Source organism: Myiozetetes cayanensis, unplaced genomic scaffold (assembly GCF_022539395.1).
Source record: "Myiozetetes cayanensis isolate MyiCay16 unplaced genomic scaffold, myiCay2020 scf16, whole genome shotgun sequence".
In the NCBI taxonomy this organism is placed as follows: Eukaryota; Metazoa; Chordata; class Aves; order Passeriformes; family Tyrannidae; genus Myiozetetes; species Myiozetetes cayanensis.
In genome coordinates, this window is record NW_026087270.1 from 11,620,239 (window position 1) to 11,727,927 (window position 107,689).

Genomic DNA, 107,689 nt, shown 5'->3' on the forward strand with positions numbered 1-107,689 from the left:
ACTGTGCTGTCAGCATGTCCTCCCGCCTAATCTGTGGCATTAATTCCTTCCTTGCTACTGGCTTCAGAAAGCATTAACAAGGGAAAAATAAATCAAGTGTTAGAGCACAAAGAAGACTTGTGGGAAAAAGCTTTTGAGCCTTTTCTGAGGCTTTCATGCCTGTTATTCTTTACTTTGCTGATACAGCTGGATTTACCATCCTGTTGAACGAGCATATTCCAGACTATAAAAAAATAACAAAGTCAAACCACGTGCTCTTTGTATAGGTCAGAGCTGGAGAGGGGCTGCCAGATACAACAGCCCAGGACAACTTCAGAGCAGCAGAATGAAATGTGCAGACACAGGCAAAGTCCACGCTCCTCCAAACAAAGTGGGAACAAAACCTGGGACAGAACAGAAATGAGAGTGGGGACAACTGTGCGTGGGAACGTGTGTGTGGGCCCGAACTCGGAGCCGCATCTGTCTGCCAGCTGTGTGCAGATGTTTGAGTGAGTGTGGGACTCCAAACGTGCACAGTATGTGGGAATGTGGAGCGGTCTTTTCCTGTGAAAAGCCTGTGGAAAGAGCTCGTCCAAGTCAGTTTGGGAGTCTTAAATTCACGTTTTAGGGCATATTGGTGCTCTCATGTCTTCAGTGTCATCCGTACACTCATGGTGTCCACCAGATTCCATCGAGGAAGACTCATCTCTTAAGGAACTATCACGGATACAGAGATTTCTCACCATATATTTATATAATTATCCCTGAGAAGTTCATGTCCTGTTTCATGCTTATATCATGCCTTGCATTTTCAAAGTGCAGTGCAAAGCTTTTGTTGCCCTTCCATCCTCTTTGTTCACATCGACCGTGAGAAACCAGGCCACAGAGTTCAAGAGATCAGAGAACTCACACCAAGAATGTTCTGCCCCACGCAGTTCCCCATGTGGTGACCCCAAACATCGGAAACTACACCCAGAAATATGGAAAATAAAGGTTGGAGAATGCAATTTGAGCTCAGAGGATCTCTGAACACCCACTTATGGAAAAAGCCATGAATGATGAAGCACCAAAAAGGGGCAACTGGAGCACGGTGTGCAAGAGGACTTCCTGCTCCCTCAGTGAAAGCCTGGTGAAGGCTTTGAGGGTTAATTTCATAAAGATGCAACCTTTTTAATTTCAAAGTCCCCCTAAAATGAGATGGAAGATCTGACCCAGAAGAATCAGTGACCTGTAGACGTGAGAATGAGATGTGTTTTCACACACTGGTCTCTTTTTGAGGTTGAAGACCAAGACACAGCAGGGAGACTTCCCTGTGTGTCCTTCCAGGGAACTCAGCAGAGCTCCCACATCTTATGTTGGCTGAGAAATTGCCCCGTTCACTTGACCCGGTCTCTCCGTAGTTTCTGTTCCCTTCCTGCACGTAAATATTGACACGCTGCAGTTTCAGTTGTAACCCTGATGTTTCCTGAACAAACAGAAAAACAAAGCACTGGTCGGGACGTTTGTTGCCTGCAATAACTTTCCCGGCTCTTCCCTTTGTGCTTCAGGGCTGTGTTTCCAAGGCCTGAGGTTCAAGTGTGGGTGGATGTTCAAAGCAAGGGATCCATCCTGCAATTCCATGGTACGTACTGGATGTTTGGGATAATTTGGTGGGTGTTGAGCTGCACCTTCATGGATATCCTCACTGGTTTGGGGCTAGGCAGTAGGTTGGAGTGATGACAACCACCCTGCTTCCCACACCCTGCACCCCACCCTGTGGGGTTTTGTGGGAATTCAGGGAAAAATATAGTGATTTTAGTCCTTCTGCTCCACGAGAAACAATCACAGAGGCAATTTTGATGCGCAGTGGGATGAAACTCACAGCTAAGACATGTCTTTCAACTCCTATTTACAGCGCACATGCTGGTTAGGTGCTCAAAGGAGACATTTTCCCAGGAATTTTTCCCTGGGCTCAGCATCTGTATGAAACTCCATTTAAAAAACACAAATCATCATTATTCCTTCCCCGCCATCAAGGGAAAAAGCAGCTGCCTGGCATCACCTTGCAGTGCTTGCCACTTCCTTTGGCTCTCCACACTGGAGACTGGCCTGGATAAACCCCATTCCCAAAAGTTTGCAGCTGGAAATGAAAACGCTTGCTCAACAACCCAGTCCCCAAAGAATTCTGCTGTGGTTTATTTTATTTTATTCTGTTTTATTTCTGCACAGAGCCTCCAGGAGGTGACACAATCATTTAGGATGGAAAAGAGCTCTGGAATCGAGTCCAACCTGTGACTGATCCCCGCCTTGTCACCCAGCCCAGAGCACTGAGTGCCACATCCAGTCGTTCCTTGGACACCTCCAGGGATGGGGACTCCACCACCTCCCTGGGCAGCCCCTTCCAATGTTTAATCACCCTTTCTGTGAAGAAATTCCTCCTAATTACGGAATCACAGAATATTTAGGGTTGGAAGGGATATCTGGAGAGCTTCCAGTTCAATATCCCCTGCCAAGGCAGGGTCACCTGGAGCAGGTGACACAGGAATGCGTCTAGGTGGGTTTGGAACGTCTGGAGAAAGGGAGGCTCCACACCCTCCTCGGGCAGCTGTTCCACGCCCCATGGAAAGTTGTTATTTCTCATATTGAGGTGGAACTTCTTGTGTTTTATTTATGGCCACTGCTCCTCACCCTGTCACTGGGCACCGCTGAAACGAGTCTGGGACCATCCCCTTGTCCAACCCGACCTGCCCCGGGCGCCGCTCGAGGCCGTGACCCCATCATGTCCCCCCCTCCCCTCCCCTGAGGGGGGGCCATTTTGTGTGAGGGGAGGGGGCCATTTTGTGGGCTCCACTTTCTCCTCGGGGCAGGAGGAAATGGATCGTGTCCAGGCGTGTCCGGGCCGTGCGGCAGGTGACAAGCGATGTGTGGGGCCGCATTAAACCCTCTCCCGGACCCTGCGGGGCTCATAACACCGGGTCGGGGCAGCCGCAGCGCTCCCTCAGCGCTCCCTCAGCGCGGCCGGCCGGTGGCCGCCATGAGTCCTCCGGGCCGGCAGAGGGCGCTGCCTCCCTACCCCGGATCGTCCGGTGCGGGGTTGTGAGCAGCCATCCCGGGTTATCCCGGGTTATCCCGGGCCCATCCCGGGGCTATCCCGGCTCCGCCGCCATGGGGAAGAAGGGGAAGCGCGACAAGAAAGGAAAAGGCGCCGAGAAGACGGCGGCGAAGATGGAGAAGAAGGTGTCCCGCCGGGCCAAGAAGGAGGAGGTGAGGGCGGGACCCCCGTGCCCCCCGGCGCTGGGGCCGCTCTGGGGGACGGGGAGGTCGCGGGAGCGGGTTGGAAGTAAAGGAGCGAATCCAAAGGGACCCTGAACTGTCCAGGGAAACTGTGGTTCGTAGAATATATGAGCTGGAAGGGACCCTTTGGGATCATCCAGTCCCGACTCCCGGCCCTGCACAGGACGCGCCAGGGATCCCACCACGTGCCGAGAGCCTTGTCCAAACGCTCCTTGAGCTTGAACTTCCAGGGATGCCCCGTCTCTGGGAGTGTCCAAGGCCAGGTTGGACAGGGTTGGAGCCACCTGCTCCAGTGGAAGGTGTCCCTGCCCATGGCGGGGGGTGGAACTGTGTGGTCCAACCCAACCCATTCTGTGATTCTCTAAGTGGCTGTAAATTAAATCCCTTGTATGTGACAGCAGGAGGAGGAGAAAATGCGCTTTAGGGGTCCTTCTTCCTTTCCATCCACCCCACCCTTTTCTCCTGGTATTAAAATCAAATCAAAATTTTTGTTTCTCTCACTCGTAGAGTCGGGGCTTATATTTAAGCCTCAAAACACCCACCTTGCTGTGGATCAAAGCTGGGTCTTACCAGCATAATGCAAAGTTTAAAGACATGGAAAGTGCCACTGTAGGTGTGTGCTGGCTGCAGGGAGAGCTGATGCCATGCTGCAGAGGCAAAATTCCCAGATTTCAGAAATGTCTGATTGGACCACACCTTCCAAATGATGAACTGAAGGGAGATGACGAGCAGTGGGGCTGTAGGAGACACCATGGATCAGAACCTCTCCCCTGCTGCAGTCCAGCTTCTGCCCTTGGGCTCGGTGTATCTACAGTTTGGGAGGCAGATTTTAAAAAGGGGAAATCATGAGTGTGAGTGATGGCTTCCTGTGGGGTGCAGGTGTCTCTGTGCACCTCAAGTAACTCATGTCTCTTTTTATTTCTAGGAGGATCTTGAAGCTCTGATAGCAGAATTCCAGAGTTTAGATGCTAAAAAGACCCAAGTAATTGAGTCATCCTGCCCACCCCCCTCACCCAGGTAAGAGGTTGTGAGGCTCTGGCTGTCACTTACAGAGCAGTTGATGGTGCTTGTAATGAAATTTATTTATGTAAAGTTATTTCTCAAGAATGAAAGGTGTCGCTGATATCTGGAGTTGTAAAATGTCTGATATCTGGAGTTATAAAACACCTGGTTTATTGAATCCCTGGTTAAATGAGGGACTAAAAGCTTTTTTTTTTTTTTTTTTTTGCCTTAAATTCACTTTTTAACCATCAGCACAAAGGAGGCAAAGCAGGGTTATATTACAGGGCTTTGAGGAAAAATAAAACTGAAGGGGAAGTTTTGGAAGGCACTTCAGGGGCAAAAAGATGAGATAAAAGACACTTTATCAGTGGGGATTCACAGACTTGGGGTGTGTAGGAGAGCAGTGACAGTGGCAACTGCTGAATAATGACGCAGAAAACTTGAGAGAACACAGCCCAGTTCTGCCCCCACTTCTGTGCCCTCATAAAACTCATTTTTGCTCCTGACACACCCGCATTAAAATTCAGGAGCTCACGTCAGAAGGCGAGTTAAATGACAGTGTAACGTGTGCTCCTAAAATAGGAGAAGGTTTCAGACAGTGGCCAATTCATCTTGCTGCAAGTTTTGAAGAAGTTAATTTCTTTGGAGAAGTTTTTAGCCCTGGGGTGAACATCACGGCCGAGTCATTTGGCAGATGATGGAGAGACCTTTGTGGCTGCGGGGCAGAGGTGCTGGTGGCAGCAGAGTTGAAGGCTCCAAGGTTCAGAGTTTTACAGGACTTACACATCTGTTTTGTCCATCCCTCTTTTCTTTGCAGGCTGAACGGTTCCCTCTCTGCTCACCCTGAGAGAGACGAGTTGATCCTTTTTGGAGGTGAATATTTCAATGGCCAAAAAGTAACGTATACTTCCATTTTTTCCTTCTTTATTCTACCCCCTCCCCGCCTTTTACTGTAATTTGCACGAGTCTCATTTGAAGGGAAATTTGAGGCAGGAGTCATAAAATATGGATTTGTCCCTGAACGAGAGCAAAATAGCCTTTTAATTCTGCCGTGGCTCTGTCTCATGCCTGGGCTGTTGGCAGGAAGGAGACACACTGGAACCCATTAAGGAGTCAGAGTGATTGTCTCAGCATCAATATTTCAGGGCTTCATAATTTCTCCAGACTTAATTGTAGCCATATCTGCCCCTCATTTGTGATAACTGGTGAAGAATCTCTTCTCTTTCACTTCTCAAAACAAGATACTTCTGCACCTTTGCTGCTGGCAAGGCAGTGCCTGCCTTGGAGGTGGGAGCAGTTGCAAATATTTGCACGTGGCCACTCTTGTTCCTGAATTTCTGCAAGTTGCAAGTGTTTATTGTGCTCCTGGAGACAAACTGGTGTGGAAAACTGCAGCCTGCCAGTGACATTTGGCTGCTTCAGGATCACCCAGTGTGATGTGCTAAACTAATTCTGCTTCCTCCACTACCTGAAGCTGTTCCTGGCCCTGGAGTTAAACAACTTTAACCTGAATATATCTCTGTTAAGCTCCAGCTTAAGTCCTCATATCTCAAGATGTCACCAAGGGTTTGGGAAAGAACATTCCAGTCTGGTGTGTTAGTCTGGAACATCTGGTGGAGGAGGTGGTTGTCCTCCTTTCCTGCCCAGTGTGCTTTGCAGTTTTCACCCCAGGCTCACAGATAACCCTGTGCAGGGCTGAGCTGAGGTGGTGTTTTCTCTCCCTGTCCCGCAGACGTACCTGTACAACGACCTGTACATTTACAACATCAGGAAGAACAGCTGGTCCAAACTGGAGATCCCCAACCCCCCACCACGGCGATGTGCTCACCAGGTAAAGCTCAGGTGCCAGAGCAGCAGTTGGAATTGTTCTAAAGCTGTGCTGAAGGTGGCTGGGAATAGGTTTTTGATTTTTTTTTTCTTCCTGAGAGTTTTCTTCATTCTCGTTCTAATGGGCTGCCAGTGGTGTCACTTCATCTGCTCTGCTGAGGGGCCCTGTACAAGCTTTCCAAGGTGCTTGTGCTCTCTGATCACATTCAGTGTGGAGTGAAGCTTTGGGGGACCAGCTCAGCCTCCATAATCCCAGGGAGGCACTGAATTAATAAGACAGAATTTGACCAAAAAACCATGAATGAATGGCAGAGTTGCTGTGAATAATTATTTCTTTAAAGCCCACAGACCAACTTCCATGAGCATTACAGACACTGCCACTCCTGCTGGCAGGTAGAATTTGGGCTCTTTTCCACCTCTGGATATTCAGGTCACTGAACTGTGATGGTTGTGATGATGAAAATTTTAGGTTTGTTTACTTTATGTGAACACCTGGACATTAGAAACTGGACCAAAGACTTGTATTTTTTGCAGGTCTTTGGCCCTCCCCAGCTGATAGATTATCTTAGATTATCCAGCAAGTGCCTGGGTGACTGGTGCCTTCCAAAAGCTGCTGTACAGGATGTGAATGTCATTTTCCTCCCCATGGCCAAAGCTCTTTAGAGCTCCCTGGTAAGATCCAACACCCCAATCAGGGTTCATATACCCTTGTTATGCTGCTCCTAAGTGCCAGTTTGCTCTTGAGCTGTGTATCCTTTCTTCAGTTGAAAGATTCTGACTTGATTTTTGGGTTACGTTGTGTTAAGATAGAACATGATTTCAGATGCAGAATTCCAGTAGCCAGCAGGTGGCTGTCGAGCAGCTGAATCCAAACTGAGCAGATCAGGAGCTGCAGCTGGATTACAACAACAATAAAAGGAGAAACCATCCGAGCAGTCCTGCTTCAGCAGCGTTTTCTGTCTGATAATTAATTATAGTGACACAGGAGACAGTTCAGCCTCATTAGCTGACTGGTTTGTTGTCTTCCTCGTGGCTTTATTTTTAATGCACATTCTGCATTAGCTCAGAGGTGGACAGAAGTGTGGCTGTGGGGGTCTTGTACATGTTTTGTTTGTCATCTCTGGTCTCTGACACACAGTGCTCTAGGTTACATTGGCTTCATCACAGCTGTTCAACAGGAAGAAATTTAGGAAAAAATTCTTCCCTGGGAGAGGGTGGTGAGGCCCTGGCACAGGTTGCCCAGAGAAACTGTGGCTGCCCCATCCATGGAAGTGTCCAAGGAGAGGTTGGACGGGGCTTGGAGCAACCTGGGATAGTGGAAGGTGTCCCTGCCCATGACAGGGAGGTTAGAAGAAGATGATCTTTAAGTTCCCTCCCACCCCCAATCAGCTAAGGATTTTATGAACAGAGCTGAGGTGAGAATAGCTATGGATGGATGTTGTCTCTTGTTCAAGGAAAAGGTTTGGTTGTGGGATGAATTCCAAGCCAGCTCTTGAAAAGGTCACCCACAAGTATGAACAGGCTGTTGGATGTACCTTCCTCTTAAGCTTTAAGCACCCGATACCCATGAAAACCAGGCATTTGTCCCCTTTGTTTGGGTAACTTCATGTTCCCACAAATCCTGCCTGAAAGCACACACCGGATTTTCTCCTGTGTTTTATCCTTGCATGTATAGGCTGGTTTATGTCAGGGCATGGCCATGTGTGATGCTAAAAATCTTGTTTGCTGGGAGAGAGAGGGAATGAAGGCCTAGTGAGTAAAGAGATTGTCCCAGTGTTGATCTGTGATGGGTGCCCTGGAAAAAACACCCATAGGAGATGTTTATAGTGTAAATAAACACAGAGTTCCCACTCAAGGAAGAAATCTGACAGCCATCTAATTTCTTTTTTGGGATTCCTTCCTTCTTCCTTAGTCCTTAACAGATAATTTTAATGAAGCAGAGTCTTGCTCTCCTTCCTGCTTTTAACTGGCAGTTTGCATCCCAGAGGTGTTTTGGTGCAAAAGAACTACAAAACCCCTCTGATGCTCTCCTCTCTGTACTGCCCCAATCAAAGCAGTAACAGTCTAGTCCAAATGCTGCACATTTCCTCCTGTGCTTTGAGGTTTTTGGTTGGTTGTTTTTTTGTTTGTTTTTGAACAAAGATTTGAACAATTGTTGTTAAACTAATCCCAGGATGCTTCCTTGGAAACGTTGAACTTGCAGAAGTGATGCCAGGAGGTGGGAAGAGCCCAGCTCCTTGGCCAGCTTTCCTTTCCTATAGGGAAGGTTTGCTAAACAATGAGGAACTTGGATTTTAAATTCTCCTTCCTCCAGTCCTAGTGAGCTGCTGTTGTCCAACAAGGCAGCTGATAAAAAATGGTAAAGTTCTCCTGTGTCTGGTTCCTGAAGCCTTGTCTGATCCAGCTTTTCCTTCCCCTGGCAGGCGGCCGTGGTGCCCACGGCTGGGGGGCAGCTGTGGATTTTTGGAGGGGAGTTTGCATCTCCCAACGGGGAGCAGTTCTATCACTACAAGGATCTCTGGGTCCTGCACTTGGCTACCAAGACCTGGGAGCAGATCAAGTAAGTACTGGGGCCTCTTGTCTAGACTTTTGCCAGGAAAGGTTGGACCAGATGATCCTTGAGGTCCCTTCCAGCCTGATGTTCAGTGACTCTTCAATATTGTCCACCCAACCTTGGTAGGTGTAATGTCCAACTTCAAAACAGTTCTTGTTGCTTCATCTTCCTGGGCTGTACAAAACCAGTGCAAGGATCTCCAAGTTTTAACATGCCTTGAGAAAACAGTTTGTCTCTCCACAGAGCCAACTTTCCTCCTGATAACTGGCCTTTGCTGCCTCGAGATTCCTTGGGATAAACAAGCCATTAATTCAGACCTGTCAAAAGTGAAGAGGTGCCAGAAGTAGTTTTTGACAGGAGTGAAGGTGTAAATACCTTCTGTGGAACTGGCCTGAAGTCCCCTGCTAATGTTTCTTCAACCTTTGGCTTCTCCCTTTTGCTGCTCATGTTTATATTTACATGAAAGGAGTTCTGGTGTGCCATCCAGAGAACTGAGGCAGGACATATGGCTTTGGTTCTGACTTGGGCATTGATTTTCTCCTGGACTTGGGGATTGTCTTGACTGTGGCATCAGTGAGAGCAGAGTTTTATCTGTGCAGCTGATATTTGAGATGCACTGGGGAAAGCAGCAGGTTTTGATCACTTGCTCATCTGCTGTTTGACCTGTTGAGCTCCTACTTAAAAGCTCCATGTCCTTCCTTCAGGTGAGAAACCCTAAATCTGCCCAGGTTGTCACTTTTCCCCCCATTTACAGAGTGTGCTGCTGTCTGTGTCTCCTCTTGCACAGTAATTGAGGGTGGTTTGGGATGAGCTGTGCAGAGATGGATACCCTGGCTCTGCCTTGGCACTGCCCGAGGCCACACACTGAGTCACTGTGCCTGTCTTACCTTTTTCCCTCTCCCTGCGAAATGGGAGCATTGATCCTGCCTGACAAGGGGCACTGTGTTACATCCCTGCCAGTCTCATGTGAGAGGAAGTGATGCTCCCCATCCATACTGGGAGAAAGGTTTGATTTTTCAACCTAACCCTTGATTGGAAAATCCTCACTGGAGGGCAGTGGTGACATCCAGCTGCAAGGAGAGCGAGGGCTGGAGATGGACTGCGTTTTGTGAGCCATTGGAGAGTCCAGATGAGGCTTCGTTGACTCCACCACTGATGGTAGAAGTTTTGTGTAGAGCTGATTTAGGGTTTTCCACTCCCAAAGCAAAGGCTGCAGGATCTGACCTGCCTGGGAGGAGGAAATGAGGTGGTTATGAGGTTCTGCTCATCCCACACCTTATCCCACCTGGAAGAGCAACCTCAGATGTAACTCACCCTGCCGGAGCACAGCTCTGGAGCTCAGGATGGAGTCCCCATGTCCTGGGAGCTGCAGGATGCCCTCAGCATTCCCAGGCCCCAGGTGGACTAAAACCAAGAGATTTTGTTGTGTTGGGCTGTTCCAGCTGGTGAGGACAGAGCCAGGTGGGCAGAGTGAGCTCCCAGTCCTGCCTTGGAGCAAGTTGGAGGCACCACACCCTTTGAGCCTCCCAGAGCTGCCCTTCATCCCAGGTACTGTCACATGTCCCCTTGGCTGCCACACCACAGTGGGAGGAGGCATTTGCAGACATTGATGCCTCGATGTTTCCTAGTAGACAAAAGATGGACATTTTCTAAGTGAGCATCATAAATTACATGGGTGGAAGTGCCCTGGGGAGATGATCTTCTCTCTCTCCCTGCCTCGTGCAGGATCTGCTCCGTGTGAGCTTCCTGACGTGTTTGGGTGGGCGTCTCTTTCTCAGCCCTGCTGGAATTTTGGGAACGCCCGTGCCTTGGTCCCAGGGTTGGAATCAAGCAAGGCACATCTCCCCATCCTTGGGCAGAGCTCCAGGAGCTGCATTAATGAGGCAGCTGGTGGAGGAGCCTGGGAGGGGATGGCTTTGTTTTAATCCTAACCTGGCTGAGCGTGAAAATCAACTCTCTGCTACCTCTTTGCTTTTCCATATGGCAACTTGATTACAGTCTGCTTGGGAAGGAGAAGGGGAAAGGGCAGACATGGCTTTGAGTTGTTAAAGGGATTTTTTTTCCCCTATTTCCTTTAAAACTATGATCATAACATGTACTGCATTTCACTTCCTTCAGCATTTTGCTTTTCTTGCTGCTGTTGTTTTTCCAGAGAGGTTTCTGTGTGTGTCTGAAGTCAAGCACTTACTTGTTTTGGATTGCCATTAACCTGGGATAAGTGGTGACAGTGAGGGTCAGCTTTGGGGATAGTGGTGGTGGGAGAGTGAACACATTTGGGAACATAAATGGAAGGGGCAGCTTGTGTAGGTTTTGTGGATCATGGTGGGGAACCATCCCTGGCACAACAAGCCTTCACACAGCAGACCACAATTCCATGTATCCAATGTCATGGCAGTGTTACCTGAATAAATGCCAGGTGATAGACATTTGGGGTACAGGCTTGCATTGAGTAAACTCAGTTGGTTTGGAAGATGTCATTTTAGTGCAAATAATGGAGTAACAATTAATTATTCATTAAGAAATGTCTGGACAAGAGAGATAACGTTTCTGTTCCTCTTCTCCTGGGAAGGGTCACGTGTGTCCTGGTTCAGGTGGGTTTGATGTGTTGGTTTGTTGGACTGAATAGCCAAGATGACCCCTGTGGGATCTAAACTTGCAATTCTAGGAAATCTAGTTATTCTAGCCCCACAGTTTAGATTTCAGGCAGTTATGTTCTCCTTCCTGGCCTACAGTTCATGCCACGGACCATCTTGGTGCCAGGAGAGAGGCTTGGCTGTAAAACCTTTATGAAGAGAAAACCTTGAATAACTGAATAACATCCCTGTGCTGTGTCTGCTGGGGAAGTGGAGCTCCCATTTTCTCCTAGCACAGAGCACAGTGGTGTCAGGCTGTTTGACAGAGTTAAAAGTTACTATATTTAGCAAGATGGAGCTGTATTTCCTTGCATTTTGCATGCACAGAGATGATCCAAACACAACAAATCCCAGCCCGTTAGAAGCCGTGCCAGCAACTGACTTTGACTTAGTGGAGCCACCTTATCTTGTGTGTGATGCTGGAGGTTCCCTCAGTCCATGAACTGTTTGTTACTCTGCCTTAGAGCAGCAATATTTTAACCTAATTGCCTCATTCCTTCCTAGAGAGAACATCCTCACTCAGCCTGGCCCAGAGAGGAGGAGACAGGGAGCATCACAGGGCTTGGGAACTGGCAGATCCCTCCTCTGGAATTCTCTGCCTTGATTCTGAGCCCTTGCAGCTCCCTTCCCTTTAATTCTGGAATGTTAATGATCCTTCCTGTGGCAGTTTGGTGAGATGTGGTGCTATAAATATCCCGGGGTAGCGTTTCACTGGCGTGTGTTTAATGGTGTTTGCAGAGAGAACTGGAGCAGTCACTGCAGAGCAGGAGCTCTTTCAGCAACGGGTTTGTGGCTGATTGATGCCTCTTCTTGCTCTCCTGCTCTCACCAGAAAGCTCAGGCCCTGCCACATCAGGTAGAAAAGGGTATTTTGATGTAAATCAAGTAGATTGTCAACCCAGAAGCCTTGTGAGCTTGTTCTTTGGTAGATCAGGGTGTGCAACTGTTGTTTGACTTCCCAAGGGATTTGAATTGAGGATTTTGTGCCTTGTGACACTTGTGTGTTCCCTTCTGTCCTTCCTACCTGAGTGTGCAAACACAGTGTACACACTGACCCCAACCCTTGTGCATTCACAAGTGTCAACACTAAACACAAATCCTGAGCTGCAGCTTCCTTGAGCACTGGAGGATAGAAGTGCTTTGTCCTGGAGTTCCCCTTTGATGGGATGTTCTCTGCAACATTCCTTTTATTAGTATTGAACATTTTTAAGATTCACCTGAGCATCCTTTGGGTGAAGGAATGAATGGAAAGGTAACTTCTGCAGTTCTGTAGCCACTGGGACATGGAATTCTGGAATCTGGAGGCTTAATTCAGTTTTTGGTAGGTTACTATAAATCCCAGAGTAACTCCACAAGCAAAAGCAAATTCCTTATGGAGCAGTTCTGATCAGACTCATGCTCTACATGTGTAGAGCCAGTCCTTATCCAGACTTTTAATCTATTTTTAAAAAAATCTGGAGAATTTACAGCTCCCTCCCACACATCTGCTTTCCAGTGTCAACCCCATGAAGTAAAGCATTAATCATAAAGTCTGGGAAACCATTTCCAAAATGCTTGTTTTGGGCCATGAGGGATGATACAGGTAAAAGGGGACAGTTTGCAATTGGACAACAAGTCTTGGAGCTTGCAGGAAGGTCCTGGAGTAGCAGTGAGGTCCTGCCTGACTGTTTGTCTGTGACTTTGAGTTAATTGTACTTCTGTGGCAGCTTGTTTATTAAAACACACACATCAATGAACAAACCTCTTGTTGTTCAGAATTGATTTTTAACTTGGAGGAAACCTGCCTGAGAAATATGGCACAAGATACTCTTCTGAGAACAGGATTTTATTGTTCATGTTGATTTTGAATTCCTTCTCTCCTTAAAAAAAAACATAGATTGTTTAAAAGGTGTCATCCTTTGGAATAATAATGTGGGAGCTTTGTTACAGAAAGAGAAAATAATGATTTCAGATCTTGATGAAATTAATTCTAGAGGTGCTGTTCTGCAGGGGATACTTAAAAATTCAGTAAATGCCTGGAAAACCCAACTCTCTGTTAGAATAAAGACTCCAAGCAATCAATATTAATTCAGTCTTCCCCAAATGCTGCTGTTCTGCTTGGAGTTTCTCATTATGACTGGTGTGAGGTTGTCATTTTCGATGGGGAATAAGGGCCTTTATTTTCTCTCTCCTCAGAAATCACCACAATTCCCAGCTCCCTGCTGCCACTTCAAGTGTGGCAGGAGGGCTGTGGCTTTAGGTTTTGCAGCTTTTTTCATCTTCTTTATTTAGGCCCTGATTCTGCAATCACTTAACACACGTTAATGCTGCCTGTTTGGGGAGTCTTGCTGGGTTCAGTGGTGCCAACTCTGTGCACTTTGGAGACTTCTCAGGGAGTGAAAATGGGATGGATTAATCCATGGGGGCAGAAAACAGACACAGCAAACCCCTGTTTTCCCTGCAGATTGGCCCAAAGTTGCCTTTGGTTTGCAAGTTCCTGAAGTAGCTTTTGCTCTCTCTCAGAAGGTGCTCAAGGCTGTGGGTGTGAACATGAAGGAAGGTTACCCTCAGGAATGGCATGTCCAGCTTCCCGGGAGCCTTTGGATGTGACAGATGGGGGGTGTTGCTTGTTTCTGGAAATGGAAGCAGCACATTTAACTGAAAGGTCAGGAAGGCTTGGAAGAGCAGAAGAGTGATGTGTGGCTGCTTTTTAGTGTGTGGGATTATAAAATGAATCATAAAATCATGGAATGGTTTGGGTTGGAAGGGACCTTAAAGCTCATCCAGTTCCACTCCCTGCCATGGGCAGGGACACCTTCCACTATCCCAGGTTGTTCCAAGCCCTGTCAAACCTGGCTTTGGACACTTCAGGGATGGGGCAGCCACAGCTTCTCTGGGCAGCCTGTGCCAGGGCCTCCCCACCCTCACAGGGAATGATTCCTTCCCAATGTCCAATCTAACCCTGCTCTCCCTCAGTAGGATAAGATAATAATGATGACTTCTTTTGCTGCAGTGCCTTTGTTCTTGAGGAAATCTGAGTGATTTATAAAATCTTTTCACTAGTTTGGTGTTACATCGCAAGTGCAGGTGGATGAGTGAAGATGTTATGGGTACGTGATTGCCTGAGATATTGAAGGAAGGTGGATGTCGGATCCAGTCTCTGGCTTTTGGTGCTTGGAGAAAACATCTCTTGTTTGGAGTGTCTTTCTTGAAGTTGTGTAAGTTGACTGCTATTCATTAAGCTCTCTTGAAAAATTAGCTCCTGACTCATAGCAGAAGAGACTTCTAGACTTCAGGTACTGTTAGGGACTTAGCTAGGAATAAAATTGTGTTGCAAATTGTGTTGCAAATCCCAAGAGTTCCTGGAAGAGCACACACACTGTTCTGGGGAAAACCAGACATGTACTAAGGCAGTGAAGTTCCTCATGGTTTCCCATTCCAGGAGAAGCTGAACTCAACCACCTCAGCTGCCAGTTACTTCAATAAAAATGGGCTGGTTCACTAACAGGAATTTTGCTGACAAGTGGAATTTCTTTGTGTTTCAGGGCATCAGGAGGCCCCTCTGGGCGAAGTGGACATCGAATGGTTGCATGCAAAAGGCAGCTGATCATCTTTGGGGGCTTCCATGAGAGTGCCAGGTGGGTCACTGGGATGGCTGAAGCTCAGTAAGAGCCCTTTTGGCCTGTGAATCTTGTCAGAGCCTTGTCTTCTAGAAACATCTTCTCCAGTAGGCTCACACACCCTGTGAGATCACAGCTACACTCTCACAGGGACTGTGAAGAGACTGAAGTGCTACTTTCTCCTGTCCTAAGTGGTGACCATTACAGAAAGTTGTGCTGTGCCCTTTGCTCTCCCCAGGGATTACATCTATTACAATGATGTGTATGCCTTCAACCTGGACTCCTTCACCTGGAGCAAGCTGGCTCCAGCAGGGATTGGGCCTGCTCCAAGATCCGGGTGTCAAATGACTGCCAGTCCTGAGGGCAACGTAATCATCTATGGAGGCTACTCCAAACAGGTAGGGGAGACTTTGGGGTAAGTCAGAGTGTTCATCCACAGCCTGAGAACCAGAAGAGGCTCCTTGTCTTCTCATTGTGCCTTCACGCAGCTCTGTGCTGATTGAGGGGCTAATCTTGGTCCAAGTTAATTTTTACTTTCCCTGCTGTTCTAATCCAACGTGAGGAGCTGACATAACAGAGGTGAGAATGAGCAACGGTGGTGGTTGCTGCCAGCTTAAAACATTCTCAGGTAGTACTCATTTGCCTTCCAGCACTGGCAGGTTAAAAGCAGCAGTTGCCAGGAGACTTGTGCTTTCTTCCATCAGTGAGAGGTGAGCGAGCAGCACGAGTTTGCAAACTCGGTAAGCCAGAGAAGACTTTTGATGAGCACCAACCTCCCTCTGCTCCGCTCCTCGCCCTGTTAATCACGGTAATTTACACCGGATAGCCCTTCAGCCACATAACCAAGGATCCCTGTCTCCGTGCTGGGCAGCAGGAAGTAAATATTTCATTGAGCAAAAGGCTCCTGCAAAAGCTTTTCATGTTGCAAGTGCAGACAGAAGCCCCGAATCCTGCTGCTCCCGTCTCCGTGGAACGGCAGCGCTTCCAGCAGCGCGTTGCTGGGGGAGGAGGACGCCTTGTTCTTCTGGTGGGAATAAATGAACAAAGGAGGAAAGCAGGGAAAGGGGAGAGAAGGGAGTCAGTCTGTCTGTATATTTAGAAGCGCTTGTGCCTCCTCGGGGCCTGTGCTTTGGACTCTGTCTCATCAGATGTGCATTTGATTAAATGGCAGTAACACAGAGGCATTTTCTACCTGAAAGGGCTCTGTCCTGTTCCATTCTCTGTCCTATTCCCTCCCTCTTGAGGGTGGGAAGGAAGCGTGAGCCTGCATGTTCTGCTGGATGTGGATCTCCTGGCTACTGAAAGCTGGATTTCAAGTGCTCACTGAGCCCCAGGGAAGTATAAAAATTGAGGTGTGTCTGCAGTTGTTCTGCTCCACTTCACAAGGGTGGGCTCTGTCCCACTCCTCTGGGTTGGTTTGGGCTCATACAAATGAAGTAGAAGGGATGGGGGGATGCAAAGCTGCCCTCAGCCTTTTGCAGGACACTGGGCAAGGATAAGAGCTGGGGGAAGTTCCTCTGCAGCTTGGAGAACAGCTTTTAGATTAAAACAACTACTCCTGTTAGGAATCTGCTTCCTTTTTTATAATATAGAGAGGTCAGTGATGCGTCTCTCTGATGGGCCATTCCTGACAGACTCTGCTTTTGTAGCACAAACTGGCCAAAGCACTGGACAGAATTTTCTCTACAACTTTCTGGAGCTGCAAAGGCAACAAACCTTTAGCATGCTCTTGAAAATTAAATTCAGCAGGATATAGCCCCCCTAGGAGAGACACGATTTCATTAATGTGTGGCTGTTTAATTCTTGTTGTATCTTTGCTTATATTGTGGAGCTGAGTGTCTGGGTTTGCTTTAAAGTGGAAAAAGTGTGTTTGGCTTCTGTGTCTGCCTGGGGAACTCTTGGGAGAAATCAATATTTAATTGGAGTTGGGCAGGTACAGGAGAAGACCTGTTCCTTGTCTCCAGCTGTAGAGGCAGATACTCCATTCAGGAGGGCTGTGAAGACATTTTGAGGCATATGAAGACGTTTTTGCCTGTGCAGCCAGGCAGGTGTCCAAGCAAAGCACCGTTCACCACGTCATGCATGAATTCTAATAAGAGGCAGGACTAAGTTGCTCATGTGCTGTAAACCAGGGGCAGAATTATGTGGAGGCCTCCTGAGGCCAGAGCTATTCCAGGCTTATATGTGGTGGGAATTGGTTTGGAGGGAAGAGGAGGGATAATCCTGATAGCTCTTGTGTTTTAATATGGACATAATGTGGGTGTCCCATTGCTGGAGGAGGGTTGTGATGTGACAGGGCTGTGTCCTGTGACAGGCAGGGAACTGGGAAGGCACAAACAGAGATTTGGGTTCTGCTTTGATTTTTTGGACGTAGAGAACTGATTGTGGAGAGTCTGTTTTTAGTAATGTCTGTCAGTCCAGGCCATGTTGCTGAATTCCCTTTATGTGAGCTGAATAAGAAAGTCTTTTTCATGGCTGGGGAAATAGAGGCAGAAGAGATGAAGTGACTGGTCTGAGGCACTCCAGGACCAGAACCTCAGTCCCAGCCATGCCTTTGCTGTGCCTGCCACTGGATTTTGCTGACCAGGTGGTGACAAACAGGGTGTTTGTCACACAGCTTCACAACCCTGAGTGTGAATAACTTGAGATGTTGCTGCCTGATATTTTAAAATGCAGGATTCTTAGCACACTGGTTCATCTGTTTCATCTTCAGCCTAGAGATGATAAAGGCAATTTCTATGATCTCCTACAGAAGGGGCTGCTGTGGGTGTTGTTGGCTCTGCTAAAAGAGACCTAAGGATCCCACCAGGAGCTCAGCCTTGCTCTCCTGCTGATCTGAAAGATGTCCTCTCCCATTTCTCGTGCTGGGGCTGGGGTTTGCTGCAGCAAGCTGCATTTTTGGCTGTGTGAAGCACCGAGCCCTCTCCATTGCTAGGCAACGTGAGCACAGCGAGCCTGACTGGCACCGAAGGGCTGGAGCTGATGCTACTCCACCTTGCAGGTGCAGCCTCCAAGCCATGGGTGTGCAAGGCTTTGGGATGCCAATGATGACCAGCATGTGGGAATTTTTTTGTTGTTGTTTTGGGGTGGTTTGTTTTTTTTTTTAGGGCCAGGCATTGCAAAGCTGAAGCGGGTTCTGCTGGTAGATTGCTTGTGGCAGGGCTGAAGTGTTTGCCTGAATTGCAAGGTCTGGTGGGACTGCTTCCCTCTGTAGCTCTGCCTGCTTAAGTTTTCTCTAATTGGGTGCATTTTACCACTGTTGAGCTCCTATGTTTAGCGTGTTATACATGGAGGATCCTTATTCCGCTTCTCGAGCTCTCTGTGTCTCGGTTTCCTTGCTGTCTTTTTAGCTGAATGTTTTTTAGTTGATGCCTGTAAAGCTCTTGTAACTTCCAACTGCACCTGTTTGTCCAAACAGTGGGCTGTGCATATCCAAGCCAGTTTTATACTGGAAAACAAACATCTGGAACTTCAAGGTAGGAAGGACAGTGGGGGAACAGGAGTCTCTTGTGACTGACAGGATTTGCTCAGGGCAGGGGGTGTTGTGAGGAGGTTGGTCTCTCCAGCAGCTGGTGAAGTGTCTGCTTAGAGCCAGTGTGAGCTGAGGAAAACAGGCATCTCTTTGACAACAAATAACTAACTCCCACTCCACCTCATTGGGGTTTTCTGAGCCCAGGGAGCTTTGTCATGTTGCATACGCAGCGTGTTTACTACAGAGAGCTCTGTGGTGTTCAGGAGAAAAAGAATGCACTTATTCCACACAGCTTGTGTGATAGTGAAGCAGCTCTCCCAGTGTTTATTCCCCTTCCTTTCATGCAGGCAGTGCCCATCCCACTGTGCTCCTCACCCTTGACCTGTGTGTGCCCTGCATGTGGGAATGTGGGCTCTGTCCAGCACTTCAGGACAAACTGCAGCCGGCCTGGGACTGGGGAGGACAGAACCCCCATTGCTGTTACCCTTGGCAGACAAGCACTCTGCAAGGTGTGAAACCTCTGCCCACCCATCCCTGACAGCTCTTAGCTCAGGTGAGCCTTGCAAGGTGTTTAAAGTGAGGGACTGACTAAAAAGCTGCTGGATCTGAGCTGTCCACAGCCTGCAGTGACTTCTGCTGCTCCTGGCCCGTGTGACAGACACAGGAGTGTGACTTGGCCGGAGTGTGGCGCTTGCTCAGCACAGTGAGTCACAGCCCTCTGAACTCGAAGGGCCACAATACCTGCTCTGCCAGGCTGTGAAGGGTATATTCCACACTTCAGCACCTTTCCTGGAGGGTGTTTCTGTCCTTTCCTACCCTGGCAGATCTCTCAAGGGTCTGTTCACGCTCCCAGCCCCTCCAACCGTGTCTCCAGCACCAGAGCCCTTCCAACCGTGCCTCAGAACCACTCACCTGTGCGAAAAGCGCTTTGTTTTCCACAGGCTGTGGCTGTGGGCGTTTTCCATCACTGTTTAACCTTTTATTCAGAAAATGGGCCTGTCCCTGGTGCTTGTTCCTGCAGGTTTCCTGTCCCTGTATGCCTGATGTCCTGTTGCTCAAGGACAGCAGGTGGAACAGCGGAGTTGTTGACTTCGTGGAAGTGGTTGCACAGAACTGGATCTCTCCAGGGGGGATATTCTGTCCTGAAGAGTGTGTGTGTCTGTCACTTCACTCATTAGATGTGTGTGGAGAGCAACAGGACATGTAGCCCAGCCCCAAACTAAGAGATTTCCCAAGTCAGCCCTTCAGGCAGCCCCTGCTCCTTAAATGAACTGTGGCTCCTTTCTTGCTGCTCTGTGAGCAGATTTCTGCTGTTCCTCCATCACTTCACCATCAGCCTTCCCTGAGGCTCCTCAGCATCATCCACATCACAGCGTTGTCGTGCAGTCCTCAAACACACTCTTCTCCCTAAGAATTTAGCGCCATTCCCAAAGAATTGGGTACCAGGCTGTGCAGCAACACCACAACAGGCCCTGCAGTAACAAAATCCTGTCAGGTGCAAGGCACAGGTGTGGGGCAAGAACAGCCAGTGCTGTGCTCTTGTGTTCTCAGGTGCACCCTGCTGCTCATCTTCCTGAGGACTGGACCCTGGGATCCACTGCTGGATCCTGGAAGCAGCTACGCAGCAATGCTGTCACTCCAGGGGGAAGGGAATTCCAAGGAAGTAGGAGCTGTGCATGAAGGATGGGTAGATAATTTCATTACTGAAAGAGCTCTTGCAGTGGTGTGGCAGTGCTGCCTTCAGTGCTGTGTGTGGCTCTGAGCACTGGGACACGGGGTTGCAGAGGGGAGGGAGGAAAATCCCATTTAAAGGGATGCACTGAATTTCCTCAGCTGAGGTTTGATCCTGCCCTTGCTGTTGCCTTTAGTAGGCTGGGAGTGGGGTTTCTGTTTCTGCTTAGGAGAAGAAAACCTGTTGCTCAGGGCTCTGTGGGACCCCAAATGCCAAAGGTGTGAGCTGCAGGTGGGCTGTGGGGCAGGGCTGTCATCTCTGCCCGTCCTGAGGGGGTGGAGGTGGGGGGGTGACAGGAACCGACAGTCTGGGTGTTGGTCACAGCTCTGGACTAAATTTAGGCCTTGTAGATGAGACAGCACAGATGCTCCAAGCTTCTGCTCAACATCCAGGGGCAGAATTCCAGAGGGTCTTGCAAGCCCCTTGTAGAGTTGTTGTGTGCCACTTTGAGAAGTAGAATTCTGCTCCCTTTACAGGCTCTCCTCCCTGGAGAAGGCACAGGGTGCTTGGATGTCCTTCAGTGTCCTGTTTCCTTGGTGCTGCTCATCCTTCCTTCCTTCCTTTGTAAGACAGTTGGGTTTAATCCCCTGTGGCAATTTATTTCTCCTATCTGGGTGCCAAAATTCCTGCCCCTAAACTGCATCCCATAGTCTTCGTACAGACCCAAGTCCCAGGTCTGTGCTGCAGCCTGGAGAGCCCTTCCTGGCTGTCACATCAGAAGTTGTGGCTCATCACAGGAAGTTCCTGGTTTGAACCCCATGGGTGTGATGCTCCAGGGCCACACCGTGGCCTCCTGGGTGGCTTCTCTTTGCCCAGTCCCAGTGTTTGCATTTTCAGTTGGACCTCCCATGATTTTTTCCCTGAGCATCCCTGTGTTTGCCTTCCCTGCAGAGAATTAAGAAGGATGTTGACAAGGGCACCCTGCACACGGATATGTTCCTGCTGAAGGCTGAAGGAGTGGGCAAGGAGGAAGGTAAGCACTGTAGGCTGTGCTGGAAGTGGTGCTGCAGGACTGGCAATGCAGATCCTCTCCCTTCCTTTGAATAACACACCAAAAAACCCCAGGCCCTGAACAAAATTTCCCTCTCAGTGGAAAGCTCTGCCCCAGCGTTTGCTCTGGGGGTAAACACAGCAGATGAGTTGATTTAAATGTTTTTTCTTCCCAGGAGTAGCTCAGTGCATTTGTGTTCTGACTGTAGCTTAAAATGAAGGGAAGGGTGAAGGGAACAGCACCTTCAGGAGCACGCAGGAGGAATTATGTTCTCCTTGTGTGCTGGAGAAGGAAGATGGACCATCACACATGCAGAATCCTGAAGGGAAATGGGAATTGGTGCCTGTTGCTGCAGAAGTGGTTCTGTCCCCTTGCCACAGTCTGTTCTACAGCCTGGTAGGATGAGGCTGTGTCTGCTTTGCTGAGCGAAGCTTCCAGGGGAGCCAGAGGCTGGAAGGAGTCGTGGTTCTCAGCTCCAGGTGACTTGGTTCCAGAGCTGTGTAGTGTTTTACTCCAGCACAGTGAAACACTGGGAACTGGAGCAGGGGGAGAACCTGGCAGAGCTCTGGAGGAAGGCTGGGATATTCTTTTTGTCAGACAATCACTTCTAGCTCACAGCATCCTCTCTGTTGGCACCTCCTGGAATACTCTAAGATGGAGTGGAGGGTCTCCTACCTCCTTGCATAAGTGAGAAGCACTGGCCTGCACCGGCAGCCTCAGGAAAAACTACAAGAAAAGATATTTTAGGGATTTTTTTTTTGGTTTGTATGTGGGAGGGAATTAAAACAACATTTCAAAATTCCTGCTTCTGGGACATTTTGATCACTCCTTTTCTGTTTTACAACAATGGAAAATCTTTGGGATTTTAGAATTTTCCTGGGGTGGGTTGTCCCTGGCTGGACTCCAGGTACCTTCCAAAGCTGCTCTATCCCTCCCCTCCTCAACTGGACAAGGGGGAGAGAACCAACAAAAGGCTCGTGGGTTGGGATGAGGGCAGGGAGAGATCACTCACACTCTTCCCATGGGTCCCTTCTGTGGGGTTACAATCCTTCAGGAACAGACTGCTTCAGAGCGGGTCAGTGGTTGCTTTCTCTTGGAATGTCCCCAGAAATAGGAATTCCATCGTTTTCCTTAGTATAGAAAGTATTTTGTCCTTGACTGAGGGAATGGGATAATTTTCTTCGAGCTAAATGTCTAAAATGTTAAAATTGTGATTGATTTCTTCAATTTTGAGTGTCTGGAAGTGGGATTTGGGGAGGAGGGTTGGTCACAAACACTGTCTGGATTCCAGGCCCTGTTTGCATCATGTCCTATTCATGGTTGTATCTTGTTGAAATTGAGGTTCCTTTGGCAGCACAAGGCCTGGGCAGTGCATGTGCTTCTCCCAGCCTGCATTTTAGGGGATTTTCTCTGAAGTCAGAGTAGAAAGGATTGGAGTAAAAGCAGAGGGATAGAGCACAAGCCTTCTCCTGCTGCTGAGGCCTTTATTTTAGAGCATGGCTGGGGCTCCTTAGGGTGAACTGTGCTTATTTTTGGGGTTCAGGCAGTGGTGCAGGTCGGGTAGATAAGGTGGACAGAACTGATGGAAGGTGGGTGGGCTCCATGGGATAACCCAGGGGATTTTCCTGGGTGCTTGAAGGCTGCATATTATCAGGCCTTGTCTGAACTCCAAAGCCAAGAGGCTCCTTGCCCCAGAAAGCTCTGGAGGTAGTTCTGAGAACGTCCAAAACGGGGCATTGATTTATTTTCTGGAAGACTGAAGGGTCTTGGAATACACAAATCACTCAGGATCCTCCTTTGCTGATGCTCATATTTGCTTTTTTCCATTACCAGAGAAGTGGACGTGGAGTCGGCTCAGCCCCTCTGGAGTGAAACCCCCTCCCAGGTCTGGATTCTCCGTGGCTCTTGGTCCCGGTAACCGCTCCCTCCTTTTTGGGGGGGTGCAGGATGAGGAGGAGGAGGAGAGCCTTGAGGGGGACTTCTTCAATGACATCTATTTCTATGACATGGGGAAAAACCGCTGGTTCCCTGCACAGCTCAAGGTCTGTATATTCAGATCTGTTCAGTTCATTGTCTTTGATCAGCTGAAATGTCCTTTGGGCCTCTTGGAGCTTTCATGGAAACATATTGTGTTACAGACTGCTTTGGGCTGGAAGGGACCCTAAAGCCCTTCCACCCCCTGCTGTGGGGAGGGACACCTTCCACTTTCCCAGGTTGCTCCAAACCCCGTCCAGCCTGGCCTTGGACACATCCAGGGTTGGAGCAATGAGCTCTCTCCCTTTAGAGGAAGCCTTTCTAGTAACTCCAGTTGTAAAAGAGTGGCTCAGGAGGCAATTCCCTTCCTCCAGGGTTCAGGCTGTCTCTGCCCTGTTGTTGTGTAATGCGAAATGAAACCAAGCAGCTTGAAAACATATTTCTGGTGCTTTACTGGAGGATGTTTCCAGGTCAGATGTGCGAGTCTGAGATAGTCCAGTAAAAAGCTACTGTGTAAAGATCTTGTTGGGATCAAAAACCCTCTTTTCCCTAGTGCTGAGCTACCAGAAGAGATGAAATATTAACCTTGGCTCATAAGGGCTTCAGAACTGAGGCCCTCAGCCCAGCTGGGCTCTTTGATTGTGTTTGAACCACTCACAAGGGGCAAGTGAGGTGCAAACGACCTGCTTGAACTTCTTCTTCCCCCGCCTGTTTCTGGCTTTGTTCTCAAAATGGAGAAGTCAATCATGTAATAACAGGCAAACATCCACTCAGACTTTGCTCCTGCCTTCCAAAACTGCCTGTTTTCCAGCCCTTTCATACAAGTACTCCAAAGACCTGGAGTGCTGCCTGGTAATGCACTGTAATTTAGCACCCAGCAATTGGTGTGATTTCAGGAAATCGTGGGTTACTCTCTCTTGCTCCTCTCACAGAGCAGTGGCCTCTGTGTGTGTTTGTGGCACCTGAGAGCAGAAGAGCTGTTAGGAAGCAATTCCATGCCATGGATTCTCCAGGATTTCCACTGCTCCTCGTTTTAGGCTGTTATAAATTCATGCTGAAGTTGCACCTATCACTTGAGACTCGGAATTGTAATGAAAAATGACGATTCTCCCCCTCCCTCCCAGCAGCATCTGTACTACTTGTATTAAAGTGCTCTTAGGTGCACACAGTTCACAACCAATCTCCTTTGGTTCCTGTGAACAGGGACCAAAATCAGAGAAGAGGAAGCGGAGACGAGGCAAACAAGCCGAGTCAGAGGCTGCTGGAGATGAGGAGGGGGAGCAGAGACCTCCCCAGGGCCCCCTGGAGATCGTCAAAGAGGTGGTGGCAGAAGATGGGACTGTCATGACCATCAAGCAGGTGATCTCTGGACCTGCAGAAGAGAAGGAAAGGTCTGAATCTGAGGAGGAGGAGGAGGAGGAGGAAGGTGGAGCCCTGGGACAGCAGGTGGAGCCGTGCCCACGTTCCAATGCCATGGTGGCAGTGAAACACGGGGTCCTCTACGTGTACGGGGGGATGTTCGAGGTGGGCGACCGCCAATTCACCCTCAGTGACCTGCACAGCATCGACCTGCACAAGATGGGGGAGTGGAAGGTGCTGGTGGAGATGGATCCAAGTAAGCTCATAGTGGTATCTGTCCCTTTACCTTGAGTGTAGCAACACCACACCAGGGAACAAACCAACTATGGAGCTTCCTCAAGTTTTGAGTAGTGGTTTTTCCTAGACAGGAAAAATCTGGGAGCGTGTGATAATGCAGTGCCTTACCAGAAACCTGTCTGGTCCAGAGCTTTGCTGTCACTGGTCTGTCTGCTTTGAAACTGAGACCTGTAAACACTGAGACCTGTAAACAGTATCTTTGTTCACTGGTGGCATGTGCTGTTCTGGGAAGTCCTGGTGTGCCAGGCTTGTCCACTTGGCAGAGGACAGGGATGCTGTTGCCTGTCCTCACCTTCCAGGGCAGTGAGAGTCTTGGGTCCTTTTAAGCACATGGGCATTACCTGGGGCTATCTCTTCATACATTAATTATCTCTAGGGTTATTTCTTTGCATTCATTATCTCCAGGGTTATCTCTTTGTACCTTAATCTATCTCTTTGTACCTCTCTTCTGTTTCCCTTCTCATCAAAGAAGCCCAAGAGTGGCTGGAGGAGTCGGAGTCAGATGAAGAGGATGATGATGTGGAAGGTGCAGAGGGAGGAGAAGAGGAAGAGGAGAGCTCTGAAGAGGAGAGTGGAGATGATGAAGGTAATGATCAAATGAATGCCTTCTCCATACTCATCTAAATAATCTGCAATAATTAACTAATTTACAATGCCTGGTTCTGCTGCCAGCCTGGAAAGTCTCACTGGCATCCAGGTGAGTTTTCCAGCAAAAGCAAAGCTTCCATAGTGCACTGCTCTTGGGGTAGAAGAGAAATTTTATTGGTTACTGCTAGATTTTGAGGGTGTTATATTTGGACACACAAGTGTTCTTGGCCAGGCTGTGACCTCTCCATGTGTCTCCCTCCCATTGCAGCAGGAGAGGAGCAGCATCCAGCAGTGGAGCCTGGTGAGAATCCTGAGGAATACCTGTCCAGGACGGAGCAGTACTGGATCAAAGTGGCCCGCAGCCACATGGGCCCCGAGGCCAAGGAGAAGAAGGTGGTCAAGGTGGCTCATGCCATGGCAAAGACATTCCATGAGGATTCGGTCTAGATGGTGGTGAGGCTGTTCCAGGAGTGAACAAACGTGCTGGGAGCCGTGGTCAGCCCTGCTAAACCCAGCCTGATGTCCAGAAGGCATCCTGGCACTTCAGCCTTTCCCTCCCCTGAGGGCCTCTGGGCTGAGCAGCCTCCTTGCTTAATGCTCTGGATATGTTGTTATTCCTGGGAAGGTTGTGGGAGGGTCTTGAGGAACAGGATTACTGTCCAAGCACCTGTTCTGCTGAGGCTGGGCTATACAATACTGACTTCTTTGTGTTCAAAAAAGTTGGTTTGAGTCTGTCAAGACAAACTGCACGTCACAGTGTTCACTGGTCCCAAATTTCCCACCCTGACTGGGGCCAGAACGTGTCTCCAAGGGTTTCTACAATAAACTTACTTGGCTACATCATCTTGGTTTTCTCAATTCATCCAGTCCCAACTTTTCTACTTGTTTTTCTCCCAGTGTGGGAGAGATACACGGGTGCTGGTTGTAAGGTGCACCAGTAGCCCTGAGGTGTGTCTGCCTTGCCTGGAGAAACCTGGGAATCCTTTCCTACCTCCTCTGTATGAGAACCACTGTAACCCCTGATGCATGAACAGAATCCTCTTCCTTTTTCCTGTCCTCTGCCCCAGGTTTCGCCTTTGCTTGGGGAATCTCCCAGTTCAGTTTCTCACATGTTGGTCTAGTTGTCCGACAAGTGAGCTCTTTATGACCAGTGAAACATCCTACCTGGAGACCTGGTGGAGTGTTGAGGACAGGAGGGAATGGGCTGACACTCCAGGGAATTGCTTTTCCCCACTCAGCCCCTCTCTCTCCTCAAGGCATCACTCCCTTCCCAGCTGAGCAGTGCTGGGTCCATAGGGACAACAGATGGGATCCAAGTGTGTGCTGCATCAAACAAGGGATGACTTGAGGTGCCACCAGGACTGGCTGTCCTTGTGCAGGGAAACCCAGGTGCCCTGGGTATTGCACTGGCAGGGACATCACCGGGGAGCCAAATCCCAGGAGAGCAGGGCTGGGATCTGCCAGGATAATTAGAACAGAACGAGGATTAGACAGAGCAGGCTGCCAGGGGGATGGAATTGTCAAGGGAAAAACATGTTTGATAGGGAGGGATCTTCCCCACAAACTAACAGGTGAGAGGTGAAAACAAACTATTTATTGATAACCTGGGAAAGGTGAAAACAAAGCAAACCCTTTGCTGATGACTGGGAGAGAATCTGTCGTGCTCAGTCAGTCCCCCTGGGGTCCCTTGGTGGGTTTACCTTGGTCTCATGGGCATTTGATCCTTCCTGTGTGATGACTCCATATCTTCGTGTGCAGAGTTTTGGGGAATCTGCCACCGAGTTGCACGTGCAGATTTTGTTTGAATTGTTATTTTTACTTAATTTTACTAATTTCTTTTTGTTTGAAAATTAGTAGCTTTAAAATCACCCCAGTCCAGAGGTCAAGCCAGACAGGGGAGAACACACTTCTTACTGGATGTACTTCACCATTCCTTCCCTTTGCAAATTCAGCTATAGGCACTGACAGGATTTTTTCCCTGGAGTTGAAGCTGGATTGCAGCAGTGCCAAGGATGAAGGATAGGTTTGTACAGGGAAAGATTCTCCCTCACCCTTCTCTGGTAGAGGGGAACTAGAGGCATCTGCAGGCAAATTCCTTGTTTGCCTTGATCTCATCCTTCCTCCTGCAGTCTGGGTTCATTCGTGGTCTGCTTTGTATTGGCAAAACTTCTACTCTCTTGCTCCAGCAAAACCACTGGGTGGGTGAATCCAACCAATACTAAACATCCCAGAGCAGCTGTGGCTGCCCCATCCCTGGAAGTGTCCGAGGCCAGGCTGGACAGGGCTTGGAGCAACCTGGGGTAGTGGAAGGTGTCCCTGCCCATGGCAGGGGGCGGGACTGGATGAGCTTTAAGGTCCTTCCAACCCAAACCATCCTGTGGTTCTATGATCCTACAACTGATGCAGCTCATGTAGGGGCTGTGCAAGGAGTTGATGTGTTTCCCTAAATCAGGAAACCCTGCCAAAATGTCCAGGTTCTGTGGGGCCCCAGTTCTGTGCAAACACCTCACCCACATGCCCCAGAGCTGCAGCACCGGCAGGAGATCCCATCCAGCTGAGCCTCTGCTCAGTTCCACCTTGGCACAAACCCTTGGAGCCAACCTCACCCTCTGACAGCTTCCAAAAATTCCTTTTCCCACCCTCCCTTAACTTGGCAAAGCCTGTTAGGATGTGTAATTAGTCCTTAGGTTTCAATTAAGGCCTTCGCCATCAATCCGACATCGTTTCTCCTCTTGCCCCTCCCCTTGTGTTGCAGTCTGGATGGTTTTTTCCCAGCAGCACTTCCAACTCCCCACGAGGTAAATAGATGCTGCCACAGCTCAGTTTCTCTGGAAGATCAGGCCCTGGAGAGGCCCAGAATCTGGGTCTCGGGTACAGCAAACCAGACGCCAGATGGGCTGGTGAGAAGCTGACGTGGCAGGAGCAGGCAGAGGGGTTTTGTCTTCATTCCCTTCCTTCCTTCCTTGTCTTCCCCAGGGCTGCACTGACAGACCAGCCCATCCCTCACACAGGTGGGGTCTGGCTGAGCTCCCGAGTCTCCCTGGGGAGGGACAGGTGCCCTTTTCCCAGTGGATCTGCTGTGACAGCAGGTGGGATGGTTCCCTGAGCCCCAGCCCCTCCTCGTGCTTCAGGTTCTGCTGTAGGAACATAAAAATTCCATTGCTGCCTAAAAAAATGATCTAAACCTCAAGTGTCCACGTGCATCTGCCAGCCTGGACATAAAACAGCAGGTCTGGACAATTTCCATGGATTTATGTGCCCTGTTGATAGACATTTTAATGTGCCTCAGGTAGATCTGCAGGAACCAGGGCTCATAAGACAGGGCAATACACTGAATTACCTCTCTCTCTGGGCTACTTCTCAAGAATATTTCTGGCCTTGGGCAAATGTGAAAAGCCGAGGACTAAGACAAATTGCTCAGCTCCACAGGATTAAGAAAGGAATCATTATTTTTTAACCACGTGGTTTGGGAGCCAATTAATATTAGCCTTTGACTGTCTTTCCTAACTGAGCTCAACTGGAACAGAGAGATTAAAAATCCACATTGGATTTGTGCTGGTCCAGGGGCAAGAGCAGCAGTAACCAGTGGGAAAAACTAGTCAGGGAATCACTAGTACTTTTATTGGATTGATAATGAGGTGGTTTTGTGCTGGTTTATATGTCTCTAAATATCCTACTGCCTTTGCAGGGATCTGTTTAACCAGCTCCTGACGGGACCTTTGTGTCATGTGCACTCAAATGCCCAAAAAAAAACCCTCCTCAAGAGTCTTTGCGAGGAGTAAAACCAGAATTACAAACCCCAGGGTGAGTTCCCAGCGCTGCAATCACGACGTGTCGTTATTTGGCTCATTTTGGGTGTGCAGGGACCATTCAAGAGGGAAAAAATGATGACTAAAGGACCCAAAAGGGAAAACCAAAACAGCAACAAAAAAGGAAGACGTGGGAAGATGACGGACAGTTACTGTGGAAATTTAAATTTCAAAGTTCTCCTTTCCCCTGTCCACCCATAGCCCTCTGCCAGGAAAGGGAAAGGAAGGAAAAGAGGAGGAAAAGCTGCGACAGGAGGGAATCAGACCATGTAAGGAAAAGAACTGAATTTAACTGGCACATGCTCTAATCCTTAGTTTATTTCTGGTTAAAAATATAGCAATCCAGTGCAGTGTAATAAGAAATCTGCTGAAAAGGTAGCAGAGAAACAGCTAAAACAGAAGCAAAGCAAAGCTGAGTCCACAAATCCGGGCTGTATCCAACAACTCTGGATGTGAATGTCCAGGAGGGATTTCCCCCTCCTTTCCCACCCCCCCAAAATATCCACGTGAGGGTTTCCTCCCACCCTCGGGTGCTGCCACACTCGCACAGAGCTGCAGTGGGGAGAACTGAGGGTGGAATTTGGTCCCTGGACGTACCAAATCCCAGAGGAGCCACTGGAATTGTGCCAGGTGGTGGTGGAGCACCGGCAAAGCCGATCTCCACCCGTGGGGAGGGAACAGTCCCTTGGGAAAGCGAGGGGCCATCGGCCACTTCCGAGGAATGGAGCTGAGACCACGCTGTGACTGGGACCATGACAGCTCAGAACAGGGATACGGCATCTTTAATGAGTATGCAGATTATCCGTGGGGAAGGGGAGGGGACAAAATCAAGGCAGGCATAGTACAAAGATGGTAGAAACAAATTAAGTGACATAGAAAAAAAAAAAAAAGAAAGAAAAGAATACATCCTTAGAGGCTGCCATTGCCAATGATGGTTGGTTGGATTTTCTTTTTTTTTTTTCTTTTTTTTTCCTTTTTTTTTTTTTTTTTTTTTTTTTTTTTTTTTTTTTTTTTTACAGGGACATGTTGGAAGCTGGAATATACATCCTGCATTACAAAGTGCAAAATACTACATGCTCAGAGCCCAAGCATGATGTCTGAAACAGTCCACAGCAAGATGTAAGAGACAAACCCACCACCCTCTCCCTCCTCTCTGGGACATGCTCCAGGTGCTCCTCCCCAGATGCCTTGGAAAAACAGGTTTATTTTTGCTTGGTTTTGTTTTATTGTTATCCCAAGTGGGTCGGAATTGAGCCCTCTCTCCCCTGGCCCTCCCCACCAATCTGCTCCCCGGCATCTCCGTGCACACGCTTCGGGATGGGATGGGATGGGGTGGGATGGGATGCTCCTCACCAGCACGGCACAATGACCAGCAATTCGTGTTGCTGATGGTGCCTCCAAGTTTTTTTGGTGTTTTTTTGGGGAATCCAGGGACACATTTTTACCCAGGAGAAATTGGCTGTGAATTAAAAGTAGCACTGGGTAGTTTTCCAGCCTTGCCATGTCGGGGAGCAGCCTGGGGAGGAGGAGTGAAGGCAGGAGGGTGGTGGGGCTGCTGCTCACACCTTGTGTTCCCTATTCCCCCCCCTGCCCCAAGGAATTTTGGGAAAGGCCAATTGCTGCTTTGTTTTAAAACAAATACCAAAATGGGGCCCCTTCTCCCATCTTTTCCATCCAAACAGGGTTCATGCCTTCCCTGTGCTCCTTCTCTCCTCCTTCTTACAGCAACATTCCTCCATTTCCAAGGGAAGAAAAGCCTGATTTTGCTTTTCTCTCCCATTTGTCATTAAAGCTGTTGTGGATTTCCCTGGGAAACTCAGCCTGGAGCATCCCAGCACCCATACATACACCAAACAAACTCTCCCCATGGTCCCCCCATCTCATTTCCAGTTTGGGGTTCATTACTGTTGTTATGACCATATTTTTTTTTCTTTTGTGGGGGGGAGAGGGGGGATGGTGAGGGGAAGGGAAACGAGGTTTTCTTTTGTTGGGATTCCTTCTCATCCTTCCCAGTGTTGGGGGGGCAGAGTGTTGATAGCATTTTGCCATGCCACACAGCATAGTGTTATACAAGCAAAGAATTTTGGCTAAAATCCAAAAAACATTACCCAGGAAAAAAGGCAAACTGTGAGTGAGACTCGATCGTTTGTTGTTCTTCTGTGAAAAGACTTGGAAATTGTCGGAGGACAGTTCGAGTTACGATTTTTCCCTTTGTTTTGTTGTTGTTTGTAGTTTGGTTCTGGTTTGTTTTTGTGGGGTTTTTTTTCTTTGTTTTTTTTTTTTTTTTGTTGTTGTTTTGTTTTGTTTTCCCATTCATACATGTAACTGTTATTTTTGCAAACAAGACAGTCTTGAATCAGATGAAAAAGTTAATAAACAAAATGGCGACTCCAATATTTAGTAAGATCACCATGACTACCAGGATGGGAGCTGAACCCTGGAAGAGAAAGAGAAGGAGAGGAGTTAGAATGGTTGGAATTCTGCCCAAGGCTGCCTTGTAGCAGGGTCAGGAGCCTTAAGGGGTCCAGGCAGGTCTGTGGATGGGCAAACCCTGATTTACACCCCAGCAAGGGATCCCAAAGTGCCCAGAAACCCTTGGTGAATTTTTTTAGGCTTCTAAGCAAACACCTGGATGCACCCATTGACCAAGCCATGGACTTCCCCATGTCATTCTCACAGGAAATCTGGCCTTAAAAAAATTAAAATTGGTTGTTTACCAGGTGGTCAATGAAAAGGAAGAAAAAAACCCCATTTATTGGATCATAGAGGTGTTTGGGGATGGTTTGGTGGAGTCTCCACAGGACATTTCCCAATAAACACAATTGTTTCTCCAGGCATTCTGGTAATGGCAAACATCAGGCCAGGACAGAGTGATCTGTGTTCAGGCAACACTTTGGGAAAGCTCTAATAACATTTCCTGAGGTTTATAAGAACTGAATAAAGTATCTGGGAACTACCTAGAAGTGTTCAAGGCCAGGTTGGACGGGACTTGGAGCAACCTGGGATAGTGGAAGGTGATCCTGCCCGTGGAAGGGGGCGGGACTGGATGAGCTTTAAAGTCCCTCCCAACCCAACCCATTCCAGGATTGTGTGATTCTGCCTGGAAACCATTGCAGGAACTCTGGCCCATGGAGCACCCACCACAGCCTGGGCTGAACATCCCCCCAGGAGCATCCATTGCTTTCCACTGACAGCCCGGACAACTGCGTGGGACCTGATGAGGATGTGGTCTTGGAATCCCAGGAATGACAGGAAGAGACCCCTCAGCATGGGGACTGCAGACAACCCTCCAGCACATCTTTGTGCAGAACGTTGGTCAGAAAAACCTCCATGTCATCACCTTATCCCTGCCACCCCATCCCTGCCACCCCATCCCTGCCTCCTCATCCCCGCCACCAAACATTCCCTGTCCCAGAGTGTTAACGTGGCTCACACCAGGGTGAGCAATCCTGTGTGCAGGTAGGTGGTAGCTATTTCTTGGAGTAGCTGGGATCCTCAGCTATTCCTGCTGCAGCTGAGCCATGCCAGCTTTAACAGCCTGGAATGCTCTAAATCCTTTCTCCAGGCTCCCGTCCTCCTCCTAACGCTCCTGTGGCTGCTGGGATGGCTCGGGGCAGGGGTGGGCACCCTTTGGGAGTTTTCCTTGTGCCACTCTGCAGAGCTGCTGGAAAATAAAAGGCAAAATCACCCTCCTTGCTGGCCAGAGCTCGTTTCATTCCGAGCAGGCTGATTCAGTTCGCAGTTGGGAGTGGGTGGGAGCGAGGATGCTGGAGCTCGCTGGAAAGGCTTATTTGTAGCTTAGCAACAGGGTCAAAGGCAGCCAACCAACGGAGGGATTGTGGAGAGCCTCTCCTGGCAGCCAGGTATCCACGCCCAGCTGCTTCCAAAGGCAGAAACCACCCCCTTGTTGCCAGTCCTCCCCCTTCCCCAGCCCGGCCGCTGCCAAGCCCCGCGCCGGCGTTATTGGCATGGGGGGGATTAGCTGCATTTCACAAGATTATTGGGTTTTACCATTTCTGAGCCCGTGGTAATATAATAACAGATTGCAGGCGATTAGCGCTGTCATTGTTGCTGTTGGCAGGGCACGGGGACACAGGGAATGCTCTCGGATCCCTCGGCCCCTCAGCCAGGGAGGGCTCGGCCGTGCTTCCATCGGCCCTGGGCCACTCAGTGGTTGAGTTCCCTGCCAAAAAAGCAGCAAATATTTGTGCCCCTGCTCTGCTCACACCACTAGACCCTTCCAATTTCCTGGAGTTCCTCATAAACACTTTGGGATGGACCTGTTGGGCTGATGGAGATCACAACCCTTCGGGACTGGTGTTCACTGATGGGATGTGTCCAGGGATACACTTCTTTGGTCACTTCTCCCCAGTGTCAAGCAGCAGGACAAGAGGAAACAGTCTCAGGTTGCACCAGGGGAGGTTTGGATTGGATATTAGGGAAAAATTCCTCACTGAAAGGATTGTCCACCCAGGGCAGTGATGGAGTCCCCATCCCCAGAGGGATTTAAAAGCCCTGTGGATGTGGCATTTGGGGACATGGGTCAGTGGTGGCCTTGGCAGTGCTGGGGGATGGTTGGATCTTGATCTTAGAGCATTTTCCAACCTAAATGATTTCTACAGTTCTATGATTTACAGACCAGTCCATCAAAACCGTAGCCCTCATGTGGAAAAACGGGGGGAGTTAACACCCACTTCCATCGGCAGCACCTGCCTTCCCCTGCACGGATGTTTTGCTCGGCTCCCTGGCTCAGTCTGTGCCTGTTTGCATCCTGCATCCCCTTTTGCAGTGCAGAGGCAGGAGAAAATCCTTCCTTTGCCACTGCATGGGTGGGATCTTCTACATTTGCCAGCAAAAGCATCCCAGGAATAGAATGACCAGGGAGGGGAGGGGTCTCTGTGAACCGAACAGCTCTGACTGTCTGACAACTCACAAATTCTGCTTCCTTTTCACAGTTCCTTCTTTTTAACACCCTCTTCCCTGTGCCAGCTCCACAGAGGGCTCTCCAGGCAGCAATGGCAGGTAGGGCTGCTCCCCCGGTGTGGGGCTGGAGCCCTGCCCATGGCAGCTGGTGGATAAGCAGCTTTGAGACTCCAAAGCTTCTGTTTTAGCTCCAATTACGAATCCTGCTGCACCTCTAAACCCTTATGTCTGGCTTATTTCTATCTTGTCAGGTCTTTGTGCCTTCACCTCTGCTCAGAGGAAACACTTGCCCTTGTCTCCTTTGATGGCCTGGGATATGTGTCATCCAAGAAGTGATTCCCGCTCGGTGCCCGGGCAGGAGATGAATCAGTTCTGGAGCTCTGCTTTGGAAGAGATGTTTTGCTGAGCCCAGCCTGGCCATAGGTCACTGAACTCCCTTTTGCTGCAGTTCCAGTCATTGTTTTAGAACCAGTGGCTTTTACAACTGTTCCCACCACATCCCAACCCTCTAACAGGAGCCACTGCCTTTGGAAAGAAGAGACAGAGCCCTCCATTTGAAACTTTGTGTTGTCTGGTGGGGCTTCATCTCATCTTTGGCCTCCTATAGAATCATGGAACGGTTTGGGTTGGAAGGGACCTTAAAGATCATCTCATTCCAAGCCCCTGCCACAGGCAGGGATCTCCTGGAGCCCAAAGAAAACCCTGAGGCCAGTTGGGCCTATTTCCTGAGCTGGGCCTTGTGTGTCAAAGACAGCAAGAATCTCCAACACTCTCTTTAGCCCTGCAGTAGGAAATTGTGAAATCAGGCTGTCAGGAGCTGGGAGATTTGGTTAAACCACCCTTCCTGCCAGCCAGGAGCCAGGCTCGGCTCTGGAATGCTGTCCTGCCTCCCAGCTCCACACCCGCCCTTCCAGAACCCGCTTCCCTGGGAGGCAGACGCCAGTTGGCAGCGTCCTCTCACCCAATTTTAGCTGCCTAAACGTTAGACATCCAGCCTGCACTCCCCATCCAGGCTGTCTGGAGCCCAAGTGACGTGGGATGAATCCCACCCAGCATGGCTACTAGCCTGGCTCCGGGAAAGGAAACATTCCAGCGAGCTCTGGTGTGCCCGAGCATCCTCCGGCGAAAATTTCACCAGCAAATCCAGGCTGGGACTTTTTACTTTTATTTTGTATAATAAGGTCCCTGGAGTGCTTCACAGGAGAAGGAAAACATCTGCCAAGGGTGGGCAATGCACATTAGCTGGGCCAAAGGGTCCTTCTCTATCAACAGGGAGAGACTCTGAGGAATTTTTGGATTTCCTTCCAAGCTTAAAGAACAGAAACTTAGACATAAACTCATGGATACACTAAAATATGAATAAACTCTTGCTATGGCACAGGAGTATTAACAGTAATTGTAGCTGTAGAGTAATTTCTGCCCCTCTGTCTTGTTTGTTTTTATCCTGTAACTGTTGTGTAGCAACTCCAGAGTCTTACTGGGAATACGAGGGACAGCTGGTTTACAAATGCAATTGTAGCATAATTAATTTAAGCATTAACAATCCATTATTATCTGTTATCACAGGGTACAAGCTCTGCCTCTCTGCCATGGAAACCATAGTGCAGGTTACCTAGGAATCCCTCTGGGATCTATTAAAGTGTAATTACTAAGGACTTGGATCAGCAAAAAAAAAACCTATATATGCACCGTTTTCCAGCCTCAGCACTGCGGAAAGTGCTGCAAACTTAGCAGCTCCATGACATTTGTGCTGAATTGTCACATAATTGCCAGGAACAGGCTCTGTGAAATGGGTGAGGAGCATTTAGCAAAAGAAACATCAGGGATTCACTTTGCTTTCTCCAGTGGATTGCAAGCATCTCCCGTGGCTCCAGGAAGGGGCCCAGGAGATGCTAAACGTGCCTGTGTGAGTGAAACTGAGTTGGATGGGACGGAAAACCTGCTTCTGGGGGAAAATAAGGCTAAAAACATGAGGATTTATCCTGAGAGGGTGCCTGTTAGTGAACTGGTTTGTGCCCCTGGTTCAATCCTCAGCTTAGAGGTGCTGGGAGGAAACTCTGTCTACAGTTTGTTTATGTGTGTTTGGAGCTCTCCGTTTGTTTGCTCATCTATGTTTGGAGCTCTGTGTCTGTTTTTAAGATTTTTGGTTCTTGTGGGCTCCAAAGTCAGTATTTGACCCCAGATTTTTCCAAACTGAACAATGTGGAATTGGGCTCAAACCCCTAAATTGAATCCAGGATGACAAGAGCAGAGTCAATAAAGGTGCTCCTTCAGGAACATCAAAGGGCCCTGGAGATGAAAAGGGTTTGAAAAAGGACCCTGTCAAGCGAAACATCCCATTTCTCTGTGAACATTATTCACCTCCTGTTGTTACACGTCACACCTGCGATGTCTGAACACGAGAGAGATTAGAGCAGGAACAGTTTCTGGTTATTATTTGAGACAACCCCCAAAAGGTTTGCTCTGCACACGCTGCAGCCCCTGGGGCGACGCTCAGCCCTGCCTCATTCCAGAGGGGTGAGAGGGATGGCAAGAGGGCTCCTCTGCCTCCTTATTCCCATGTAATTGTGGATTCTATTTGTCTGGACACGCAGGTCCCACGGCCATTTGGGATTAGGGCTGAATCTGGTTGAGATAAGAGAAATAAGGGAACCCAGGGACACCTGTGTTAGGAGACCTGGGGATGGCTCCTGATGGGGAAAAAATAAATGGAAAAACCTGAAGCTGGAAGAGAAGACCTCAGGGATAAGCCATGGAGTTCAATCCCAGGGATGTTAACACCAAACAAGTCCCCAGGTGCCTTTCCCAGCAGACTGGTCCCAAGGCAGACAGCTGGGAGCGTCTCCGTGCACAACCCAAACAGTGGGTGGCTGTTTTGGGGCAGAGAAAACACCCAGTTCTTATTTTTAACTCATTTTACAATCTCTAGGGCTAAAACTGCCCAACTTCCCCGAAGAAAACACATCACCTCGAGGTCAATCCCTTCAAGAATAACCCCACAGCGCTGGAGAAGGGGAGCATCCCTCATGGCATCAGTGGGGAGGTGCCATTTCTGGCTCTCCATCCCCTCCTCCCCGTCCCGTGCCAGGCTGTGCCCTCAGCCCCCTGCCCTGATCCCTCCCTCGGCTCCCTCCGGCTGCGCGGAGCACTCGGCAGATCCCTGCTCCTGCTGCAGATTGGCTGCCTCCTCCTCACTTTCCCCAGCGACAGCGAAACCTGCTCGGAATATCCTGATGGCAAATAACGCCCCTCGCTCGCCGCGCCAGGGAGGGAGATGCTGCAGCCGCTGGAATCCCTCCCCGCCTCCCCCGCGGGGACCTGGCGGGGGACAGGGAGGTCTCTCTCGGAGATCCCTCGCCCAGGAGATGCCTCTAAACTGCCTTTGCTGCATTTTTTTCCCCGGATTTGTTTGCAGGAGGAGGCAGCGAACAGCTGAGAGCGCTGGGATTTTATCCGCCAGCCTGTGACGGTGGAAGGAAATGTCAGGGGTGGCTGGGGTGGGTTTTTTTTTTTGCTCCTGCCCTCCCATCGGTCTCGATGCGATGAGACAGTGGGATTTTAAAGGGCCAAGTCTCGAGCCTACTCACGTCTCCAGGGTGCCTTTAGTGAGACCACGACGTGTCCCTGGAAGTCTCCACCTAAACGGCCGTGATTGCTCCCGCTAAATGAGGACAGGCAGATGAATCAGGCTCCGTTCGTGCCTGTGCACCGGCCCTTCCCGCGGGCATGCTGAGCTCCTCTGTGCCCACAGCCCTTCCTGTCCCTCTCAGAAGCTGCAGATGTTCAGCACCTGCAGAAAAGGAGATCTGGTCTCTTTTTTTCCCCCCAGCCCTACAATGTGCTGTGTTTTGTGCTGATGGATAAAAGGGTTGCTGGTGTTTTAGAAAGCCACTTTCCTTTCTCAGTGGCTCAACAATTCCTTTTTTTTCCTTTCCCATTTTAGATCTCCTCAAAGGCTCCAGGAACCTCTGAAGCATCCAGGCACAGGCTTGAGCTTTGTGCCTCGTGGACCTTTAAGGATGGAAAGGATGGTGACGTTCCTATAAATCCCTTAATCCGACATCACCGACACCGGTCCCGGCACGTTGGTTCCTGTTTCCCTCTGCCCCAACGCTGACAATTGATGGGAGTTTGAGAGGGTCAGTGCACACAGAGACACAGAGAGATCAGTTGGCTTTAAATGTGATTTTAAAGCATTTGTGTGGCTTCAGCACTGGCTCGATGACCCCGAAACCCCCAAATCCCCTGAGAGTGAACGCCAAGCAGGGCTGAATTTCATCAGTGTTATTGAGTGGTGGCCTCAAGAAATGACCTTCCTAAGAGTATTTTTCAATTACTTATGTGCAGCTCCAACAAATGGGAGCTTCTTTAAAAGGACTGGTGAAAAATCACAGAGAAAAGTTCCCAGAGCTCATAGAGCAACCTGTAAGTCTGACTCCTCCCTGGAGTGTGCATCCCTACATGTGCAGGGAGGGAAAAGGCTGGATACAAGGGACCCCACAACCTCCAGCTGGTCCACAGAAATCAGGAGCAGTGGGGGTTTTTGGGTATGTTTTTAAAAGCCCTGCACTGCAAGCCTTCTCTGGTGAGCACTGCCAGAGGTGTGCCTTCTCTGGAAGCTGGAGCTGGCACTTCAACACAGAGCCAGCTCACTGGGCTCATTGATGGCTTGTGTAGAGCTGGTTTATGGCAGATTATTTTTAAAACAAGCTAAGCTGGGAGGGTGACCTCAGTTTGGCACAGGGATACTCCAGGTAGGGCAAAAATAGCCCTACTCAGCTCCGAGCATCCTTCCCGCTCATTGGCAGGCACCTTTCTGGAACAGCCCAGCTGCCTGGGAGATGAGAAATGCCCTTTGCAGGGAGCAGCTTCCCAGATGGCAGTGCTGTGGATCCCAGGGAGGCAGGCTGTCATGCAAGCTGAGGCATTGTGGGCACACACGCACACACACACACACACACACACACACGTGTGCACGGACATGCGTGTGCAGCCAGCCCTGTCCTGGAGCTGCCGCTCACCAGGGAGCATGAAGGGAAGGGGAATTTCAGTCTAGTGTGAGAAATGGAGATTTTGGGGAAACTGAGGAGCCTTCATTCTGTGTGGAGAGATCTGGAGCACGAGCGGGACGCAGTGGATTTTTGCAGGATTAAGTGTGTGAACGGTGAATGTTCTGCATTGCTGAGTGCACACCTGGAGGTGGATGTGGGGACTGTGGGGTAAATCCTTCCCCCTTAGTCTGACCCTCCTCTTCCTTGGGGACTCACCACACTCACTGAAATTTGAAATGCTCTGAGGGCCTTGATGGCAGGTGCAGGCAAGGTCGTGGGTTTAGGCAGGAGGTTGGAACACACATCCCTGTACCTCCCATTCCTCTCCTACACCTCCCCCTGCTCCTCTCCGACCACCCCCTCTCTGCCAGGCCCCTGGAACCAAACCCTGCTAGCACCGTGCAATTCCTGCTAGAACAAATTGTTGCTGGCATTGTAGGTTATTTAAATCCACATATTATCTCTTCCTCTGTATTACATTAGCTTCCTCCCAAACCTTCGCCATCTGTTCCACCCTCGGTTATGAATGTGAGAAAACCGAACATGCTGCTCCACAGCTACAGCACTTCACAAGTATGATGTGCATCCTAATGGCTTTTCCATGCGCTTTTCCACGCAGGCTGTGCCCCTTCCTTAGTGCCCAGGACTCCCTGGGGATAGCCAGTGGTGCTGTGTTAGTGGCTATTTGCCTCCAGTGTTGTGGAGGGAGGTTTATGTGCGAGGTGGAAGTCTCAGCAGCGTGTCTGACACAGGGTGGGTGGGGAGAGACCCCAGGACTGTTTGTGCCAGAGATGTCCTGAAGATCGTGTGGCTCTCAGTGAGGAGAAACTGTGGTTTCATCCCTCCTTTGTGATTCATGTCTCTCCCAGCTCCCTGCTGCCACGGGAGGTCATGTTGTCAAAGATGCTGCAGCATCTGCGAGTCCCACAGACTTCAACAGGGTTGGTGTCTGTGCAATTACTGCTGCTGCTCTTCCCCTGTGAGAGCCTGTCAGGCTCCTAATGCTGCCTGTCATGTCTCCAGTGCTTCCAGGCATCCACACAGGCAGGTAAGGACAGCCTGGATGGCTCAGCACCCGCGGGTTTGCTCAGTGGGGTGTGCTCAGGGCTGAATTCACTGGAGCTCTGTGTTTTCTGGGCTGGCAGGACGTGTCCTGCAGAGCAGACACCAGCACACAGCGTGCTCAGCCCCCCTCGGAGCCGTGTGGGTGCTCCTGAGCCTGCGCCGAGCTCACAGGATGAACAGGAAGGCAGAAAGCTCAGGGCTGTGTGTGTGTGGATTTATCCACAGCCACAGCAGGGGAGCTGTGGTAGATCAGTAGTTTAGTCCTTCCTGCATCCTGGCTGCTCCTGGGCTGCAGATGCCACCGCTCTCTCCTCTCTCCCACCTTTGGAGGTGCCAACACCTTGGCTGTGTTAGCAGGGTGCTGGAGGAGCAGGGATGCTGGAATCATCCCTTACACACCATCACGCCTCGAGCCCAAATTTTCAGCGTGACTGACAAATTCATTTCAATTCCATGACCCCAAAACACCCAAGCACCATCCTCTGCTCCCCTGACAGGAAGATTTAGATCCTTTCTTCTGCCAGAGCCTGAAATATCCCTGCCTGAGCATTACAGGTTTTCCACTTCTCCTGGGTAGGTCTGGGACATCCAGCCTGGGGCACCTCCAGCCCTGCCTTGTGTCGAGTACTGACTCAACAAGGGGCAATATGGGGCAGTGGTGGCTTCCCCACTGCTCCCATCAGACCCTCCATGACCTCTTCTAGCAATGCCAAAGCAACAGGGAGAACAAGTGAGGAAGTGAGGAAGTTTCTCTATGATAAATCCAGGAATCATCAAAAACCAGGGTTGCAAAGAACCTGAAAAGCACACAGCTCAGCCTCCTCCCAGGGAGGTTCAGCTCTGCCCAGGTTCCAACTGAGCTGCTGATGTCCAACCAGGTCTTAGACCCCCTCCTCCCTCCCATCCACCACAGCCTCCCCAGGCAATTAATTACAGCCCTCAACTCATTAGCGATGGCTAATGGCTCACCCCTCCTCTAAGGCTTGAATTTAAGCCCATTAATTCTGTTCACCGAGAACAGATTATTCCCTTCCACTTTGTAGCAGCTTTTATGTGTTTGAAGATCACTCTGTCTCCTCTCCTCTGGCCTGAACACCTCCTGCTCTTCCCAACAGCCACTTAATGCCCAAAGTATCCTTAACCCTCCCAAAATGAGGAGCCCAGGATGGGATGTCTCACAAGGGTTGTACTCCACATGCTCCTGGACCACCATGAAGTTCTGTTGCCATAACCAACAAAACAGGTTAAACCAAAAGACATCACCAATGTCTTGTGTAAACCTGCAGATTTTCCACTGAATTCCCAGCAATAATGGATTTTTATCCAGGGGCTGGGTTGCAAAACAAACTCAAACTTGCTGCTCACATCCTCCAGTGAAAATCCTGCTGTTCCCACCACAGCAGTCTTCAGGGAAAACCTCAAAGGATGGGAGATGCGAGGAGGAGGGATCCAAGGCAAAACCCAGCAATAATTCAGGTTTTTCAGTTTTCCTTCCCATCCCAGACCCACAGTGGCACCACATTTCTCCACCAGATTTCCACACCCAGTTTCTCCTACTCACCGTACTGGATTTGAGCGCATCCCCACTGTCCTCTTCAGATTCTAGTGCAACAGGTAAAGATTTCTGTGGCGGGGAGAAGGTTAAGTCCCACCTTAGTAGCCGAGGTTCAGCTTTGTCCCCGAATCTCAGGTTTTCCAGTTTCTGCACCGTGGGCTCTGCAGAGGAAGCTGGCCTGAAATTCTCTTTGTTCTGGGACTTAGACCTCAGTCTCTGAACCCCAAAGCCCCGCTCTTCCCCACGGTGGTCGTCAGCCATGCTCCTGCAGCCTCCCCCTTTGCTGTAGTGTCTTTTTTGGGTGTGAATCTCTTGCATATAAGAATCCATCCTCATGAGGGGCTTCATCTCCATCTCGTAATTGCTCATCTTCTCCTCGTCCAGCTCAAGCAGTTTGGAGCTCCCTGAGCTGTGGTTGTGGGACCTGTGGTGGGAAGTCCATGAAACCGTGGCAGGGGAATCTGTCCACCTCTCTCTTTGCTTGTGGTTGGAGGCCGAGTGTTTGTGTCCTCCACTCCGACCTCGGTAGTCTTCGGGGGCGGGGGCCGCCCCCAGCTGCCCAGCGCGCAGGGTCCCGCTTCTCACGCCGCGCGTCCCGCCGGCCTTCTCTTCGCTGCTCCAGCTGTTGGGCCGCAGGTAATCCCCGCCACGCCCCTCCAGCAACATCTGGATCTCCCCGCCCCTCTCTTCGTCCACCGAGACCTGCCTGGAGAAGTGGGCGCTCTTGTTCCTGCAGGAAGGGCCCAGGGGGGGCGTGGAGGAGGGGCTGGCAGGGAAGCTCTGCAGCGGGCTGTCGTCGGGGGTCAGGTCGGACGGGGTGGTCCCTTTGCGGTACAGCTCGGGGCTCTCCTGCTGGAGGGGGGTCCCGGTGGACAGGACCTCGATGTCATCGCTCGAGTTCTGGCGCTTCGGTCTCTGGCATTCGAGCCCTTTTTGTGCGGCCGTGAAAGGGGGAGGAGAGAGGGGGAGAGAAAGGCGACAGGGTTATTTCTATTCTGTGAGTGCCCGCCGGGGTTTTCATGTCGCAGAACAGCGTTGGATGGTGAGGAACAGCGGGGAGGCATCGGGACAGCAGCACCACAGCGCAAGAAACAGCTGCTGCCACTGGACCCAGAGGAAGGCACCGCTGGTTTGACACCAAACCCGCCCTCACATCACCCCCAGCACCCGCAGAGCCGCCCGGTGCGAGCGGCTGCAGCCGGCACGGGAATGGTTCTGTAGCCCCAGGGACATGGAGAAGCCACTAATGATGCAGAGTTGTTGCTGGGGATTAGTATGATTTTTTTGGGGATTCATCTGATCACCTTTTCCCATCAGATCCCAGTCTGGAAGCATGAGAAGGGAAATGTGTGATGTGGCTGGTGGCAGCTCGCAGCTCAGCCTGTGCTCTCTGTGTGTGCTGGGTGCCACTGGGATCACCCCATGGTCCTGGACACCCCACGAGACATCCCACGCCAATGGCCCTCACACCTCTCCTGGGTGGGAAACACCTTGGCTTTCTGTCAGGTGCAGAAGGGAAATCTCACCTCGAAGTTTTCATAAAGAGACGGCCACATCTGGGCAGATGTGCAAGGGAAATCCTGCAAACCTTTTATCCAAGAGCTTTCCTGCCCCACACAGAGCAGGAGAATATGGACAATTCCCTCCTCAGCCCCCCTGGGTGTGCTGGAGAGGACACAGGTGGCTGTGCCTCACATACATAGGCAGGACCACGTACAACATAGACCATCCTCCTCATTCCATCCTGCTGATGTCTCTTCATTCCTTTCAAACCCAGAGATTCCCCAGGCAGTGTCTCCCTGGGCACAGGGACTTCTAAGGGACTGAACATCTTCTGCTGCTGAAGGAACACGTCACTTCTCCGGACAGTAACAAAAAAACTCCAACTTGTTAATCACTGATAAAACACCAAATTATTTCAAGGGGGTTCAAGCTAATAGTGGTTAATTCTCATTTTCCCCTCTCAAGTTGTTCCCAGTGAAGCCATGCTAAATTACAGGAATAATTTGATAAATATATTAAGTGCCTAATGCCCCTGAAATGCATTTAATTGCGATTGCCATGGCCAGGCAAGAAATGAGGCTCCAAAAGGAAGAACTCAATTTCTTGCCATCATTTAAAAATAAATGCTTAGAAGTGCCTGCTCTGATCTTTCCACTTTTGTTGAGGAATTTTCTCTCTCACATCTCTTTGGGGATTTGCTGGTGCTGGGACTTGCCTTCACCCAGAGCCATTCCCAAGTCCCACCATGTCAGGATTGGGATATGTGTGGGGCACATGGAAGTGTGAAGCTGGATGTCCCCATCAGAGCTCTTACAGGGGAGGTGAATAGAAACAAGCTTGGAAATCTCCTACTGAAGCAATTTACAGGAAATTATTTCCTAATGACTCAATTTTTGGGGACAATACTCAGATAGTTCAGCCTTAGTTCGTTCCCTGTGTCCCTGTTCATATGTGGGAGACTGATTTTCCTGGGATTTATCCAAGGCTGCTGAGGAATCCTGGTGGGAAATTGTTGTGAGCTCACCCCCTCTGTTTTCATGCAGAATAAATGTCCCTGGGATAAAATACAAACTGATTTTGTTGTTCAGACATTCCCCTTCCAGCCACCCTCCTATACCACAAATAGGAAACTGAGGCACGGAGGGAATAAATGGCTTTGTATAAGAAGGCTGGAAAGCCACCTGTCAGAAAGGGCTCAACCAAGACTTTGTGTGTCCCTGTTTGTCTCAGGAATCTTCCACAACTCAGGTCTCCAGGGCTTTTGCCGGAGTTCCAGGCACTTGAAAGCTTCCCACCAGCTCTGAGGACCCCAAAGTTGATCTCCAACTGCACAGCCAGCCATGGCCTTGCTACACCCTCCACTCCTGCACCTTTCCCGATCCCCAGAGCCCCACAACAGGGGCAAGAAAGCCCAGTGATGCTCCAGCATCCTCACCCTGGAGCCCTACATCATGTTATTAAGCCCCACCTCATCCTAAATGTGCCCCACCCACACCTGCAAGGAGCTGATCTAACTCTGCCTCTCCATGGGTCGAGTTCCCTGAGTTCTGCAGCCCCTGGCTGGGGCTCTGGGAGGAGCAGGGATGAGGTGCTGCCCCCAAAGCTCCGGAGCCCGCAGGGATCCAGGCGTTTCCTCCCGCAGGAATCCGGCAGATGCACCGGTGCCGTCCTGCCGGCTTTCGACACCCGAGGATGTGCAACAATTATTCCGAGCTAAAATTAGTCACGGAGCACGTGATGTTCCTGGAAGAACGGCTGCGAGAGCGCGAAGGAGGGTGCGGAGCACCGACTGTGGATTTCCAGCAGGACTGAGGATTGAGGCAGCTGTGCCCAGCCCAGGAGGCTTCAGAGCCAAACCTGTGCCCCTGGAGTACCCACGTTTGGGATTTGGGAGCAGTGCTGAGCTCCTGCCTCTAACTCTGGTGTGCTGCTGTCACCTTGGGGGACTCGCTTCAGCAGCTCCATGGACTGACCCTGCCGCGTCCAGGAACCAGGGAGGAACAACCACCGGGAGAGTGATGGGGGTGGGAGAGATCCCCGTGGCTGATGGAGATGGAAAACCACAGGGGGCAGGATGCAGGACACTGAGCAGGGATATTTTAATTTTTCCCAGGTAAACACCTTTCCCTCAGGCCTAAAGGGGTTGCTGGAGCCTGTGCCTGCAGGTCTGGAGTCTGTTCTGCGGGAACGACCAGGGCAGGATGGTGGTGGACATGAATCTCACTCTGAGTGTCCCTCAGCCCCCTAAAAAACCCTGCAAGGTGGGGACACCCAGCACCCAGAAAACCCTGCGGGGTGGGGACACCCAGCACCCACAGCGCTCGCTGGGTAAGGTGGGTGGTACCCAGCACCCACCACACTGCAAGGAGCACATCCAGCACCCACGATGCTGTGCCAGGAGGGTACATCCAGCACCCATGGTGTGGGTGGCACAGCACCCACCACAGTGTGCTCGGGGGGTGGCACTCGGGACCTGCAGCACCCTGAAAGGGAGTCACATCCAGCACCCACAGTGCTGTGCAAGGGGGACACATTCACCACCCGTGACACTGAGCAAGGGGAGCACACAGAGCACCCACGATGCTGAACGAGGAGGGCATATCCAGCACTTTAATCCTGTGCAGGGGGTGCACATCCAGCACCCAAAATAAGGGGGGCACACAGAGTATCCATGGCACTGAGCAAGGTGGGCACATCCAGCACCCACGATCCTGTGCAAGGTGGGCACGCAGAGCCCCTGCAATGCCAGTGCTGGGTGGTGCCAGCTCCTCCACCCCTGTTCATCCACTCCCCCCGGGCCGTTTGCAGCCTGAGGTCCCGGAGTCCGTGGGGTGTCACAACCACTCCCACCTATTATGTGCCTGAGTCGCTCGGCAGGCGCTTCCAGGTTTCCCGACGCATCTCGGATGGTGTGTTTGTTTTTTAATGTGCTCTAAGTGGAACCGCCTCCCTTCCCCTCCCCTCACTCACTCCCAACCCACCCAGGCGGGAGCACCAGCCACACGAACCCCGGCACAAGTCAAGCACCGTGTCCCCGTCTGGAGAGGTAGTAAAAAATGTATTACCTAAAAATATCTTTCCAAGAGGTGATTTAAAACAGCAAAGTCTCTTGGCAAGAGGAAATGGAGATGAGGAATATCTCAGGGCTGAAGGAGCCCCTGGGACCACACAGACCTGCGAGAAAGCTCAGATCTCTGATGTACAAATTGCACCTCGGCAGGAGAGATGTGGGGGGAGGGGGGGTGTTGAACCTCCTTCAGCGAGCATAGACCTGCGTGGGGCTCTGGTGCTCTGCCAGGGGATTGCTCCACCATCCCAAAATGCCCATGGATGTCTCCTGGATGGGGATCTGCCCCAGCTCAGGCAGGCCCATGTTGGGAGCCAGCCCCCAAAGCCCATCTGGCTCATCCTGCTGAGCCATGGGATGCCCCTGGCTGCCCCCTCAGCCTCTGTGCCACGGTTAAGTGAGGACTGGGGCAGGCTGGGCCAAAAGATCCAATGATCCCTTTTCCCCATCCTCAGGGAACGTGAGTCACTGGCACCAGCTCCTGGAGCAATTAAGCCAAGTGAGTAATCTTCAGTTAGAGAGCTGGGAGGGGGAGACAATAATGACAGATGCCTGCTAATGAGGGCTTGGTGCAGGAAAACTTTTGAATAAACCCAGTCCCATATATTAATTATTGTGTTAATTATTGCTGTGGGGACTTGGAGGTTCCCTTCAGACCCCTGATCTGACCACAGCTTTGCTTCAGCTCCCTCCTCCCTGAGCCTTTGCTGGGCCTGAACCTCTTACCAATGAGCACAAATCTGGACAAACTGGGAAGGAATGTTGAGGAAGGTGGAAGGAAAGCAGGGTTTGCTACCAGGCCAAGCTCAAACACGGATTTTCCCAACACCTCGAAGGACATGACTGATTTGCACAGCCAAGGGAAGGATCAGGTCTTAAAGTGTGCCGGTTCAGGCATTCCAAAGAAAGCATGAACCACACAAGCCCTGGGTGTAAAATCAGTGGTGACCTCTGGGACCATCTGTGTTTGCATTTGCCATCCAGAGCCCCTGTCATTTTTTTTCTGTGCAACCATCACGGACAATGGGATGTGTTTTGGTGTGAAAAGAGGAGACAAAAAAGCCCTGAACAAGGTGGAAGTGTTGAAGATTGAAAGCCTTGAGCCAAATCCCCTGAAAACTGGTGTTACTGGGAGGTTTCCCGCCCCAAGAGTCCTGGTGAGGACTGGGAGCTGCAGGCACAGACCGAGCCTCTGCTCAGGGCTCATTTTTGGGGGGTTTGGATCTCTGCAGGGCTCGGAACTGACCGTTTTCCCTGTGCTGGAAGGAAGGCGAGAACTCTTTGGCAGTGATCCTGGCGATCCGCGCTTCCTCCTGAGCTTTCTGCGCCGCTGTCACAGCCGCCTCTGCCTTGGCCCTGGAGTGAGAGGTCCTGCAAGGCAACAGGAGACACAAGGACCACGTTAGGCAGCTCCTCCCTGCATGGACAACCCCAAATTGCCCCCACAGAATCCCTTTGCTCTGAAACCCTTCGGCTGTGACAGGGGAGCTGTCACAGGGAGCTTGGGGCTCGCTGAGGAACGAGGGATGTTACAGCAACAACACATTCATGAGCTGCTTCCCGGCCTGGAAATCAATGTGGAAACAGGAGCAGGATGCTTTGTTCCCCCAGGGATGCATCACCCTGGAGCAGGCTGGTCCCCTGCATCCCACATCCCTCCGTGGGGGATCCCAGCCCAGCAGCCTCTCCGTGCATCTCCCACAAGCCTCTGGAGCTGAAGTGCTGAATTTAAAGCTGATTTGGGGTTTTTTTTAACCAAAACCATTTGCTTTGGGATGAAAAGAGGAAGATTTCCATCCCCACCCCCACGTTTTGCGTAAAATGCTGGATGTAAATAAATACTGGGAGCAGAGGTTGGAGCGGGGGTTTGGCACTGGTACCACCTCCACAGCCTCTCAACACATCTTTCTCAGGGCATTTTTTCACTCTGGATGAACAACTGTCCCCTGCACTCACCAATGATTCCCCAAACGCTCGTGTTTGATGGCATTTCATCCCATCACTCCGGATTTACACCCTCACACACCCTCTCTGAGAGCATCCTCCGGAGGCTGCTTTGTCCCTTCCCCTTTTCCGAGCTATCCAGGCACTTTTAAAAATTCCTGTTCCCACCCCGGTGCAGGCAGCACTATAAATAGCTCAGCTGATTTCTTTTCCCTCCAAAATCAGGCCCTCCATCTCCTTTAATCATTTTTTTTTTCTGCCGCTCTCTGAATTCCCTCTAATTTCCCGACATCTGTGCGGGGAGGAGTGCCATTCCTGACCGGCTCCTAGAAATGGAAAACAGGGCCAGGAATGTGCCTGGCATCGCATCGTGTGGCACAGACCAGGGCTATGAAACAGGGGGGGTGTGACTGTGTGCTGTCACCTCCCTGAGCCCGGAGGGACGCCTGGTCCCTGCTCCCGGTGCCGTCGCTCGTGTTCCGGCGCCGACGCTTTCCAAGTGTTCCTGCTTTAACAAGGGCTTTATTTACATCAATGGGCTGCTTTGGAGCAGCCCTGGAAGTGGATCCAACCCATTTTCCAGAGCTGTTGAAGGTGGTGGAGGGGCTGTGGTGATGCTGTTGCAGGTCCCACAGGTCCCCTGTGACCAGTGCAACCAAAAATTGGGTTCAAATGGTTTTCTACCCACCTCGAGTCCAGTGCTCTCTCTGCTCAGCACTCTGTGCAGGGTTGGAGGAGTGGACAAACATGTTACAGCCCATTCCCTGGCAGCTATCCCACTTCTCTATCTTTTAGGAGGAGCAGGGATGCTCCAAGCAGGACCTGAAGCAAATTGCTAGGAGAGGAGGTGAAACTGCTCCTGTTTTTCATAGAATCATGGAATGGTTTGGGTTGGAAGGGACCTTAAAGATTATCCAGTTCCACTCCCTGCCATGGGCAGGGACACCTTCCACTAGATCAGGTTGCTCCAAGCCCTGTCCAACCTGGCCTTTGATGCTTCCAGGGATGGGGCAGCCACAGCTTCTCTGGGCAACCTGTGCCAGGGCCTCACCACCCTCACAGGGAAGGATTTCTTCCCAATATCCCATCTAACCCTGCCCTCTGGCAGTGGGAAGCCATTCCCCCTTGTCCTGTCCCTCCAGGCCCTTGCCCAAAGTCCCTCTCCAGGTCTCTTGTAGGCCACATTTTTGGCACAACGTGGTCTGTGGGAAAGGCTGGGACATCAGACCCACTGATTAAACCCCCCCAGTGCCAAGGATGGGGCCACCTGAGGCTTGAAATTCAGACAGTGACACTGAGGTTGTTAAACATGTGACATCTTCCAGGAGAGCCCCCCAGAGATGTGGATCCAAGGATCCTTCATCCATCTATCCCTTTGCTGCCTCCTGGACTGAAAACTGGGGATGTGCCTGTCCCTCCCATCCTGCAGCACATTCCTAGAGCAGGCTGCAGGTCCCTGCTGGCCTGGTACAAAGGATTAATAACGTCTGAGAGCGTCTGGACCGAACTCAGCAGGCAGGATTACACTCTGCCTCCCGAAACTCTTCCCTGGAGAGGCAACTGGAGGCACTTATCTGTCACTGCTTGCCAGGGAAGGAGGCTGGAAGTGCTGAACAGCAGCTTATGCCACCTCCAAGGGTCGTGGGGACACATGGAGGTGTCTGCAGAGGGGGAGGAGCACACATGGAGCCATTACCCAATTCTGGGACTGTGTGATCACCCAAGCTCTCCTCCTCTCTTAAGGATTTATCATCTCCCCCTTTATAGTATTCCAGAATGAGTGAGGTTGGAAAAGCCCTCCAAGACCATCAAGTCCAACCTATGCCCTATCCCCACCTTGTCACCCAGCCCAGAGCACTGAGTGCCACGTCCAGTCATTCCTTGGACACTTCCAGGGGTGGGGACTCCACCACCTCCCTGGGCAGCTCCTTCCAGTGCCTGACCACCGTTTCCATGGAGAAATTCCTTCTGATGTCCAACCTAAACGGGTTACAATCACCATCCCTGGAGGGACGGATGCATCTGCATCCCTGGAAAACTCATTCCAGTGACCTGGGCTAGTTCATCCCACAGTCAGCCCAGGAAGAGCAGCAAACCTTTAAAAGCTAAAACTCGAGGCTTTGGCTCAGAGAGGGTTAAAAATCAATCCCATTAATTAAGCCATCTCCGATCCCAAATACCCTGGATTCCCCCAAAGCGGATGGAAAGCGCAGCTTAATTGTTTGTAAAGCTCCCTAAGACGCTCGGAGGTGGAGGGGGAGGCGCCGGTGGAGTGAAAAGCAGAATTATGGTGATCTATATGTTGCATAATAAAATACATCAGTATTCCCAAATAAATGCAAGTAATCCAGTTAGTGCTCGCATGACTTTGTCACATCCCAAATTTAACAGCTGTCTCCTCTACGCGTTCCTGCTGCTCGTGGCTAAATCTTAATTCCCAGTTAATTGCCCGAGTTTATTTCCTTGCAAAGCGGGTTTTTCTCCACGACACATGGACAGGACCCGATCTGATCACTCTTCTTCTCCTGCCCTAAGTGCTGCCATGGATTTTTGCCGGAAACCACAGTCAAAATAAGGCTGGATCCTTCCCTATGAATCATAGAATCGTGGAATGGTTTGGGTTGGAAGGGACCTTAAAGATCATCTCGTTCCGGTGGGCTCATGATGGGATGAAGGAAAGAGTGATGCAAGAGGAGCTGTTTAATTCCTCCCACCTCTGAGCTTCCTCAGCCTCCTCCTCCAGCTGGGATGAATCCAGCAACCTGGCCTAGTGGAAAGTGTCCCTGCCCATGGCAGGGGGTAGAACAAGATGAGCTTTAATGTCCCTTCCAACCCAAGCCATTCCATGATTCCAGGGTTTTAGTGCACCACACTATCCAAGGTGAACTGGGAGATGGTACTTCAGCAAGGACAGGGCTGGGAAGAGCCAGAGGAGCGATGGCCAGGATGGGTTGTGGCTTTTCAGTCCCAAGGGTCCAGTTTGGGTCAGGGCAGAGAGTCCACGCTGGGACCGGCTTGGAATATTTTATTTATTATTGTTTTGCCAAGCTGACTCACTCTTCTTGGAGGATGAGTGGGCAAATGGTCAAACTGGCAAGAGGAGCTGGCAGGAGGCAGGAAAAATCCCAACCAACCAGATTTCTGTAAATCTTTGCAGATCTCTTGTGATTTGGCCAGAGCTGACAAGGGAAGGGATAATACCTGTGCCTGGTTCCTAATGCCAAGTTTATCAGCTCCAGCTAATCTATAAGAAGCTGGAATCAACTGATTTGCAAGGAAGAACTTGGCTTTTTAGGAATTCCAGCAGCAACTCTGGGCTGGCTTTTTGTGAGAGAGGAGTCAATGCAAGGCCTTTGCTGCAAACTTGAGGCTGGGGGCTGGTTTAGCCAAAAAGGGGGGAGCTCTCAGCAAAATCCTGATGGATTCAGGAAAGAAGGAAGCAAAATTGGAACCAGGTGAGGCTTGAGAGGTGTTTTGGTTAATGGAATTCTTTGGCAGGAGAACAAGTGGGACAAACTGCTTAAAAATTAGGCTGGAAATTAGAACAAGTTTACAGAACCCCTGAAACATTTCCGAGCTGTAAATGGGAAACCTGGAATTTCTGGGATGGCATCGTGGAGTCACAGGAAACCTGGTTCACTACTGAGTCTCTCTCCATCCATTGTTTGAGTGCAGTGATAGTGCAAAGGAGGAACTGGATCCAGGCAAGGGTTTTGCCATCCTTATTCCTATTTTTCTTGCATTTCTGTATGAAAAACACACTCTTCAATAAAAAACAGGCACCAGACTCTGAGCAAACTCACGTTTGGGGTCAAAGGGAGCTCTGGGCTGGTTTAAATGTTTAAATGTTAAAAAGCATCAAATGGACAAGATTTCTGCAAAAGAAAATTCCTGAAATTCACATGGCAGCTCTTGCCAAGGGATTTCTGTTCTTTTCCAAGCAAACTCCTCACTTCCCTGATGCCCCCTGAACTCAAAACCTGGCCAAGGGATTCCCTCCTCAGTGGGAGGGAATTGAGGGGTTTGAGGCTTGACAGGGAAATATGAAATTCCTGCTTTATTGTCAGGACCCTCTGCAGGGATGGAGAACCCCCAGCCCTCCTCCATCCCACTCCAAGAGCTGATGGAAACCTCTCCTGAGCTCTCCAGCTCCTCAACAGGATCATATATGAGATTGCAACAAGTCCTAAACACTTTGCACCATGTAAAAGGACTCCGTGGTCCACGTTTTCATGGAGAACTTGCAAATCACTGAAGGCTTCACTGCGAGCACTGAGGGCCTGTAGCATCACAAGTGGTGAGGATGGAGTTAATCTACCAGTGAGCTCATCCCGGGCCATAATGAACAGCCTGAAGTTTTCCTAAGGGGCCAGCCTGGCTCCATTGGATTCACTTTGTCTGCAGGTCAATATGTAATCAGGCAGCTTTTGGGTTGATGTGGGTTGTTTTTTTTTTTTTTTTAAATGCATCTTTATCTTCCTACAGGAGGAATGTTTCCTCCTTCCATTACAGAGGTTCATGTATTTTTCAAATGGCAAAATTCAATTAAAACACACACCAGCTGCGAGAGAATACTTCAGGAAAAATTCAGAGAGAGCATTTGCAGGTTCTGCCATCCGACCCCAGCTCTTGAAAAGCAGCAGGGGCTCAGGGACAGCTTCGGGATGCACCTTGTCCTGGGGAGGGATGGCTGGATGAAACAAGGAAAAGGACTTTTACAGTCCAACCTCCCCCATGTGTAAAACCCAGGCTGGTATAAGCACGAGTCCCTTCGCTGAGTTGATTCCCCAGGGGTTGTTTTCCATTCCCTCTGGCACAGCAGAGCAGGATCTGGCCCTAATTGCATCCAGCAGAGATGCACCAAGAAACACAAAGCACAAGTCCCCAAGTGATCGATGCCGGTAACCAAACCCCAGGGCTTTGGGAGATGGGAATGCTGATGCAACCCTCTCCCGAGGCTATCCAATCGCTCCAGGATGGCAAAAGAGAGGCGTTCCCAGCTCCCGGCCCTGCCAGCGTGGGATTGATCTCTCTGCAACAGCACCAGGAGGCTCTGCCTGCTCCGGGCAGCATCTCCATCCCTGCCTGCGAGGAGGGGAGGCTTGGCTGGTCTTCATGCTCTCCTAGATGGGACAAATTGGGACTGAATTATTAATAGGCACTGCAGACTGTCTGGCTTTACCTCTGCGGGAGCAACCCTGATTTAGGGCAGAGCTGGGGAGAGCTGCAGTGCCCATCCCGCCTCCCTTTCCCCCTCCGTGGGCTTCACCGGGCACACATCCCGCATCCAACACCTCTCCAGCCCCAGATCCCAGCGCAATAACCTGCCGGTGAGGGTCGGGGTAGGCACGACCCAGGGCCAGGCTCTGTCTAGACAATGCCTTCAGGGAATGGGGAGATGGCAGCAATTAACAACCTGTTTGTTATTTTCCCTATCTGGCATTTATTGCCCCGATAAAACCCGCTCTTAATTCCGGCTTGGCTCTTTTCACAGCTCTCCCGGCTCGTTGTTATTGCACCAGGCTCACCCTGAGTGATTTGTGAAGGCAGTAATACAGTGCTGGTACTCAGGGGGTGGAATATTAGACACACCAATTAGCTATCTGTGCATAAATTCCCATTTACCTGCTTACCACAGGCATATTTCCCTGCCCGCTCTCTCTGTCTGCTTTTTCCTCCACAACCCCCTCCCCCCCCATCTCTGGAATTCTTAATCAAGGGAAAAAAGCTGCTTAATGTGACCTCTGACATGACGTAATGCAGCCAAAACCGTCTGCTCTGGCTCTTTGCAGCCAGACACAAAGCAGGTGCTGTGCATAGCAAAGAGAAAGCCTGGCTTCCCAACACCCCCTGCCAGGCTTCCCAGATTCACTGGGAGATTTTGGGATGGCAGGATGGATCATTCCTGCCTGGGATCTGTGCACCTGAGCACAGGGAGGAGTAGCAGGAAACATCCCATCAGTGGGACAGCAAGAGGGAAGGGCTGGGATGGCATGGGAAAGAGGGAATGGGGATTGCAGGCTTGGAAAAAATGGCTCTTTAAGTCACATTTCAAGAGAATTAGAGAAAAAAAAATACTGGAAAGCTTTAATCCCCAAAAACCCCTCAGGGTGTTTGTTGCTGCCCAAGAAAGCAAAACACAGCGAAACACGGAAAATGTTGTGGTCAAAAGCCCAAATCCAACTTTCCCTGTGGTTTTACACCAGGAAATGTCACATTAAGGGGGGAAACCATTCCCAAGCCAGCTGGGAGATCTTGTGGAGAGCAGGTGCCTGTGGCCCAGCTGGGGCATGGAAGGCATGAGGTCTCCCAAATTCATGGAAACAGGGTTGGAGCCAGTTCCCATTTAACTCCAGGCAGCTGTGCCAGATCCTTCCCTACCTTTAAATTTTTGGAGCTTACAAATGGAGAGTGAATTCACTGAGGTGTCATTTGCCATTTTGTACTGAAATTCCATTTTTAAATCCAAGTAAGGGGAAAAAAAAATATCCCAGGCTGTGTCCTTGTGTCCTGTGCCTTGCCTTGAAGATAAAATGAGTTTTGTTGGAGAACTGAATTTATGACATGTAAAGGTGCAAAGTCTTGGTAACTTGTGGTACAGGGATGGGTCATGTCCCCAAAATTCTGGGAGGAACAACTCAAACAACATCCCTAAGCTGGATCCTTCCCAGCAGAGAGGATGAGAGTGTTCAAAGGGTCATAACACCACGATCCTCTCCAGCTCACCTTATTCCCACCATCCCAAACCATTCATGGGGCTTCTCAGATTTACTTATTTTATCCCTCTTTTTGCTAAACAGAAAATCCCGGCCTTGGCACAAGAAAATAAAACTCCTTCGACTTCAGAGGGCTGAGCCAGGTGGAGCTGGTACCCAGAGGCACATCTGCCACCATCAGCCAGGATGCTCCCAGCATCTCTCTGGCCAAGGGACACGCGGAATAAGCAGGGCCAGGCAGACTCTGCATTTCCCTCCTGGTGGGTTTTCCTTCCTTTTAACTTCTTGCCCCCCAGCAAGGACAAAGCTGATGGAGATGATGCACAGGCTGCCCTGAGATGTTATTCACAGCTCACAAGATAATTAACATCTGGAGAGGGAGCCTCATCCCCTGCCATCTGTCACTTGGAATGAAGCTCGGGAGGAGGCAGGTGAGCGAGGCAGTACCTGCACATCCCGGTGTTCCAGTGCCTGCCAGCCCAGACTGGGATTTGCCTTGGGAAAGGATGGCTTTGATGCCACGGTCCCACCTGACTGATCAAGATTTGGCCTCTCTCCAGACCTGTCACTTTGCCAGACACAGGCAGTGGTGGGACAGGGAACTGCCCTCGGGCCACAGCTGAGCTCCAGGCAGTCCCCTCTCCCAAATCCAACACAGAGGCAAGAGCAAACTCCAGCTCCAGAGGTGGATTTTTCCCTTTCCTTATAAACTGGGGAAGGCATGAGATAACTGCAGCACTGTGAACATTGTTATCTGCTGGAAAGCGATGCAAAACTATGAGATCCCACTTGGAGCAGGATTTGGGAAGAGCCAGCTTCAAGGAAGGAGAGGAATGAGCAGAGGGGATGTTTCTTGCTTTCTAGCTGTGGTGCTTTGGATAGGGCAGGTTTCCATAATCTTACTGGATAATTGTCATGGACATAGTGGAAAACACACCTGGTGGAAATGGGAAGGGCTGAGTTCCCCTCTCCTTCCCCTGCCAGCCCTCCACGCTCACATCCCAAAGGCACAGCAAACGCTCCTCTAACCCTGGGCAAAAATAGCTCATTACAAACGAGCCTGCCACTGCCAGGCAGGAGGCAAAACAGGTTGGAATGAATTCCCTAACAACCCTTGGAAAAAGGAAAAGAAAAAAAAAGAATTTAAAAAAAAAAAAAGAGAGAGAGAAAGAAAAAGGAAAGAGAAGGCACAAAATCTCCGAGGAAGCGGGGCAGCAGCACTGGCTCATCCACACACTGCAGATCTCTCCTGGCTGTGTTTAAAAAGCAGGAATAGGAGAGCAGAAAATCCCGACACCGATGCCGCAGTCGGGTGGAGATTTTGGAATGCACAACAGGCCAAGCTGGAGCTCCCTGAGCAGCCGTAACTCAGCCTGCCTGGACATGTGGAGAGCTGGCTTTGGCTGCACATGCTGCTGACTGGAATGGCTTCAGGCTGGATCCTGCATTCCGGCTGCGTCCTCCTGTCTCCAGGCAAAGCCGGATCCAAAGGCGGCCCCAGCAAAACCCTCAGGAGCCCATCACTGCTGCTCTGGCCAGGGAAAGGCCAGGTTTTGGTGGTGGGTCTGGAGAGGTGGATTGGTGGGACATCATCCATCTGCATGGATTCATCGAGGAGAGGAGGGTGGAGACATGGTCATGACCTGCCCATGGCAGGGGGGTTGGAACTAGATGGGCTTTAAGGTCCTTTCCAACCCAACCACGCTGTGATTCCATGACTACCCCCAGTCCAGCCACAGATTTGAAGGAAACATTGTGGGATGCTTGAAGGCCATCAGAAAATGCCTGGTTGGTGTGGACACTGGGTACCTCCTCCTGCCATGGCCTGCCCCAGGATGCAGGTCAAAAGGTGGAGGATTCAGTGGACCATCAGCATCCATCAGCATCCCAGCCTGGCCTCCATCACCAGGTTACTCTCCATAACACTCCATTCTCCCTGTTTTCATGCTGCCCTCCTCGCTGGGCCGATGTCACCATGGGATGGAGCTGGAGGTGGAAACCTCAATGTTAAATGCAGCACAGGGAGAGAAAACCGGGCCACTGGGCAAAAGGAGCCTTGGGAGCCCCTGCTCTGCCTCCAGGAAATCCCCCAAATCCCTTCAAAAGGGAGGAACCACCAGCACACCCCAGCCCCTCGGGAATCATTAGAGACTCTTTCCTATAGCCAAGAGAAAAGTGCTCAGAATAAGGGAATTTGAGGAGTTCAGGCAAAAAACTCCAGGTGAGGGAGGTGCCGACAGCAAAGCAAAGCTGGCCTGTCCATTGAATTGCAGTTCTGACACCTAAAAAGGAGTTAAACCAAATTCCAAAGCAAACCACAACAGAACTGCAAGGAAAAGTCTTTTTTCCTTTCCTGACCCTTCACCCCCTTCGTGTTTTGGCTGAAACCCTTTGGCAGCTTCACAAGTTTTGGTCACCTCAAGCAAAACAGACATTTGGCAAATGAACTTTCCAGGCAATTTTTTTTTCCCCTCTCCTGCTGTTGGAGCCACAAAAGCCCCAAAGAGGCAGCGAAATGCTGAGCTCATGGTCCTCCCTTTCCCCTGGTGATGGGCTGATGGAGAGGGAGGATCTGTGACCTTCCTCTGGTCATGCGATGTTTTAACCAGCCAACACCCACCAGCAAAACCCACCCTGGTTCTGAGCAAACAGCATAAAAACCTCACCCAAAATCAACCAAAACCTCGTTTAACTGAAGTTAAGATTTTAGTTCCAGCACAGCCTGGGCTTGGGCCAAGCCAAGGAGCTGAAATGGCCTCGGGGACAGTGACGATGCCCTCCAGCTGTCGGAGCAGAGGAAGTTGATATCCAGCTTCACCCCCCAGGAGTTCTCGAACACTTCCAGCCCTGTGGGGTAGGAGACAGGACTCTTTTTTCCTAGGAGATGTAACAGAGGTCTAAGGGATGTGTTTAAACAGTCTGGTACTCTGAAAACCCTCTGTATTTTCACTCTGGAAAACTGTGTTTTGACCACCAGGGCCCTAAGAGATGCTTGGACAGCAAATACATCCATGTGTTGCTCCGTAGAGCTGGGAGGGGACCCATTTACTGCCTGGAGGAGATGCTGGTGATGGGTACCACTGTGCACCTCTTGCTGCCTTCAGTCTCTCCGAGATGGACCTGGTGATGACAGGGAAGCTTTTCCTTGCTGCAAGGGACAACCAGCCCCAAAGTGGTTGGAGACAGCCACGTGTGGGGCACGGCAGTGTCATCTCCATCCCCCATTGCCACCTCCAGTCCCACATGTGCTCACCAGCAACCCCCAGGAACGATGAGAAAACATGAACAATGAGTGTTTGGTGAAATTTTTTCTCATTTTAAGCACTGCCTGGGGCACCAATCAGGCAACCTCCCACACCACCATCAGCCCTGGTAGGAGCAGACATGAGGGAGAGGGGCTGGAGGTGCCTCCAGGGCTGTGTCACCCTTCTGTAGTGCAAGTGTTGGCCACAGCCTTGATGTCTGGTGGGGGGAATAATAAATCATCCCAGTTGCCACAACAAACAAGGATGTCCTGTCTGCCTCAACCTTCAGAGCCCACCCAGGAGGACCTGCTTCCTTCATCCCAGCTGCCTCTATGGGTTTCTCTTGTTTTTTGAATGCACAGGGGCCCCAAGGTCAGCTGCACCCCCAAATATCCCACCTCTAGTGAGGCTCCTCAACCTGTGCCTGAGCTATTCAGCTCTGCTTTGGTCCTCAGCTGTTGGATGCTGCTCATCCCAGTGCACCCCAAGCATCCTGTGGAATGCCTTGGATGGGACGTGGCTGCACAGGACCTGCTGGGGCAGTGGGTGCCCTGTCAGGCCCCCAAACACCGACGTGCCCCGAGGCCCTTGGTTTGCAGGTCTGAGCTGCCTCCGAGGCAAAGCCCGTGAAAATTTCCACTCAGGCAGCCAGCAGCACAACAGGGGAAGGGACTGGGAGCCTGGCTCTGCCAGGAGAGAATCTGGTCTTTTAATTATTTATGCTTCACCTCCGTGCTATGGGGATAAGAGACAGATCCGACAGAGACACAGCCGGGTAACGGAGAGGAGGTGCAGCCTGGCTCTCCAGAGGGGCCATTTACACAATTCAGGTGAGCCCAAGGTCCCTGCCTGAGTCCTGCCCCACAGCTCTTCCCTTGGAAGAGTGCTTTATCCCTGGCTCTCCTGGGAGAGAATGGCAGACTATCCCTGCCACCACTTCCCTGGAGGATTCATGCCCTGGACTGAAGGGTTGGGAAGACCTGTCACCTGCCACAGCTGTTTGAAGGTCCCCAGGGATTTTCTTATGTTGGATGGGACCAGCTGCCCACCTGTCTCTGGGGTGACTGTGGGACAGTGTGACCACTGTGTCCAGATTTGAGCCCCCAAACCTATTTCTTTTCCATAAGAGAGTACAACCCTGAGGAACTGCTGGCTCAGGGTAGATCATGGAGCTCACAAACATCATGGCAGGGTGTCCACTGCCCCAGCCTTGCTTGGGTTCACCATCTCCTGCAGCTTTTCCTTTGGGGACAGATGCCAGAACTGCTTTAATCCAGCAGAATGAGCTCAGCAAAGTTGTATGGCCTTGTCCTGTGCTCCCTTCTGCTGTTGTGGTCCACGAACAGGAGCTGATGCTGCTGACAGAGCCCATCCCATCTCCCATCAGGGTGCACCCATCCCATCTCCCATATGGGTTGCTCCTGAGGCCCAGCTGGGAAAACCAACAGTCCACACATAACATGCCATGACCCTGGAGGGTGACACAGGGTCACAGCAAGGCCCTGCTGTCCCAGTTGGAAGTGAGCAGGAAGCAAAGGAAAGCTGCTCTCCATGGAAATGGGGCATTGGAGATGGGCCAACATTGAAAAGTAGGTCCCACTGGACACTGGGCTGAGCACCAGGCATGGCCACAGCACTTCCATGATGAGATTTTAGGGTGTTCACCACCCTGGAGAACTGGGACCTTTTTAGTCACAACTTTGAAGGGATAATCAGTCAGATCCATGGGGTAAATCCCCCTGGGATTTCCAGGGGGGAAATTTGCTTAGCAGGGTCTACAGTCAAATCCTTTAATTTCCTGGATTAGGAAGCCAGGACAGCTTGGCATTTGTCCTGCATGGAGAAGACGACAGAAACCTCATTGCTTGAGGCTTTTCAAACTGTCTACAAGAGCACAGAGGGCTTGGGAGCTCCCAGCCCTTCCCCTGTGCTCCCCTCCAGCATCCCAATCTCTAGCTGTGGTGGGAAGCAATGCTCAGGAACACCAGCAAGGAAAACACTCAATATTTTGGCTCAGCTCTGTGTTTTCATCTTGGTTCTGCTCCTGATACTGCTTTCTGCTCTCCCCAGGGAGGAAGGGGTTTGGTGGGGGACAGGAACATGGGGGTGTTGGGGCTGTTGCTGCAGGCAAGCAGGAGGGTGGGCGGCTGGGGCAGGAGCAGCCAGCAGGAACAGAAGCCAGGAAACCCAAAACGGGAGCCAGGAGAGGAACAGAGCAGGCAGGCCTCTCTCATGAGATGGGGAGGTAGCAGGGGGACCCCAAACCTTCCCTTTGGCTCTTCTCCATGATCAAAACTTCGGGATGCAGCATCGCCAGGACACAGCAGGGACACGGTGCAGCAGCACCCACCAACACGTCAGGGGGGCATTGGGGTGGTGGGACACGGCAGTGAGGGGCTGGGATGACACAGTCAGGATCCTCCACGCCCAGCCCTTGGGCCTGAACCCCCAGCAGCCTCCTTCCACACCATGGAGGGTGAGGATGAGGACGGAGGAGAGTGAGGGGCCTGCGAGCCAGCCCCTCTGCCAGGCAGCCAAGAAGGCTGGGGGAGGATCAATCCTGCTGTGGGAGGAACAATCCTTCCCTCCCCAAGATCCCTGAGACAAGCAACGCTGCAGCTTCTGCTCCTTGAACAAGAAGAGCAGCAGAAAGGAAAAGCAGGGCCTGGTTTTGTGTTGGTTTTGTTGGCTTTTGCTTTTTTTCCCATCTGAGGAAGGGCTGCTCCACCCAAAAGGATAAAGCAAAGGTTTCCCCATCCTCTTCTTTATCTCGTTCCCTCTTCCCTGTGCTGTGCAGTCAGGGCAGGCGGGAGGTTGTTGGGTTAGTGGGGGATCTCACAGGGCTGCGGGGGCTGAAATCATCCTGTCCCACCTCCCGAGAGGGGCCGTCCCAGCGGGACAGCAGCGCCGGCCGCTCAGCCCCTGCGCTAAGCCGGTAAAAGGCTTGGATTAAAGTCCAGGCAGCTGATCCGGGCTGCGATGGGCTGCTGTGCGATGGGAGGAGGAGAAGGAGGAAGAGGAGAAGGCAGTCTCTCCTTTGCCCCTCGCTCTCCCCCTCGCCTCCTGCCGAGTTCTCCGGGGCAGCCCCTTCCCATGGAAGCGGTGCCTGCCAGGAGTGAATCACCTCCCATCCTCCCGCCTCGCTGCCGGCCGGTGCCATCCATCCCTGCCCGCTTCCATCTGGTCTCCCTGCACAGGTTACCGAGGAGCAGGCACACAGCTCTCCCATCCCACCGGCTGTTCTGCTTCCTCCCGCATCCCAAGACCCCTCTCCTGCTTCACTCTCAGACAAAACCACCCTTCCAGCTGTGCTTTGCTGCGGGCCTGACACGACACAAACCACATGGATCTCGGAGATCATCCCTGAGCAGCACAGCTGGACGGGACCGCGGCAAATCCAACGGGCTGGGAATCTCTGCTGTGACTTGGTTATTTATCTGCAACGTGGGAAAGTTGGGAATGTCAGACGCCTGGGCCATGGGGATGGGGTGGTTTGGCTCAACAGAGAGGGAAGGTGGTGGGAATTGCCAAGCAGGGATCAGTGTTGGGGGCTGAAGGATGAGAGGGCAATGAAAGCCAAAAACCTGCTGAGCTGCTCTCCCAGAGGCTACAGAAGACCCTGGCGAGGTTTTTCCAGTTGGATTACCTTGTAAAGCATCATTCCTATGAAAGACACTGAATTTTGCAGCCTGACCACGCCTGTGGATGGATGTGCCCTGCCATCCCTGCCCCGCAGGCACTCGAGGTGCCACCTGGGGACATTCCAAGCTGGCCCTGCGCAAAACACAACGGCTGCTCCTGACTTTTGACACGGCCACAAAAGGGCTTAAAGCTGTAAATCCTGTCTGAGCAGGAAGTTATTAAATTGGCATCACGGGAGGACGTAAAGAGTCACGGTGCCGACATCACATCCCGCAAGAGCCGGCACTGGGAAGGGATGTGACGCTCCAGGATGCCATCCAGGATCTGCTGATCCCTGAGCGTCCTGGGCTAGAGGTGGAAAGGGGCTTACCATGAGTCAGAGGTGCCCATGTCATCCCAGTTGACAGTGACACACCAACATGAGGAATAACAGCTGACCCTAATCCCATCCTCTGACCGCTGTCCATGCGCAGGAGCCTGGGCAGGGCAGGAGCAGGGGAGGGAGTTGGCAGGGAAGGAACTGGCAGCAGGGAATGCTCAGCTCCATCCGTGGCAGGGCCTGTCAGAGGCTGCCAACCCCGGGCTTTGCTCCTCTCTGCATTACAAAGGGGTTGTTGGGGGGGAGAGAGGGCAGGGAGGGACAAGAAAAGGTTGCTGTGAAGGAAGAGAATCAGCTCCTCCTCCAGCTGCTCTCAGCCTCTGAGCCACCTCCATCCATCCCCTCTGTGTTTTCCTCTCTGTCTCTTTGCACCCCTGAGGGAAATGATGAAGAGGCTGGGCAGGGATGGAGGGACTGTGCTTGCCCTGCATGAGACCCAGCAGGTACCAGGTGATGCTGTCGTGACCCCATCAGTCCCCCAGCTCATGGGCTGAGGTGATTCCTGCAGAGTTCCAGACTCCAGGTGGCTTCCACAGACTCAGGAAAATGGGCAGAACTTCTCCAAGGGACCATAGTCAGTGGAACCCTCCCTGGACCCAGAGCTGCCCAAAGAGGGGCTGGTGGGAGACCCTGACCCGCTTGGGCATCAGCTCAGCCCTATCCTTGAATCTCTGACCTGTTCTTGCTTTGGTCGGAGGAAGGGGACACACAACCCTTTTGGGGCCACAACATCCCTCTTAACCCCCACCCCTCCTCCTCCTCCTCCCTTTCCATCCGCAGCTAAAGCCCCTCCGGCAGCACGAGGCGGGATTAGGGCGAGAGTAATGTGGGAGCCCCGCAGACAGACCCCTCAGGCACCCAAAAAGCAGCAGAAACCTGCAATCAAAGGCAGTGCAGCACAATGGCAGAGCTGCAGGCACAGGCCTGGGAGAGCATTAAGCAGCATTACGGCGGCTCGAGCCGCCGGTGGGGACATTACCGCGACTCACAATGTTTGGGATCACAACCGCAGCATCTTTTCTTTTCTGTGGGTTTTGCCCAGGCTGCATTTCCATTTTTTCTGAAGAAAATACCTGTTTGGCTCAAACAATCTCCTGCACTTTGCTGCTCAGCTCTCCGGGGCTTTTCCTGCCTCCCCGCTCCCTGTCGTACGTCAAACGTGGCCGGATGCTTCGCCCTCACTGCAGCATCCTGGAGGAGCATCCATGCTGAGTCCAAACACTTCCCTTTACCCACCCTCCCCCTTTACTGCCAGGTTGTCTTTATTTGCTCCCTTCTTCTATTTTTCTCCAGCTTCCCTTTCTGAAGTTGAATGACACTGTAGTAATTTGTAGCCCGACTCCTCCTGAGACTGTCGAGCTTTAATTATATTTTTCCCATGGTTGGTGAACGGCTCGGCTATAATTATGCCAGGAAGAGCATTACTTAGGACTAACCTGAGAACAGCCTCCCCCCCCACGGGGTGCCAGGGCACTGCCTGCTCCCAGGAGCTCCTTTTTAAGGTTCTGAACTAGAGGTCCCAAGAAGCTTTTGCTGGAGAGGAGCGGAGTGTGGCCACATGCCACCCATCTGGGACTCATCCCCAGCACTGCTGATGGCCCTTCCTCTCATAAGCAGTCCAGCCACTAATTACAACACCTTGAACTGTGCTGGCACAAGGAAACCCTGGAGAGAATTAGGGTCTGTCTGCTTTGCATTAGAACTACCATCATCTGCTGTGCAGTGTGGAGTGTGGTCCTGAGCTCCCCCTGACACTCCACGTGCATCCATCGCCAACAGCAGGAAGCTGTCCTGAAAGCCAAGGGTGGGATGAGCTTTCTGGTCCACCTTTCTTGCCTGAATATTATATTTTAGTTGACCATGACACACCAGTGCCTACAGACAACCTGCCTTAGGTATCAGTGTGAGAATAATGAGATGGGAGTCGGTGCATCCAGTGCATCCTTCATCCTTCCAGGGTGGCAGCAGAAGAGTGGTGGCTCTTGGCTGATATGAGAGGGAATGAAGGATCCCATAGCACTTACAGGACACCCTGCACCTTCATTTTAAATGGGCTGAAAAAGGGTTCCCTCCTTGGCTACCTCCAAAAACTGATCATGGAATCACAGAATGGTTTGGGTTGGAATGGACTTTAAAGCTCATCTCGTTCCACCCCTTACCATGGGCAGGGACACCTTCCACTAGACCAGGTTGCTCTGAGCCACGTCCAGCCTGGCCTCAGGCACTTCCAGGGACAGGGCAACATGTCCAGGGATGAGGCAGCTGATATCAACAGGAGCTTCTCAGCCCTCATTCGTATCCCTTCTCACCTGTTCACTTTACACAAATGATTTCAGTGAATGGTAATGACAAGAGGGAATAGTGTTCTCCCATTTTAATTACATCAGAGAAAATTTAGGAGAATCATATCCCAAACCTAAAAACTGTTCCTTAAGTGAGCTTATTTTTCTGTGTCACAGAAACCATTGTACTCCATTCTGACTAAAACAACTTTAGGAAGCCAATTTACTTGTCTCCAGCACACTGTGTTTTTAGCCTACTTTCCTCAGGAAATGGGGCTTTACTTCTGTGATTGTGCTGTTTATATATCTATATGCCATCACTCCCACACTAATAACTTTTGAACGTGTTGGCCAATTCCAACCAAATCTGACAGAGCGGCAGAGTTTTCAAAAATACTGAATTCTTACAAATTTAATGAAATACGTGGGTGGGCACATATTTTCCCCCACCAAGGGAAAGGCTGCAGAGTGAACTCAGCCATATCATTAGACAGAAAAGAATACACACACACACTCACACACATGCACAGACACACACCAGTGCTATATAAAATCCCCAGGTGTTGGTAAGTCACTCATGTTGGTGTTAGAGGGGGGACGTTGCACACCTGGTTCCTATAGCCACCAAAATGAGCACCAGGATTACTCCACCAAGGCACCCACTGCCTGTTTTATGCCTTTCTTGCTATTCAGACAATGTAATTTGGTGTGGGCACTGCTGGGGAGTGTTCCTTCATTAGGAAGCTTTAAAGTTAATCTGACTAAATAGATGAAAGCCTTTCTAGCTGGATCTAGGTATGTAAAACCTTGCTCTCTTCTGGTTCTGCAGGCTCAGGGACTCTCTGCCAAAACCCTTGCAAAGGGGAAGAGCTCGAGCTGCAGGATTGAAGGGTTCAGACAAAGCAGTTTAAGTTAAAAGAGCAGAGATTTAGATGGGATATTGAGAAGGAATTCTTCCCTGTGACAGTGGTAAGGCCCTGGTACAAGTTGCCCAGAGAAGCTGTGACTGCCTCATCCATGGAAATGTCCAAGGCCAGGTTGGATGGGGCTTGGAGCAACCTGGGCTAGTGGAAGGTGTCCCTGCCCATGGCAGTGGGTGGAATGAGATGAACTTTGAGGTCCCTTTTCAACTCAAACCATTCCCTGATTCTGTGACTTTGATTTTATGATTCTATGATTGATTCTATGACCTCAGAGTGGAAGGAGGGAGAGCTGCTTTACCATAGAATCATAAATCACAGAATCGTTTGTGTTGGAAGGCACATTAAAGCTCATCTCATTCCACCCCCTGTCACGGGCAGGGACACCTTTCACTAGACCAAGTTGCTCCAAGCCCCCTCCAGCCTGGCCTTGGACACTTCCAGGGTTGAGCCTGTGCATCCACCTAATCCCATCTGCTCTCTGTTTCCAGCAAAGCCTGAATCCCACAGTCCATAACTATAGCTGGATCCTTTGGCTCTTCATTGACAGATATTGGGGCCTCAGCACAGGCCATTAGCAGAGGCAGCAAACATTCCCAGGATGGTGTCGTGCCCGTTGGTAACCCAGGGCTAATGCACAGGGTCACGTTGGAGTGTCTCTGTCCCAGCTGGTGCAGCCGGCGCTGGGCAGTGCAGGGGATCAATAAAGGGCCTTTCAACACACCAGCAGCCCTCGTGCACTGCAGGCAGTGGCTGGGCCATGGCAAGAGCCAAGCCCCACATTCCCAGCACTCGCTTCCTTCCACGTGTCCAGTCAAGGGCAGGTAGCCAGGATGAGGCAGCCGGGATGCAGGATGGAGGTGTCGCGTTGCTCCCAGAGCATTTTCTGGCAGGACCAGCTTTGGCCTCTGATGGAATATAACTCAAGGCACTGCATCCCAGGTATTTATTTCTTTGCATCTTCACTGGTGACTGAAGGGGTGAAATCCCACAAATCCCACAGCTTTCCCCCTCCTTCATGCACACATGTGACCACAGGCTGCATCCTCTCTTCAGCTCTCTATCCTCCATCCTCCATCCTCCGTCCTCCCTGCTGCTCTCCAGCACAGCTCAGGACCACAGCACCCCAGTCAGTGCAGGGAAGGCAACTATTTGCATCAGGCATTCCTGTCTGACTTGATCTCTTTTCTTCTTTCCCATAATCAGAAGTGGAATATTATATGCCAAGAGCTTATTAAGCATTTCTAGCATGGGGGGAGTGGTGGGGAAGGGTCACATCTCTTCCAATCCCACATTCATGACGTTCCAGGACCATTACCACCTGGAGATGGAGGATGCTCAGGTCCTCAGACTCAGCATCCCACAGCACATTAGAGCTCCTGATTTCCAGGATTCATCCCACAGCAGACTAGAGCTCCACATTTCCAGGATTCAGGCCTTTTGAGGCATTCACATCCACAGATCACAGGGAAAGATCTGGTCTTTCTGCTGCTCTGCTTTCCTACCTGGTATTCTAGTGGGATTTTTAGTTTTATTCTAAAGCTTTGACAACAATTTGGTACAACAGCAGCTCGAAAACATCATCAAGCCCAAAAAGGCTCCCAAAGCAGGCCTGGGAGTCTCATTCATATTGCAGATAAGCCATCAGCAGGCAGGCTGATAAGGATTTCAAGTGTGACTCCGCATACAAATATTCCAGACCCAGCAATTAATCCAGCACAGGAGACTGAGGAGGTACCTGGGTTTTTCCCCTAACCCTAGCCCTTTTTCCCAGCCTGGCTGCTATATATAGCTCTTGCTCAAAAACAGAAAGGAATGACATGCTCTAATAAACCATCCCAAAAAGGGATACAAAGAGCCCTGAATTCTCCAGAGGAGCTTTTTCTTCTCAGCTCGCCTCCAGCCTGGGAGCTGCTGCAAAGCCACAGAGCTTCAGGTGCCTTTTGGGAGCCAGCCAGAAGGTGCTTGAGCTGGCCCTGCTTTGAGCTGGGGACCCTATTTCAATCTAAATTAGAAAGGACTCCTTTTCCCCTTCCCTCCTGCTGATTTTTAGCCGGATCAGGTCCCAGCTCTGGATCACTGAGCAGTTCCACACTGACTACAGTCTGCACAGGGAGAAGGAGGATTATTTGGGCACCCAGATCTGCTGTTTTGCAGCAGAGCCTCAGGCAGGGCAAACCCTCCCCAGCCATCAGCTGCAGTCAGAGATTTGACTGTTTTTCCACTCAAAAACCCTTTTGGGAATGGAGATAGCTGGGAATCCTCCAGCATAGGCCAGGCCTGGGATGGTTCCTCTTGGCTGTCAGACAGAGGCTATGAGCGAACAGCACCTCAGGAGCTCTTCTGCTAAGGGTATCATCCTGCTTCTCCAGGGGGATAGGGAAAAACAGGGTGGATAACCTAGTACTGCCTAAGTGACAGCTCTGTGAGCTCCCCACATGCAGTCCCACCATGGTGTCACCCCTCTGCCCCAGCTGGGTGACCCTGCAAGGCCTCACTGGCTCCTTGGGGAAGCTTGTGCATCCACAGCCCACTTGGGATCAGCAGAGGGACAATTCAGCTTGGATCCACCCCACTTTGAACACCACCCATGAGGTTTGGGCGTGCCCCTCTTTGGGGTCCAGACAGCACCGACCGCTGCTGTGCCTGCATGTGCCCACCACAACCTGCCTCCAGCAGCACCCCTAAAACACCTCCCTGAGCACCTACTGCAGTGAAAAGTCTTTTCCCACTTATCCCATCAAAGCCACCTGGGTGGGACCCCAGCTGAGACACCGCGTGGGGACAGACAGAGACGCCCTTACCTGGACGCCGCGATCTCCGCTTTCTGCTTGGCGATGGTGGCCGCCCGCTCGGCCGCCTCCACGGCCCGATCCACCTTCTCACGGATCTTGCTGGCCCGCAGCGGGATGAGGTTCTTCCTCTTGCCGCTGACCAGGATGTTCTGCTTGTACTTGCCCTCCTCCTTGGTGCCGTCAGGGAAGGTCATGCAGCCGTAGCCATGGCGCTTGTTGTTGGCCCACTCGCCCTCGTACTTGAGCCCGTCCGAGCGCTGGCTCACCCCGAAGCCCGACCGCTTGTCGTTCTTCCACTCGCCCACGTAGATCTCGGTGGTGGTGGCGTCGATGTCGTCTTCGATGACGGAGAGCTCGGCCTCGCCCTCGCCCAGGCTGATGGTGGAGTTGATGTCGCTGGCGGTGGAGCTGACCGTGCTCATCCCGGCTTCGCTCCGGAACGAGCTCTGCTTGCTCCGCTGGCTGGCCAAGGAGCTCTTGGACTCGGACTTGCGGAGCTTGAGCCCGCTCAGCAGCGACCGCCGGAAGATGCCCTTCTTCTTGCTCTTGAGGATCTCGGCGTCGCTGTGGGCCATGAGCACGAAGCCCCCCCGGGACACGGCCGGGCTGCCGGCCACGGCCGGCGAGGCGTCGGGGTGCAGCGCCGTGCCGTTGGTGTGCTCGCTGCGCAGGGAGTTGATGGACGTCCTCAGGGGTGACCTGATAACCGCGGCCATGCCGTAGGGAACGCTCTGCCGGACGCCGTAACCCTGGCGCATCCCTCCGACCCACTGGCCCTGGTATGTCCCTGGGGAGAGGAGACAAAAAGCAAAGAGGGGGTTCAAGGCAGGGCCACCTGTGTTCCGCTAACGACATCGAACTCCTCCCTGAGCCCTTCACTAGCGGGAGCAGCCAAGTGCAGCTCTGCATCCCAGTCCCATCTCCATGACAAGGGTTGTAACGTCATGTTGTAGAAGGAAATCCACGGTTGGATTGCGGGCCTGCACTCCACCTGCAGCATGGGAATATTAGAAACCAGCCAAGCCATCGAGGAACTGCCCCTTGGATCAATCCCTAATGTGAAAGGAAAGGGAGCAGGGAGATGGGAAGGGAGAATCATTATCCAGGAGCAGATTCCAGTCTCATCCATGCTGCCACCAGTGATCAATGCTATATCACAGTGGATGGGTGGTATAGAACAGTACGTTTATTTATACACATAGTGCCTTCTTCCGGTGTGTTGAGGAAGGAAGCAGCTCTACAGAAATAAAGGCGTCATGGGGAGAGATCCATTTGGTTATTCCCCTCAGAAATGGGCCTGTTTGAGCTCTTCCGTTTGTCTGGGTCCTTACTGGAGTTGTTTAACTGGTCATTAGTGGGATGAAACACACACAAGACTTCATCACAGCACTGGGAACGGAGGGACAAGGAACTCCTCCAGTCCAGGAAGCACAACTGGAGCACATCACCCACCCTGTGCACCAAAAGGGGGGGGTGTAGTAATGTGCTTGGGGTTCATAATCCCATCCCCTACCGGAGCTTGGTGACTGGCACAATTCCAGGTCTTATCCCAGCCAGTTGAACCACAGGGCTTGTTTTTATTCTTAGGTTGGCTTAATCTTTTCTGGACCAGCTCAAGACACACTGATTCACTGCTCGCCTAAGCCCTTGTGGGGCAGACTGATGAGCCCAAGGATGGCTCCTGGCCAGGCACTGGTGATGCTGGGATGCTGTTGCTGGTCCCAGCCCCCGGCTGCAAAGAGCTGGGATGGGCACAGGCAGCACCTCGGAGCACTGGGACCTCCCTTTGTGCCAGCCCCGCTCCCACACACCAAGGGAGTCTTAAAATAGACCTGCTGAAATAGTGAACTCTGCGTGAATCCAGCCAATCCTACCCCCAGGACTCTGTTAGGAATTTCCACACCCGATTCTGGGGTTCAGTAGTAGCTCTGGAGGTAGGTCTGGGCTGGAGTGGCTCATGCTGAGCACAGGAACTGCTTCCTGAGTGTGAAACCAGCACCAGGCCACATTTTGTGCTGCATTTTGGGGTGCATCAGCTGTCTTTTGTCTGCCAGTGCTTTGCACAAATCCTGCAGGACTTGAGCATCCTTCCTGCTGCTCCAATGGAACACCCCAAGGTGCTACATTATCTGGGTGACACCTTTGTATACCCCAAAAAAACTCCAGTCCCAAACTAAGGGATCCCACAAAGACTGCCTTGGAGAAGGGATGTGGAAGAGGCAGGGGCAGGTGGGCAGGATTTACTGAGGGTTTATAGGATTAGCACTGGGGAGGGAGCAGAGCACCGGGATTAGGGCAGGCACTGGCAGGGTAGGGCGAGGTGGTGCCAGGAAGAAGGATGGGGGGCAACCGGCAAGATGGTTGGAAAAGGGCTCAGAGGAGACACCACACATGTCCTGTCATTGGGTTGGAGCAGTGAGCCTGGCTTGTCCCGCTGCAGTCCACCTTGGTGTCCACAAAAACAGGGAACAGCCGATGCCATGCCCCCATGGCTCTCCTCAAGCCCAGTGGCAGCCTGGAATGGTGGCTGCGGCAGGAGAGAGCCCACCAAGCTGTCCATGCATTCCCTGAGGACCTGGCACCACCTCGCTGCCCTTTCTGGCTCCATCCCAGAGTGTCCTGGCAGGACAACCTGCTGGGGTGATGGGCAGCAACCGGGTGAGAGAAATTCCCCTCAACACTCCAAGTACCCTGCAAAGGAGCTTCCAAGATGGCTTGAGATGTCCTCACACTGTGCTCAGCCTCCTGTTTCCCCTAGAGATGGATTCAGTGAGTTTCAAGAAAAAATGCCAGTATGGGAAAGGAGGCAGGGAGAAAAGGTCCTGCATGAGATTCATCACAGCCTGCCCTGCCCAAGTCTTCCCTTTCTCTTGGCTGAATCCCCTGACTTGACCCCTAGCTCCAGGCACGTTCCTTGACCTCCTCATCTCCTGGCAAATCTGCAGCTGAAAAAAACTCCCTGGATTAAGCTGAAGCACCGTACAGCAAGCACAGATCCCTGTGCTGGAAAGCTGAGGGACAGGCAAAGAGCAGAACAAAGCGCTCCAGGATGGAGTGTGACAGTGCGGCCCGGCTGGGGCAGAGGCACAAATTGGTCCCAGCAGGTTCCAGCTGCAGCCTGTGCATGTCCCCAGTCAGGCTGAGGAGCCCAGGAAGCTCATCCCTGCATGGCCTTAAAACATACTGCTGGAATTGCACAGCTGCCAGGAGCAGCCTCAGCATCTCCTCGACAAGGCTGATTTTTCCAAGCAGAGGATGCAAGGAGCCATCCCATCCAGCCAGTCCATCCTGATTCTCCCCTCTCAGCACCACGGAGCAACTCCCAGCAGAGGGCAAAATCCCAACCCTAACTCTGTTTTTATGGATGTCATTGCTCTCCTTGTTGCTTCCCTGTTGGAGGCAGCACACGGAATATCTCCAGGGATTGCCTCGGAGCGCCACCAAGACATCTGGGCACCTCCATGGCCACCAGCAGATCAAAGAGCTTCCTTCAGGGAGCTGAATTAATCCATCCTTCCTTACCCAACAGCACTACTTCCTTCCTCTGACTTCATTCTGTTTTAAACCCCTAAATATCCCAGGATTTGGCCGTGGATGCCGGGAGGTTTCAGAGCCATCTGATCTGCATTGCTAAGCACTGCCAGCCACCTCCTCCCCTTGCCCTGCTCAGCTTAACCTCTGCTCCCAACATTTGCAGATACTGCACAAGGTTTAATCTCACAAGGAGCCGGGAGACTCTTTCTCCCTTCAGAGGAAACAGGATTTTATGATTTTCCACTTCATGTGCCAGGATGGACTGGCTGTAGCTATCCCAAGTTTCAGAGCTCTGGAGTTGAAAAGGGAGAGTGCAGTGGGCAGCTGTCACAGTGGGGACCACAGGATGGGGCTGGGAGGATGGAATGAGTCAGGGAACATGGGATTCCCATCCCAATGGGATAGGAGGTAGGGAGACAGTCAAGGCAATCCTGGCCACAAGCTGATTGTATTGGCCAAGCCAGGAAAGAGGAAAAGCCACCATGATGGAGAATTGCTGGGGAGGAAAAGGTCCCAACCTCTTCCCTCAGCCACGCAGGTCACTCTTCTGGGTGCCTCCAAGATACAACAAATACCCATCCCACTTCTGCGTGGTCCTTCTGCATTGAGGAAAAAGGACAAAGAGCAGCCAAGAAAGTCTTGGAAAAGGAAAGAAAATCATCACAGAATCATGGAACTATTTGCATTGGAAAGGACCCTAAAGCTCATCTCTTTCCAACCCCTGCCATGGGCAGGGACACCTTCCACCGATCAGGTTGCTCCAAGCCCCGTCCAACCTGGCCTTGGGCACTTCCAGGGATGGGGCAGCCACAAAATCCTCCTGAGCTCAGTAATTCATGACTTACTATGGCACTGCAGCACAAGCAGCTGCCATGTCTGCATTGTAGCTCTTTCCTCACTATCAATATTTGCAAAACACTTCCCGAAGCATTAATTGCATGAGATTAATGGAGTGATTGCACTGGGAAAGTGCAGCATCCATTAGGTGGCCAGGGAAGCATCTGTGGGTTTAAGTCAGGGACAGGAGCAGACAGGAGAGCACTGGGCAGCCACCCCCACGATCCTGCTGAAAAGAGGATCAGATCCTGCCCTGGGAAGGGGATTTTTTGCAGCAAAATCAGAGCATGAGAGAATAAGCAGGTTGAGATCTTGCTCAACAATCTTCCCATCCCAGGGAAGATCCCAAATCACCCTGGTGTCATCGCTCCAGTGGGATTTGGCCAAGATAAAGGTGATGCCAAGAAGGATGAGGAAGTGGCCACATCCATGCCAAACAGAGTTAAGGAGAGGGCACAACCCGAGGCTAGGAGGAAATAACTGGAGTCATCCCAAAAGATGGATTGGAGAGAATATTCCTTTTTCAGAAATAACAGATGAAGCACAAGAAAGGGAATGGGCTCATGGGAAAGACAGGGAAAGTGGGGATGGGATGGAAACATGGAGAGAAGAAAATGGACAATGCTGTTGACCACTTTCACTTGTATTCCTAAGCCTGAGTTTGGGTTTTTTTTTTGGCTCACTCCCCTTGAAACAAGGCTGGCTTGTTTCCAGACAGCTTTTAAAACTCCTGAAGGAATTTCCATTGCCTTGAGGACCGTGCAGAGCCCCATCCTTGGCTGGAGGCACCCAGGCTGAAAGCAGGAAGTGGGAAGTCACTGGCCTCCAAAGCATCATTCCTGATTCTCCAGCAGAATGTTGTATGTTTTGAGCAATGACAAGCAGCAGCACTTCCTCAGCATTTGGACAAAACCCATTCTGGGAAGAGAGTAGAGAGTCTGCAGGGCAGCTCCTGTTGTCCCCATCATGCCAAAATCCCTGAAATCAGGGCTGGCCCCAGTTTGCACCTTGCAGAAATAGGGAGGGGAGCAGGACCCTGCTCAAAGCTATCAGCGAAATCCTGAGTGCAACCTCTGCGCCTCCACATTCCCTGCTGGAAACAGGGATAAGGCACTGGCACTCCAGCAATCAGCTGGGTTTGGGAACACTAATTACCTCCTATTTGCAAAGTGTTCTGGGAGGATCAGAAGCATCACAGGTACCAGGAAGAATGATGTGTTTTCTTTCATTTCCTCTGCTTTGCCAAACAGATTTTGGGGATTTCCCTGGGCGGTAGAGGACCAATCTCCATCTCCAGCTCTTCCCCCTGGGTACAGGCACTGTGGTCGGGAGCTCCCTTAGGGCATGCCAGAGGAATAGCTGGATTTTGAATGATATGGGGGGAAGCCCAAAGGCAGGATGATGGGCTGCTCATTCACATGGGGCTTCCCTTGGCACAAGGTGGGATCATGCACTTGGATATAAACCCAGTCCAACTTCCCTATGGTATTCGAGTGAGAAAAAAAATCAGGATTTTTTGGGTTGGAATGACCATGTTTCCTTTCCACCCTCTCTCCATACCCAAGATTTGGCATTTTGTAGGTTGCTGAGCCCTCTGGCCCCACTCCAGGAACACCATTAAGTAGAAGCTTTATGGACTGAAGCCTGTTCCCAGGCTTTTCCCAAACCAAGATAGCTGTTTCCATGTCCTGCATGACAAAGCCTTTGGCAAACACATGGAGTAAAGCACATGGGGAGGTTTGCACAGACCTGCCCTGCCTCCAGGTTCTGGTGTGGAGACATTCCAGCAGCAATTCAGGATGTTGTAAAGCACTTTGGGGCCGGTGGACACACACGTGTTATTATCACAACATGACCTCAAGAAAGAGTCAAATGTTTAGAAAATATTCCCTATCCATTGCTAACACTGAGCTAAACAAACAAACACAACCCACCATCGTGGGTCAATACCTTGTGTGTTTCCAGGTTAGCTGGAATAGAAATAAAATAATCAGCGACTTGGGGGAAGCTCCCCAGGCTTGGAACATGGGAGCAGCAGGATCCAAAGGACAGGTTTTCTGTCCTATCCTCGAGTTACAGCCAGATCCTCCTGGTGTGGTGACTGTGTTGGGCAACAGCAGCAATCCAAACCTCCCAGCTCACTTTCCCCGCTCAGCAAAATCCAGTAAGGAGATCTGAGTGGTCCAGAGTGCCCATCCACTTTTCCAAACCCAGTCAAAGCAATTAGGTTTTACAAATTGCTGGTTTATCTTGCAAAGGATCCTTCCTGGTATGCTCAGCCCCCTTCTTATCTCTGACCTCTGCAGTATATTAATTAAAGATGTCCAATGGCATTAATTAGGCCCAGCTCTTGAATTCTGACTGAAAGAGTGAATTTTACAGATATCACTTTCCAGCTACTCGATATCAGAAAGGCCCAAGAGGATTCACACACAGATCATGTTTCTCACCTCAGAAACACCTATCCCAGAGAGATCTATGGGAGAAAAGAGAGGACTGGAGGATGTGTGATGGGGACATCCTCACTGGCCATCCCAGCTCACGTCCAACAGTCAGGGGGGATCACTGGGAAAAACGTGCCCCCCAAATGTCCTGCCTGACTGGATCCTCCCAAGGATCCTCCCAAGGATAGGATCATAAAATCCCAGAGTGGTTTGTGTTGGAAGGGACCATTTCCACCCCCTGTCAGGGGCAGGGACACCTTCCACTAGACCAGATTGCTCCAACCTTGCCTTGGACACTTCCAGGGATGGGGCAGCCACAGCTTCTCTGAGCAACCTGTGCCAGGGCCTCACCACCCTCACAGGGAAGAATTTCATCCCAACATCCCAACTAACTATGGCCTCCAGCAGTGGGAAGCCATTCTCCCTTGTCCTGTCCCTCCAGGCCCTTGTCCAAAACCCCTCTCCATCTCTCTTGGAGCCCCTTTAGGCACTGGAAGGGGCTTTAAGGTCTCCCTGGAGCCTTCCCTTCTCCAGGCTGAACAGCCCCAGCTCTCCCAGCCTGTCTCCATGGAAGAAGGGCTCCAGCCCTCAGAGCATCTCTGTGGCCTCCTCTGGATTTGCTCCAGCTGCTCCATATCCTTTTTACACTGGGGACCTCAGATCTGGAGGCAGCACTGCAGATGGGGTCTCACCAGAGCAGAGCAGAGAGGGACAATCCCCTCCCTTGGCCCACTGGTCACTGCACGGATGTGGGGACGTGTTCACTGCCATGACCACCCCATCCTTCCTGCCCTACCCCTCCTGGCAGCAGCACAAGGTGTTGTGCTGGGTGACTTCCATGCCCTGCCCTGTCCCCAGCTGCTGGTCTCATCCCCCAAATGCTCACCTAAATCCCACACAGGTATGACATGGATGGCTGGGGCTTCCCACCTGCTTTGCCTGCCATGAAAGTTGGGAATCAGTGATGGTGATGATGCAACACCGCACAGATACGGCAAATTATCCCCCCTCCAGCCCTGCCAAGGCTTTCCATGTCTCTGACCATCACCAAGCCATGCTAAAAACACAGTCAGATGCTTCTGCCGTGGCTGCTAATTTGCCAAAAATATGCTCTGGTAACTGCTTACACAGGGGAAGAAATAAAGTATGGATTTTTGAGTATGCAAATATAATCTGCAGGCAGGAACACGTGATGGATGTTAGTCATAGTGCTAATGCTGGGTACATACAGACATGGTGGGCACAGAGAGGTCTGGGCACCCAGAGGGAGGATGGAGGGATGGAGGGGACAGGAGAGGAGAGGAGGAGGAGAGCAGAGTTGCCACAGGCTGCTGTGTTCCTGCCTCAGTGATGGGTAGAATTCAGTCTGTTTTGGGGGTCAATAAATAATAAACTCTTACAAGTCTGCAGTTCATATCAGCATGGTCAGCCTGTACTTTAAAAGCAGGGAACCACCAGCTAAAGGAACCAATCAGTGGAGGTGGGTTTGGATGATGCACAGTAGGAAAGGGCTCTGGAAGCGGGTAGGGATGGGAGCAGGGCTGGCCCTGGCACAGCCAGAACCTCTGCAGGAGCGAGAGCCGGGGGCTGGAGGGAGGAGATGGATTTATACAGCCTCCCTCTCCTCAGCCAGGGAATCTGCCTCCTCCTCCTCCTCTGTGGATGCAAATAACAACATAAAGTATCTCTGGCTGAAATACCACAGAACAGGGATTGCTCAGCTGTTCTCCACAGGGAAAATCACCCGAAAATCACAAGTTTGCCTGTGGTGAGAACTGGGGGATATGATCCCAAAAGCAGGGAGACCTTTATATTCTCATTGCCGTAATTCCTGCCCCAAAGGTACTTTGCAACCAGCAGAATGAAGCCTCTTCCCTCACTGGTAAACATTAACATGCATCACAATATTGCAGAAACTGCTGGAATTGGAACTTAGAGATGGGAAACTGAGGCACAGAGAGAGGTGGAGGATGAGCTGCTCCAACAGAACAAGGTGTTTGCCTTGTGCTGAGGGCATAGAGTGGCTTTGCAGAGCATACAGCACACCCACAGCAGGGCAGGGAACGGGGCAAAGCCCCAGAGCTGATGTCCTACCCCTGAAGATAACCCCAGCTGCAGGAATTAAACCATTTTCCACAGGGACTGCCCAGTGAGGAATACATGCCTTTACAATATTAAGGAGAAGCCACTCCAGGAAAATTTCATATGGAAATTCATGTCTTCAGGTATCTGCTTCAGGGGGGAACAACTCAGTTTGTTCTCCAGGAAAACACAAGTCTGTTCTGAGCATCCCCTTCCTCTTCTCTTTCATTGCTTGTGCATCTCCTGCTTCCCCAAGCCTGTTAATGAGTGCCTTTTCCAGCCAGAATTCAGGGAAAAGCTTCAAATCACTATACTGACAATCAAATCTTAGCATTACTAATTCTGATGAGGTCAGGATGCCTCTCAGACCATTTGTGATTTCTCTTAAAACACCTGGTCCTGGAGTCAGGGGAAATACAGCTTTTAAAATGAAAGAACTAAAGAAAGAAATTTCTAATTGTCCTGGGAGCGGGAAGTGCTGGGTTTGCCAAACAGGGAAAGTCAAGGAAGCACCTTCCCCTGGTGAAATGGGGCCCACAGTTCTTCTCAGGGCAGCTGAATCCTTGTGGATTCAGCCACTGACCGGGGTGAAAATCAGGATCACAAGGGAGGCAAGACACATTAAGATATTGCTCAGCACCTTTATTAAGGTTAATGTGCTCCTCTCACAAAGCAGAGTGAAATCGGGCTAATGCCTGTTCCCTTAATCCTCCTGGGCTCTAATCCTTACTGCAAACTCCAGGATCTCACCCCATCCCTCAGCAGAGCTCACGGGAGGAAGGGCTCATCCTCCAGCATCTCCCCAAAGATGCTGAGTGCCAGTGCTGGATTTTGGGGGCTGCATCCCTGCCAAGGTGTGGGAGACGCTCAGCTGGATGGGATGAGGCTGAGATCCCCATGGATCAGGATAGGAGGCTGCACCAGGGATGGCACGGGATGGGATGAGGCAAGAGCAGAGTTTATTTATTTCCTGTGAAATAAATCATCAAATCACAGGATGGTTTGGGTTGGAAGGACCTTAAAGCTCATCTCGTTCCAACCCCCTGCCACGGGCAGGGACACCTTCCACTAGACCAGGCTGCTCCAAGCCCTGTCCAACCTGGCCTTGGACACTTCCAAACCCTTATTCAGTCCAGGGAAACACCTTGCAGACCCAAAGTGATGCCCTGAGCAGGAAATAATACCTTTATAGTGATCATTTTGGTGTGAAAATCAGCAAAATAAGGGACCTTGCTCTGGCTGTTCACTCATTCATGAAAATTCATGATGCTCTGCTGTACTCTGAGAGTAAGTGGAACCTCTTCAGGGAATAATGTTGGGAAAGGAGTGACTGTTCTAAGGGAATGCTGGTGTATCAATTGCAATTTTACAGATTTTTGAGTCAAAGGCCAGAATCTGTCTTTGAAAAGCCAGTATCAACACCAAAATATAAACACTTGCCATTCCAGTGTTTTGTTTTCTCCAACCTCTTTTTCTTTTTTTTTTTTTTTTTGGGTTAAAAAATTTTAAATTAAACAGTTTTTTGCAGGGGTAAATTAGCATCAAGACTCTCCTGTAACTACTGCAAACTCCTGCAAAAAAATCTTTTCTTGGTCAGGATTTCAATCAATGGCAAAACCAGACCCCAAACAGGCAAAACCTGCCAAAATTCACAAGACAGATGCTAAACCACAGCACTCCCCCCTAAAAGACCATCACCAACCTCATCCTGCCCAGCTCCTCTATCTTCAAGTCATGCCTACATTAATACAGCTCATTCATCTACGTCAGCATTACCTGACTCAAAGCATTCAAAATTCATCAGGTTCATTTTAAAATCGAGGCATTTTTAAACAGGAGGCATTTTTAGCTCTCGGCTGCTGGTTCCCAAGCCTGTAAGAATGACTTTTCTGCAATAGCCTGGGTGGAAACCTTGCTTCGAAACCAAAGCTGAAAATCTTGCAAAATCACATGATTCCACAAGCTGGAGCTTCTAAGGAAAAAAAAAAAAAAAAAATGTTCAGCTCCAGGAGCAGATGTCACCCAACCACGAGGAGCCCCATGGGATATCAAATCACTTGCAAATATCCTGAGATTTGCACGAAAAGCCACGAGAAACCCACCCCAGTGAAATTATATGAAAATTGTGCTTCAGGACTTAAGTGCCTGAGTCAGGGAGAGGTGTCTGAGGGGGTTCTCAAAGTTGGGGTCCTTCACCATCCGCAGGTGCTGAATAAAATACTCGGGAAGATGGAGTGAGGGTCTGAAGCCTGTCTGGCAGTTTCTATCTCATGTACTTTTCCCCAGGGTCAAAATCCTTCTTCCTCTGTCCTGAGCTGTACCTGAAACTAAGCAGCATGTTCCAGTGAGATAAGTAATTACCATGAGTTCATATCATTTCTTTTTAATGAGGCTGGTCAGAATCTTCATTTAGTATTTTGATTCATTTTTCTGTGCTCGGCAGGTCTTGATGTCTCCGGATTTGCCCTCCTAGAACCACTGTGGGCAGCTTCTGTACCGAATCTAGACAGCCAGATGCTTCACCAACAAAGTTCTGAGTTTTTTTAATTAATTTTCAGGTTCTGAGGGTTTTGATAGGACCAGCTATGGCTGTGTCTGGATCCTGCAGGAACTGGGATCGAGGATCAGGGCGCATTTGTATTTGCTTGTTTCCGCCCACTATTTGAAGTGCATCAACAATTCCTTCCTGACAGCAAAACAAGAGAAGAGCTGGTACTTTTAAGGTAATTCTGACATCCGTGCTATGAATAGATCCTTATGGAAATTTGCCCTCGCTTGTTGGTTCCCTACACAGGAATCCAGGAAAACGCTGGTATGGTGAGAGGCACGAGGCCGCTGCCATGGTAGCACTGGATCATGGAATCCCAGACTGGTTTGGGTTGGAAGGGACCTTAAAGATCATCTTGTTCCAACCCTGCAGCACTGGCTGGGGGTGGTTCCTCCCAAACCACATCTCAGCTCGGGTGAGGGGCTGCGGCCCCTTCCCAGACACAGCATTCCCAGTTCATCCCCCCGGAGCAGCCCTTTACACTGGCAAGGGATCTGCTTTTGCAAAGTGTTTCAGGTTTTCCACCTCCTCAACCATCCCAAAGCCATTTGGTTGGTAGCTCCTGGTGCACCTGCCAAGAGAGGTGTCACTGGTGCCGCTGCAGAGGTGGGAAAGTGGGACATGGAGCCACCACAGCTCCTGCCCGGGCGAGACAGGCTGGGAGGGACCCACCCAGTGGCTCCCACTGCTCCCCTTCCCTCTCCCCAGTGCAGGAAAATTTCCCAGCCAAGGCCAAGAAAACCCACTTGCCTACTCAGGCGACGCTAACAATGCAAACACTAATTACATTTCCCTCACCTATCAAAGGGATGATTCACTGAGGTGAGTGGGCACAGAGCATTACACAAGATGAACACCACAGTGTGACCACCCGGCCCTTTCGGGGTAGCCCTCCCGAGGAACAAGGATTTGGGGAGCATGGGAGATTCAGACTGGGGGAGGGGTGGCAGCAGGAGATCCGGCAGGGCCCTGGTTCGCAGCAGACACCTCCAGTCTGTGAGACATTCCCTCGGGGCTGCTGGGCACTGAGCACCTGGAATGGGGTTGGTCCCCTCCCCGAGGCCCTGCCCAGTCTTGGATCCCAGATGCTCCACTGGGAAGAGGTGGAGGGAGGAGGAAAACTGCGTTGGCAGGGATGGAAAGGGCAAAACACTGATTTGGGGCTTCTTCCTTCATCCACCCCCACAACCACGGTTTCAGCAGCTAAACCCAAACCCAATGCAGAGCCCGAGGATTCCCATGGGAAGCCTGTAGCTACAACTCTAACTGTCCCCAGGGTGAAATTACTGAGCATTCCCAAAGTGTCCAAGGAGGTACAGAAAGTACCAGATCTCCAGACCTGCTCAAAAGAGGGTCTCCAACCCTCTGCCCTGGACAGGTTCCACCAGCTGTTCTGGGAGCAGCTCCAGCTCACATCTGATCCAGGGATGATCCAGGTGGATGCAGCCCCTTTCACCTGAAGCAAGGGAGCAATCCTGCTCCCACCCTGGAGCTGGGATGAATCAGACCCAGGAAACGAGCGGTGCAACTCCAGCATCCGACTGAAGCAGTCCTCGGGAGCCTGGTTTATGTAATATCAGGGTGCTTCTGGAGGGGGGCAGGAGGTAGCAGGGATTTTTTTGGCAAAAATATAAGGACATGTCAGCAGTGTTGTGGTTTGGGGAGGTCTGAGGGGGTGAGTGTGTACAGGGAACAACAGGACGGTGCCACAGGTGCGGGGCCGTGGGTCAGGCGTGCCGGGGAAGGTTCAGCAGAGCCTGGGCTTCTGGGAGAGCAGCGAGGCTCTGTTTGCTTATGAGGGCTCTGCAGTAGGTCTGTGTTGATGGACACAAACCCACACAGCTCAGGGAACACGGTTTGCATTCTCCTGGCGCGTGCAGGGGTCAGGGAGCACCGGGGGCCGACCACGTGTGTGTGGGAAGGGGAGCGGGGGGCGAGGCGGTGGCGTGGCGTGGGGAGGAGAGGCGTGTGTGTGCCCGGCGTGTGGCGTGGGAGGTGTGAGAGCTGCAAGCTGTGCCTGGGGGAAGCGCTGCCTCCCCCTGGGGGTGTGTGGGGCAGTGCAGGCGCCCAGTGGGGTGGGGGACGGCACCCAGGGGATGGGGGGGATGGCAACGTGGCCAGGCCACCGCGTGCCGTCCCCTCCGCCCAACACCTCAGCTCGTGCCCATCAAAAATATTGCTCCCCAAGATAGCGCTGGAGATGTGCCCTTACCCGCTGTTGTGCGAGGGAATGGTAAAATTGGAGTGAATCCATGGATTCTGGGGCATCTCGCTTCCCGAGCCTCGCTGCGCATTTGGGGACCCAGCCCCTCAGCCATGGCTGAGGAGCTAAAAAAAAATAATGTGCAAGGGATGAATATTTATCTGTGGGTGGCAAGTGACAGATGCTGGGGCGAGGATTCTTGGATACTTCAGTTTGATGGAGGTAATAACTTGAAGGGATTAATGAGAAACATCCTTCCCAACAGTTGCCTCCCCGGTGCCACCCAGCACTGCTCCCGCACTCAGCGGCCTCAGGGACCCAAACACACAAAGTTCAGTGAGGTTTGGTGCCCAAAAGGCTGAAGATACCCAACTCTGGTGTTTTTTACCCACAGTGGAGCCAGGCAACCAGGAAAGGGATATGGCTTCTGGGTGCTTGGAGCTGAGTTGGTGGAAGTGACATTCCAGCTGGGTTCTGGCCCAACTGGGATGGGGGAACCTGGTGTGGAGGAGCCTGTTGGGGTGTCCGCAGGTCCCATCGCTTTGCTGTGCATCCCCAGCACAGCATCCCTTCCTCCTCAGAGGGTTTGAGAGTCCCAGGGGGACCATTTTGCCACAAACACTGTGCCCTTTCCCCACACTGATCCTCTTCCCTCCTCCTGAAATCACAAACACATGATATCAGTCCCCAAGCACCGGGAAGGCGGGCTGGCCTGACAAGATGGAAGAAAAACCTCTTTCCTTCTGGTAGGTTCTCAGAAAACATGGAAACTGCTGCTTTGCCACCCCAGTGTGGGGATGCTCCCCATGTTCTCCCAAAAAACACTGCCCTGTAGAGGGTGAGGACGGGGTAGGGTGGGGGCATGTGCGTGGCCGAGCACAGGGCCAGCCCTGCAACACCCAGCCCTCAGAGACCTGTAGTTTGTCCAGACTTCTGTCTGTCCTCCCACAAACCTCTCAGGCAAGGGCTGGGTGCCAGGAGGAGACAGCACCCACGTTGGGAGCACACAGAAACCCCCCACAGCCCCTCCTGACCGCCTTGAACGTGGGAGACTGCAATTATTCCCTGCCCAAGCTTTATCCTCGACTGAAGGACTGCTGGGATTTATCGGTGCCTTCCAAACACACACCCGGCAGATTCCAGCTCAGACCCCAGCATCATTCCATGCAGCTGAAACAAAAGGTTGCAGCTCTGTTTTCCTTTAGGACAAAGCCACCAGCACAAAATTATCATTAAAAATCCGGAGACGGTTGCGCCTCTCCCTTCCAGAGCATGAAAAAGCAGCTGCAGGTGAGGCTTAACCTCTCCTCCCTGTACAACCACAAAGCAGCAAACTGGGTTCTCCAGAGAAAGGTCTTGCAGCACCTTTCAGGAAGGGCTGTGATGGAGCTCACCAACACTGCAATTTCCTCAACGTAGCAGTATGGAAAACTGAAACATCTTAAAAATAATTGGTGAGCCTGCTTTGGACGGCCACAATTCCCAGGAAAACAAGGGGGCAGCGGTGCCGGATGCCCCTGGCTGCCGGCAGGTAGGCCTGCCTGGGATTATGGAGGCAATTCCGATGGAGGTAGCCACAAACCATGCGAGAGGATGATACAGCCACTTACAGGACAGCACCAGCTGTTTCTCCCAGTTCAGCCTTAAAGCTTGTTAGTCCAGCAATTTTTTGGGGGTTTGATCGCTCCAATTGGGTTTTCTTGTTTTTTATCTAATCCCAGTTTCCCCTCAGCATCTCGTTAAGCCGCGTTGACGGCAGAGAATAGCTCTGGTGATCCCTCTGAGCCCCTACGCTAAGCATTAAGCCGTAAACTAGGAATGTAAGACTCTTGTCTGAATTAAAGTATTTTCCCTGGTATTATTAAGTGTGGGGCTGCCTTTGGAGGGGCTGGGGGACGTGCAAAGACCCAGGCCCCTCGTTGGAAGCAGTGGCAGTACTGGAGCTGCCCCCATCTGCTCTGGATCCCCCACACACACTTCGCCTCCATCCTGCCCTGCGTTGCTTCCATGCAAATCCTACAGGTTCCAGTGGTGCAGTCAGAACTGCCATGTGCAACTTGGGTTGTCGCCCCATGGCTGGGCCCACCCCATCCTCTGACCCCTCTGGGCCAGAGCTGGGCATCCCCCCACCAGCACAGCCAGTTTCCCTCCCCAAAAACCTGGTTAAGGACAGGAAGGGAGGAGGACCCGCTGCCCAGAGACCCGCTGGACATATGGGGCTACCTGTGGCAAAGAGCTGGGCTGGTGCCACGCTGGGCTGGTTCCTTGTTTCCTGCAGGGTGGGAGCATCCCTCGCTCCAAGCCAGCAGGTTGCAAACTCCCAGACTCCAACCTAAACCCAGGGTCCCTGCTTGGAGGTTTGTACCCCATCACCACCCCAGGAAGGGATCAACGGGCACCTACCTCCATCCGAGTAGGTCTCTGTCCCGTAGCCATCCTGTAATCCATTGCTCCAGGTGCCTTCGTACTTGGCCCCGTTTCCAGTGCATTCTCGGACCCCGTACCGTCCCTTAAATCCATGGGTCCACTCTCCTTTGTACACCCACTTCCCTTTGCTCTCCATGCCAATGCCATGGCGCTTGCCCTGCGCCCAGGTGCCCTGGTAAGTGTTGCCACTGGGCCAAGTGTAGACCCCCAGCACCTCAAAGCCGTGACTCCAGGAGCCCGAATATTCACCTTGACCCTTCGGGCCGGTACAGATTCCATGGCCATGAGCCTTTCCGTCCTCCCAGCCTCCACAGTACGACCCTCCATCGTCAAAATTAAACCTTCCCCCACTGGACATGCATGTAATTCGGTTTGCAAATCTCCCAAAAGGTGAAAAAAAAAAAAAAAAAAAAAAAGGAAGAAATGCAGAAAATAAAACGCGAACGATGACTTGGGGAAAAAAATATAAACAAAAATAAAAAAATTAAATCAAATCAAACTCAATCGAAATCATGCACCAGATCCAGGGAGCTGCTTAAGCCAGTTTCTTGTGATTATTCATTCTCTGGGAGTATGTTGAGGATCAGTTCTCTCTTCCCCTGCTGTGGAAACAGGATCATTAAAAAAAAAAAAAAAAAAAATAGCAGCAAGAACAGCAGCAGCTATTGGGTTTTGGTGCAAACGACTCCACCTAAAAACCATCCAAGGCAGGGAACGGGGGTGGGGGAAAAGGAGGAAAGGAAAAAAAAAAAAAAAAGAGGCCAAATGCCAAGAGAAGGCAATAAAAAAATTTAAAAAAATAAAAAAAAAATTTAAAAAAAAAAAAAAAAAAGAAAAACCGAGCGCTGGGCAGCCCCGGGGGGGAGATGCTCAGAGCCCCCGCGGAGCCCCCCGCCGCCGGCCGGGCTGGCTGGGGCGCAGGGCCGGGGGCAGCGGCGGGCGCGGCGGCATCGCGGGGCTCGGCAGCGGCAGCAGCAGCAGCAGCAATGCGGTGCCTCCTCCGCCGCCCTCCCGCACGGCTCCCCGGCCGCTCCCGCACCGCGCACGCCCCGCGCCCCGCACACCCTCCCCCGGCCGCCTCCCCCGCGCCGCTCCCCCGCCGCAAACCTCACTCCCGGGGGGACCCGCTCGCCGCGCCCGGCGGATCCCGCATCCCGGCCGGAGGATGCTCGCGGCGAGGCTGGATACCGGGGCGAGGGGCTGCGGGGGTGCAAAGGGGCCTCGGCTCGCCCCGCGGCCTCCCCCCACCGCTCCTTCCCGGCTCCCTACGGGGATAAATCCCGCTTATTAATGAGCAGGATCCTGGGCTTTCTGCTCTGCCTCAGCTCCCGGCGCCGGGCTCAGGGTGGATTTAAAGAGACAGGAACTGCGTCGCCTTCGCCTCCCACCCCAGCAGGGCCGCAGCCCCCCGCAGACTCGCGGGATGCTCCCGGATTTTTATTTATCCCTTCGTCTCTCCCCCTCCCCGCTCCCGCCGCTCCCCCGCTGCTCCTCGGGTGCGACGAGGGGCCAGCATCCCCCGCCAGAGCCGGGGGGCCCCGTTGGCAGGTGGGTGGGTGGACACCGGGAAAGGGCCAAACGCCTCGTTCCGCCACCGCCAGGTCTCCGGGCAGACTCTGCTCCAGCGGGTCCAGCACACCGCAACTGCAACACGGATTATTTATTCATGAAAAGGCCGTGCTGTCGCTCCGGGGGGGATGGCAGCGCTCGGGATTTATGGCAGCGGTCCGGGCTCTATCCCCATCCAGCGGGGCTGCGGCGCACCTCGGTCCCCTCCCTTCCAACACAGCATCCCCAGCGGGGTCCTCCCAGTCCACCGGGAGGCCCTCATCGGTCTGGTCCGCAGATATTTTTTTTTTTTCCCCGCGGGATCGCTGGAGATGTGGAATCCTCCCCAGGCAGTGGCATTTCGTGCCTCTGGAGCACGAGGGGTCCTGGTCCGGTGGTGCATCCCCTTGGCGCAAAACGTGCCCAATATTTGCAGGGGTGTCTGTGCAGGTCCCTGTGCCTGACACACCTATCTATTCGTGTTAATACACCCCTGTATTAGTACACAAGGTATTAAAGGGGATGCTCTGTTCGAGAATAATTAAAAAGATGCTCACAAGTGCTTATAAAGCAAAATCTGTGTGATGTATGAAAACACAGCTCTTCCCAAAAATCACACACCGGCTCAGATTTGCATCCTGCCATCGCCAGCAGCGTTACTGGAGCGCTTGTTTTGAGCCAAGACTTGGATTCCAGACCCAGCTCGGCCAGAACTCCAAGGAAAAAAATAAACTGTACAATGGAAACCCACGGGATTTAGGCTGTGCATCCCCCCTGGAAGGGCTGGCTGTGCTCAGTCCCTGCCTCACTGCCCACCCAGTAGGAAGTTTCAGGCTGTGTCTTCCCACTCAGTTGTTTTTTTTTTCTCTGTCGATGCATTTTCTTGTCCATCCATGGAAACACATCACCACCCTCCTCTGGAAGAAAACCTTCCTCTCTCTTGGAGCTGTAGGGAAAAGATGCAACCAGAGTGGGTGGAAATTTTCCCACTGAAGCATTTTTTTCCAGTTGAAAATGGCTTTTCAGACTACGCTGAGTCCTTTGTGAATGGCAGGAGCTGTACTCATTATACATTGTGGGGTTGTTGTTGTTTTCTTCCTTAAAAATCCTGCACTTCAGACACTGCATTTTTTGACAACAGCGAACTCCTTTTTTTTTTTTTTTTCACAGAGGGAGAATTTGGGTGGAAACCCCCAAACTTTCCAAGAAAAACACGCTAACTGAAAGTTGCTTAAATGCATATAAAAATTTTGGCAGGGAAAAAAAGGAATTCCAGTCCCCTTCTGTTGCTTTCTCAGTAGTTTTAGACAGTTACAGTCATTTTACATGTTAATTAGCCCACTAATTATTGCCCAGCTATTCCTTTGGGGGGATTTCATGGGATGTAGGGATCAGAGGCAGACACCTGTGCAGGCACCGAGGTGTGATACCCCTCTGACCAACGTGGGATGCTGCTCCTCATAAAACAGGTGTTTAAAATAACACCATGTTTAATAGGACTTGGTGAAAAAGAAATTCCTAATAATCTGCTGAGGAAAGGGAGAATGGGATGTATTAGTGACAAGCACTATCAGGATGGTGCATGGCTTTAAAATGAGTGTTATTTTGGAAACAGCACCTTTGTGTCTGATGAATGGGCAGGTCCTACACTAAAAATGAAGCCACGTGTTACATCTTCAGTTCATGACCTGATTTAGGTTCTGTGGTGTGTCCATAGGTTGTCATGGTGTCCTATGGCTGGAGTGGAGGGTTTGATCAGAAAGGGCCATTTTGGTTCTTAAATGGCTTAAGATGGGCTTCAGGAGGCTCCAAAAATGGCTAAAAGCCATCTTGGAAGCCAAACAAAGCAGACTGGAAGTGTCCAAGGCCAGGCTGGACTGGACCTGAAGCAACCTGGGCTAGTGGAAGGTGTCCCTGCCCATGGCAGTGGGTGGAATGAGATGAGTCCCTTCCAACCCAAACCATTCCATGATTCCATGACTCTACGATTGTGGGAACACCAGATGAAGGGGCTGGATGGACAATTACATATGCTGGGGTGATCATGGGGTGGTGGTCAACCACGACACAGCCACATTGGTGTCCCTGAGCCTATCCCCAAATAAACCTTATCTTCCCAGACTTTATCCAAAGGTCAAGATTTAGTTTAAAATAAAAACTCATGCCCCAATCAGCTGCAGTTTTCACTGCCCTGGGGAGTCCTTTCCAGACCAGTTCATATTTCCTTGGTGCTGCTGATGTGCAGGAGGCTGAGAGGAAATTCCAGATTATATTTCACACCCTGAGTACCAGCAGGCTTTTCCCTCTGGAAGACGCTCCTGCCACCAGTGAGTGCCAAATTTACTTCCAACGATGCTGCCATGTCAGGTCTTGAACTGGGCTGCTGGATTTCTCCAGTACATTTGCCTAATTCCAGAGACTTTTCCCCAAGAGGTACAGGCTGCGTTAGGTAGGGCTGACAAATTGTTTCTTTAAATACCTGGTGCAGATGTGGATGAGGGGATGAGCGGGACGAAGTTTGGGATAAAAGAATAATGATGAAAAAATACAATGAGAAGCAAATCAGCTTATGATAAGTCACTGAGCGTGGATGGGGGAAGAAAAAATAGGATTGGGCAGAGGGAATGATGCAAAATACAGAGAATAAAATTAGTTCCTGCCTGTTCCTGGTGTGTCTTGCAGAAGAAAAAGCTGGTGGAAAGGCACAGATTTCCAGTGGGTCCCACCCCACTGAGAATCCCAGCTGAAGAGGGGCCCAGCCCAAGGAGCAGCTCAGGGAGGGATGGGGATGCAGGGAGGGATTGGGATGAAGGCAGGCAACTGGTTTTGATGTACAAAATGGTTCAGAAAGACAAGTGCAGGGCACTGGGGAGACCCAGCCTCCACAGAAATCCTGCTGGGAAGTTTGGCTGTGCTTAAGAAGGAAAAATACCTGCCACAGAGCAAGGGATGAGCTGGAGGAATCCACGCTGCTGCTGCATCCTCAGCGTGAGAGCGGCACGATGTATCTCTAAAGGTCCAGCTGCCCAGAAATACATTTCCAGCATCCCAGGAAGGCAGGCAGCTTTTTTTTTTTGGGGGGGGGGGAATTTGATCCTGTGAAGCACAACTGAGCATGGGGAGAGGAGGAGGAGGGATGTCATGGTGGCCACCCTGAGCCCAGCTGTGAGGGGACATTTGAAGACATCTTGGTGGGCCACCATCTATGGGGGAGGATGTTTTTGGCACTGGCAGCAGTGCTTTGCAGGCCCTCCCAAACTGCCAGCAGCTCCTGGGGATGCCCAAGTGATTCTGAAGGGGAAGCACACCCAACTGGTCTTTAAAACATCACCCCTGTTTCCCAGGGAAAGAAGGGGAAAAGGCAGCTAAATGTGGAATTTGATACCACGTTGTTCAGGTGGTGTAGGGAGGTTTGTATTTTCCAAAGGTGAGGCCATCTGTGGTGGGGTTGTAGAGCTCCAAAGGGAGTAAAGGGAAAAGCTCCTGGGAACACTGTGGCCAACCAAGCCAGGAACACGTCAGGCTGGTAAAAGAAAGGAGGAGGAATGATGGCACCTGTCCACACTCACTCCAAAAAAACCATAGAATTAGGAAATGACAGAATGCAAAGAAAAGTAAATGCAGATACAAAAAGCACTGGAACAAGGTAGAATTGCTGAATAGAATCCTAGAGTGGTTTAGGTTGGAAGAGACCCTAAAGATCACCCAGTTCCACCCCCTGCCATGGGCAGGGACACCTTCCAGTAGCCCAGGTTGCTCCAAGCCCTGTCTAACCTGGCCTTGGACACTCCCAGGGATGGAGCAGCCACAGCTTCTCCAGGCAACCTGTGCCAGGGCCTCACTACCCTCCCAGGGAAGAATTTCTTCCTTCTATCCAATCTAAATATGCTGTCCTTCAGTGGGAAGCCATTCCTCCTTGTCCTGTCACTTCATGCTCTTGCAAAAAGTCCCTCTCCATACACCTCTAAAATCCAAGAGTCCAACCATTAAACACACACCACAATCCCACTCTAAATGCTGTGGGGTGACAGTGATTTTTCCTGGCTGGAATACTTCAGCCCTATGTTTATAACCACTCTCTCCATTTGATTTCCACTCATGCTTGGAGGTCTTGATCTGCCAGTCCTGATTGTCATCCCACTGGGACTGGTTTGGGAGCAGATTATCTCCTTCTCCCAAGCACTGTCTGGTTCTGAGTCATTAGCAACATGGAAATAAATGATCCAGAGGGTTTCTGGATCAATATCCCAGGAAATAAAGCATAAGGCAAAAAGGGTCTGCAGCAGGGACGTGACACACTCTGCTTCTTTAAGCAGCCACATCCATAATATCTAATAAAAACCTTGGAATCACTGGGGAATTCAGACTGAACGATGGATGCTGGAGGTCCTGAGCTGCCAGTATTAAAATATCCTCGGAATTTCAGGGGGAAATAAAAAAGATAATTTCCTAATGCAAAAAATATTGCCTCCAACATGAGGGAATTCCACATTCATCCTCACACTGGAGGTGAAGATGGATTTCTTACTGTGCCAGGCACAAGCCATCATGGATTGATTACATTTGTTATATGCAAATGAAGTAAAACTCAAAGCAGTAATATATATAAATAAATATAAATATATATATTTAGTTTCTTCTTTAAAAGGTCTTGTTTCCCATATCAGAGAATAATTACGAGTCAGATCAATTTGGAGAAGGACTTTAAATGAAAAATGTTTTGAAAAGGGAGAAGCCTTTAAGAATATTTTACCCAAAAAGCAGCAACACAGACAGAAATCTGTGTTAAAATAACCAACACTACTTGGAAAGGAAGTGAAAGAGCCGCCAAGACTAACACACAAAATATAAACACACAAAAAGGAGAAAAGGGAAATTGGTTGTAATTAATAGACTGCAGAAGCTGGGGAAATTAAAGGCAGAAGGATATTTTCCAAGATTTCCAAGAAGAGTTTTGCATTAGCAGGGGGGTGATGCTACCCAGAAACGGAAGATTTATCAATAACAGAGAAAAGGCAGAAATGCTCAGTGAGGGTTTTGTCCTGGTATTCGTTGGGAAAAAAGACATGCTAATGAAATACTTTCCAGGAGTGCCCAGGAGCATCCAGCTGATGGAGCTCAGTATTTTTAAACCAGCAGATCTGAATAACTTGTGAGAGTTGTAAAGGAGGTGGCCAAGGAGCTGTCTGGATAGTTAATGGTGGTTTGCAATAGGTCTTGGAACAGCCACTGGAAGTCCTGGAGGACTGTGAAAAAGCCAGCGCCGCACCCACGCTCCAAGGAGTGACCAGGACACTGCTGATTTTAAGTGTTTAAGGCTGGGAAGGATCTTGGACAATTAATGGAACCACAAGCACTGAACTGGATGATTAAAAGAGGGTGGTGTGATGGCAAAAAAGGGTAATTAAATAGGGTGGTGTAATGGCTGGCAAACAGGGGTTCGAGGGATACAGCAATGGGGAGTTCACTGCCTTTAGCCGGTGGGGTGATGAGAGTGTTAGGCAGAGATAATCATGCCAATGGAATGTCCTCAGCCTGCCACACAGCCCTTGGCTTGGTCCCTGCCATGGATTGATCAGGGAAAATTACAAAATCAACAGGGCTTGCATTAAATAGATTAAAACTGCGTAACTGAGAGGGCTCAAAGTACCGCTGTACACAGGGAGTGAGCGGCGAGCAAGCGCATGTCCGGAGTGGGGATAGGACAAGGGGGAATGGTTTTAACTAAAAGAGGAGAGATTTAGATTAGATATTAGGAAGAAATTCTTCCCTGTGAGGGGGGTGAGGCCCTGGCACAGGCTGCCCAGAGAAGCTGTGGCTGCCCCATCCCTGGGAATGTCCAAGGCAAGGAGGGATGGGGCTTGGAGCATCCTGGTCTAGTGGGAGGTGCCCCTGCCCATGGCAGAGGGGTTGGAACTAGAAGATATTTAAGGTCCCTTCCAACCCAAACTGTTCTGGGATTGGGTTGGACAGCTCAATCTGTGACTGAGGTGGTCTGAATACCCTGTCTGTGGCACCAGCATGGAGGTAAATGCAGGGGTTCAGAGCAACCTGCAATGAAGGAAGAGGAAAGTTTTATCCTCTCTCACTAGCTCAGAGTTCTGCACAATGAGACTCTCCAAAAAACACATCTCTGGCAGCAGGGGAAGGAGTCAGGGGCTGCTGTAGGATCCTGCAGCAGCTGGAGGGATAAGAAGCCCTCTGGGATGGGATCAAGCTTGATACAGATGTTTTTAAACAAACAGGCACCTCCCTCCCTTTTTGAGAATTGCTCACCTTCCGTGTCTCTCCTGGGATTAAACAGGTGCTGCAGCCACCACCAAGCACAACCACCAGAGTATTCCTGAGGTCTCACAGCATTAAATCTAAATATGCAGCTTTGGAAACTGGAATGATTTTCATTTTTGTTTCCTGCTCATTCCTTCCCCCAGTTAATTGAATTCCAGGAGTGTACCATCACCTGACGTTGTCCCCAAGTTTTCTCCTCTCTACTTGATCTCTAGCTAAATTACCCCCAAAACTAATGATACTGCAGCAGCAGGACTACTGCTAATCTTCCCGTGGATTGTAACTTATGGAAGTGATTGAAATGCTGGGAAATTACATTCCTTGGAGGAGGTCAGCCTTCGAGTTGTAAGTGGCATTTTTCTTTTTTAATACGTGGCTGCTTCAATGCTCATAATCTCACAGGTCAACAGAAGTCAAGACCTGGGTTAACCAGAAAGAGAAACTCCTGCGTGTCCTCGGGTTTAATGCGGGTTTGTGAAGAGCTGAGGAGAAAAGGATGAAATGCTTGGCATTGTGCAGAAACCCTCAGAGGGAAATGGGTTTGCAGAGAGAGGAAGGACAGGGCTGGCTAATGGGCATGTTACAGGCATGTGTACAATAAATTACCTTGATTGTCTTCTCTGTGCTGGGCATGGGGCTGAGTGCATTTAGTGGTCACTGACTGTATCGCATTAACCTGCTGCATACAGGACGTGTCTGTTTATCCTGCCAATTACTGCAAATCTAATCAGCTTTAGCCGGGTAAAAATAGAGCCAGTTTCCGTGTGGAAATCAAGAGGCACAAAAACAGCAGCAAAGAAGCTGATCCTGATCAACTGAGCACATGGGAGGGAAGACTCGCAGCGCTGGGAGCATGAGATGTGTTACGATGCTTTTTTCCTTGGGGGCAGGTGGATCTTTTCCCCCAGGCCTGGATTTTCCCCAGCACCCATCAGGCAGCCTGGAGGAAGGAGCTGGGGAGAGCGGGAACCACGGGGAGGCAGAGAGCTCCTCCAAGCATGGATATTCCATGAGCTTTCAGGAGTGAAGGAATAGGGCTGGAATCAGCTGGAAGGGACAAACAAGGGGAAGCTGATGCAGAGAGGGCAGGGGTGTGCACGAGGTGTTTTGCAGTAAAGGCAGAGAAAGATGTGCATGTAATTCAGGTCATTTGGTTTTTGGGCTGGGGGGAAACACATACTGCTGCAGGTTTAGATTATCTGGTAAATGGATCATAGCATAGAATTCCAGAATGGTTTGGGTTGGAAGGGACCTTAAAGACCATCCAGTCCCACTCCCTGCCATGGGCAGGGACACCTTCCAGCAGCCCAGGTTGCTCCAAGCCCTGTCCACCCTAATCTTGGACACTTCCAGGGATGGGGCAGCCACAGCTTCTCTGGGCAGCCTGTGCCAGGGCCTCACCCCACTCCCAGGGAAGAATTTCTTCCCAATATCCCATCTAAACCTACTCTCTTTCAAAAAAGCCATTCCACAGTGATAGATGGATGGCCATGAATGATGACCAGATTTGAGTGCCTGTGTGCTCTGGAACATACCCAGCAAGAGTATCCACTAAAATCATCCTGCAATCCCATGTAAAGGCCCACAAAGGAAGTAGCATACAGGGAGAAAAGGAGCTTTACATGGCTCTGCAGGTGGTACCATCTCATCCTCCTTCCCTCCTCCATCCCTCTGTGATGTTTGCTGAAGGACAGAGGTAGTTTTTGCCTATTGTGATCTTGGAAGCTGAAAAATAAAACCAAGGGAAAGCAATGTGATTTACCCCCAGGATGTCTCACTTGCCCTTTTATTTTATTGGACCACCCTACAACAAATGTGTGTTGAGCTTTTTATTCATGAAAAACACCAGATCCTTTTCAAGCAAGACACAACCTGCCACACGGAGATACCCTTCTTTGCCCTTCTCATCCCAGGTGACAAAACCCCTTACTTGAAGGGACTTGGCTTCTCTAGCCACATCTCCCAGTATTTTCCACCCTGATCACCTTTCCCACCACTCTCGTGGGGGTCTGGGATACCCCTTGGCAGGGCAGAAAACCCACGGTGACCAATTTTCCAGGGTTGAAAGATGCCTGTGAATAAACCCGAGGCAGCCAGTCTTAACCAAACAAAACATGGCCTTCATCTGAAGCCTCTGAATTTTCTGTCTGAGACCGAGGAGCGGGAACGGTGCCCATAATTAAGGGACATCTGTCACCCGCGTGCTCCTGCTGGGTTTGTCAGGAAATGCGGCTGACATAATGTGAGGAGAAGAAACCTGCTTTGGAGGATGGCTTGGCATGCTGGGTTCCACCCCATCACTGCCACGGGCAAAGCTGCTGCTCCTGATGATGGCAAGGGCTGGAGGAGGTGATGTGGGGTTCATCCTGCCCACCTGGGAAGGGTCACGTCCCAAACCTTTGCCAAACCTGGTAGCAAAAGCCATGTCTGCTCCCCCTGTCCCACCTCAGTCTTCAGACAGGCTTTAACCTGCATGAGGTTGAAAAGAAAAAAAGCAACTCAGAGGGTATTTGTTTGCTTTGGGGGCATTTGGGGTATTGTTTTTTTCTGGCTCCTCTTAACAGCCATAGAAAGTCACTTTGTTTTTTATTCTGGAAATTCTCACAACCCAGAGAAGTTGAGGTTCTGGCTGCCCCGTCCCCTGAAGTGTTCAAGGCCAAGCTGGATGGGGCTTGGAGCAACCTGGGAGAGTGGAAGATGTCTCTGCCCATGGCAGCGACATGGGATGAGCTTTAAGGTCCCTTCCAACCCACACCATTCCATGATTCTGTGATTCATAAAAGCTCCAGCTCCAGGACTGTGGAAGCTGAGGGTTTCAAGTATTAGCCAAAATGGCTTTTTTTTGTCCTCAAGCTCCTGGTGGGCTGAATCCCAATATCTGACCTCACCAATGCCAGAGGTGGCACAGAAAGGCAGCACTGCTGCTGTCACCCAGCCATGGTCAGAAAGAAACACTCACTCCCTCTGGTTTTACCTTTTGGAAAAGGTGCTGCTCTGAGCCTTGGGATTTGCTCTTGATGGAAGATATAAGGCTCAACCGAGTATTTTGGCATCTGATTAGAAAGAAGGTATCAGGCTCTCAGTTTAATGGAGATGCTGATGTATGAATTCCTATGTGAATAATGAATGTTTGGAAATGCTTTGAGCCCTGTAAATGGGAAGGACAGTGAGTTTCCCTGTGTTCAGAAAGCCAGTGGCAGAAGTTCCCAGAATTGTTTGGACTGTAGTAATAGAGATTCATAATTCATAACAAAGAAGAAATGCCTCTCAGTGAAGCGAGAAGAAACAGCAATGTAAAAAAGTTGACATTACTCATATTCTTTTCTTACAAAATCCTGTCACACATGGGTCTACAAGCACCCTTTTTTTCTGGGCAGATAAATACCTACGGAAGGATTTATTCCATATTTGATGTAGGTTTTCAAACAAGGTTTCTTTCTTACAGCCTATTTTGTAGGGATTTACACAGATGCACTCTGCAGTCTGCAATAGGATGTCTGGGCTGTCTAAACACGTGAAATTCCTTTGCTTCCCAAAAGCCAGAGTAGAAAGTCACCCTACACATTTCATGCGTTGGGTTTAAAGAAAGAAAAAAAAGAGAAGCATAAAACAAACCTCCACAAAACTCAAAGCCAGATTCACAGGGTTTCAAGATCTGCTTAAGGAATCAGCAAGTAGGATTCAGGAATGGTTAATAACAGAGTGTATTACATGGTACCTATTAACATGGGATAATCCAGCAGGAAAAGAAAGGGTGAGGGATAAAGGAACGTCGCCCCGGAACAGCGAGACTTTCAGAAATCAAGCCCCTGAGAATTCTAAACCAGATTAACTGAGCTGTCACTGTCAGAGACGCCACGGGCACGGAGCAGGGGAGCAGCAGGGACTGGGGAACACGAGGGTGATGGAATTTCCACGGTGATGGAATGCACACCTCAGTTCTGTTGAAATTTGGGAGCCCAGGAGTACATGGTGCTGATAAATCCCAGCCAGGAACTCTTCTGAAAAGGGGGAATATCTGGATTTGGACTGAAACTCTGCTGCTCATCCCAGACACGGTGGGATGAATGGAGCTCCCCAAAAGGAGCAGAGCTGGAGGCTCCCTTCCCTGCCCTCCATCCCATTCACTTATTAAACTTCATTCCCAGCCAAGAATACAATCTCCCTTGGGCTTCCACCTCCTATAAATGCTCTTCTTCTCACAAACACCCCAAGCTCCTCCTTTACCCTCTGCTCATATTTACCAGTATTACTTGACCCTTCCCTCCAAACTTCCTTCGTGATTACCAGGATTTTCAAAGCCCTGTGAATTTTGGATGGTTAAATCTGGAGATCTCAGTCTGAAAGCTGGTGCCAAAGGAAGACCTGCTTCAATTTGTCACTTACCTCGAATGCCCCAGGCCCTGCTATCTTCATCAGGAAACTGGAGAGCATACTGGGGTCTGAATTTTTAAAGTAGGGGGTCCAAGTCAAACTCTGGAGTGAAAAGCTTCCAAGTTATTTGTTGAAAGTGAAAATTTGGAAGGAACTGGCTTTCTGTCTGCATGCAGGCACCCAGCTGATTAGCAGAGCTGCTGAGCACTCAGATTTGGACTTCAGTTCTGGATGTATCGATCCTAAATGCTTACACACAGCTCTGGAGTGCTGCAGAGCAGCCTCTGCTCCTACTGACGTGCTGGCAGCACTCAGCCCTGACAGGATCCATCCCTAAATCACTGTACAAACCTCCAAAATCACCCCTGCTGGGCAGAGGGTGGTAAAGGGATATGTCCCAAAAGGGGGAAATAATATGCTGGGAAAAACCAGAACCATCTGAAATGAAATCCTGGCCCAGCTGAAGTCAATGAAGGTTTGAACTGGGCTGGGATCTTGCTCTGTCTGCAACAGGCATCTGTTCCAGTGTCCCAAAAAAACCTCTTTAAATAAGAGCAGGCTGCCCATGGTTCTCATCAGTCTCAAGTATTTCCTATGTTTATTTTCTTGGCCAAGCCCCAGGTTTGCCAGTTGCTGCACTGTACACTCTGCTGGCCTGAGCTCCCTCCCATGGAGTCAGATGTCGTTTCTTCCCTTCCTATCCCAAACTGCCGAGCTGGGCTTCTCCAAGCCATGCATCCCCCCCCATCCTCCTTCACAAATACCTCTGGTTTATATTTACTCCACAAAATGTTTCAGGGTCGTTTTGGGAAGAAAGACACTCCAGCAATGTAAGATGACCCCATCCGTCGGTGGCTCTTCCCACGAGGATGTGCCTGCAGCCTGGGATCCTGCTATTCCCATCCCGTGAAACCAGAGTGCTCCAGATTGCAGACACATGATGCTAATTTTTGGGTTCAGAAGGACCAGATTCCTCCAAAAACCAGGATAAAAACAGGCTGTGTGCTGGCTACTGACACAGCCCTCACCCACGTGGACATGACAGTGCTGCTCCTGCCTTACACTGAAATCCCAGTCAGGAAAACAAGGAGCTGGTCTTGCTGGTGGGACTCAGGATTGGCCCTTATCCCATCTGCTCTGAATCACCCACTCCCTGACACAGGAGCAGACAGCTCCAAACCTGGAGCCATGCTGGCTGAAGGAAAAGCCGTCAGTGTGTGACACAGAGACAAGCAGTGCTGGGCTTTGGAATCTGGACATGTTACCTTTCCCTTCCCCTCCTCCTCACCACTATCACCTGTAGCTTTTCAGCCACTGATCCCAGGAGGGTTCCTGTCCCCTCATCAACTTGCCCACCAGAAATCCACGTGCTCCAGAAGAGGCCCATGCTGGGCAGGCAAGTGGCTGAGGATCTGCAAGAGGCAGGGCAAGGATAAAGGTATCTCCTGGGGCAAGGCTTCATCTTGCTTTTCCCATGTTACCAGCAGTGTCCCCCTGCAGCTGCACTATGAAGAACCAGTGTCCCATGGAAGCCCCACTGGTGGCCTTGAGGGCAGGAGGAACAGCCAGGGTGTCCACACTACTGGGAGTGTCAGGACAACGGGGAATGGCTTCCCATGGACAGAGAGCAGGGTTAGATGGATATTGGAAGAAATTCTTCCAATAGTGGAAGGTGTCCCTGCCCATGGCAGGGGTGGGACTGGATGGTCTTTAAGGTCCCTTCCAACCCAAACCATTCCATGATTCTATGACTGATCCGAATAGTTTCATTAACCCTTCTTCCAAAAAATTGTAGATCTTCAAATTGTTTTTCCAAAAGTTCAAAACCAAACAGGACATTTTCATCCTCCTCTGCCTTGCTCTCTCCCAAATTCTTCATTTCTTTGCATAAGCCTTAACTGGGATGACTGTGTTGCCTTCTCTTTTAAAAACTCCTGTTTTGGTGGCCAAACACAGGGTATTGAGAGAGCTGGGAGCTGTGCACACCCTTTACCATTTTATGTGGGTAATACTTGTTTTTTTAATGAACATTTCCTATCCACTTTCAAATAGTGCCCAGAATTCCCTGGCAGTGTCGAGATAACATGTTCTCCACATTCAATTCTTCATAACACATCTCTGACTGTAAAACACCCAGAGTGCAGATGAGATCCAGGAGAGACCCATCTCCCATTTGAAGGGCTGGGAAGCTTTGCAGAAATGTTTCCATTTTCTGAGGAGAGACTGATGACACAAAGGACACCCCCTGACATGGGTCAGTCACTCCTTTTTTTTTTACAAGGACCCAAAAGGATGCCCCAACCTGCAGGTCTGTGGTTTGGATCCAACAACTCTCATTTCCAGGCTGAGCAAAGGCAGCTCTTTGCACACCACAGGAACAACCTAAATCCAGGAGTGCTGGAGTTCACCCAAGTTTCTTCAACATCACATGAAGCCCAGTAAAGACCTCTCCCACCTCCAGCTGATGATCCTTCACACACAGCAGTGACTCCTTGGGCTTTGTCTCCTTGAGTGGCTGTGGGCTGTCAGCTGCTGATTTGCTGCTTTTGATTGAGCTTTTGATTTGCAGCTGCCACATCAACCCTTCCCCACACACATTTCAGCAAGTTATTTTAAACAAGAAGCATTTGGACAATGCTCTCAGGCACATGGTGGGATTCTTGGAGTTGTGCTGTGCAGGGCCAGGAGTTGGACTTGATGATCCTCGGGGGTCCCTCCCCACCTCAGGGTATTCTATGATTCTACAATTCTACTTTAGTTGGCCTGGTTGGGCAGGACAAGAGTTGTTCCAAAGATGGGTATGGATTCATCGGGTCCCAAAAAGTACAGGACAAAGTTCTGTTTTCCATGATTCCTCGGGTCTGCAGCAACAGTAGGTTCCTGGCACCCTCTAATGGAAAAGCTCAGTCACTGAATCACCGTCTCCTCGGTCTGCGAGTTTTGGCTCCTGCACTTCTATTTTTAATGTAATCTCCCACTAATAACTTCCAGCCAGGCAGGACACACGCCGTGCCAGCCTGGACCCGGAGAATGTGCTGAACAAATGTCAGGGCCGCTCTGGGGAAGGAGAGGCTGCCTGGTGATCGCCCCCCAGACCCGGGAAGCCACTGCACACAGGGATTGCTGCTTTACTTATGGAAATGCAAGGCAAGAGCTAATCAGCTCTGACATTTGTGCCTCGTTTGTGAACTTAAGACACATGCTAGTGGGATGGTCATGTTACATCGCCTGTCTTTCCTTTTCTCCCTTGGCCACATCGATGGGGTGGCATTTTCTATTTCTATAATATTTTTCCGAGTTTGGCATCCTGGAAGCATCTCAAATCTCTGCCCAGGTTGGACTTGGCTTTGGGGCTGGTTCATGTACAGAATTCCTGGTTGAATTACAAGGTATTTTTAAAGCTTAGCTCTTGCTAGAAAGTGAGACCCATAGCCAGGGAAGCATGCAGCCCTCAGGCAGAGCTCTCCAAGGATTTGTCCCCGGGTGGTGGGAGACACCTGACATTTAGAGGCATGGAAAAAGCCTGGGTGGTGACAAGCACAGCATTCCTGTGAGGATCTGCCAGGCTCAGGCAGCCCATGGCCAGGTGGAGGGGGTGGCACCCTGAAGGCTTTTGGCACTTCATCAGGAGCTTGGCTTCAGTCTGAGGGTCCCTGGATGGACCATGGGGAAGGACTGGCTTTTCCATGGGTGGTCCACTGAGATCACTGCCCCAGGTAAAACATGGCACTTCTGCCAAGTGAGAGTCTGCCCATTGCTGACCTGCCAGAGGAGGAACAGGGTATGAAGTAGGACCCAGCCCATAAATCACGCTCTTGTCCTTCACACACTATACCCAGAGATAAAGGAAATCATTTAAATAACTGTTTAATACATAAAATTTAATTTCCAGGAAATGATGATCCATGCCAGTTTCCAAGCTCTGAGAAGGAGCTTGGAGTCCTCAGAGAGGGACACTTCATCAGGAACTGTAGTGACAGGACAAGTGGGAATGGCTTCAAATTGAAAGAGACTATGTTTAGATGAGATGTTGGGAAGAAATCGTTCCCTATGAGGGTGGTGAGGCCCTGGCACAGGCTGCCCAGAGAAGCTGTAGGTGCCCCATCCTTGGAAGTGCTCAAAGCCAGGCTGGACAGGGCTTGGAGTAACGTGGTCTAGTGGAAGGTGTTCCTGCCCATGGCAGGGGTGGAACAAGATGAACTTTAAGCTCCCTTCCAACCCAAACCATTCCATGATTCCATGATTGGCTGCAACGTGCAGGATGTTTGAAAACTTACCAGCACATAGGGTGGTATTTTCCTTGGCAAAGGGCTCCCTAAGAAAACAAAATTAAAAAATAAAATGCAGGCTGGCCTGAGCCTGGCAAACGTGCCATTGCTGACACCAAGAGTTTAACACCCCTAGACCTACCTGTGCATCTTTTGCCTCACCATAGAGAGTAAAAACCAGGCTGTGATGTGCCAGACCATAAAAAACACAGAGGACCAGTGTTCCCCAGTATTCCCCAAGGGGCAGCTGAGACCCTGGGATGTATTTTACCCAAAAGTTTAAGGCACGGTCAAACACAGGCCTCAGGAAGTGAAAGCTAGTACTGAAATTCAGCAGGTCTCTTCTAAAATCCCTTTAAACATCCTTTTACTTTTAGAATCCCAGTTTCCACAGCAACAAGACACACAGCTCTCTGCAGAGTTTAGGGCTATAAATAACCCCGAGATCTATAGTTGTGATATTAGCTATGAGGGTTTTAAAAAAAAAAAAAAAAATTGCATGTGGTAATGAAGGGAAAGGAGCAGCGCTGAAAGGAAACAAATTTAATGAGGAAAAGATGGTTCCTAACTCTGTTTAGAGCATGGCTTTGAACAAAGGAAAACGGCGCCTGGTAAGATCCTGCCTTTTCAGTCGGATTGTTGGGAATGTTGCCTTGCAATCTCACTTTTTACCTATGTTTAAACTCCGTGTTGCCTCAAAAAGGCAGGAGAAATGACAATTAGCCGTCGTTGCTCATTCTGGGGAAGCAATTAAGGAGGCAACACTGAGCCAGGTTTGAACAGCCCTATGCAGATTGAACCTTTCCTGCCATACCAGCGACTCCGCTGGCTCCGCGTCCCGCCTTCGGAAAAGGATGTCTGCGTGTGCGAACTTTAAACACATCCTTTAATCCTAATTGCTCCTCTGATCCGGGACCGTTGGCTGCGGCGGGACCGCCTGCAGGGAAGATGCTATTCCACAAGACGCAGTCAGAGGGCAGGAATTTGGTCTTGGATCCAAAGAAGCGTCCCTTGACATCAGCGTATAAACAAAGGCACAGTCCCATAAGGAAAGATAAATATTAGCTGTGTTAGAGGCAAAGAGGAAATTAAATAACTATCACATGGCGTAAAAACAAGCCCGTGAGGGGAGGGAGAGCTGGTGGGTTTGAGCTTGCAGAACAGATTTGTATACAGTAGTGAGGAGGAGGAGATGAGGAAGGAGAAGAAAGGAAACACAAATCAAAGAGTTATTTGGAGTTTCCTCTATTACAAACAGAAGGCCCATGTTATTCAAACAGATGTACTGTGTGTCACCAGTTTGCTGGTGTTTGTTATTTTAAGGATGGGCTTAGGAAGAAAATAAATTCCACGCCGAGGCTCCTTTATATCCATTTTTGGCAGTCTGTGGAGAGAAGCCCAAAGTGGGGCTGTAGAGATTCCTCCAGGCTGGTGGTACATCCTCTGCTCTCTCCCCAGGAGGGAATTTGACTGAATTGCTGGGAAGGAATCCCACCAGCAGCTCCACATCAGGTCAGGCTGGGGCAGAAACCCACCAGCAGCACCGTGGAGCAGCATTGCTGCTGCTCACCAAGGATACAAAGAACTGGGAGAAAAATAATGTCTTGTACAACATGGCTAGGCAAAATCCATCAAAACTTGTACAGGAAAAAAAATCCAGCACAACTATGTGGAAATGGGAAGCTGCTCTCTGGGGACTTCCCTATACAGTCCCCAGGGCTACACCTCTGCCTTGGGCTGGGGAGACAGAGGACTTTGCAGCAAGACTGGAATAACTCATTTAAATGTGATCCCTTGAAGTTCATCCTGGGATCTAAATGTCCATCTGGCTTCTCTCTGGCCTCATCACCAGATGGAAAAATTATGTGGTGATGATCTGCAGTTGTGCCTCTCCAAACTGGCTTTGCAACCCAGAATAAAACAGGAAGCAGAAGGACATTGGAGTCTCTCATAGCCACACCACAGTCAGGTTTTGTTTCTCCTGAAGGTGTTGGCTTGGTCATGATGAGAAAAGAAGGACATAAAACATGTTCTTCTGGTCCCTAACAAGTGGTCTGATGGTGATCTGCTGTTGATGTGAGTCTTGTATGAGGCAGCTCCAATCAAGGCACCACTTTGAACTGGTGTTTTTTTCTAGCATTGCACACTCAGAGCTGTAGGAATTTTTGGCGGGGAAGAAATATCACAAACATTATCCATATACAGAAAAAAAAATAAATATTAAATACCCAGTTGCAATTTCTGGGCTCAGAGTGCAAACATGTAATTCCAGCACGTTCTGCCCGGGTGACATTTCTGGATTGATTGTGTTTTCCAAAGGGCTTTTAAGCTTCTCTTCTCCTTGGTACCATTTAGTCTGGATAAAAGCAAAGCAAAGGAAGACATGAAAAACCTTCCCCTTCAGAGAACACATCAGGAGTAAAACACATGCTCTGGGACTGATGGGATGCCTCTTTTCCTGCAATTAACTGATCATCACACAGGACATTTTAGAAGCCTTTTTAATAGAAGACACACAAAGTTGGAATCAGTAAGAAATAGTAAAAGAAAAGGAAAACATAAGGCATTGCAGAGGGAGCAGGCACCAGGCCCATTCTCTGAGGGCTCTGTCCTGCCCCCACTGAAATCAAAAGGAGTTTTGGAGTTGGCTGCAGTGGGAACAGGAACAGTCCTTAGGGCACTAATTAGTACAGCTGGCTGAATAATGCATAATGAACAGTTCATTCAGCTAATTTCATCTCTTTTTCTATTCATGACTTGCCCGCGAACCAATCCCAATTTTCTCATTTTGGTTGTCATTCAGAAGTTATTTGTAGATTTCTTGAGGAAATCATCCCCAGTGTGCAATTCCAGCATCACAACATGTAAATATTGGGAGTTTGCACAGAAAGGTTTGAGTGTGGGACCTGCAGGTGGGACAGGTGACATCAGCTCTCTCATGACGGGTTGGGAGAGCTGGGGCTGCTCAACCTGGAAGAGAAGAAAAGGCTCCAGGGAGACCTTAAAGCCCCTTCCAGTGCCTAAAGGGGCTCCAAGAGAGATGGAGAGAGACTTTGGACAAGGGCCCAGAGGGACAGGACAAGGGGGAATGGCTTGGAGTAGGCTTAGATGAGATCTTGAGAAGAAATTGTTCCCTGTGAGGGTGGTGGGGCCCTGGCACAGGTTGTCCAGAGAAGCTGTGGCTGCCCCATCCCTGGAAGTGTCCAAGGCCAGGTTGGATGGGTCTTGGAGCAACCTGGTCGAGTGGAAGGTGTCCCTGCCCATGGCAGGGGTGGAACAAGATGGTTTTTAAGGTCCCTTCCAACCCCAACCATTCCAGATTCTTGCCCAAGTTGGTATTTCTATGACCAAGTGCAGGAAGAATTTCAAATGTTGCAAAGAAACACTGAACTTTAAATTCATATTCAGTGAATACAGGGGCACTTTCCTTTTCTTCCTGGTACTTTCTCCTCAAGTATTTTAAATGGGTCTTGCTGGTTATTGGAATACTGACCAAAGGCAGTGAGAGGAGGGAAATGATGTGAAAACACCCCAAGGAATGTCAGTGGAATAATCAAGAAAATACTTCCAGATTTTCCTTTCCAGCTCTAAAGTGTTTTGGCTTTAGCAAAGAGTAAATTAACATTGTGTAATGGATGAGGGTTGGAATCAGCCCGTGGATGAGAGGACAACTCCACACTGGGTTGCTGTACATCCCTTGTTTGGTAGAGTCACCATAATGTGACTTCCCTGAGGTAAGATTTAAGTAAGGAAATATTCAGAGCCAAAGGAATCCAAAGGAAAAAGCTGCCCTGTGACTAGGATGGTGTGGACAGACAGGCTGCAGCTTCAGCAGAGGCTGAGACATCCTTATTCTTCCATCCATGCAGAGCAGGAGAGGCAGGGACAGGCCAAGGCACGGGCAGAGAAAAATGGGGAAAACCAAGAGTGTTTCTTTTGCAGCAGTTCCCGAGATGGATGCAGGGAGTAAGGGAAGGGAGCTGGGAAAGTGGTTTTGGCAGGCAGGGACTGTGGATTTTCATGCAGAAACAAGTCCCCTAGGGAACCATGCAAAGCCTGAAGGTCTGCCTGGCTTCTGGGGCCAAGGAGGGACGTGCCAGTGCTATTCCAATGGGGAAGGGACCCAGGGGACACGGGGCAAGGGTGACTCACAGTTTGAATTTTGAGAGGTGATCGGGTGATGACTGAGGGGGGATCTTTGCTCAAGAAGAGGTGAGCCTATCCCCGATGCCTTCAGCTGGAAAAAACCCTGGAAAATCCGTGTTTAAAGACATTCTGTACCTGCCGGAGTCTATCGGCAGAGGGCACTGACACTCGCACACACATCCCTGCCAGCCTTTAATCCATCCTGCTCTTCCTGCTGTCACAGCAAGGACACCTTTCCTCCACCCTGCCCAAACCAAACCCACTCGGTTTAGCACTTGAAAGACAAACTGTGAGGGACGCTGCAGGCCCGACATCTGGCCGCTTTTTGGGCTTTTTTTTTTTTTTAATCCCTTTTCCCAAAGTCCACGTGATATTTTTCTATGTGCTTCAAAGCCGGGGTTTGTTTGTTTTTTCAAACCCAAGAGCTCCAATTCCAGCATCTGCGCGAAACCCTGCAGGAAATAACCCGTGATTACAGAAGTAGTTGAGCGAACATGCAATAGCAATATTTATCTTTCCCTTCCGTGGAGCGGCGCAGAGGCACGAAATGCTATTGCTCCTGTCACTCACTGCATCCCGGCAGGAAAGGAGGCGGGGGAGGTTAGGGTGGAGCTGCAGGATCAAAGGATTCCAGTGAGGCTGAAGAGGAACGGGAGAGGTGGATGAAGGGCAGGTCAGAATGGCAATGAGGAGAAAGGTTTTGGAAGAGGGGAGCCAGGAAGGGCGTGTGGGGAGAGGTGGGGGGTGATCAGCAGTGGGGAATTTGGGAGAGGTGGGATGGAGCAGAGGGACTGCAAGGAGGTAGCACAAAAGGAGCCAGCAGCTCCAGAGTGACAGTCCACAGATCTCCCACTCCAAATAACCAAGCGCTGATCTGTCAGGGTTTATGTACATCCATGTACAAAAGCGGCCTTTCTCCCAACAGATTGTCCTGGGAAAGCATTCAATCCCCAAAAGAGGGAAAGCTGGCTTGGTTGGAACCCACACCAGGGAAGGATGCCCACCACAGCTGACTCATACCCAAGACAGCAGTGGGTTCATCTATGGCTTTGGAGGTCATTTTGGTAGAAGACTTGGAATTTCCACGCTGAATTTCTGGCAGAAGCACTAAGATTTAAGCCACATTTAGGAGGCTTAAAATGTCATACGTGTCATTAAATGGGCAGAAGTGTTTTTTTAAGTGTTGAGCAGCCTCCTAAAAACTCCTAAATGTGATGGGAAAAAAGCTCTGAAAAGGTCCCAGTGGAGGAGTCCTGTGGGCTGGGAGCACTGAGCATGAGATGGATTTGGGTAACACCACCGGCCTTTTAACCAGCAGCCTCCCAACCAAAGATCCCCTCTCTTTTCCATGGTAGAGATTCTCATTCTTCATTGACTCAGTGGGTGGATACTGAAGTGAACCTTTCACACTGGACTCAGTCACCCACCTCACACTGAATTATTTCAGTTAATTTTTAATTGACATTCAAGTCGAACTCACATGAAGAAGAAATTATCTGGGTGGATTTGACTATACTGGCTCTCAGATGCTGCTTGAAGGAAAAGAGGCACTTCAGCCAGGCTTCTTGGCGTAACAGGACTGAAGAAATCCAAGTAGGAGAACTCGGACCCTTAAAACAGCATCTGAGGTGAGAACTGAAGCAGATGCTTCCAGTGTTGAAGAACTGGACCCTTTGCCCTCGCCTGACTGAGACACCCAATAACAGACTCTGCATGCTCTGAAAATACAAAAAAAGGAAAATCTCTTCACTCTTATTTATTGTTTACTGATTAGTCCAGCAAGGAAACTTCCCCATTTGTCTCAAACGTGCACAAAGAGAATTTCTGGGGAGAACATGCCAGAAATAGGACAATCTGGGGATGAAACAAGGAGCCAGTTTGGGGTCCCGAGGGCTGTGCTCGTACAGGGAAGGCGGCTGAACAGACAGCCCAGGACGACCTTCACTCCCCACCCGCTGTCTTGGTAACACGAGCTCTTACACAGTTGATTTATCTCGCTGAGGGCGGTTCCTTGCTTTGCCCGCTGGCTCACCAGGAATTCTTGGTGACAGAATTATATGTCACGCTCCTTTTGGTTTCCTCAGACTTCACCCAAAGCCACTTCTAATCAGAGAAAAGGCTCCCAGTTCATATATTACACTTCAGATTAGTTTGTCTTGCTGTCTGGCATTGAAGACAAACAATTTCTGGCTGTAAACCACAGACTCCCTCTTTAGCAGCAAAATTCTCATTCAAACTTTTATTTAGGCTCAGGCTTAGACCTGGTTCCCAGGTGGAAAAGTTTAAACATTCACCTTGCTACAGAAACCTGACTTTGAGCACAGCGTGGTGCTTTCAGGATGGATTAGTGGGTAAAGGATGTGCTTTCAGGAGGGATAAAGACATCAGTATAAGCAGAAAGGCCACCAAAGATCTCGTCATCCTCACGCCAACTGCCTGGCTCGTGGTAGAATTCAATGCAAACCTTTCCTAAGGGACTGAGAGCACTTCCTCTGTTTTCCACATATCCCTTCCTCCAATGGACAATACTGGGCACGGCAGGAAAAGGAAGCACATATGGTTTGCACTCGATGACGGATCACTACAAGGAAAGGACACAGAGAGCCTGTGGGATTTTCAAGGACCCTCTCACAGCAGGAGTCTGCAACAGAAGCAGGGTTGTGTCTCTTCACAATATATGACATTATGCAGCCCCAATAAGTGTTCTTTGGCTGCTTACTCTTGCATTTCAGTGGGACTTCAATAAATGCAGTCGATGGTCTGTGATATTCCACAGGGAAATAAAAAAGGATAAACTACCAGCATTTGGAATTTT

General features: G+C 50.6%; 2 protein-coding genes across 4 annotated transcripts; one reads left to right on the plus strand and one right to left on the minus strand.

Annotated features, from left to right (window-relative positions):
* Positions 1–3,027: 3,027 nt before the first annotated feature.
* KLHDC4 (kelch domain containing 4) lies at positions 3,028–26,122 on the plus strand. Of its 3 annotated transcripts, none has more exons than XM_050311713.1 (12): positions 3,028–3,222; positions 4,178–4,269; positions 5,072–5,150; positions 5,987–6,085; positions 8,505–8,641; positions 14,792–14,884; positions 15,105–15,264; positions 20,962–21,043; positions 22,895–23,103; positions 24,239–24,650; positions 25,161–25,277; positions 25,551–26,122. In XM_050311713.1, the coding sequence occupies exons 1-12, from the start codon at positions 3,124–3,126 to the stop codon at positions 25,724–25,726; spliced, it is 1,755 nt and encodes a 584-aa protein (XP_050167670.1). In that variant the 5' UTR covers positions 3,028–3,123; the 3' UTR covers positions 25,727–26,122. The 3 variants fall into 3 exon arrangements, with proteins under 3 accessions (XP_050167670.1, XP_050167669.1, XP_050167672.1); XM_050311712.1 differs by having other exon boundaries at positions 3,029–3,222; positions 25,548–26,122; XM_050311715.1 differs by lacking the exons at positions 3,028–3,222; positions 8,505–8,641 and having other exon boundaries at positions 4,200–4,269; positions 25,548–26,122.
* Positions 26,123–29,375: 3,253 nt separating this feature from the next.
* JPH3 (junctophilin 3) lies at positions 29,376–85,283 on the minus strand. The gene is made up of 5 exons (XM_050311711.1): positions 84,227–85,283; positions 68,185–68,962; positions 47,499–47,623; positions 41,689–42,611; positions 29,376–31,525 (listed from the first exon to the last, which is right to left on the minus strand). Exons 1-5 carry the CDS (start codon positions 84,606–84,608, stop codon positions 31,445–31,447), a joined length of 2,289 nt encoding a protein of 762 aa, XP_050167668.1. The 5' UTR covers positions 84,609–85,283; the 3' UTR covers positions 29,376–31,444.
* Positions 85,284–107,689: the final 22,406 nt, after the last annotated feature.

Coding starts and splice junctions, on each gene's coding strand:
- KLHDC4 (XM_050311712.1), top strand. CDS start 3,124: ATGGGGAAGAAGGGGAAGCGCGACAAGAAAGGAAAAGGCGCCGAGAAG. Junction 6,086..8,504: donor CACGGCGATGTGCTCACCAG/GTAAAGCTCAGG, acceptor TTCCCCTGGCAG/GCGGCCGTGGTGCCCACGGC. Junction 21,044..22,894: donor AGGAGTGGGCAAGGAGGAAG/GTAAGCACTGTA, acceptor TTCCATTACCAG/AGAAGTGGACGTGGAGTCGG.
- JPH3 (XM_050311711.1), bottom strand. CDS start 84,608: ATGTCCAGTGGGGGAAGGTTTAATTTTGACGATGGAGGGTCGTACTGT. Junction 42,612..47,498: donor CTTCCAGCACAGGGAAAACG/GTCAGTTCCGAG, acceptor CCGCACAAAAAG/GGCTCGAATGCCAGAGACCG. Junction 31,526..41,688: donor ATGCGCTCAAATCCAGTACG/GTGAGTAGGAGA, acceptor TTTCTCTTCCAG/GGTTCAGCTCCCATCCTGGT.